Genomic DNA, 121,710 nt, shown 5'->3' with positions numbered 1-121,710 from the left:
ATATGATTCGTAATATGTAATGAATTTTTATTCAAAATAAGATTTGATATCACTTATTGAAAGTCAAAAACTACCACCCATTCCAAAACGAACGCCTCAGACCTGCGAAGAAAGGGCGCAACAAACTCAGCGGGCTTTTTTTATAACTAATACCTATGTGTACAAAGTGTGTGCAACTAAACTTATTATTTAGTAGCCTGAGGGCGGTCGCTCCATACCCAATATGTGGTATCACTTAGAAAGTCATTTATGTTATAGTAACCTTTACCACACAAACGTTTTTTAACAATTCTTTTGAATTTCGTAATACTTTTGTTTTGAACATTTTCTGGGATCTTGTTGTAAAAGCATATACATCGCCTCACAAAAGAAAGAAATCATTGATATTACTAAAACATCAACTCCTGTCACAAATCCGCATCTGCTTATTCAGTATATTTAATAATAATAATATTGACACACTTTTACACAAATTATGTTGCCTCAAATAAGGCATAGCCTGTACTATGGGTACAAGACAACGATATATTGTATTTTTTTTATCTAAATTTTGAATAACGTGTTTTTAATCAATGATGAAAATGGAGGTGGACCGGACATGTGGCGCGTCTACGTGACAAGAGATGGACAAAAACGGTGAACACATGGGCGGGTCCACAGGGAAAAAGAAAGAGAGGTAGACCTGTAGCTAGTTGGGAAGATGACATCAAAAAAACAGCTGGCACCAACTGGATTCAAGTAGCCCAATCTAGAGAGGACTGGCTATCTTTGGAGGAGGCCTTCACCTACAGAGGAGTTCTTACAGAATGAAGAATAATAATATAGGATTAAGGAAAAACTAACACAAGTAAATTTTAGGAACCAAAGTTAATTACTAACAAAACTAATAATCGTATATAGGTAAACTAACATAATCTAATATAACTTCATGTTTTATAAGCTGTAAGAAATAAAAGGCTTTTTTATTTTTATTTTATTTATAATCAATGACGATTAAGGATTGGTCTCCTCTGCGCTCCAACTATATACCGCAGACGTAGTCGCAAAGTGCGGCAACTAATACTATCCAAGCCAGTCTCGAACAATGTGTTCCGAAACGTGCCACATGTTCTGTTAAACTTTGCTAGTAATAGAAATTAATTGCCGGCTTGCTTAGTTAAACTTTGTAAAAATAATACTACAAGAAATAAGAAACACATTGGGATCACATATTATCAGTAAGTATTTTGTATTTTAGTAATTTAAATGTAAAATAACACGAAGCGTATGTTACAAAATTTGAAAGATACCATTGAGTGTCAAGATGCCACGCACACAAGCATCTAATAGTGTCATAATAAAAAAGATATATTTTTATTGTTGGGCCTAACCCGTGTGTTGTAAGCGTATAAACGATAACAGTGCAAAGCATAACTCAAAATATTTAATATGATCCTACCTACTAAGCTAGAGGTCCCGGGTTCGAATCCCGGTAGGTGCAAGCATTTATATGATGAGTATAGATGTTTGTTTCCGAGTCATGGATGTTTAAATGTATTTATGTATGTTTATATGAATATATGTATGGTTTAAGTAAGTATATTGTATTAAATATATCATTGTCTTGTAACCCATAACACAGGCTATATATGCTTAACATGGGGCAAGATAATTTGTGTAAAAAGTGTGTCAATATTATATAAGATGGCAATTCATTAGGCAATCACAAGATTTTACTGCACATAAATTTTTGTCAGGATGGCTCAGGCGTTTCTTGAGTTATAAAAAGAAATAGTACAGACAGACAAAATTTTCAAAAATCGTAGAATAGGTGTCAATGAGTTGTAAAACGATAATCTCCCAATTTGATAACAATGCAGTGCCGCTCAGGATTCTTGAAAAACCCAAATATTCTGAGCGGCACTACAATTGCGCTCGTTACCTTGAGACACTTTACACATTACTGCTTCACGGCAGAAATAGGCGCCGTTGTGGTACCCATAATCTAGCCGGCTTCCTGTGCAAAGGCTCCTTTGGTATGAAGTAGAATGTCAAACTCATGGCCAAAGTCAAAGTTGATAAAATATCGTAATACGTAAATCGAAAAAAGTCAATAATTGCCGTATTAAATGTACACGCTACCATGATTTACTAAAGATTGTCGTTAAGGACTTTTAAAAGGTGAAAAACACAAAAATTGATTAGATCTTAGATAATTTATACGTCTAGATAGAGTCTCTTGTTGTTAGAGAACCGATAATAACAGGCCAGGAATATTAGTTTAGTGTGCGTGACAAGCTACGTCTTACACTCACGATTTTTATGATACTTTGTGTTAGTGAGCGTGCATTGCTCAAAATAGGTGTGACTTCTAAATTCAAGTTTTTTTGACGTTTTCACAGCTGTCACAGTCTATCCAGAATCTAGATGTATGAATGATCGAGAAGTAATCAATGATATTTAAAACTTTACTATATTTATTTAGGCGTTGTCATGGCGACATATTTATTTTGTTAGATAAATAATGAAATCAAATAAAATGTTATAATTCATGATTTCTTAACTGTGGTATGTAATTCTATGATCTCTTTTTACTTTCGTAATTAGTGCTTCTTCCTATGGAAATTCCTTGTGTTACGACACAAGACGGCATTTTAATATTGTACTGTCTGTCAACAACAAACGCGTGCGTACCGTTTTTGTATCGAGAGAGCGACTACGACGAAAGGAACCAATTGACTCCATTTAGGCGATTGGTTTTCGGTGCGCTAATGACATGATAATGATAATGACAATGATAATATCATTGGAAGTAATTAAATGTTTAGCAATTATAAAATTAGGTAAGCCACAAAAAACAGCATTTATATAATTTGGTAAGCATACAAAGATGTTGTTTGCAATAAAAAACATCAGGCAGCAATCCTTGTTCCGCAAATAATTTGATAATGGTCAAAAATTAAATCATAAATAGGCAGTTTACAATAACATGAGTTTTCATTAAAACATTCAGTTTTTAAACATTCAGTCCGCAAAATAACTACTTGGTCAGCAAGATTTCATGATTAATCAGCAGATAAGCAGTGTATTTTAGTGGCTTGCCAATTGAAAGAAATGATGGGATAAAAGGGAGATGTGACTGTCCAGTCCATAATTTATAAAAATTGGTTAGGTTAGGTTATGTTAGAACAGTTAAAACAACGCACGAGCCGAGTGTAGCGGGCCGCGGCAACTGCGAGTGCTAGAAACGAATTCTAATCGTTAAAATGAACTTGTTTGCTTACCCTCTGAGGGATTACCAATTTTTTTTTTATTATTATTGAATAAGAGGCCAACGAGCGTACGGGTCACCTGGTGTTAAGTGATCACCGCCGACCACATTCTCTTGCAACACCAGAGGAATCACAAGAGTGTTGCCGGCCTTTAAGGAAGGTGTACGCGCTTTTTTTGAAGGTACCCATGTCGTATCGTCCGGAAACACCGCACAAGGAAGAACCAAAATTTTATTAAACAGGAGCAGCTCATTGCAACTAATAACAATAATTATTTATTTAAAAGGGCCATTCAATTGAATCCTCGTTCCACCAGATTAGCGAATATACTGGTTTATGGCTACCTCTAGAAATAAGAAACTTACCACAGAAACGATTTACTGGACTCCTGTTTAAATGGTTAATTGACAAAAAAAAAATATAGTGTTAATGATTTTTTAAATTTTAAGTAAACGTTTTGCATGCTTATTTAAATTAGCCGAATAGAAGATACTACAATAAATTTAATATCTATAATGTATACTGTATTCGACGCAATAAATAAATTTCATTTCATTTCATTTCAATATAATTAATATGCTCTAAAAACATAATTACAGCCATCCAGAATGACAAAAATTGCTGATTGATTTTGAAATGTTTGCTGGCTATGAGTTGCTGATCGGTTTGCAATTTCTGCTCACAGATTATATTTTTCTGCTCGCAAAAATACCAATACTATGCTTACCATTTAAATAACACCCTTAATGATCTAAGGATTAGATTTAATCTATACTATAATATTATAAAGCTGCAGTGTTTGTTTGTTTGTTTGTTTGTTTGAACGCGCTAATCTCTAGTACTACTGGTCCGATTTGAATGATTCTTTCAGTGTTGAGTAGTCCATTTATCGAGGAAGGCTATAAGCTATGTTTTTTTTTCAAAATTAGGGATCCGTAATAAAATTGCTATTTTGTAACACAAGGTGTAAAACTATTGACATTAGAACAAAATGATGTACAGGCTATAATATAGGCAATATTTTATTACTTATAAAACTATCGCGTGAATTATACTTTATACGGCAAAACAACGTTTGCCGGGTCAGCTAGTTATATATAATTAAGAAACACTTAATAACGATCTGTGTTGGAACGTGTGGGCACTCATTTGTATTTTGTACCGACGTATATAAATAAATCTAATATATAAAGTTCTCGTGTCGCGGTGTTTGTAGTTAAACTCCTCCGAAACGGCTTGACCGATTCTCATGAAGTTTTTTGTGCATATTGAATATGCCTGAGAATCGAACAACATCAATTTTCATCCCCCTAAATGTTAAGGGTAACATATATTATTTTTTTGTAATATTTTGTTTTTTTTTTTTTATTTTATTATGGTTCAGCGTTAGAAAATACATACAACTTCAAATTTTCATACTTCTACAGTCAACTCCTGTTTTTTAAGCACCATTTTTATATTATTCTGTTCCATCCACAGATCCGCAATAGGGTTGCAAGATGGCAATCGAGTTTGTTAATTATTGTAGTACGATAAATTTTATGTACTTTATTTGGTAGGTCTGAGAATCGTTCGTCATCTATTTTGTATACTTCAAGTATTTTAATAATTGAATTTATTTTATTACTTTATATGGCAATACACCGTTTGCTGGGTCAGCTAGTAAACTTATAAATTACTATTGTGGTTTAATAAGGTCTTTGTGGTTTGGGTGTAAGGTCTAATAGATCTATTGTTGGCTATTACATTAATTATGTTTTATTCTACTTACATGTTTCAGAAGTCAGTAATAATAAGAGTATCTTATATCCTTAAGAAAAAACCTCTCAGAACGTAAAACTGTTTCGTCACACTAAACACGGAAACGCTGTTAACCTCTGGTGTTGCAAAACAGTTGGCTGTCAGGACGTGACGGCTTTGTCTTCGCTCTCCATAAAATGTTAAAAAGTAGATAACATTTTAAAAAGATTTTAATTTAACTTTACACATTGTAATTTCCATAAATAAAAACTAAAGCACGCAATCGTGCGTGTGTTTTTAACTTTTGAGGGCAGTCCGTTAGTTCGATTTCAACACTTATTTTTTTATGGTAAAGGAGGACAAAAGAGCGAACGGGTCACCTGGTGTAAAGTGATCACCGCCGCCCACATGCTCTTGCAACACTTGAGGAATTACAGGAGCGTTGCCTGCCCTTAAGGATATCTTAACTTAACTTATTGATCGTTAATGCCAGGTATGTACATTTTCTTTGTACAATTAGGTCATGCCTATGAACTTTTTCGTACAATTGAAAACTGCCTAGCCCAAACTCCCTAGAAACTAAATTCCTCGATTATCTTATAAAAATAAAGCAATCCCTTATTTCTAGTGTTATAAAATTAAAAACCCTTAAAGAGCATCCTAAGAATTTTAATAAGGGGGTTGGATTTAGACTAGCGCAAACATGGAATCCCGTTGTCTCACTCTGCAGTACAAATGCAAAATATCTAAATAATTTGTTACTTTACAATAAGACCAGAAATTATAGACGTCGTAGTAGTATATCGTGAATTAGGGAATCAAAGACCAAAATGAATTAGGCGCCACGTGGACAGATTGATGTACTATTAGTGTCGAATATCAATGTGTCAAGAGTTCTTCGCCGCCTCCACAGTTCCGCAGCGACCACGATCATGCAATTGGATCGAAATATCGGCATTAAATTAATAAAATATATATCGCCAGCACCCGTAATCCCGATATAATTGCAATATAATATTTCTTGATCTATATTATCCATAGAGCATGACAGGCTGACCGGTGAGCCGTGGTGCTCTATGGTATTATCCGAAAATCAAGAACTATACTATGTTACTCTTTTTGACGCATTATTGCATATTTTTATTCTCTGGCATTGGGGAAAGGGCCAAAGGGTGGGTGGGTTACCACGTGGTAAGGCCACATGTATATTTTGAACGTATGCTCTTATCCTTGATAGGAATGTTCCGGAGTTGGCATTGAGCAGATTTTATTTTATTGTTGAAATTCTAAGTTCCATCTTGGATTCCCCAACAGGAGGATGCGCTGGTAAGACTGTTTTCTGGGGAGGCTTGGAAAATTGTTATTTTAGTAGGGAGGCCAAAGACACAGCAATTTAAAGGAAAATCGATATGGAGGAGAAGGTTTGTGGTTTCAGGCACCCCAGGAAGTAAGATATGTTTCTTCTTAGATGCCTCATTACTAGTTCCAAGGTTGACTTCCAAGTTCCATGTAGTCAATAACGACTGCTCTTTGTGCTCTTCTTTGTATAATTTTCATAATTATAATTGGCAGAAGGTTGTATGATGTATCTCTCGTAACGTAAGACTTGACCCATATATGCTACGGTTCTGCGCATGAACCTTAACATTCGAAGCATTTGGAGTCCAGCTGATGAGTTTCTCTGCTACCAGCATTTCTCGAAAACTACTATGTTTGTTTCGAGTCCAGGCTTCGCTAAAGTACTTATAATTACTAATTAGTAGGTACATACTACAGGCCAGACTAATAATTTCTTCATTCTGCAATTAAAATATAATGAATTCTAGGTATGTATCTTATGTTGCAAACAGAATAGTTAACTCTGTTGGAATTATCTAAAGTATCATTTAGAAAATTTACTATACCAGCCTGTCTTAGTGTGAGTTTTTCGTTCCACAATATGACCTAACCGTTACGGTACCCATATGGTTACTGTTTATCACAAACTTTCAATATAATCCATCTTTATCGCGATTTACAGTGCATGACGCATCAATCAATCTTTTTTGTTTTTTCTTGTAAATGTAGACAAAGACCACAGAGCACAGATTAAATACGCAACATTGCATCCGACGCGTTCACTTGAGGAATTCTTCAACCATCAGTTGCTTTTTAGCGCGCATCCACGCTAGTCGTGTTGAGCGCGTCTCCGCCTCAACAGATAATAAATATTTGAAAACGTTTTTATATTCGCGCGGGCATCTGTGATTGTGGTGTGCTTTGTGGAGGTTTATATTGGCTGCTGAAATAAAGTGAGTTTAATTTTTGGATAGGCTTTCTTTTGATATCTATCTATGTTATAACATGATGAAAGTTGACAGAGATTTAGCGTTTCGTTAGTTTGATTTTCCCTTGTCAGCGTTAAGTAATGAATTTGAAGCATGTAAAAGCTAATATTATTGCATAGAACCCTACTCCTATGGTGTCAGGTTTAGATTATGCTATAATAATTGTTCTATTTAGTTCATTCAGCTGATGTTATTTTTATTGTAGGTAGGTTAATGATAATAATTCCTGTAATTTTTTGGTGCGTACGATTATTTAAAATTTAGGCTTCGTCTATAATTATTATTAACGATCTGTCCTTGAATTATCTAATAATAGAATCCCAAATCAAATTTTAATAATAACTAAATCGGTAGTTACCAATGTTTTGCTAAGTCAAAAATGTTTTTTAAGCAATAAAATGTATATGTACTAAAGTTAACAAGAAGTATTTCAAAAACCTTTTATATAGCCTGTAGGGTGACTGAAAAGTTAGGGAAACAAATTTTAATATGAACGTAAATATACTTAATATAAATAAATAAAATATTATTAAGGATGGGATAAGGATGTTAATTTTAAGTTAGTAACAATTATTGTTTTTTGTTTTATCCAGTATCAATTATATTATTATGTAAATATAATATTATTCTTTAAATAAGGTGCTTGCAGTAAACTTACCACTCCCTGTCGTGTTATGGTAAATCAAGTATTTTTTAATTTCCTAGTTAGCCATCTTCCTACCCAAGTTATGACATATTTGAGAAAACATTCCCCTTTCGTTTCATAGATTTCGTTTTGTGAGTCATTGCGGTGGAGGTTTAGGCTCCTTGAACCTGATTGTCAAGATCAATAAAAAGTTACAACGGTCCTTGATTTTAATAATAATATAATCTTACCACTCAAAATAAGTACATACGAATAACAATGAAAGATCGAACCCACAACCCGTTGTATGAGAGACAGACATGTTTACCATTTGACCTATATTATATCGTCATAACCATTATATCTAAATAATTTGTTACTTTGTTAAGTTTCACTTTAAAAAAGGATACTCCTGTCAGTCATAATTTAAAGAAATTACAGTAACAATAGATTCGCTTGCCTTTTCTATCTTGCTTTAACTCAGCTACAGATGAGCTCTTCTCTTCTACGCGTTGATTATGGGCTAGTATATTTTAAGTGGATTGTTTGAAGTCGTTTCTTCTCTACGAGAGTGAGGCCGGGCATCCATCATAGCGGAGAGGAGATATATTTTGATAACCAATCAGATTTCGTTATTTCCACATCTCTCCGCTTAGCTTCGGTGGAAATGGATCAAGAGGAGAGGAGAGAAGATGTCTCATTTTTCACGTTTGACATCGTCCTTTTGTAGACACTCTCACATCTCTCCGCATTGATGGAAATAAACTTACAGCCTCGCGTGTTCGTATGTATGTTACGGCTTCGAAAATATATCGCATCTGAATAAGGGATTAATGTGAATAATATTTGATTTATTTTAATTTATTTAAATATTTCTAGTTACTCAAAACGCATTGTAAACATGTTTAACTGTGCATCCGTTGTTCTCGATAATGTTCGTCCCATTTTATACATGTATGAATTTTATAACATAAAATTTTATAAGTCTTATCGGTTTGCCAATGTAAATAACATCCTATTTTTTAAATGCCTCGATGTAACTTGTATGTATAACTAACTTATCAAGGTTTTTAGCCGTATGCAAATAACAGCGATAAAAATTGGCAAACATCTTGATATAAAATGTTTGAGTGAGGTTTTAGTTTGAAATAGTTTATATAAAATTTTACGTTACACTAAATTAGGTATTTATTGCGTTATTATTTGCTCATTCTTTCGTAACTGATTCCATATAATGTTTATTATATTTAAAAGTAACCTGCTGTGTTTCTTGTAAGGCAGTGGTGCTCAAACGGTTGTTCGCGAATGGTTTTACGCCCGTTCCCAATATACTAACTGCAGATAGAGATAAATTACTACCTTCTTCTGTCAGCAATTAGATGTCAATAATCTGAAGCTGTCCCAATATACCCATATATATTGGGACGCGTGAATTGCAATTTTTATACAAACTTTTATCGCTGGTAAACTATACGTCCGTAATAGTACATATTTACTACTACATTTTATTAGAAATATTACATTTAATAAAAAAACAAATACTTACAAATTATTATTACAAAAAATTACCCATGAAAGTAGTGAATCATAGACAATTTCTCGACAGGTTCTATTCATAAATTTTCTATTTATTCGTTGGTTCCTCGACCAACTTCTCCCCACCGCGGGATTCCTGTGTATTAAGTTAAGTCTATTAAATAAATAAAATAAAATAAGCCTTTATTGCTGTTCACAAATATTATAAATGATACTTAACTAAATATAAACTTAGATCTAAGTTATATGTTAGGTTAAACAGCTTGTCTTTCGACAAAGGCCTCCTCTAAAGATTTCCAAGCTTCTCTGTCTTTCGCTATTTGGATCCATTTAGGTCCAGCTACTCTTTTTACTTCATCTTCCCAGCGTTTAGTTTGTCGCCATTTTCTTCTACTACCATCTCTTGGATACCAGTCGGTTATTATTTTAGTCAATTCTTCTTGTTTTTCTCTTAACATATTATGTCCTATCCATCGCCACTTTAGTGTTCTGCATATTGATTTTGCGTCTTTGAATTTAGTCCTACTTTTTATGTCTTTCAATTTAACGTTATCTCTTCTTTGAACTCCGATTACGCTTCTTTCTATACTGTTAAGTCTATTAAGTAATATTAAACAGTCTACAATTTTATGCAGGATTCTTCAGTACAAACTAACTGACTGCATTATATTCTTCTCTTCTCTATATATTACAAAATAGTAGTAATATTGTAATAATTATAATATATGTCAAACTCTCGTGTCATTTAATATTGTTCTTATCCGAATATGTGTCTTCAAAACCAGAGTACGTAGACAACAGAGATGAACAAATCAAGGTCATTTTCATTTGAACAATTCAGTTCTTCAACGCACTTTCAATCAGCCATTCTTACTGATCATAATAGTTCAAGGCAAGTTCCTTGTTCAACGAATGAACGAAATAACTCAAATTTAGGCAAAAAAATCTTGAATATTTGTAATATTGTCTTCTTTTGAATACGTAGTAAAGTAGATTAAAAAAATAATAAGGAACTGTAGGTTAATAATGTAGATAGTATGTAACTGTTTTTAAAAATCGGGGAAACTGTAGATCTATAATTTAATAAGTGTTTCTCGGCTAATATAGTTATAAATGACTGTTTGTTTTTGAAGCTCTAATATGTAAGCATTACTGTGTTTTGGTCTGAAGGGCACCGTAGCTATTGAAATAACTGGGCAAATGAGACTTGACAACTTATGTCTAAAGGTGACGAGTGCAGTTGTAGTGCCGCTCAGAATTTTTGGGTTTTTCAATAATCCTAAGCGCCACTGCATTGTAATGGGCAGCGCGTATCAATTACCATCAGCTGAACGTCCTGCTCGTCTCGTCCCTTACTGTCATAAAAAAAAAACAATGTTTTCTGCATACTAATTCTAATTCCTATATTCCAGGCCACATAGCAAAATTTCTGAATAAAAAATTAATACGAAATCTGGACTTTTTAGATCACAATAATTGCTATTGTTTATGTGGCAGGTATATTGTCAAAGCCGTGATATTACAATTTCACTAGTGATATTATAATTAAACGATAGATTGTCAATGGGCTTTTTCTTACAATTTAATGACCAGATGCGATGCGAATCCGATGCAGTTCAGATTAGGTACCTAAACTGAATCACTAAAAATCGTACCATGAAGTGCCTTCAACTGAATGGCGTTTGGATCGCTTATGAAGATTGAACGAAATAAAATTGCGCAATTGCGTCAAATTATAAACCATTAAGGCCTTTTTTATACATATTAAATAATAGTAATGTAAATAAATATAGTTCTTTGAATTACAAATTAAATGTTTGCTTGTGTTTGTTGGGGTACGAAATAGCAAAGCAGTTCATTTTAGGTTGTCAATTGAATCGCAATAAGAGTAATTCATGGTAGGCCCGCTGGTTTTACGGCCGAAATAAATAATATATCTGTAATCCAAGATATAAATTGATCGCAGATATTTGTCTATCGGTGGATCCATCTTTAATCCGCGTCCCAATAACGAAGAGAGTCAAACCATCGTTGGGATATCCGTAGATATACTTTCCCTCTTTAGCCGTTCCGTCATATGCAATATCCATACTTGGGTACATCGTTTATTTGTAACATGTTTTTTCAAAACTTTGTCCTACCCGAGTGTAATTATTTCTTTTACTACTTTATTTCGATGCATTTATTGGGCTCTCGAAATTTTATATAGATTATATTATTACATAGACATTGTATTGTCACGAGTACGGTGTATAAGTGTACGGATACACTTCAATTTCAAGTCACAAGTACCTTTTAATTATAATGTCACTAGTGAAATTGTAATATCACGGATTTGACAATATTTAATGAAATGATTATGTGAGGTTTTTTATTACATTTTTAACCCCAATTCTCATTATAACTCCTAAATTGCAAGAGTTCCTGAGCTACTACCACAAATTAATATCGTAGAAAATTTATTGAAGTAGGCGTTACTTTGCGGAAATCCATAATTAAACAAATGATTTAAGTTTTCTTTAGTGTTAATTCCGCCAATATTTGTTTTTAAACAATTCTAGAAAATGAGGAAAAAAACTAGACTACAGGTCTCGTGTCAGATTTTGGTGAGACAACACGCCCTGAGGATGCCTCGTGTAGAGGCGAAACACGTTTTTTTCCTCATTTTCTGGAATTGTTTTTAAAAACAAATATTGGCGGAATTAACACTAAAGAAAACTTAAATCATTTGTATAATTAATATCGTGTCATGTCCTTTTTCACTCTTATCAACAAATTGTCTTCACATTCGATTAATAAGATCGGCGTTGTCTACTTTAAGTTTAATCGGTTGAATAAAAATAGAATCGCTTATTATCTGGCTTTGATTAATTTGTCGAATTATGTTGTCATCAATCTTTGTTTACAATAAATCAAACATTAATAATATTTTTCTCATTACGTAGAATAAAGTCATATCCAAAATCGTTATCGGTCCGTAAAAAGATATTACCCCAGGAGGGTACCGGCTCCAGAGCCGGAGAATCCCTCCCCGAGCACTCTCCCTCGGGCTGCCCTTCGTATTCTGGGGTGGGCACAGAACCGCGCATGACCTTCCTTAAAGGCCGGTAACGCTCCTGTGATTCCTCTGGTGTTGAAAGAGAATGTGGGCAGCGGTGATCACTTAACACCCGGTGACCCGTACGCTCGTTTGTCTTCCTATTCTATAAAAAAAAAACTTATCGACGGTAACTCATCCGTACACGCTGTCTGTCAATGGGACGACGTATAGCTTACCAGCGATAGAAGCGAAGTTTGTATGGAAATTGCAATTCACGCGTCCCAATATAAGGCGATAAGAATGACTTATCGCGTATATTGGGACAGCTTCAGATTATTGACAGCTAATTACTGACAGTAGAAGGTAGTAATTTATCTTAACTCGAACTTCGCTGTGGCTTATATAGGGCGCGACTGTCTACCGTGATGATGCTACCAAATGTAAGCTGGCACTACTGTAGTGCCAACTAACTTACACGAATCAAGTTAACTAAAGATCTAAATATTATATGCTATTATAGTTATTTCTAATTATAGTCATAATTATAATAAATAGTATTTAAATATTAACAGTAGTTAAATAAATGTAATTATTAATTGGGATATCTTATGGCAGTTCATGACGTTGGTAGCGCTTGTTAACACATGAAGGTGACATTAGTAGTGGTATACTTTTAAATAGTGACTGGCATTTGATAATAAAAATTAAAAACACACACAGCAACTTCCGCGACTGACTAATTATAACTTTTGTGCCAACTGCGGTACCTACTGACCTACTAATTCTTGCTTATCTTATGTTCACTGAGTGTGCGTCACTATTCTTACTGTAAAAATGAATACAGACATAATTCTAAGCGAATCTATTGATAGCTAGGTTCTATGCCTGTGACTTCGTGCGCAATTAATTTCATATCATCTATGTAAATATTGAAATTTTTCTTGATTGGATAAAACGCAGAAAGATGATAGTCTAATTAATTTTATTAATTACCTACCCTTACTTGAGAAATGTTTGAAATGAAGTGGATGGCAGGGTAGACGATTCTTCGGAACACTCCCCATGATATGTTTCTTGCGCCCATTCTTCTCAGGTCTGAGGCAGTCTCTTTTGAATGGGTGGTAGTTTTTGACGTTCAATGAGTGATTTTATGTCATATTTTGAATAAAAATATTTGAATTTAAATTTGATAAATAGAACACGAAACATGAACTGACGTCTTTACCCAGCGCTAGGTCGTGACATCGTTGACAGTTACTACTTATTTATTTTATTTTTTGTCACACTTTTTGACACCACATTAACAAAATATACGGCCGTTCCCAATATTCAGTCTATCTCTTACTTGAGATAAAAATCGTAACTAACGTTGACTTTTCTGTCCCAATAAACTTATCTATCTTCTATCTAAACTTATCGGTAAAATATGAGTAGAAAGTTTGTATGTGCAGAAATTAGTCACAGAGAAGCGTAACTTTGTTTATAAAATCGTTTTAAATACAAGACAAAGAAATCGGAAAACCTATTAAATAAACTAAAGGCAAGTCTACAGATAATAAATTTTTTTCCCACCTCAATGAAAAGCTGTCATTTAATCCCTGGTACCAGGGACAAAAGTGGCCGGTTCTCTTACGGCAAGACGACTTTTGTCCCTCGTACCAGGGACTAAAAGCGAGCTTTTCATCTAGGTGGGGAAAAAATGGTATACGCACCACGTGAGATAAGTAGGACAATACCACCCACGATCCAATGGCTGGCAGCTCAAAATAGGTTTTATTCTGTTATAAATTGTAATTTACTCTGTTATCAAGTCGAGTGAGTCGACCCGTGTCGTGAGTACAGCTAACTGTTCTATTCATACTTTATCTGTCACGCCACGCTTTCGCGGGAAATTTATGTAACATTTTTTTGAACAAGGCCTCTAACAATGTTTCCTTAAAATACTGCGTAAATAACAAAATTTTAACAGATATTCGATTATTAGCTTTTGTGATTTATAAACAGTCATTCTCGTGTGAGTGTGATTCAAAATAATTTATAATTAATAGAATTTGTTATTTTTGAAGTTATACCCCTTTAGGCGCGTTATGAAAAAATAATGAGAGTGAAATTTTTCATCACTGTAACACAAAAGTAACAGGGTGAAGTTGGTTCCTAAAATTTTCTGAAGTTTGCGAGAGTCGGTATTTTTTTTGGTTTCTTCGTCCATTCGACAGGCAAAGGGTTCAAGCCCAAACAGCCGTATTCGTTATTTAATAATTGATTGTCAAAGCCATCTCTTTGCAAGATTTTTACGATATTGTTCTTTCTACAAACGTAGAATAGGAGGAATTAATAATTTTAAGGATTTTTGCTTTGTTACGTTAAAGAAGTATAACTTCATGCGTGCATACTAATAAGTGTGTGTGTACTTAACACACACACTTATTTTTTATGTGATAACCCTCAACGATACGTCACTCGAACGGTTGGCTCCGTGGGTCTTACACGGAATCTTGCTTGCTTGCACGGAATCGCGGGTTCGAGCCCCGTTTATAAATTTGTTTAGGTGTAATTAACAGAACAATAAATTTATAAATAATAATGAAGGCTGTGCTGTGTTTGAAACATCAAATTCGAGAAGCAATTTCGTTAATATACATTCTAGAATTCCTAGAACAGAGAAAATGAGAAATGCTTTGACGTATACATGACGTTTATTTGACGTGTGTCCTTATTTTTCAACGAAGACGTTTAATATTCCGTTTGTTAAAAATGCTATACAAAATTTGTCGCAACTTTTATGGTTATGAATTGTAGATCCTACACTTAATGGTAGGAACCTTGTCAAACTTTCTGCGGTATACCGTGCAAATTAAAGCCATAGCAGACATCACTAAAAAAATAAAAGAAAAAATTCCACTGCGCTGATGAATGTATAAGCCATGAAGGACGCATCTGTGTGTGTTCCCGCGCATTTAGTCAATTGCGCCAAAGAGTATGTAAATACTACGTAATACAGCGGTACTGCTTGAGTAACAATTTAAATATGAAACGTGTAATCATTTGACATAAGTTTGAAATAGTAGTAATTACAATATGGCGATTGGCCACGAAGTATAATCCGGCTAAGTTTGAAAGCGAACGGTTGTTTAAAACGTAGTGGATTTCGGCTATCACCTTTATTTACAAGATTATAGCCGTCATCTGTCAATCTATCAATGTTTCATACAATCGAGTGTATGAACTTTTTTTCTTAGAACATTTCGCTAGATTGAATGACGCTATTGACGTTTTTGCATATCATTTCAATATGGCTTCCAAAATTCAACACTCTTTTCGTGCACGTTTGGGTATCAGTGCTTTCGATATTCCTATTATTAAAAGCGAACAATTTCAAAGTAAAATTTCGCGTTAACGAGCGGTATAGTAGATCGCGATGTCAAAACGTCATGTAAGTAAGTAATGTGAAACTTGCACGTGCTGAGAAAATCAATGTGTACGTTATTTAACGGTTACCAGTTTATCAGACGGTTACTTTGTTTGTACGCCGAACGCGACAACACACGTGCAACATAGTGATGTAACACGAAGTTATACGGGCATTATGACCGGCTAACTGATACGATAAAATTACCTCGATTGGCGGTTGCCGAAATGTTTTTTTTTTGCGCCGATGCGCCGATGATTATGGGTACAACAACGGCGCCTATTTCTGCCGTGAAGCAGTAATGTGTAAACATTACTGTGTTACGGTCTGAAGGGCGCCGTAGCTGAAATTACTGGGCAAATGAGACTTAACATCTTATGTCTCATGGTGACTAGCGCAGTTGTAGTGCCGCTCAGAGTTTTTCAAGAATCCTGATCGGCACTGCATTGTAATGGGTAGGGCGCATCAATTACCATCAGCTGAACGTCCCGCTAGTCTCGTTCCCTTATTTTCATAAAAAAAAAATCTGTTTACTCATTAACTACTGAACGGCTTTATCGACTGCCCCAAATCGCTAAATATATTTAGTCTAAGAGCACCAGTTTAAAATCCACGTAAGCCTATTACTCCACTTTGTCCTCCACTTGGTCGATAATCAAAAAAAATAATTCTTATAGCGTAGTTGATATTGACATATTTGCTGATTCCTTAGCCAAACTCCGCAAGACCATTTGCACCAACATTGGTAATATTTGATAATGTTATAATTGGAAAATTAATGTTAATGTGTATAACTATGTAACCTACTGATTTATTAATAAAATAAAATCATTCTTAACTTATTCTATATAATATCTAAAATAAATTATTTCTGTGCATGCTGTGTTTATTTGTAAGTAATCACTACATTTAGTTCCTAGTTTTTAGTTCTACTTTTTAAATTTGTGTGTATTATCGTAAGTGATTTTATAAACCTAATAAATGAATAATTAAATGGTAGGGTCAGGCTGTAGCGTCGCTAGTAGGTTTATTATTACCAAAATACACAAATAAAATTTGAAAAACAAAATTTTATGAACGATCCAGGATTAGAACCCACGACCTCCGGCGTTCCGTGCCGGTGCTCTAACCAACTGAGCTAACCGTTCGAGTACCGCCTCGTTATAAAATTCTGTTTGCTTTGTTCAACTTTCAGGTTGTGGCTATGTCGTATCGTCCTGGAAACACCGCACAAGGAAGCTCATACAACAGCTTGGTTGTGTAAAAAAGTTACTTGAAAACCGTAGTTAGGAGCATCGCCTCGCTTCCAGATAGTGGGGATGATATAATAATTTGTGGCGTGTCGTGATATGGTGGAATTCGGCGGCAAGTATTCAAACAGCTCTTCGGAACACTCCCCATGATAAATTCGGTAGAAGACACACAATGAACCGACATCTCTACGCAACGCCAAGTTCACAGAGCAGTACTTAGAAGCCTCCCACTATTAAATTCAAGCAAATTTATTGTTGAAGTAACTTATTAATTATTTCGATATTATTGTTCATTCGACACCGGCTGCAAAAACTGACACTCAGAACACAAAGAAATATGCAAAAAAAAAAAATTGTTTATGGTCTGTTGGTTCCGGCAAATCTCTGACCGATCTGGTGAACGACTATGACGACACTAATAATGTACCTAAACAACTTTTTATTTTCGGGCAATATACTGTGCAGAAGGTGACAATTTTAGTCCTTTCTATTAAGATAGAAATCAGATGAACTAACATGTGTAGCTTGCCGCGTAAGTAAACTCTATGCGGGCTCTGTTTCTAAATTAATGCAGCTACTGTACTCAATAACTTTTGTTTTGTATTCATTTACATTTTCTTTTTCGACTTACTCGTGTAAGGCATTGACTATTTGACGATTGAGTATGTATGTTGCATCACATTACATATTATATTGTAATTGAAATGATTTGTAAAACGATGAAAATGTAAATCATGATTTAAAAGAGTGGCAATGAGTTTCTTGCTACTTCTTCGGATTAGCTCAACCGTTTACGAAGTAGCAGTAGATTCAATAAGAAATTTATTTTTTGACTATCATAAGTGTCATTTCCGTGACCTACATGTGACATAAAGTGATTTTGATTTAAAGTGTTGACCGCCAATTTAAGGCGACACTAAATGCCAGCGACCTTGAGCGATATCAGTTCACGGCTTCCGGACCGCCATCTATGTAACAAAGCCAATATTTTCAAAATTCTTGAGTGGAAAACAGTTTATATGCTTACGATCCTCGTTATTCACTATTAATCTGAATTAATGAACCTACACAAAAAAGTACAAGCTATAAGAATAACTTTTCTGAGAGAAGTACCAAAAAAATGCGTCACGCCATGCCAAAAAACTTGTTTAACTTCAAAGAAATGTGGTAGTTCAAAAAGGCTCGGCAGTGTTAACTACAACCAACAGCACGCATTAGCAACCTACAAATTAGACTTAAGGATATGTGTAACATGATAAAGTAGTGTTCATAGCTCGAAATGCTATACTTTCACCACAAAACTTGTCTAAAAACACCATATTTGCGTGTTTTCTGCTTACTCTTCGCCTTAAGGTATCAACATGGTAAGTTTTACTAAATTAGGTGCAAGTTGTTGTGTACTACGCTATATAAGTAAGTAGAGGCTTTTAACTGTCCCACGGGAACTCTTTAATTTTCCGTGACCTACATGAATAAAGTGATTTTGATTTGAATGAATAAGTAACATTATCAAGGTATTATGAATCAAAACAATATGTTATGTTTTTAAAGTGATAACCCTCACTTCTAGGATTAATACACAAATAAAATTTTAAAAACAAAATTTTATGAACGATGCGGGATTCGAACCCACGACCTCCGGCGTTCCGTGCCGGTGCTCTAACTAACTGAGCTAACCGTTCGAGTACCGCCTCGTTATAAAATTCTGTTTGCTTTGTTCAACTCTCAGGTTGTGGCTTCATCTACAGGATCCACTTTACAGTTGATAACACCTGCTCAACCCCAATATTTGCATATTAGGAAATTGACATGAGATGTCGCTCTTGTAAATCTAAACAATATGTTATGTTTTTAAAGTGATAACCCTCACTTCTAGGATTAATACACAAATAAAATCCCGCATCGTTCATAAAATTTTGTTTTTTAAATTTTATTTGTGTATTTTGAATCAATTGGTTTTAGCAGTCACGGACTAAATGCTGTGAACAAAGCGTGTTTATACTGAGTGAGGTGACCGCGGCCAGCTGTGATAAGCGCCTAGGCTCGCCAACTCTTTGTCAGTCAAAAATTTATGGTTTATCTTCAATTTTTGTGTGAAAATCTTAATGCGGTTCACAGAATCAGAAAACAGACACAAGTTAGGATATCATCCCCACCATCTGGATGTGTGGCGGTCCTCCACAGTGCAGTTTTCAAGGAGCTTTCTTCCACGTACTACAAAGCTGTGGAATGAGCTTCCTTGTGAGGTGTTTCCGGGACGATACGACATGGGTACCTTCAAAAAAAGCGCGTACAGCTTCCTTAAAGGCCGGCAACGCTCTTGTGATTCCTCTGGTGTTGCAAGAGAATGTGGGTGGCCGTGATCACTTAACACCAGGTGACTCGTACGCTCGTTTGTCCTCCTATTCCATAAAAAAAAGAATACATCTACTTACCAAATTTCAACAGTATAGTTGTTATGTATATGTATATTATGAAAAAAGTAGCTGTGACATACACGGACAGATAGACAGACATTACGACTCTATAATGGTTCAGTTTTTTGCCGATTTTAAAGATTTTTTTGACTTTGACTTAATACTATGGAAATAACTAAAGTAAACAAAGTGGTCCGCTACCAGACAGTCCGATGGTTCAGCCGTGCCAAATCGTATCATGTGTTTAGACTATTATAATCGAATGATGTTAACAAAGGAGCATCAAGTCTTAACAAACATAACTTAAGATTAATTACAGCATTTTAATTAATTTAATTGAAGATGATTTCCTTTATTACTTGTATTGGGTCACGTGTTACGACGATCTGGTAAGGAATGGCTTTTAATGTCATTGTCTCAGTGTTAATTGTAAAGAAAGATTTTTATTTCTTTGTTGTCTATTATAACAAGCGTATTGATATCTTGTAGTTCATAGTATAAATTAATAAAATGACGGTCTGCGCGTTAAATTAAGTTTAAGTCTTAAAAAAGGTTTGAGTGTATCCCAAACACATTTATATTGTACCCTACTACTAATACGAATAATACTAAATAAAATAAAATTTAACAAAAAGAAACAAGTACCAAAAATGAAACTGAAAAACACTAACGACATAATCTCAATCTCTCCAGGACTAACTACGGAAAAAATAATATTATGTATGAAGGTGTGCAGCTTTACAACAAACTTACCAGTGGGAGGCTCCTTTACACAGGATGCCGGTTAGATTATGTGTAAGCATTACTGTGTTTCGGTCTGAACGGCGCCGTAGCTAGTGAAATTACTGGGCAAACGAGACTTAACGTCTTACGTCTCAAGGTGACGAGCGCAATTGTAGTACCACTCAGAATTTTTGGGTTTTTCAAGAATCCTGAGCGGCAATGCATTGCAATGGGCGAGGCGTATCAATTACCATCAGCGGAACATCCTGCTCGTCTTATTATTTTCATAAAAAAACTTCCTAAAGAAATCAAAGAGTCGAATTCAATAAATTCAAAAAATTATATCCTAAACATACTGGAAATATTAATACTTCTACAAAGTTAACTAATAAAAAACAATCCATTTTTGTTTTTAAATTTACGAGTGTTAAGGAATTACTCTTTAACATTGGCACAAATTATATCTACGCCCAATGCGATTTACCATCCTTTTCAATACGTTTCTCTGCCCATGCGAATATTAAAAATATAACTTAGTTAGATTTAAGTTCTCATATAAGTGAATTGTAAAAATTCTTTATAAGAATAAATATCCTAACTTTAAATTATTTTTTATAGCTTATTGACATTTAGAAGCTAAAAACATCAGCCAAGACCTTAAAATATTATGTGAGTGATGCTTTGTCAATGTTGGAATTAATTTAATTAACATTTTTCAATCGTTGAGAATTCTTAGATAATAATGTATTCGCCTTGATAGGCTATGACAGCTGTGAACATGTCGAAAATAATAGCGGCGAATGTTTACCTCTAGTCTCAGCAACGCACGCACACCAAAACAAAGTGACATACATATTGCGAGAGCAAGACGTAGCTGCCATGTACACTAATGTAATAAACCTGGTTTGTCTGACACTTTGTGTTAGTGTGCGTGCATTGCTCAAAATAGAGGTTCTAAACTCAATTTTTTTCGACGTTGTCACAGCTGTCATAGTCTATCTCGCCGTATCTAAGGCTAAATGCCGCCTGTCTGAGATAAAGTAACTGTAACCCTGCCATGGCCTCTAACGGTCGTTTTCAATAACGTATCTCTAGCTACGGATACATCGCTGTCACCGTTTAATGACAAAATCTTATCTATTCGTAGTTATGTCCAATATAGTTATAGTCCAATGCGTTATGTCAATAGGTTACTGAAATGTAAGTAAGCGTAAAAGGATCGATTTATTTTGTCTACAGAGGTAAGTAACGCATCTCTTGACACCTGATGTTGCGGATGTCATGCCATGCCATGGGCGGTTGCCAAACCTCTCCCCATCCCGTGAGCCTCTTGCCCGTTTGCCCCCGCTTATATAAAAAAAATATTTAAAAACTTGTCTCTAAACTTCTCTATATCTTCGAGTAGCGTAATCAGAATTTAATTCGATTTTCCCTTCATTGTTTTCCTGATAACAACAATGTAAACAAAGGCTAATAGGTGTTTGATAAACATTGATAACGAATTGAAAACAGACATCGCAGAATCTAGTTTACTGAGGGATTAACCGTTTTATTCATTATCAATGAGTAAATGGGCGTAGTTTTGTCGGTGATAAGGCTAGGATGAAGTATATACCTGGATGTGACAATGAAAATAATAGTACTGTGCAAAAATAAAAAGAACTAAAAATTATTTATTTAAAAAACTATTTGTCTCGTTTTCAAAGTTTCTGTTTTGTCAACCTTCACTTTCGACCCACACGGTTATAATTTAAGTGTTGCGTATATGTCATCTTATGAAAAATGATGCTATATTCACGCACTGCAAAAGCCGTTTGAGCCCAAACCAGAAAATATAAACTTAGATAAATAAGTTCAATTGTGAGCATAAATTTTCTTGCTTTTTAAAAAGATAATAAGAGCTGGAGCTTATTAAAACGTGTTCAGCTTATTGTATTGTTTGTCCCTTCCGGGTGTACTCGCATGACATATCCACTTTATACTTCATCCTAGTAGATAAGGACTAAATGCGGAAACCGACTTAGTTAACGCATAATAAACATTTTTTCTTGTATTTCCAGTGTCTTGATACTTGTTTTTACACGTTTTCTATTATCTTTATGGTATCCATCTCTGTAACGGGATCTTTCAACGGCATCTTTCACCACCTGCAAGATGTCGGATTTACTTGCAATTCCCACACGTTACAAGATAAAATATTTTTAAATTTTGCCTTGTATCTTTGGTTCTTTTGGCTGTCTAACTATCAAGCGTGTTACTATTGATGATTCAATAAAAAAAAACAAGGCTTTATCTTATATTGAAATAAATAACCGACGTGAAGTGAAGTCGGGTTGGTACTTGATAAAATATTAAAAAAAAAAATACTGATCGAATTGATAACCTCCTCCTTTATGAAGTCGGTTAAAAAGCGTATTCATTAGATATGCATGGGCGTTTCGTAGCCGGAAGCGTATCAGTAATTACATAATGATCATAAACTTTTTGTTTCAGTACAGTTTTATCAAAACTCCACTGTTGGAATTACTTTATCCGCGTAACTTAGATTATACAGATGTTTTTGCTGTTAAAAAAAAGTCTGTGTAGGTACTTTATGCACGCAAGAAGTTATAGTTCTTTGGCCTAACAAAGCAAAAATCCTTAAAATTATTTATTCCTCGTGCTGTTCTACGTTTGCAGAAATAACAATATTGTAAAAATCTTTATTTATTAAACAATACAATTAATTATTAAGGCGACATTAAATGCCAGCGACCTTGAGCGATATGAGTTCACGGTTGCCGGCCCGCCATCTATGTAACAAAGCCAATATTTTCAAAATTCTTGCATGGAAAACAGTTTATATGCTAACAATCCTCGCTATTCACTATCAATCTGAATAAATGAACCTACACAAACAAGTACAAGCTATAAGAATAACTATTCTGAGAGAAGTACCAAAAAAATGTGTCATGCCATGCCAAAAAACTTTTTTAACTTCAAAGACAAGTGGTAGTTCAAAAAGGCTTGGCAGAGTTAACTATAACCAACAGCAAGCATTATCAACCTACAAATAAGACTTAAGGATATGTGTAACAGGATTAAGTAGTGTTCATAGCTCGAATTGCTATACTTTCACCACAAAACTTGTCTAAAACCACCATGTTTGCGTGGTTTCTGCTTACTCTTCGCTTTAAATAACGAATACGGCTGGACGGGCTTGAACCCTTTGCCTATCCTAATAATAACGAAGATACCAAAAAAATAACGAATGTCGCAAACGTCAGAAAATTTTAGGAACCAACTTCACCCTGTTACTTTTATATTACAGTGATGCGCGCGCATCTTATAATTTCACTCTCATCATTTTTTCATAACGCGCCTAAAGAAGTATAACTTCAAAAATTTTTGTTCTGTACCTCTATTGTTATATGTATTAGTTTTATGTAACATTTACATTTATATTCAAACGTTTTTCGTGTATACCGGCAGAATTGTGTTTCTTTACAACTCTTAGTGCACTTACGACCGTTTTCAATAAGCTATCTATCCTTAGTTTAACTTACTAGAAGTAGACAAATCTATTCTTATACGCTTACTTACATTTCAATAACCTATCGTCTAACATCTTACCTATATTGGACATAACTATGGATAGATATGATTTGTCACTAAACGGTGACAGCAATTTATCCGTAACTAAAGATACGTTATTGAAAACGGCCGTTAGCCAAGTGGTTAGTGACCTTGACATCCTAGCTATGGGTCTTGGCTTTCAAATCCCGGGACATTTTTATAATCAACTAGCTGACCCAGCAAACGTTGTATTGCCATCATAGTTAACAACTGAAGTTAATCTACCAACTATAGGTAGCTAAAATTAAGTTTGTTTTTTACCTTCTGAGAAATTTAGACAAATACAAAGATTCTAATTAGTTATTCATTTTAAACTATTCTTTCAATTTGATTTCTGAATGACGGGGGACACATCAAAGGAAAAACAAAATGTGTGTGTGTTTTTTTTAATTCCGAACATTTTCATATTTATTCACCTTTTAAACCTTCTCTGGACATCCACAAATAATTCAAGACCAAAATTATCGAAATCGGTCCAGCCGTTCTCGAGTTTTAGCGAGACTAACGAACAGCAATTCATTTTTATATATATAGATATAATATTTTATGATTTGCGGTTCAGTGCGTGTATTGTATTATGAAGTAGAAATCTAATTAAGGTTCTTAATATAAATATTGAAATGGGACGACTGTCGCCTATTTACACATAAATTACATTGCAACGCCTCGTATATTGAGAGGCTTGTGCAACAATGTTATACCAAAATGACTGCAATACGAATAAATTAGAAATGATTGCACTATTATATATACGAGGTGTGTTCAAAAAATAACGAGAATTTTTGTTTTATGAAATAAATCTTTATTTATTCATCAATATCTATTTTGTCCCCTTCAAAGTACCCCTCTCGAATATTATACACTTGTGCCAACGCTTTTTCCAATCCTCGAAACACTTTTGAAACTCGATCTTTGTAATAGCTTTTAGCTTTCAGCGATTCGCTTTTAATGTCATCTATGCTTGTAAAACGACGGCCTTTTAATGCAATAATAAATTCATATCCGTAAACCCATGTTTCGTCACCTGTTATAACACGTTTTCGTAGTTCTACATCGTTATTTACTTCATTTAGCGACTCCTGAGCAACTTCCATTCGCCGCTGTTTTTGTTCGAAATTTAACAATTTTGGAACGAATTTTGCTGCCACATGTTTCATACACAAAACATCCGAAAAAATTTCATGGCATGAGCCAACTGATATACCAACATCAACAGCGACTTCTCTGATTGTGATTCAGCGATCGTTCATAACCATTTCTTTCGCTTTTTTCGTTTTCATCAGTTGTTGATGTGCTTGGGCGTCCGGGTCGTTCGTCATCTTCAACGTTTTCGCGGCCATCTTGGAAACGCTTATACCACTTGTAAATCCTTGCTTTACTCATAGCAGACTCACCATATGCCTTTGTTAACATTTTACAAACTTCACTACACTTTATTTCATTTTTTACGCAAAATTGAATACAAATTCTTTGATACATTTTTTTTCACAAACGTATATCGCCGAGCTCGAAAAACACGTCTAACGTTAGCGGCTGCCACTCAAAAAGTAAGCAGTGAATATTGCAGAAATTTTTATCGTACTTCAGGGGCATGTGTACCAACATAATAAAAAAAAATATACAGGCGGACTCTCCAAACCCGCGAAATTTAAAAATTCTCGTTACTTTTTGAACATACCTCGTATTCTTTGGTTACGGTACCTATATGGAATAAGGACATTTGACATTCATAAGTGTAATTTTTCGAACTAAATGAATAGTAAAATGACATTTGATTTGATAAAGCTTAACTTTTCCGAAGTAGCTAAATGTAGAACGTAGTAAATGTGAAATGTAGAACCAGTGGGAGGCTCTTTTACACAGGATGCCGGCTAGATTATGAGTATGACAACGGCGCCTTCTGCCGTGAAGCAGTAATGTGTAAGCATTATTTTCGGACTGAAGAGCGCCGTAGCTAGTGAAATTTCTGGGCAAATGAGACTTAACATCTTATGTCTCAAGGTGACGAGCGCAATTGTAGGTTTGCTCAGAATTTTTGGGTGTTATGAAAATTCTGAGCAGTACAGCATTGTAATGGGCAGGGCGTATCAATTAACATCAGTTGAAAGTCATGCTCTTCTCGTTCCTTATTTGTATAAAAAAGTAGCGGAATGGAATAAGGAAATTTGACATTAATAAGTGTAATTTTTACTGTTATTTCGATTTAAATGAATAGCACAATCAGGACCTAACTAAACTCTCACCAAACTACCTTCGAAGTATATCCTTTCCAATAAAAAAATAATAATCGAAATCGGTTGGCGCGATATTGAGTAATTCGTAAATTTATCATCCACTTTGCTATACGTATGTATAGCAAATTTAAGACGTTTATGGTTTTCTCATGGATGCCATTGTCAGATCTGGACCAAATTACAATGGGACCACACGGTAAGCACCAGCTTTCAAATAAAAAAATAATTATCAAAATCGGTTCACCCAGTCAAAACTTTTGAGGTAACAAACTGGATTGAGAACCTCCTCCTTTTTTGAAGTCGGTTAAAAATGACATTTATTTTGTTTTATGAAACAGAAAATGTACTCATGTTGAGTATCGTGTCCTAACTCTCAAGTGTCAGTTGCGGTGAGTTGTGTGAACAGTTCGCGAGATGTAGAAACTTTCTAAACCATCCATTATTCACATTACGCCTAGCGTACGCCAAGATAACTATATTTTCACTTGTCTCCTTCACTTTCAGCGGTAAATGGGTAGTTTCGTTACGATACCCTCAAATTTTATAGCGTTTGAGCTGACGTATTGTAGAAAATGTATTGAATTAGGCGTAATTTTACGGAAACCCTTAATTATGTAAGTGTTATGAGCTATGCTAAATTTTAATTTTTTTATTTTATTTTATGGAAAAGGAGGACAAACGAGCGTACGGGTCACCTGGAGTTAAGTGATCATCGCCGCCCACATTTTCTCGCAAAACCAGAGAAATCACAGGAGCGTTGCTGTCCTTTTCTTTTCTTGTTCTAAACTCTGGTAAAAGTTTAATAAAACTCTATCTACTTTAAATTTTCAAACGGCCATAACTTTTAAATGAATTCACCGATTTTTCTGGTTTTCTTTCGACAACGATAACTCACGAACGAATCAACCGATTTTGACCGGCTTGGTGGGGATCAACGTGATTTTTTGATGTTAAGGGCTGATTTGTTTTTGGAATCGACCGAAGCAGTAACACATATGATAAAAATATTTCGTATCTAACGGTCCGAATTGTATCTCAAATCTAAGTTTGGTCAATCTCTTTCGAATGGCGCCACGCGCGATGGAATCCTCCGAGCCGTTCAAAAGTTATACACACACACACACACACACACACACACACACACACACACACACACACACACACACACACACACACACACACACACACATACAGACGTACGGACACCATCGCGGGAATAGTCTAAGTATGGGAAGCTTTCTAGGATCTTAAAACGTCGAGATCTGATGAAAACTCGATTTTCTAAAAACGGGGTAAAACCTTAAAACTTATAACCTTAATAAACCCTAAATTGTAAATAATAGTAAACCTTCAATAATAAACTGTAAATATACATACCTCAAAAATGTTGGAAGTTAGCGGCGGTGATCACTTACTGTCACATGAGGCTCTCCTATTTAAATAAATTATTATGTATTTAAAAAACGTTTAATCATTTAAATATAGCCTGTTTCTCCTTTTATGATTAGGTATAATAACTAAGTACGCAGTGGCCTTGTAGTTCTACAAATAATCAACATTCCTGAATATGAACTTAGTTAACCACGTACTAATAACCTACGTATAATGTTGTGTATTGCGTTCAAACGATATCAAATTGACTCAGACAGTACGTTGTCACTCAAACATAACTGGGACTATGTCCGCGAGCCGCTAGGGCTGCCAACTCGCACCCTTTTATGGCCGAATGCAAAAAAGTAAACGGAACACGTGTTGAAAGGTTATTGCTCTCGCCGACAATATAATCGGAACATTGTCGAATGACTTTGTTATCTCTTTTTTACCCGACAAGCGTCCTGATTGGATGTTGCTATTAGGCCGAGTGTGGCTAACACACATTATTTTAGTGTGTGTATTTCATCATATAACATAATTAGGAAATAAGATTAAAAAGGGTTTTTAAGCTTCTAAAAGTAAATTTCAAACGACACAAAGACTAATATTCGAATAGAAATCGGGCAGAATAACGTCCTAACTAGTCGACGGTTGCAGCGAAAATGTGTCGACGCAAAAAAATAAAATCAAATTTCTATATTTGTTAATCAGATATATACAAAATTACTTATAATCTACTTATTAAAGCAATTTACAATTAAGCCTTATATATGTAGGTATCAGAAAACTTATTTCTACAACCCTATCTAAATGTTGAGAGATAAAACTTTATTATGCTTAAAAAACTAATACATAAGGTTTGTGGGGGAACTGTTATGCTACCGCTTATATAGTGCAAGTGGGGAGAGGTGACGTCACGTTTTGAAAATTTTCTTGTGTTTCTAAGAATATATATACTACACAAACAAGTATTTAAATATTGTATTACATATGTTGAAGAAGAGATTGTCCTATGTATTGCGAGTATACCTTTAAATATTCTGACGTCAAGCGCACAACGTAATACTACATAGACACCAGGAGAACATAAATGTGCTAGCGGCGATAGTAATGTCTTTTATAGCGGTTGAAATCATGTGTCATCCTAGCAACATGTACCAGGACTTCATATGCAAACAAGAGGTTGCACAATGCAAGTTTCACTTCCGAAATGTGTACTTTTTACGCACGCATTTTTTTTTGTTTTGTTAGTGCTATTAATGCACGAGTGAGAACCCTAGTTGGATATCTAGCAGGTCAAAGGTCGTACGATATGTCGTGGTATATTAATGTTTCCTCCGCAGACTGAATAATATATTATTCAATATAATGTTGACGAGGTCTTGTTATTTTAGCACGACCGGCGTGGTCATCACTAATAATATTTGTTAAATTATTTATGTCAAATTACCGATATTAGTACGATTTTTGCTGCAACTATTATAACTTAGGTCTCAGAGTAGTATTAAATAAAAAAAATAAGAAAGCATAAAAACAATTTTATTTGTGTATTTAATCCCAGAAGTGAGGGTTATCACTTTAAAAACATAACACATTTGTTAAGATATGCAAGAGCGACATCTCAAGTCAATTACCTAATGTGTAAATATTGGGGTTGAGCAGGTTATCAACTGTAAAGTAGATCCTGTAGATGAAGCCACAACCTAAGAGTTGAACAAAGCATACAAAGTTTTATCAACAATACGTCACTCGAACGGTTGGCTCAGTTGGAAAGAGCTGTTGAGTTGGCTCACAGGGATCGTGAGAGGTCGCGGTTTCAAGTCCCGCATCGTTCGTAAAATATTGTTTTCAAATTTTATTTGTGTAAGAAATCATAAATTTTAATAATATGTTGAATGTATATTATAATAAGTTTGTACCTACCGACACAGGCACAATAATAAATATGCTAGAAATTTCGAAACATTCATATTAACCATTTCGAATAATACTTAAATACTTAGATCATTTATACGTCTAGATAGACTATAACAGCTGTGAAAACGTCGAAAAAAATAGACTTTAGAACTAACTTCTATTTTGAGCAATTTACGCACACTAAACTAATATTCCTGGCCTGTTTTTATAGGTTGTCTAACAGTAAGAGACTCTATCTAGACGTATAAATTATCTAAGGGTAAAATACATATAAATATAAAAATAGTTTAAAAAAACTAAAAAACACGCTTTAGTTGAAAGATAATGGCTGAAATTTAAAATGATCATCAATTCCTGCATTATCGATAAAAGATTAACAAAATCAATCAATTAACAAAAATATTATTTTGCAAATTGAAAAATGGAATAATTTTATCCAATTAATGTATCGTCATCGGTTCTTGATAAATCTACGAAGTTTGAATGAAATCTGGCCGTTTAAAGTGGGTCTAAATCGCGCCCAAATGAGTCTGTTACAAACAAATATACACACAGTTGAAGCTAATAAAAAGCGTGTAAAAATAGAAACTTCTCGCAAAAGACTTGTCGATGGAATAAACCGTTCTAATGCGGCACATTCAACATTACGGTGGTAAAATTTAAAGAAACAGAAGGAAATAAAGGTTTCACTGTATTTAAACATAAATCGGTTCGAATTTTTTTATTGGTTTCCAAGACCGGGAGGATGGTAAAGCTTTTTGATTTACTTTTGGTTTTTCTTACTGTTTACAACTGAGCTACAATTTCTGGTTGCTTTATCCAGCAGGACTTGAATTTCCACACCTACACGCAAAACTAATTCTATCATACTCTAATCAATCTATGATGACCAGAAGTGCAGAAGCCAACCGGTCTATTCGCTTGCCGCTCGGAGTGTAGTGGGATTTTCACTTATGCTGCTCGTGCATTCAGGATCTGAACAGGGAAAGAATCTGTTCTGGGGTTCTTTGAGTGATTGTTCCTTCTAATTACAAACTTTTTTTTATGAAAATAAGGGACGAGGCAGGACGTCCAGCTAATGGTAATTAATACGCCCTGCCCATTACAATGCAGTGCCACTCAGGAGCCTCTTGCTCGTTTGCCCCCTCTTGTATAAAATAAAAAAAAACTCAGGATTCTAATGTCTCGTTTAGCCAGTAATTTAACTAGCTACGGCGCCCTTCAGATCGAAACAAAGGCAGAAATAGGCGCCGCTGTGGTACCCATAATCTAGCCGGCATCCTGTGCAAAGGAGCCTCCCACTGGTAAAAAGATAAGAAGACTACGATAACCCGTCTTGTATCTAAAAACTGATTCTTGAATCTAAGTAAAGTCTTTGTTTTGTACTTGTGTATGTACCATCCCGTTTATAAGTTAGGTTATGCTATTCTAGAATCATACAAGATTTGTAGGAATTCCGATTTAAAATCGGAAGTGTTAGAGATAATTAGTATGCGTTCTACATTTGTCTGTACCACGGAAATGAACTTATTCCGTAGTTAGAAATGAATAATTTTTAACGATACTTTATCTAATATGACTAATAACAGAGAGTAGGGAGTACGGATTGATAATTATTCTACTCGATGATTGAGTGACATTTTGTATTGTTTGCTAACTTTTTACATAACTTTGTCTATATTATAATTTCTTCAGTGTAAATAGTATGTGAAGGTATCAAACAAATTACATATATGTATTTATACTTGATTGTTTTATAATAGATATTCAAAACGTTAACAGCTAAGTGTGAAGCCTGTGTTTTTGAAGTGAAAACTTGCTGGGGCACATTTTTTGAGATGCGAATAAACAATTGAATTCACGACACTGTTACCGTCACCGACACCTCTGTATATACGTATGTACCTACATAAATTGTGTATGTACGTACATAGATACACATGCACGCTGGGATTTTGTGAGATCCGTTTTTTTTATGAAAATAAGGGACGACACGAGCAGGACGTTCTGCCCATTACAATGCAGTGCCGCTCAGGATTCTTGAAAAACCCAAAACTTCTGTGCGGCACTACAATTACGCTCATCACCTTGTGACATAAGATGGGAAGTCTCATTTCACTCACTTCGCTTCATGGGAGAAATAGGCGCCGTTGTTGTACCCATAATCATCGGCTGATTCTGTGCAAAGGAGCCTCCCACTGGTAAAAAACCATTGAACTCGCGACATTAATATATAATTATTAAAATATTCCTAACGATTAAAAACATACACGCGTATTGTTAAAGTTTTCAATTCTATCGGCGCTCCCGGAGTGCTACTGTTTTTTATCACACGAGAGACTTAAGACGCATACATTTTAGTAAGTAATACCCAGCCACACTACAATTACTGCTACTCAGGAGTCATGATAAGACAAAACTCTAGAGACATTAAGATAGCCAAGTAACTTCAATTACTAAAAAAAACCTTCAAACTGAAACACAAATAGTGTTATCAATGACCGGCATAGCAGTGTATTTTAAATCTTCGATAATTTATCCGTCGAAAAAATAATGGTGAACTGCTAGGCTCTATTTTCAGCAAACACACGAACACTACCACAAATCGACAGTGTTACTTAGTAGACTTGTCGGTGACAGACTTGTCGCGAGTGTAAGGCTGAGATATAGAGCTTACATAATTAAATGTAAAGGTAATTCTCAAGTGAATTCACGTCAAAAATAAAATAAATAACTTTTGAATAGACATCGAAAACACCCGTGACCTTATACTACATCTTAAAATTTAATATAAATATTAAAAAAAACTGCCAATCTTCATACAAGCGCGCGAAGAACTGTGTCATTTGGACAGTGTAAATGAAAATAATATTGACACACTCTTACACAGATTATCTTGCCCTAGGCATAGTCTGTTTTATGTGTACAAGACAACGTTATATTTCATACAATATACTTACTTAAACAAACATAAATACATTTAAACATATTTTTTTATGGAATAGGAGGACAAACGAGCGTACGGGTCACCTGGTGTTAAGTGATCACCGCCGCCCACATTCTCTTGCAACATCAGAGGAATCACATGAGCGTTGCCGGCCTTAAAGGAAGGTGTACGCGCTTTTTTTGAAGGTACCCATGTCGTATAGTCCCGGAAACACCGCACAAGGAAGTTCATTCCACAGCGTTGTAGTACGAGGAAGAAAGCTCCTTGAAAATAACACTGTGGAGGACCGCCATACATACAGATGGTAGGGATGATATCCTAACTTGTGGCGTGTCGTGCGAAGGTGGAATTCGGCATGACTCGGAAACAAACATTCATATTCATCATATAAATGGTTGCACCTACCGGGATTCGCACCCGGTCCGTCAGTAGGCAGGGTCAATAATCACTGGGCTATAGGGATCGTGAATGGCGATGGAATATGTTATAAGACCGGCTAAACACTTGCCTGCGAACACATCACTGGTCAGTACTCCAGTTGTATCAATACTTAATCTGTGGTCTAGTGTCTTTTGTCACTGTCTTCGTAACTGTGAGCAAAAGAGACAAAACCTAGAGAGATTCCTAGGATGAAGAATCAACTGGATATGTCATACGCCAACGCTTATATACTGCTGTTACTCTGCCAATATTTTTACAAAGCAAAGATTTTTTACTAAAAATCGTATTTAAATACGTATGAAACATTATTAATGTATTGTTACTGACTTCCATTCACTACTCAGGTTTTGCAGTCTTACATAATAATGATATTACAATGTTTAAGATAAGAAAATTGCAATTTTAATTGCCACTTAACTTCATCACTTCTTCACACACACCACAGCTTCAATAATGCACAATTTACAAATTAACTACCTGATCACAATTGACGTATTGTTCGCCATTGAAGGTTGGGATCAAAAAATAAAAAAAAAACATAAAATTTTTTAACAAAAAAACAACCGACTTCAAAAACACTCCAATATTCCAAAACAATAGATGTAATATGCACTAAAAAGTGTAAAAATAATTGCATATTTTTATACAATCTAATTCTAGTAACGATTATTGTCATTTTTGGAATCGGTGTCCTTCCGCCGCGACCCGCTCTCTCCCGCTCGCCTCTCACCTCCTTACGACTCAAGCACATCTCACCTATAACTATGTATGTAGTTACGAGTACAAGCCTATCTTGGATGACACCGACTCCAAAAATTACAATAATCGTAACTAGAATTAGATTGTATAAAAATACGCAATTATTTTTATACTTTTTAGTGCATATTACATCTATTGTTTTGGAATAGTGTTTTTGAAGTTGGTTAAATATGTGCAGATATACAAAAAATTTCAATGCAGCAATGAATGTAAGCGCTTAATTGAAGAGTTCCGTTACTTTGCCATGGATTCCATAATCAGAACCTAACCAAACTCTCACCAAACTATCTTTGAAGTACCTATATCCTTTGCAATAAAAAAAGAATCATCGAAATCGGTGGCGCGATATTGAGTTATTCGTAAATTTATCATCCAATTTGCTATACGTATGTATGGCAAATTTAAGACTTTTATGATTTTTCTCATGGATGCCATTGTCAGATCTGGACCAAATTACATTGGGACCACACGAGAAGCACCAGCTTTCAAATAAAAAAAGAATTATCAAAGTCGGTTCACCAGGCGAAAGTTTTGGAAAGGTAACAAACATAAAAAAATACCGATGAATTGAGAACCTCCTCCTTTTTTGAAGTCGGTTAAAAATAGTGTTTACCATTTTTTTATATGCCTTTTAACAGTTTTTGTAAGCTGTGATCTCGATCATGCGCGGTTTTATTATTTCCTTGTCACATCCAAATATATACTTCATCCTTGTGGAATACAGTTACCGAAGTTCTTGTATTTAAACTTTTTTGAGTTATCTTGAGTCTAAATTCCGCTAATATTTGTCTATAATCTACAACTCTAGTCTAGTCTCGTGCCAGACTTTGGCGAGTCAACATCTCCTGAGGATTCCTCGCGTAGAGGCGAAACACGTGTCGAATTGATTGAAGACGGAAATATTAACGGAATTTACACTCGAGATAAGTCAAAAAAAAATTAGACGACTATGGATTTCCGCAAAATTACGTCTAATTCAATAAATTTTCTTGTATTCATTTATCCCGCGTAAAGTAAGCCTTTATGAAATGTAAAAGCTACCCGCAGCAATTTTCCATCATAAATAAAGTTGTTATGTGTGCCGCGAACAGTAAATTACTGAACCGTATGTTTAAAAATGATAGTTTATAAAGTGTAATGCGGTTGGATTGCCGGATGTATATCGATCTAGCGCAGTGTAAATGCCGTTTTAAATTGTAATTACAGCGCGGTAAATTGATGTGATCTTTCTGATACGATTTCTATGTAATTGGGATTTTTACCGCGCATGCGCCGCGGGATATATGCGGGATTCACTTATATTCACCTAAAAGTGTTAATAAACAACTGCTATATTCAAATTCAAATATTTTTATTCAAAATAGAATGTGACCTCATTTTTATTGATAGTAAAAAACTACCACCGATTTCAAACTCAGCGGGCTTTTTTTTATAAGAAATACCTATGTTTACGAAGTGATGTCGTACAACTAAACTTATTATTTAATAGCCTGAGGGTGGTCGCTCCATTCCCAATCTGTGGTATCATTTTTTATATATTATTATTATTATATACAGAGACTTTATCACATAATATTACATCAGATCTGGTCCCTACACTCCTGTAGGCAACCAACTTATATTACATGGTTAACAATATGAACCGAAAGGTCCAAAAGTGCACTCTGTATGTGTGTGTGTGTGTGTGTGTGTGTTTGTGATTGAGTGTGAGTATCTGATTAAGAAAGTAATTTATGTTATAGTTACCTTTACCACATAAACGTTTATTAACAATTCCTTTGAATATCGTAATACTTTTGTTGTGAACATTTTCTGGGATCTTGTTGTAAAAGCTTATACATCGCATCATACCCACAAAAGACATACTATCTCGACTTAGCCGAGTAGTAGGCATACTAAGTTTATGTCTGTTCCTGGTATTAACGTTAAGTGCCTATGAACATACACTACATTATCAAGAATAACATTGGCACTCCGAATGAAATAACGATTAAAAAAAACCGTCCAATGGTATCTTTCTCCATGAATATGTTAAATAATTATTACTATAATACATGTATATTTGAGTTTTATTTTAGAAAGAACATAGTATTATTATAGCTGATTATAAAACTATAAAAACTATCACATACCAATTATTTTCACTCAAAATAATCACCTATTATAACATTTTCAACTATTTATTCAAATTCGGTGAAATTATAAAATTATAAATTATATTTTCTACATATGCTTAAATCTTTTATAAAAAAAAATGGCTCTGTCGTAAATCCTACTACTCCACAGCTGAATATTTTAGTGATCCGACAGCCTGGGACTAGATTATGATTTTTGTATAGCAATATCAATGACAGTACAATATTGTATAGGGAGAGCCCTGTCGCCGCTCCTTCTCTCTCACAGCGCCATTTGTTTCCGAATCGGTAGTAGTATCTAGTATATTAGAAATGACATCAAAAATAATTCTAAAGGGATCAATTTTGACAAGTTAATGCCTTTTATGCCTTTTAATTTCGATTAATTATATATATTTCGATTTAATTATATATATTTGTAATTGTTGTTGATTGTAATAAATTAAGTTTTCCGCTGATCAATCAAATTCTAAACTTTCTGCAGTGAGCAATTCATTGTTATTTGGAATTCTTATTATGGAGACCCCTCATAATGATGTGGATTGAAATATCATAAAACGTTGTTATTGAGACGAAAGTGTCTGTTTAAGCTGGCCATTTCATGATCAAGCGATCAATCAATATAAATCTGGTCACGACATCATCAAGGCTTAGTAATCGAAAAAATTCTAACCGGTTAACGTAGCAACTTCAGATAATTTTATTCGCTTGTGTTCTAACTTACACCATTTTTTATGACAATAAGGCGTTCCTTATATGTTATACGTCTCGTTAGACGAGCGGACGTTCAGCTGATGGTAATTGATACGCGCTGCCCATTAAAATATAGTGCCGCTCAGGATTCTTGAAATACTCAAAAATTCTGAGCGGCACTACAATTGCGCTCTTCACCTTGAGACATAAGATAAGTAATTTCACTACTTACGGCGCCCATCAGACCGAAACACAGTAATGCTTACACATTACTGCTTCACGGCAGAAATAGGCGCCGGTGTTGTACCCATAATGTAGCCGGCATCCTGTGCAAAGGAGCCTCCCACTGGTAAGATGTAAGCAGACCGTATTTTCTATTTCATGAAAATGATCGGCAACATTATGAGAGTTGTAAGATCTGGCCACGACATATACGTTAATACGTATATGTATAACTACCCTATACATACGACATAATAATTCGTATGTATGTATAAGGCTCTTTAAATAAAAACATTACGGTGTCGCAAGTCAGTACAGACCACATTCGGGCTATAAAACCTGTGCCGCAGATGTTGGTTAAAATTCAACTCCACATTTTAGATCGCAAAACATAATTCAGTTAGGGTTATCACCTTAAACATTTTTTGGCATGTTTTCAACAAAATCCTCTATTAAATTTTAATACTTAAGTATATTTTTCTACCTACTATATATTCTAGCGAGGATAAGTTCTGTCATGGTCATTAGAGAGACTTATAAACTTGTGCATTGTAGTCAACCGAAACCATTTTGAGCAATTTATAATTAGTTAAAAGTGAGATATGAAAAGCAATTTGTAAAATTTTTCTATTTCCTTTCATTTTTAGTAATACATATCTTTTCAAAGTTTTATCCTTACCAGCAACAGAGTCCATTGGTAAGATACAGTATGTATTTTTTTTGAAAAATCATTCGGGTCGATTTCCGTTAAAAGTTCAAGATGTTTTAAAAAACAAAATATGCAGTTATTGTTTTCTTATAAATCGAGGACATGACTCCTTTCACGACTTTTCTTTAAGTCTCGTAATTCCCGAATTAGCCATCACCGCCCTTCTCAAAAAACCAACCTGTATATAGATATGTATATATTTTCATGGACTGTGTTTGATAAGGTTGCTTAGAATCTAGATTAGTACTATGTCTCTTTATTAGATCGTGATGAGAAAAAATATTAAAAAGGATCAATAATTCAGTTTGAGTTTTAGATACTCTTGCCAGCCCTAAGCAACATACGAAAAGAGTTATGTTGTAACAAGAACGATTTTCTTTATTAATAGTCGAAGCAAAATATAAATACATAAATAACATGTATCTCTGGTACTACTGGTCCGATTTGAATGATTCTTTCAGTGTTGGGTAGTCCATTTATCGAGGAAGGCTATAGGCTATGTTTTTTTTTCAAAATTAGGGATCCGTAGTAAAATTGCTATTTTGTAAAACAAGGTGTAAAATCGAAAACCTATTTTTGCGTGCGCTGCAAAAACTATTGACAATAGAACAAAATGATGTACAGGCTATAATATAGGCAATATTTTATTACTTATAAAACTATCGCGTGAATTATACTTTATATGGCAAAACAACGTTTGCCGGGTCAGCTAGTGATATAATAAAGTGATATATTACATGAGTGTGATATAAATATGTATGTATATTTTATCTCACTGTGACATGTCATATATATATATTTATATATTATTTTCACTATAATCATATAAACGTGTATGACACAGTTTATATGATTTATAGTTACAATAATTATTAATCTGAAGTAAATACTAAATAAGCTATTTTAGGGTGCTTTAATCAAAGGGGATAAACGCAATTGGATTAGTATTTTGTTTGTATAAAATTTATGGACGAGACGAGCAGACGTTCAGTTGATGGTATTTTTACGCCCTGCCCATTACAATGCAATGTCGCTCAGTATTATTGTAAAACAAAAATTCTGAGCGGCAATACAATAGCGCTCGTCACCTCGAGACAAGTCTCATTTGCCCAGTAATTTCACGGCAGAAACAGCGCCAAGGAGCCTCCCACAGGTAAAAGAGTATGTTTTCAATGTCTCTTCTTCTTCTTCTCTTCAATGTCTGTTTTTTATCTGAGCACTTGACATATGTGGATGATATTAATAGGTGAGGTTCACTGGAAGGTGGGTGATCATTCTCGTCCATCACATAATGTTTACTTAATGCTGATCAAGTTTAGCTTACAAGCCAAAAGGCTCGGCTGAAGCATTTTTGGAGCCACCTATTTAAGTTAATGGAATATAGAACCTCTATTTTTATTGATATAGTTTATTTTTTATTACTTTTAATTAAATATTTGATATTTAAAACGTTTTAAAACTTTGAGCATGATTCATATTTTGGATACAGCGCCTTACAATGTACAAACTAACTTGTTATGTAAGTAAATAATACTTTAAAGAGATATTTCTGTGAAAACTGTGAAAACGTCGAAAAAAATATTTAGGTTGACAGTTAACCCTTATTTTAAGTGACATACGAATCGCCAGTGTAAGAAGTAGCTTGTCACGCACATTAAAGTAATAATCCTGGCCTGTTTTCATCGGTTGTGTAGCATCAAGGGATTTTAGATGTATAAGTAAATTATCTAAGCAAGATATGAAGTAACAAACATACTTTATCAAAATAAATACTTTTTCATTACTCATACTCGGAAAGTAATGTTGTTTTGATCTGACTACTAGGTGGATAATGCTGCTTCCCTCCATAGAGAGGGAAAAATTCATACAAACTACTTCCCACCTAAGAGCCGGAATGAACTTTAAAAATAGAACTGCTGTGAAGAGTCTTATGTAAAAAAGAACTAATAAAAAAATCGTGGGCCCATGTGACTTTCTAAACAGCCAGTGTGAACTTAGCGCAAACTTCTTTGAGCGGAATAAACCGCAACAATTACGCGGTAAGTTCCATATTTGAAATTTTAAAAGTTGACATAAATTGGCGGGATACTAATCTGTGCTTAGATAAACAACTAGTTTTATTTTCCTCATATTCGAAATGAAAAGTAGAGTGTTTAACTCGGGTAAAAATATCAATTCCTATTCGGACTATAGCCGACCTCGCTGCGTTCGGGCTTCTAAATACCTCGAAAATTGATTCTTTCGACCCTCTGTTAACAATCTACTATTTCAAGTGTCTGTCCCCTGAAGCCGTGTAGGCCACGAAATGTTGGGTTAAATAAATAATAATAGATATATAATTTGTACACAAGAATACAGCTGTAACTACACGCGTTTTAATCATTAAAAAGGATTATTATATTATACTCTAAAAATGTATATATAGCTTAAAAGTTGAAACGAAATTAGTTTTTGTACATTCAGAGGAACATTGACCTCTGTGCAATCATGATAATTTCTCTTCGTAATAGTGAAACTAAAAGTGATGTTATTTAAATATGACTTACTCACTGTGCTCATTTGAAATTTTAGCAAACTTTGCTCAAACGACATGATATCTCTTGTAACGAAATGTAATAAGTAATGTTAGACTAACTTAAATTATGTATTTATATAACATAGCTACATCCGCGGCTTCGTTCACGTAAAAACAGTTCGGTAATAAACTTTCATACAGTTATTTATCTCCGTGAAACGATTTTGATCAGATACAGCCTCAATGTTGCTCCAGGCTACTCTGAAGGCATTCATGAAAGTTCCGTAAATGTCTGTGCAGTACTTTCAGCGTACAAAAAAACCTAGAAACATATAAAAAAAAAATAGTATAATTCTTTGATAAACGCGAGTGTTACACATTTAAATAAAACACTTATTAAAGGATTAAAACGCGTGTAATTGTAACGGTTTTACATTAGATGTTTGCGTTAAAGTTACATTTTTATTTTAGTTAACCCGACGTTTCAAGACCTTTCCAGATCTCGTTTTTTTGATAAAAAAAATATATTATATGTACAGACTCTACAGTTTTACTATATATATCTTAATATATATATATATATATATATATATATTTATTTATTTTGTGCGTCTGCTGTAATTGAACAGCTGGACCGATTTTAATGAAACTTTCTGTGTGTCTTCAGGTGGATTCGAGAATGGTTTAGATTTACAATTGAACTACCTCCTAAACTTAATTTTGATAATGTTTTGTGTGTTCCAGTGAATGTGAGATTGGTTTAGATTCTAAATTTCGTCCATATAATATAATTCTCCTGCTCATGTGTATGTTAGTGAACTCCTCCTAACGGCTGGACCGTTTTTTCAAATTTAAGACGTGTGTACAGGACAACGTCTGAATATAATATATTGTATATATATTAATGTAGTGTAGATAATCTTAATAAATAAATAATCTCATGTCTACTCACGATACAGGTGGCCAATCATTAAATTCTAGTTTCAATTTGGACAAGCGTGTGCCGTTTAATTAATAAATGTAAACATTAAGTGTTATAAACTTGAAAATTCTTACTATCTAGATGTGTGGTGGTTCTGCCATAGGGCGTTTTTCAAAGATCTCTGCGACGTTATAAACAAAACAGGCATCAATTGACCCCCAATAACCACAGACACCATCATTAATCTTTCGCGTTTGTGTGTGCCCCTTAGCGCAGTGTGAATTTTATGCTTTCCAATATTTCACACATCTGACAGCTGTCACGTTGACGTTCGCGCCTCTTTGTTTGAAATTTCGCGCCAATTTCTCCGTGCCACTTGGGACAAGGATGTTTTTTGTTCGCAAATGTTGGCCAAGAGACAAAGATTTGAGGTCAGTCTCGTCTCACAGCATGCAAAACACGGTGAGTAAATGTGATGTGCATAAATGTAGCGGATTATTTAGATTTTCGCGGATGAAATATGTGCTGCATGTAATGAGGCAGCGCTGTTTTTAATTCAAATACGAATATTTTTATTCAAAATAGGATGTGACATCACTTATTGAAAGTCAAAATCTATACCCATTCCAAAACGAATGCCTCACACCTGAGAATAACGAGCGCAACAAACTCATCGGGCTTTTTTTTCATCAAAAAAAAAATATGTTTACAAAGTAATATTGTACAATCAAACTTATTATTTAATAGCCTGAGGGCGGTCACTCCATTCTCAATCTGTGGTATCATTAAGAAAGTCATTTATGTTATAATGTAACCTTTATCACACAAACGTTTTTGAACAATTCTTTTGAATAACGTAATACTTTTGGTTTGAAACATTTTCTGGGATCTTGTTGTAAAAGCATATACATCGCCCCACAAAAGGCATTATAAGTTTATGTCTGTTACTATTTTATTCTTTGTTGGTTGGAATAAAGAAAAGGTGACATATCTTAACTGGGTCGTAACTTTCTCTAAGATATGTTCCAGGGAAGCGATCGCTGGTTCATGCGTCATGTACATAAACAGGCGCCGATTCTTCATTCTGTAATCGGGGAATATAATCTTTTTTATTTGTTAATATCTAATATATAAAATTCTCGTGTTTACAATCCTGTAAAAGTGTTTTATTTAAATGTGTAATTCTCGCGTTAATCACAGAAAATACTGTGTTAACTTAAATTTGTAGCCGAGTAGTTAATTATAATGTTAATAATGGCACTTGTTTCACAGTCCTTGTCCAACGTAATGAGTCTCATAACTGGAGCATAGAGAGACAAAATAGAATCGTGACAGACGTTAAGACGTCGCGCTCAACAGCTAAATGTATTGAAGGTTGCGTTGCTCAAGTCACGACGCGACGTAGCTTTTCAAATCGATTGAGACTAATAGGACCTTTGTACGGTGCAAGAGTACTTTATCTGTGGTTAATGTTCTGCACATTGTGCGGAACTTACCTCATGTTCAGGTAACTTCGTGATGGTAATTGATACACCCCGCCTATTACAATGCAGTGCCGCTCAGGATTCTTGAAAAAACTCTGAGCGGCACTACAATTGCTCACGTCATCTTGAGACATGATGCTAAGTCTCATTTGCCCAGTAATTTCACTAGCTACTGCGCCCTTTGGACCGAAACACAATAATGCTTACACATTAATGCTTCACGGCAGTAAAAGGCGCCATTGTAGTACTCATAATCTAGCCGGCATCCTGTGCAAAGGAGCCGGTAAAATTATATTATTTCACGAGACTTTTGGTTTGAAGGAATAATTTTCTAACGCTCAACGAGATCTGGGTTCAATTCCGGATACATTGCATATTCTTCCACTTAATTATATTCTGGGTGCAAGGCATGTCACACGAATCACTGTTCTCTGCCAAAACCAATCCATTTATAGGTAAATAAAGTAAATAAAGTTTTTTTTTAATGACAGTAAGGGACGAGACGAGCAGGACGTTCAGCTGATGGTAATTGATACGCTTTCACTTCATTTCACTAGCTACGGCGTCCTTCAGACCGAAACACAATATACAAAACACAAAATAATGCTTACACATTACTGCTTTACGGCAGAAATAGGCGCCGTTGTGTTACCCATAATCTAGCCGGCATTCTGTGCAAATGGCCTCTCTGGTAAAATACTCTTGTTAATAAAACAAACATGGCCCACATTCTACTGCCTTAACAAGCTCAGCTCCGGCCTCATTTCGAGTATATCAACCCCAGTATCAGCTTGAACCAACGAACCAACGAACCAACTTGGAGTCGCTTCATTCACCTTCTCATGAGACGGCACAAACTTGGCTAACACCCTCACCATCTGGATGTGTGGCTTCCAAGGAACTTTCTGCTTCGTACAACCAAACTGTAGATTGAGATTACTTACCCGGTGTTTCCGGGACGATACGACAAGGGTACTGAAAATAAGACCGTTACCCTCCTTAAGGCGAAGAGTAAGCAGAAAACACGCAAACAAGGTGTTTTCAGACAAGTTTTGTGGTGAATATATAGCATTTGGAGCTATGTACACTACTTAATCATGTTACACATACCCTTGAGTCTTATTTGTAGGTTGTTAATGCTTGCTGTTAGTTAAACTTAACACTTCAAAGCTAGTTTTGTTGCAGTTAAACAATTTTTTTTTCTGGCATGATGCATTTGTTTAGTATACTGCTATCATAAAAGTTGTTCTTATAGCTTTTACTTTTTTGTGTTGGTACATTTATTAAGATTAGTAAACAATAATGAGGATTGTAAGCAATTAAACTGTTTGCGCCTGTGAAAATGTTAAATTTTCGACGCAAGAAATTGGCTTTGTTACATAGGAGCCGTGAACTCATATCGCTCAAGGTCGCCGGCATTCGCCTAAAGGCTGGACGCTTCTGTGATACCTCTTTAGAAAGTCAAAGTCAAATAAACTTAACGTCACTATAAATATTTCTCATAAATTACTGAATTTACCATATTATGTTCGTAAAAAGTTGAGCTTGCTAGAAGGACATATAAGAACCTCAACTGCCATTCTTTTCAATCAAATAGAGTATTTTACAATGGCTGTAATATACATAACAAATTAGTTTGTAATCAGCATCCAATATATGAGTCGTGTTTAAATAATATAAATTATTTCATGAAAAGAAATAAAGATTTAAATGCATTAATATAAATTATCGTATATTGGATGCATCAACCTTTAGAGCTCAAAATAAAATACAAAATCTAAATAAGTGTTTAAATATAAATGAGTTCTATATATTTATTAACGTTAAAATTTTAAATAAAACCGTTGTATGTTCTTATTATGATTTATGACTCATATATAAGATACTCACGAAGCCCCTACATGCCGTATAAAAGTGAAGGTTCTGTGTGTGTCTAGAACCGGTTTACCAGTCTTTGTTGTTCGCTATGAACAGTGAAAACTAACAAACCACTTTATCTCTATAAACATCACTTAATACCAACTATGTAACTGCTTTTATATACTATGAAATATATTATGTAATATATGAACCAATATCTTAATCTATACATATAAATAAAATTGGAGTGTCTGTTTGTAATATTGAAATAACCGTTTTTTACTACATGTATATGAATACATATACGGTGCATACACCTAACTACAACATTTTTCACAATTTTTTACAAATAAATAATAGAAATTTAAATAATTTTAAAATATCACATACATGTCATCAGTTATATTGAGCCCAACCACATGCCAATATATTTTTTATTCATATTATCAAAAATAAAGTCTCCTTCCTTATTTAATAGCTATCTCAAAAATTATTTAGTTGATCAATGATCAATTAGAGTCGGTTTAACAACAGTATTTAAAAAAAAATAGTGATAGCATATAATAGGAACAAATTAGCATCATATTGTAAAAATCTATTTCCTAATTTTATTTATATAAATCAATAAAAAATTAATAAATTCTTTATTGCCATACAAAACATTACCGGCCTTACAAATAAAATTGGCATAAAGTTATAACTAAGCATAAACCAAGAATATGTAAAATGTTTACAAATAGACATTTTACTTAAGAATGGTTTGTTCGGACGTATAACGTTTCCCGCGTTTATTTGCAAGGCAGCTTGTCATTCGGGAAACTTCAGAACTATCATTGTATTGACAGTGTTGTCAACGATATTGAAAACATTTTGCATTTTCTTAGTTTGTCATCAGTTATAACTTTAACCAAGTTTATTTGTAAGGCTGTACAAATATAAATATATATTATTATAAATATATATATATTAATATTTTTTTATGAAAATAGGCTACGCGGTGAAACAATAGGCAAAAGGAAAAGGCTCAGTTTCACCTGACATGGAATCATGCATGTATATTTCCATGCAGCGCTGTTTTCTGATGTATTATGGGAGCCTTTTATAAAATGTAATATTAAAAAAAAAATCTTATTACCGTTAAACCCTTACTAAGTTACGTCCCATATTATTATTTACCCTTGTGTTGTACTACCGTTTTGTAATATCTTATGCATCTTATATAAAAAAAAATGAAACTTTAGCCAACAAGCGGTATTGCATGTTGCAACATGTGTACAGGATTCTAAGCCATAAAGTGGGCCCCACCTACGTCGTGCTCGCTCAAGGGCACTCCTTGTGTCTCAATACCTGCTCCCAACAATGTGACTTGCAAATCATATTTGCAATGTGCTGCCAATAACCTCGCAGCCGCACCTATGATTCTGTTATTTAAAAAGTTGTAGAGCATAGATACAACATACAGTAGACTGGACGTTTGAATGCCTTCAGCTTTTTCGTTCAAAACGTAGTACATATTAAAACTATTAAATTGTTTCACCTATAGAAAGGTGAATTTTCAATTGTGTTTTGTTCACCTATAATATATAAAAGATGAAGCAGCAATGTGTAAACATTTTCGTGTTTCGGACTGAAGGGCGCCGTAGCTAGTGAAATTAATGGGCAAATGAGACTTAACATCTTTTCAGAAATCCTATATATAGATATAGGATTTCTGAAAAGATGGATATAGATCCATATAATATATATATATAGATTTGTAAATTACTAAAACAATATGGAATCAAAGGTTTTTTTTGGATAAAAAATGACAAATAATGTTTTGCTGTATTTAATATCATTAATTAAAAAAAAGCATAGTTCAAAAATAAAGTGGAAAGATAACAATTGAATTGATAATTTCATATGAAAATTTCTAATCAATGCATTGACAACTTTCTGCTATTTGACAATTCTATCATTTACCATGACATGAACAAATGACGTCATCATCATGCTAATCGACAGACGAAACGTAAATAGTTTTTTAATTACGAAGCCTATCAGAAGTAACCATTACGTTACTATCTGCTACCGTGTTCGTCTCATGACACAGATGTCAAGTCATATTGACACACAAAGCAAATACCCGAACTTCCGGAGCATAAAAACATATTATAAAACGGTAGTTTACCTATGTCTGTCGATGGACAATATTTATTTAAACCTATTTTTCGATATTTTTTAACTTACTAGATCCTATAATCATCATAATCAGCCGAAAGATGTTCACTGTTGGACAAAGGCCTCCCCCAAATATTTCCACGACGATCGGTCCTGCGCTGCCCTCATCGAACGTATTTCGGTGATCTTGACCAGATCGTCGGTCCATCTTGTGGGGGGCCTACCAACACTGCGTCTTCCGGTAAGTGGTCGCCATTCTGTCCACTGCCACTTCAGTTCCGCAATTATTTGGCCCATGTCGGTAACTTTGGTTCTCCTACGGATCTCCTCATTTCTGATTGGATCAGTCGATCGAGTGACTCATAAGGCCCATAGATAGCGACCACGTCTGCGTACCGTAAGTCTTCACTGGCAACACACGCTGGTTGAAAACCTTCGTCTTCAGACACTGTGGGAGTTCGGACGAGAAGATTTTATGGAGCTTCCCGAACGCTGCCTATCCGAGTTGGATTCGACGAGTGACTTTTTTCGCGAAATTGGACCTGCCTAACTGGATTGTTTGGCCGAGGTAGACGAACTCATCAACAATTTCAAGAGTAAAGTTCCCAATTGTTATGGGAGTACGTGCGACATGGACATTGGACTTCGTCTTGTCCATGTTCATTTTGGGACCATCGAGCATATGGCTTAAGTCTTCCATGGTCTCTGTCATGATAACGATATCGTCTGCCTATAAAACACAAACATTTTACTAATACCAAGCGTATGGAGAGTTTAAAAAATTGCATTTGGCTCCATACCTACTTTGTGTAATGCAATCACAGCGATTCGGTTCTCTTAATCACCCCACTCCATTTTAATATCGCAAAATATTCTACAATGTATTGGCGCCAAAAGAGATAATGAACAATCATATAAAATGACAGATTCCAAATTCAAATGTAATATTTTGTTTATTTTTAATTGTAACAGTATTTATGGCCAGACCAGGTATATTGAAGTCCATGCAGACTAAGTAGTGTGAAAAAGCATGTAACTAATAAAAGCAAAAGTAATGACCGCCGTGTACCGCTACGGTCGCGGTTACTAACCCAGTTTTGGTGGAACTGTTGTTAACTGCCGTCACGAATACGGAAACATCTCGTTAACGTGAATCCGTAGTTGTATACATTGATTTACGTTGAGTATGTATGGTAAGAAGATTCATATACGGCATCGAGTGCAGTTATATGCTGAATTTTTGGTACTGCTTTAGTGGCTACAAAATTAAATTCCCTGTTTTTTTTACGGATAAGGAGGACAAAGGAGCGTACGGGTTTGAAAAAATTTGCACGCTGAGCGCCTCTTAGGCACTGTTACAATGTTCTTGCATAACTACTTTATCATTTAATTAATAATTGCATTTATTAAGAACGACAAATGAATCAGAACACTAATGTTTACGAAACAACATCAAGTTAAGATTTGACAGCTGTCAGTTGTCACAACACTATCACTCTAGCGGGGAATAGCGGAATCACAACTGCACAGACTATAAATACATAAAATAACTAATCTCATATTTCATAATTAAAATTCTCGATAATTATTATTCTCAATACCATACCATACCATACTATACCATAGCTTGAGAATAGAGGTATTGCCATAATAGATAATAATTAAAGTATTGCAATTTTATGAATACAAAAAACTTGCACGCTGAGATCTATAGACTTTACTTACGTAAAACATAGCTTAGTAACTTAGGGAATCAGCCTAGTTAATGCTGCCAGTATTCTTGGTACACTTGGTCCCCCTAATTATAGTTTTAACTTAATGTAAATAGTTAATATTGAAAATATAATTATAAGATTTGTTTGAACATAAAACAAATATCATAATGTTATTATAACTAATGTATGTGTTACCATTGACATTCATATCGCGACATCCTCTGTTTGTCTGTCTGTCCTTTGTTCTTTATTCTGAGAACCCAAGCAATAGTCTTTATCGTTGTGGTTTGTTACTAACAGTAAGTTAATCTGTATTGATTATTTTTAAATGTATATACATATGTAAGTGATTATGACATTAATAACAGTATGCTTAAGTTTTGTATATTACAAGTATCCCAACCAGGTTGTGAACTATGTATTTGTAATAAACAGTCTAATAAAAAAAAATCGAAGACTTTTTTCCAAAGTCATATCATATTTTTTCAAATACCTTTAAATTTTAATTATTTATACGTTATTTTAAGGTACCTAGTGTAACTACAAATTTTAAAAGCAATATTGAAATTATTTTATTAGTAGTTTAGCATAGTTCGATGGACAGATGGTCGTTGGGACAGTAAAGTCCTCGAATGGCGACCACGTACCGGAAGACGTAGTGTTGGTAGGCCCTCCACAAGATACATACATACATACATAAAATCACGCCTCTTTCCCGTAGGGGTAGGCAGAGACCACTTCTTTCCACTTGCTACGATCCTTACATACTTCTTTCGCTTCGTCCACTTTCATTATTCCTTTCATACATGCTCTCCGGTTTAGTGTAAACTTGACCTGGCCTTTTTTCAAGACGTCCCTGATTTGATCTTGAAACGTCCGCCTAGGTCTACCCCTTCCAACACTTTCATTCACACTGGCCTTATATACTTTCTTCGTCAATCGTTCTTCATTCATTCTCTCGACATGTCCAAACCATCTCAGCATACCTTTCTCAATTTTTGTCACAGCATCTTCTTTCAGACCACAACGTTTTCTAATCTCACTATTTCTTATCCTGTCACTCAGTGTAACTCCTATCATACTTCTCAACGCTCTCATCTCAACTGCATTTATTCTGCTTTCATGTTTCTTCTGCCATACCCAACTTTCACTTCCGTACATGAGTGTTGGAACCAGCACCCCCTCATGCACAGCCAAGCGAGCCTTATTAGACACCTTCTGACTGTTCATAAAGGAGTGCAAAGCTCCATTCACCATGTTTCCTGCATTCACTCTTCTTTCAATATCACTCTCATACTTTCCATCTCTCCTCCACAAGATGGACCGACAATATGGTCAAGATCGTTGGAATACGGATGGATGTAGGCTGCGCGTCTTACGGATGATGATGCCAGTATTTTACCGATACTAATAAAATAAAGTTCTGTTTGTAATTTTTGAATATTTTAATAATTAAGACTTAAAAGCAAAAGCAAAGTGCTAGTAATACCCTTGTAATTTGACCCCCTATTAAATAGACCAATAGAACTAAAAAGCTGACCTCAAAAACTCAAAAGTATTAAAAAACTTAATAGAGATTCAATTTAATACATCTCTTATGCACCACCATACCTTTAATATTAATAAAATACTTCTATTTGTATATATGCTATTGATAGGGTTTAGGTGCTTGCCCGCTTGGATAGTTTGGTTCTAGACGACGCTATCCCGCTCAAAGTCACGCGTGGTACTTACCACGCGTTCTTCAAAGTTGAACGAACTTATTAAAATACCTTAAAATTTGCCTCTTTATATCTTATTAACTAGACTATAAAAGTTTAATGGGGCTATTGAGGGTGGGGTCACCCAAGGTACAGTTTTTCGTCCGCTTCTATGACAAAACTCACGGGCTTCTTGGGTCTTCTGGCCACTATTTGGTGTACGAGATGGTAATCACGGCATAACCAGTTCTGTCTTACTCCCCGTGTAGGTATCGAAAAAGTAAGTACGTGCGGCGGCCAGTAGGGACTCAAGAGCGGGCAGTGAGGCACGCGCGAACTTTGTTGTCACCTACTTCGCAGATCCGATCGATATTTTAAAAATGGAGAAACATAAATAAAGCAAAGCATATTAAAGGTCATTGCGATCCAATTTTTTTTTAATCTTCCTAAAGGCGCTGAAACAATCTAATTTAAAGTGATTAAGCTACCTATTTATTTCCTACTAGCTGTCCCAGCAAACTTTGTATTCCCATATAAATGGTAGGTAGCTAAAATTAAGTTTGTTTTTTACCTCCTGAGAAAGTAAAAAAGATATAAAGATTCTAATTAGTTATTTATTTTAAGCTATTCTTTCAATTTGATTTTTTAATGGCGGGGGACACATCAAAGGAAAAACAAAGTTATTGTTTTTATTTCAATCCATTTTCGTATTTATTCACCTTTTAAACCTTCTCTGGACTTCCACAAATAATTCAAGACCAAAATTAGCCAAATTGGTCCAGCCGTTCTCGAGTTTTAGCGAGACTAACGAACAGCAATTCATTTATATATATATATATATATATATATAGATTAAGTATTTACTTCATTCATTCCTTCATTACTACTTACTATCTTTAACTCATGTAGGTTTGACAGCGAAAGAATATTGTATTAAAATTACGATTACTTAGCTATTTGTATTATAGAAAAAACTGAGCTATTTTTATTAGGTGACCTTATACTAGGTAGGGACAGTTTTAGGTAAAGAAGACAACCCTAATGTCGTCAGAAGAGCGATAGTAGCGGAGTCACGCGATAGAAAGAGCGGCAACTTCTAGGTGAATAAAAATGTAGGTTACTAGTGCTGTGTGATCTGACTTACACCTTATTGTATGGCCGCTAGAGTCCCTATTTCTTTCGTTGATTTTGCGGAGTGTAACTTCTGTACTTGCACGATTACATATTCTTTGGCATAATGCGAAATAGCTTGAGTAGAAAAGACACCGCGTGATAACATACGCCTAAAATAATTATATTTACTCTTAGCTTCTTGTAAATTACACTTTATCTGTAAAGTATTGTACGACGACGCAAAAACAAGATTATCTTCTCTCACGACCGTCAAATTTTTATCTGCGACATTGACACCAAATATCGTTCAGTGATAATATTGTGTATCGCTTTCTTTATTTTGTGAGATAAAATTACAGATTGGAATTCTTAAAAGTTTTGTCATACCGTCGCCGTTCGATGATTAAGCTTATTCATAGGATTTATTGCTAGGTTCAGTGCTTCCCCGGGGCATAAAACGAATAGGGAGGTCCCAGAGGCGACATGGGGCATTTACCAGTGGGAGGGAGGCTTCTTTGCACAGGACGCCGGTCAGATTATGGTTACCACAACGGTGCCTTTTTCTGCCTTGAAGCAGAAATGTGTAAACCTTATGGGGTTTCGGTACCTAGTGAAATTACTAGGCAAATGAGACTTAACATTTTATGTCTCAACTGCTCTCAGCGGCACTAGCCATTGCGCTTAGAATTTTTCAAGAATCTTGGGTTAGTAGAATAGTAGCAGGTAGTGAGGAAAATTGGTAGAGCGTATCAGTTACCATCAGCTGAACGTCCTGATCATCTCGTCCCTTCATCATCATCATCAGGCGGAATTCGTCTACTGCTGGACAAAGGCCTCCACCATCGATCGGTCCTGTGCTGCCCTCATCCAATGTATTCCGGCGATATATTATCGTCGATCTATCTTGTGAGGGGCCTGCCAACATTGCGTCTTCCGGTACGTGGTCGCCATTTTACTGCCCCAACGGCCCCATCTGTCGGTCTCTTACCGTCATAAAAAAATCTATCGCGTAAGTGTACTGTTTTAACTACTTACATTTATCTATATTTATGTTTTGTTTCAGAATATCCACAATGCTGCAGCAGATACTGCGAGACATGTGGGTAGATCCGGAGATACTCGCAGAGCTGGATGAAACACAGAAACAAACCCTCTTCTGCAAAATGAGAGAGGAACAGGTGATTGGGTATTAGGAATCATTAGAATAGAAAACACTTTATTAGCGATCAAAAACACACACCTTCAATTTACTGTATTAATTACAATTTTAAAAATACTAAATTAAATGATGTAGGTAACAAAAATTACAAAAAGAAATAAAAATAAAATTGTATAACATAAGAAAAAATTAAGAACTTTGCGGCGCGTGATATCTTGCTAAAAGGAGCTGACACAGTATATTGTTGGTAAGTGCAGAAGACACCAACACAACACCGGTTTTCAGCAGCCCCTCGTGACATTTGAAGTTGACAGTTGCTGTAGTCTTCCCATCGTAAATCAATTTTTTGTTGTCAAAGGGAGTGAATGAATATATTATATTGATTTTGTCTTATGTTGAAAATGCAGAGTTGATATAATGATAAATTAATTTGTATAAAATATCTTTGTATATTGGTGTCTTTGTTTTATAGGTGGCATTTAATCGAAATCTTAAATAACATCGTATCATAAACTCTATCAACGTTGCATAGAGCGATTAAATAGTTTAAGAATTTAAAGTTTTCCAATCGTACCTCAGTCATCGACAACAGATTGTAAAAATTGGCGACTACAAAAGTGAACCCCTTCCAGTTAGTTTTGGTGTACCACAGGGATCAATCCTGGGGCCCCTACTCTTCTCAATTTATATAAATGATATCGTTAATTTAGGTTTACATGGTCATATAACCTTGTATGCAGATGACACCTGTCTTTTCTATTTTGGGGCTTCCATCAATGACATTACCCAACATGCGCAAAAGGATCTTAATGTTCTTTCCAATTGGTTACAATCAAATCTACTTACAATTAATGGTACAAAGACTTCTTATATTATCTTTAGTGCGAAGAACAAACCAATACCTCCCTATAAACCCTTAAAAGTAAATGATGTTCCCTTAACAGAAAAGCTCGTTGAGAAATATTTGGGATTACTATTGGACAGTAAACTGACATGGGGCGCCCATATTGAATATGTTCAAAAGAAACTCTCTTCTCTGCTGGGTTCACTTCGTGGCATAGTTCGTTCGATACCCCGCAAAGTTAGAATACTTATCTATAATTCATTAGTTAAATCACACCTTACATATCTAATTGAAATATGGGGCAGTGCTCAAAAAACCAAGTTAGCTGAATTGCAAACAATACAAAATAGACTCATAAAAATGTTATTCCATTTCGCTTATTTAACACCTACTTCTAAAATATACAAACAAACTAACCTCATGAACATAAAACAACTTTACACATACCATACATGTATACTGATACAAAAAATTCTACATAATTCCATCCATACATCAATCTTACTCACCCAAACTAAACATGCGTCTAAACGCAGCACGAGACGAGCCAGCTACTTGATACTACCTAAGACAAGAACAAATTACGGCAAGCGTATGTTTATTTACGAGGGCGCACAACTTTTTAATAGTCTACCTTCATCTCTCAAAAAGATTAGGTCACTAAAAACATTTAAACGTGAGCTATCAGACTATATTGTTTCAAAGTTTTTATAAAACACATGTCTGAAATTGTTTGTTATGTGACAGTGCCCTGTAAAAGTGTGTAATCTTAAATTTTGTGAAGAAGAATAAGTACTATAATGTGTATATGTATGTACTGAACATCTAAAGAACGGCGGATAAATTATTATATCATATTTTTATGTTCTCATGTAAGTGACATATTTCTTTTCATTGAATAAACCTTACGAATTGTTTCACAAGCGATAAGAATTACTATAAAGAGTAATCTATTGCTAAAATAATTCAATCAATGCGCATTGTCAGGCTGTATCCTTTCCGATTTCATGCGTTTTAGTCACGCCGGTAATATAGGCGAGATATCCGTGTATTATACGCGCTCAAGGCTTTTTAGGTTTGGACTAACGATAATCGCTTTGAAATATTTACCGTTCACTTCGACATAATTGTTCGTATCATAGAATTCGACTCGAGCTAGTTATCTGTTTTGCGATTACACAAGATTCTATTTTTCAAGCTTTTAACTAACTTGTACTTTGTATTTTTTGTTTGGTTGAAATCTTGCTATTGAATTTTAATCTTTTATCCTTATCCAGTAATATGCTAGGTATAGTGTATCTCGCTTGACTGATAATATATAGGTTAACGTTCATAGCAGCAATAAACATGGGACCAGAAGTAAAGGAATATTGCTATGGGGCTATGCTGCCGATATCAATACCATTGTACTGCAAAAGAGGGCTATTCGCGCTATTTATTACCTAGGTCCTAAAAAATCATTGAGAGGAAAATTTTTATTTAAAATAATCTTGACTGTTGCCCCTCAATATATTCTTAATAATGTTATGTATGTACATAGGCACATAAGTGAATTTGTTAGAAACTGTCATAACCTTAATGTTAACACCAGGAACAGACATAAACTTATAATACATACTACTCGGCTAAGTGGAGTTGTAAGTCTTTTGTCGGGTACTTTTTGAAGTCGGTTAAAAAGAGCGACTCTATTGTATTAATTTCTGACTGTGTCCTTTCATCTTCCATTTCTGACAAGAGGGTCTTGTCTGGGGACTTGTCAATAATATTGTACCATATTTAATGAAAAAATATTCGTTTTATTAAATTACTTCCGCTTTTTGCATATCAATCTTACATAAATAAAATAACCTTACCGATGATAAGTCACACCATCTTTTTCTGAGTCGTTAATTAAATTATTTAAGCACTTTTTATAGCACACCTAGGCTTGTTGATTGACACATAGCTGACACACGAGTAAGGAGTGTACTTAAATTGTTTTTAAGCACACTTTTTGAATGATATGTATATATGTAAAGAATGTCATTGTTTGTGGAAGTCTGTTTGATTTATTACCATGACATGGATACTGCACTCAAGATTGGCACTCGTAACGAGGGACCTCCTCCGTGGCTAACAACATAGAAATTTTCAAAGAACCCCTTGATGTGTGGTTTCAAATGAAAAAGCCTTCTGGTGAAAATATTTTAGCCTTAACAATAACTAAGATATTTGTAAAATTATAAATTTAATTGAGAACCCCAATAGTCATATTTTAAAGATTGTCTAACAACTTAAGTTGTCTTATTCTAGTAGCATTACTTATTATATAGCTGTATATTTCATTCTGGTCGATTAAGTTACTTCATAGGAATATTCCAGGCTAAAACAAGTACACGTTTACTTACGCGCACTAAACATTATAAACTTCAAGTTATTTTTCAGAATTAGGCTCAAATATATAAAAAATTACATATGCAAAATGTTACTTCAGCTGCCCAAGAAAGCGGAACAAAACAATAAACAAATTTACTCTCGCATTATAATATTAAGGAGTTACTTGATATGCTTTTGTTTATACTCGTTCGTGCTCTACTGATCATTGTTATGGCCCTGACCGACGGCCGCGCAATGACGCCGCTTTCTTTGCTATAAGAAATGCTTCTTGCACGTGTTCGGTGGCAATATAGTGAAATATCAGCGTTATAAGTACTTACCTTACTTCACAGCACATTTTCGTAATGTTTATTTCCGTCAGATTTGTTTGTCAATTGCTTCGATGCCTTTTATGAAAATAAGGGACGAGACGAGCAGGAAGTTGAGCTGATGGTAATTTATACGCCCTATCCATTACAATGCAGTGCTCAGGATCCTTGAAAAACCCAAAAATTCTGAGCGGCACTACAATAGGACGTTATTCCAGAAAAACGTTCCAAACCACAATCATGTCAAAATTGAGTTAAGAACACAAAACTGGTCATGTGATTCATATTAACGGACTGACAAAAAATGGCAGCCCTACTATCACTCTTGAAATGACACTATGACTTAGTAGCCCAGCGCATATGTATGGAATACACTAATATTTATTGAACTTTAAACACGAATCCCTTAAAATGTGATACTTGTGACTTGGAACGTTTTTCAGGAACTACGTCCAATTGCGCTCGTCAACTTGAGACATAAGGTGTTAAGACTCATTTGCCCATAATTTCACTAGCTACGGCGCCCTTCAGACCGAAACACTGTAATGTTTACACATAACTGCTTCACGGCAGAAATAGGCGCCGTTGTTGTAACTATCTAACCTACCCTGGCCTACCTTGTGCTTACATTAAGTACACAAAAGGTATGAAGTATCACGTTTTCCGAAGCCTACGTCACTATACAGAGAGGGCTACAATTTGGCGATATTTAAATAAACGCAAGGGTAGATAAAAAAAAAACAAATTAAAAAATATGTAATTCGCCTAAATGAAACAGTTTTTTATAATTCCATTTCGAAACAACATGTAAGTTATCTAGTAGCCTTTCGTAGGTGAGTAGAGTAAGAGTAGGTTACCCTCTGAACTGCTACTGTGTCCATTTGTGTGGGGCAAGACAGCTGTCAAACAACCGGCAATTTCAACGTTACCGTAGCAAAAATACCAGAGAGAAGTTTTACCGGGTGTAGTATTATTTGCTCTTGGTTCTTAGAGCCAAAAAGAGACAAAAGATATTAGTATTTATTTGTGAATTTTAGTTGCTTCGGATGGAATTTAACAAAACATCGTTCACGCCAATAATAATAAGAGCGGTAATGCCGCCCGTCTGTAACTGCCTTTATTTTAAATATGATAATATTATTATGTGGTTCGTATAAATTTGGTGGAAACAGGCTCTATAAGGAAGCGAATTGTATTAAACAAATGTTAATAGTCTACAACCTTACGTCTAACAATATATTATAAAACAAATAGACACGTGTGTGCATGCTGCGCTTCGATATTTTTAATGACTTACTGCCTTATTCATAATAAAACGCTTTAAGTTTCAAATTTTAAGCCTATCGAACGTTCGATAAAATTCCTTATATTCATATTCGTTAGATAAATCTTCCATAACTAATACGTCTCTATAGTACGCAATGTTGCCATTTCGTACAGAAAAACATGATTTTAACTTATTTAATGAGGAACTGTCAATGGAAACGGACATCTTTTCAATGTCAATGATTTGTTAGTTGTCCAAAGTCGATGTCAAACTTCAAAAATCATAGCTTTGAAGTCTGTCGGTTGTTAATCTATGACGGATATCCAACAACTTTGAGCGGGAAGCTATTTAACACATTATTTAACGAACAGCTGATCGATGTCGGCCATGTTTTTTTGTGTTCGAGTTCTTAAAATAGGTAATAATGAGCGTTTTAGCTCTAATATGCGATTAGGAATACAATTTTTTAGCAAGTCATTATGAATAAGACAGTTATTATATTTTAACAGATAGGCATATGTGGGAGACAACACGCACTGATTAAGGAGGTGTGAAGCTGAATTGTGCAAGGAAGGGTAACGCGGATATTTCCAAAGCATACCTACGCTATCATGGACTCGGCAATAAAAATTGTACTAATTATAACTCTTATGTGTGTATTTAAGTGTGGTAAATAACCGTCAAAGTTTGAAAACTGTTCTAAAAGATGAGCTATAAGTAAACCTTCCTTCTAACAGTATAATTTATATCACGAATAATATGTCCTAGGTATTATAATACCGTTACCAAATCTGAATAAACCAGGTTGAAGAAAAAGTTTAACTAACAAGATATGCCTAAGAGGTTCTAGGAAAGAAGAATGCTCAAGATCACAAGATCTACACTACGTTGGAACTTTCATCGATCTTTTATTAATAGTGTATTTTTTAAATTAAGTTATTGATAAGTAAACTTTATAATTAGTTAACTACATGATGGGATTTAGATCTAACTATATGCGAGACCATATAGGCTTAGATAGAGCCTCTTGCTGCTAGACAACCGATGAAAACAGGCCAGGTTTAATACTTTAATGTTCGTGACAAGCTACGTCTTATACTCGCGATTTGTTTTGCGATGTCACTTTGTATTAGTGTGCGTGCATTGCTCAAAAGAGAGGTTATCTGTCAACCTCACCTTTTCACTGCTGTCACAGTCTACCTAGACCATAGGTTCTCAACGTGGGCGATAACGCCCCCTTGTGGGCGTTTGAGACTTTCGGGGGGGCAGTAGAAGACCCAGAGAAAATTAGGGGGTATTAAGATGGCGCAGATAAGGCGTGGGTAGATTAAAAAATATAGATCTAGACGTATAAATGATGTAAAGTTTATTTCATAATACAGTTTCTGTTCACAGGTCCGCCGCTGGCACGCTTGGGATGAGAAGGTGAAAGACGAAGACTCTCAGCCCAAGTTCAGTCAGAACAGCAGGAAACATGTTCAGTTCCTGCAAGGAGAAGATGGAGAGCCCTGGGTACTTGCTCATTACTGTATTATTTTATATTAAAGCGAATATCAATCGTATCTACACTAATACTTCCGGCCCGGCTTCAACAGTGGGTAGTATTTGAGGCTGTCAGAGGTTAGCATAAAACAGACTTAACCTCCATTTTTAAAGACTGTCGAATAGACTTCCTATTTAAAATTGATATATAGTCTGCTTAACTTTAGCTTTTTATTTTCGTTATACATGAAGAGAAAATTTTGCGAATTTTGTAACACTGTAAACTTATAAAAGCCCAGGTGGTTGCGAAACTGAAGTAGCAATGGACAGGGCACATAGCTCGACGGAAAGATGGCCATTGGGGCAGCAAAGTGCTCGAATGGCGATCACGTACCGGAAGACGTAGTGTTGGTAGACCCCGACAAGTTGGACCGATGATCTAGTCAAGTTTGCCGCAATAGGTTGAATGAGGGCAGCGCAGGACCGATCGTCATGGCGATCTTTGGGGGAGGCCTTTGTCCAACAGTGGACCGTCTTCCGGCTGAAATGATGATAAATAAAACAATACATTTTCTCGAATTTTCATTATCTAAATACCTTCTTGTATATGTTTCAGGTTTGGGTGATGGGTGAACACCCGGACGATGAATCGGTTGAGAGTATCCTGGCTGAAGAGGCACGGCAGAGAGCTCTGGCGCAGGCAAGGCAGGAGGTGCACCAGCTTAGGAAGTCTGTCGAGAAGGAACTCACGCACCTCATTGATTACAAGCCTTTGGACAGCTTAGAACAGGTAAAATTTGGGTATCACGTTAGATAAAGCTTCAGTGGGGTCCACATATTGCCCAACTAGCAGATAGACTCAGCTCTGCGGCATACGCCGTTAGAAAGATTAGAGAGTACACGAATGTTGCGACCGCTAGATTAGTGTATTTCAGTTATTTTCACAGCATCATGACGTACGGTATTTTACTGCGGGGTCATGCTGCTGACATTGATATAGTGTTTGCTGTGCAAAAGAGAGCTGTTTGTGCTATATATCAGCTTGTTTATAGACAGTCTCTAAAAGAAAATTTTAAAGAAATAAATATTACGACTGTTCATTGTCAGTACATTTATGAAAATTTAATGTACGTTCACAAAAAACGCCACATTTTTGCTCTTAATAGTAATTTTCATTATTATAAGGAGAATACAGTAGACATAAGGGATTGCTTATAACTAATTCCAGTAAGCTCCATAAGATACATATTAGCTTTAAGGGTAAATGTATACTCTTTTATAATAAATGTCCAGCCACTGTTCAGGCATAGGAATCTATAAATAAATTTAAATGTTTTATTAAAAAGGCCTCTATCGTAAATCCTACTACTCCACAGTTGAATATCTAAGTGGTCGGACAGTCTGGAACTAGATTATGATTATTTTAAAGCAATAGCAATGACAGTATAATATTGTATATTTCATTAAAAAGAGCGCACGCTTCTTCTCTCTGAGATCGTCATTTGTTTCCGAAGCGGTAGTAGTATCTAGTATGTTAGAAATTACATCAATAAGAATTCTAAAGGAATTAATTTTGGGAAAATAAATGCTTTTATTTCAACCTGGTTAAGGTTGATTATCTGAGGGAAAATATTGATGCCTCATTCTACGTTTGCACGACACGCTACAAATTAGGATATTATCCCCAACATCTGGATGTGTGGCGTTCCTCTCCAGTACGGTTCTGATGGATCTTTATTCCACGTATAATCAAGCTGTAGTTGAGCTTTCTTGTGCGGTGTTTACAGGACGATTCGACATGGGTACCTTCTACCTTTTGGTTACGATAAAATGGCTGCAGTTCAGAGTGTCTTAAGAAATCTTATATTTTAGGATTGACGGTTAAGGGAGAATCCAGAGAAATATGTCAGGACTTTACCAAGACAAAGCTTCGGTGGCGACTTCTCTTAACTTTTCAGGAGCCACTAAAACATGCTGCAAAACCATAAGAAGTGTACACAAAATTAAATTAATTTCCTGAAGAGAATGTAGCGAATACAAATAATTAATTGGAGAAGTTTAAAATTACCTACAGAAGTAATTGTCGATATTAATTCCGGGGTTTCCCGTAGTCACGTTACTTGTTCAATCAACGACATGTGTGGAGAACATTGATAAAATTAAGATAATTCTGACAAAGATATATAACGTCACATTCACACTTAATAATAACTACAAAAAATATCGAAATTTTTGACAAATCATCTCAATATATATAAATCCAATGTCCCGATGTTTCTTTCCAGTGAACTCCTAAACTGATGAACGAATAATAATGGGGATTACTTAATGGAGTGCAGTTTAGTACAACTTGAGAGACAGGATAGTTTTAATTTCGATTTGGGACCCATAATTATTTTTATTTCCAATATTTTTTTTGTATGGCCATAATATTTTCTACGAGAGAATTTATTGACGCACGGTTTGACAGTTCTGCTGTGAAACAATTTCATTATAACAGGAAGGATATTTTATGAAATAATTCTTGATGTTATGAAATATTAGTGACAAATTCATAAAAAACAGTATTTTAGTTTCGTATTTTATCTTTTATTTATTTTCAGAATAACGTCTGTCGGGTCAGATAGTATTTAATATAATATATTGATATAAGAAATTAAAATTATAAATATTGCAATCCATGCCGTTTTATATAGTTTGAATAATATTAAGGCATTTGTTAAGTTGCTATTCCAAAAACCCTGAAAATAGCTTTGTGTTATGGCAAAGAATATATAATAGTACAACTTGAGGGGCGTGTATTGAGATATTACGAAATGTAGGGTATGTTCCGATATGCACTCAATTTTACTCAGTTCCCGTTTTTTTTTTAAATTAATCTTATTAAAAAAAATACTGCATAAATAAAATATATAAATAATTATAATTGCATAAGTTGATAAAAAATGCTATGCACTAGCTTCACCGCGGCAGTCCCCGAGTGCCATACGTCTTTTTTTAATTTGACAGTACTCAACAGTTTTTTTTTAATGGTCTAGAAAACTTTAATACACTCATTTGAATGCTGCGTAAAAAAATGCGGCTGACAGTATACGGGGTTGCGTTATACATAGTACCCAATATAACTGGCTATAAAGGAACGGCTACACAGTATACTAAATTGACGTCACACTGTACAGTAGTCGCAGTGCATATCGGAACATACCCGTAGTAAGAAATTTCAATTGCAATACAAATTGTATATTTATAAAATTAATACCAACTTATCTGTGAAGTGGCAAAAATAGGAACTACGGTTCGCCATGTTGAAATGTCATTCGACTGTCAGTGTCTACTACTGTCGAGTACTCGAGTGTTCCGTGTGTTTTATTGCGAGACTTCCAGGGGGGTGTAACTTCCTTAAATTCGCACATGACAAAAAATTGCAGTGAAAGTGCTGCTATTCTATTAGGTACGATCATTTAACATACATGATAGATGGATAGATGGAGCTAGTGATAGCAAAAAACTCACTTAACTTACTTATTAAAGACTTGACTATCGTGTTGTAATCATTGAATGGGTCTCCTTATCTAAAGGTGACTGCTGAACATAATAAACGAATAATAATTTCCACCCACACAAAACAAATATCAATATTATATTGTATTAAATACGGTCTACAACAATAGCTTAATGTAAAAACTATAAACATAATAAGCGCCATCTAGCGACGGTACGCTAAGAGCGTAAAAATAACGCAGCGCCATCTCTTGGCCTGGGTACACCGATTTTACAAAATAAAAACTTGAGTTGCACATCTATCTCGTATATAGTGTATTATCTATGGATACTTCTGAATTTTAAGCGTTAAATATGCCCCCACTTTTGTGCACATTAGAATTAATTAGCAACAGTGAAACGACGATGGCGACACTCATCAGTTCACAGATAAGTTGGTGACACTGTAATTGTTTTTTGCATCCATTCGTCTAAGCCTTGAAGTCTTTATTTTAAAACGGGTAGTAGACATAGAGACTTTCATTAAGTAATTAAAAAATCCAATGTTGAATAATAAATTTATATTTGAACGAATTTGAGAAACGCTTCCTTTGATTTTTTTTAAATGACAATAAGGGACGAGACGAGCAGGACGTTTAGCTGATAGTAATTGATACGCCCTGCCCATTACAATGCAGTTCCGCTCAGGATTATTGATAAACCCAAAAATTCTGAGCGGCACTACAATTGCGCTCGTCACCTTGAGACATAAGATGTTAAGTCTATTTTTTATTGATTATTAATTATTTATTTATCTTTAGTTTCAATTAGTATTGCGTAAACACTTTTTCTATGTACCTAGCATTAAATACCTCAAATTTTTACATAGTAAGATGTGGATAGCGTATCTGATCGGATCGCGCTACGGCGCGGCGCCCTCAGACGATATGAAACACAATAATGCTTACACATTATTGCTTCCCAACAAAAAAAAAAATCACAAAATTAACTTGCGTCATTTTCTTACAGCAGTTTGACCTGTCGCCGAAGAACGTGGACAGCTTGGAAGATACCATCGATCTGTACTGCACGGCCGATGAGCTGCGGAAGACCATCGAGGACCTGGAGTCGGGTGGCAACAAGGAAGGCATCGAGAAGGATTACTGCGACGATATAAAGCTGGATCTTAAGAAGAACACGTTGCAGTTTAATTTTATTGAAGGGAAGAAAGATTTGCAGGTGAATATTGTACGACAACAGGGGTATATCTTAAAAAAATATCTTGAAATGTCATAATGTTAATAACAATTAACGTTATAATTAAAAAAAAAATTGTTTCAATAATATATTAATCAAATAAAAATACAATTTCAACAATGCAACAAACCACAGAATATATATACACATTGAACTTTTCTCTAAATACATTAAATTTCACTTATAAGATATACACAGCACTAATGTTGCACAATACGTCAGCTGTATACCTACAGATATACTGCTGTAAGCATTTCGGTGACGCGATCTCTTGAGATTTTACCCATCCAAAATACATAACTTTATATTTTTTTACTATTTATTTATCGCGTACGCCAATCATGGGCATGTCGGTGACACGAACGAATAAGATTTTCCCCTTACGAAAATGCCAACAACTCCCAATATTCAGTCATCTCTTACATGAGATAAAAATCGTAACTATCGTTGACTTTTCTGTCCCAATAAACTTATTGACGGTAACTCACGCTGTCTGTCAATGGGACGACGTATAGCTTACAAGCGATATAAAGTTTGAATGGAAATTGCGATACACTCGTCCCAATATAAAGCGATAAGAATGATTTATCGGGTATATTGGGACAGCTTCAGATTATTGACAGCTATTTACTGTATCTGTAGATACTATCTCTATCTGTAGATATTATATTGGGAACGGCCGTTGATGATGAGAGATATTTGATTGAAAACCAACTAATATAGTTAAACTGGTGAATGCGGAAGAAGTCGCGAGTAACACCTAGTATAACATACTAAGTATGAAAACTAGACTAAGCGACCCAGTTTAAATCAGTCAGTTGTATTGAACTTCACATTATTGAGATATTTTGTCTAATAATTAAGGCGACACTAAATGCCAGCGACCTTGAGCGATATGAATTCACGGCTGCCGGCCCGCCATCTATGTAACAAAGCCAATATTTTCAAAATTCTTGGGTGGAAAACAGTTTATATGCTTACAATCCACGTTATTCACTACTAATCTGAATAAATGAACCTACACAAAAAATTACAAGCTATTAGAATAGCTTTTCTGAGAGAAGTACCAAAAAAATGGGTCCACGCCATGGCAAAAAACTTGTTTAACTTCAAAGAAAAGTGGTAGTTCAAAAAGGCTCGGCAGTGTTAACTATAACCAACAGCGAGCATTAGCAACTTACAAATAAGACTTAAGGATATGTGTAACAGGATTAAGTAGTGTCCATCGTTCGAAATGCTATACTTTCACCACAAAACTTGTCTAAAAACACCATGTTTGCGTGTTTTTTCTGCTTACTCTTCGCCTTAATCCTTCAATGTGAGTAGGTCTTTTCGATGTCTTTTGGCTTCATCAATAACAGTCCGCCGCCAGGTTTGCTTTGGACGGCCGCGTTTGCGTTTTCCTTGAGGGTTCCAGTCTAGGGCTTGCCTTTTTTTTGAAAAGGGGAAGACAAACGAGCGGGTCACCTGGTGTTAAGTGATCACCGCCGCCCACATTCTCTTGCAAGGAATATGTACGTGCTCTTTTGAAGGTACCCATGTCGTAGCGTCCCGGAAAGACCGCACAAGGAAGCTCATTCCACAGCTTTGTTCTACGTGGAAGGAAGTTCCTTGAAAACCGCACTGTGGAGGAACGCCACACATCCAGATGGTGGGGATGATATCCTAATTTGTTGCGTGTCGTGCGAAGGAGTAGATTTAATATACGTTCACAAAAATCGTCATCTATTTGCTCTTAATGGTGATTTTTATTATTATAACTTATATGTCGTAAATCCTACTACTCCACAGCTATCAGAATAATATCGTTATCCTACAGCTCCACAGAATATCTAAATGATCGGGCAGCCTGGGACTAGAATATGATTATTTAATAGCAATATTAATGACAGTACAATATTGTATATTTTATTAAAAAGAGCGTAAAAAAAGAATGCTGTTAGAGTCACTTCTTCTCTCTCAGAGCGCCATTTGTTACCGGTAATTGGTATTAGTATCTAGTATACTAGAAATGGCATTAAAAAGAATTCTAAAGGAATCAATTTTGAAAAAATATGTGCCTTTTATTTTGTATTAAAAGTATTTGAATTTAAAATAACTGCAGGAGTCGAACGTTTGTCGCGGTGATGGAGTGAGTCTCCGCGTGGCAGCCTGGGAGCGACGCGTGGCTGCGGCACGTGCTGGAGACATCCTGCGGGGGCTGCGGGCGAGACGGGCGAGGACCTTGAGGGACGCTCAGCTGCAGGCCAGGGATGAAGATGTCGTGTGGAGGGAGCAAGGTACGGACCTGCGGACGTTGGCGACGGTGTAGCTTTTTTGTGGGCTCCTTTCTTCGCAATTAAACTCCTCAATTCCGTCCAATTTGCGTGCTGGTCACTCTAAATCAAATCAAAATAACTTCTTTCGTTTAGGTCAAGAAAAAGATTTAAAAAAAAAAATTTTTTTCTCTTTTTACCATTTACCACCACTTTGGGTCATCCATCCACTACAACAGCTCGTTTACGAGCATGACGCATGAACCAGCACTCGTCCTGGACAATATTTTAGGGAACGGAACGACCCGCCCCACGTCACAGCCACAAGCACTCTTTGATGACTCAATGAGTGACATTTTTAGATGTTTTAAATTACGTATATAAGTCTAAAATTTAGAATATATTTGTTTCATCATTGCATTGCAGACTCTATAAATATTTTGTAAAATGCTGATTGTTACAATATGTTTATTAATAGAGTAGCAATTCTGGCCACTTCTTCTCATTAAGGCTCGACTATTCCAAAATGTTAATTTTGACATTTAAGTGTGTAAGTTAAGTTACATTACAATAAGTTTACCTTATACTTACTTACATTAGTCGGGTATTATATTATGTTCTATTCTTTTTCTTATTCTATATTAAGTGTACATTTCAGTCAAAACCACAAAGGCGCCTATTTCTGCCGTGAAGCAGTAATGTGTAAACATTACTGTGTTTCGGTCTGAAGGACGCCGTAGCTAGTGAAATGACTGGGCAAATGAGACTTAACATCTTATGTCTCAGGGTGACGAGCGCAATTGTAGTGTCACTCAGAATTTTTGGGTTCTTCAGATATCCTGAGCGGCACTGCATTTTCATTACCATTAGCTGAACGTCCAGCTCGTCCAGCCCTTATTTTCATAAAAAATAACCATGTTTGTTATTGGTGAAGTTACTTTATGTGAGCCAACCTAAGTCTGCTTTTAACAGAAAGGAAAGCAAAAGAAGCAGAGGCAGCGATGAGGGAGATAGCACGGGCTGCCCGCGAGGCTCACCGACGGAGCGTCGACCCGGTACCTTGTCACACTACAGGTATGACCCAGCCTAGCGAAACTCTAATAAGAAAGCGATTCACTCGATTGTATGAAACGTTCAGTCATTGATAGATTGACAGATGACGGCTATCATCTTATCATATATATTAAAATTTTCTTATATTAACAAAAATCCTTAACACTGTATAGTTTTTTCCAAATAACCATTTTGAACAAGACTCTAGGAATTCGTTTCTGTGATAAGTTTTTTGACTCTAGCGGTAGATGATTGTATATGTACACATTACATAGCTACTATTTAAGTATAATGTTGTTCTGGGACACTGGCCATAAACTAGTCTATCCTAAATAGTATCATCATCATCATCAGCCGGAAGACGTCCACTGCTGGAAAAAGGCATCCCCGAAAGATTTCCGCGACGATCAGTTCTGTGCTGCCCTCATCCAACCAGATCGTCGGTCCATATAGTGGCTAGCCTACCAACACTGCGTCTTCCAGTCCGTGGTCGCCATTCGAGGACTTTACTGCCCCAACGGCCATCTGTCCGTCGAACTATGTGCCCCGCTCACTACACTTCAGTTTCGCAATCATGTCTGAAGACGAAGGTTTTCAACCAGCATGTTACCAGTGATGACTTACGGTACGCAGTCGTGGTTGCTCACTAAGGGCCTTTTGAGAAAGCTCATGGTCGCTCAGAGGGCAATGGAGAGGGCTATGCTCAGAGTTTTCCTGCGAGATCGAATCAGAAATGAAGACCAAAGTTACCGAAACTCTTTATTATACTTAAGAGATATGTATTGTACAAGTTATATTAGCATCAAGAAGCAATGTATGTAATTATAATTAATCTATATATATAAAAGAGAATGTATGTATGTATGTTCCCTAATAACTCCTAAACTATTCGACCGATCACAATGAAATCTTTTGTAATAGATTCGTTGAAGCTCATGGAAGGTTTACATATATAGTTTGTCGTGTCACGATCCCACCCACGCACTCACCCATGCATTTACCATATATCTAGAACCGTTTATTGACAGAACAACGTCTCAACGGGTCAGCTAGTAATGAATAAATGAAAAAAAAAATATATTACAGAAGTTACTAACTTTGTGAAATATTTTTTTAAACTATTTGTGTAAAAAAATAAGAATGTTCCTTTGCTATTGCGCTATTTTCGAACGAAGTTGTACAATCCCTACAGTAAGTGCACCTCCGAGTAGAGAAGCAGTGCTGGAGTGGTTCAAGAGTCACGAACAAAAGCGTGGAGTCGGTCTGGATGAGAACAACAAACCTGTGGACTGGTTTCATGGTAATTTTATTACTAACCTACTTATTATATATTATGTATAATTCTAAATTTTTATTTACAATCAATATTGTAAATTGTTGCGATCAACTCTTATATAAAATTCTCGTGTCATGGTGTTAAACTTTGAACTCCTCCGAAACGGCTTGACCGATTCTCATGAAATTTTGAGTGCATATTGGGTAGGTCTGAGAATCGGACAACATCTATTTTTCATCCCCCTAAATGTTAAGGGTGGTCCACATGAAATTTTTTTTTTTTTGACATTTTCTTTAGTTTGATTATGAGTCAGCATTAAAAATACATACAACTCCAAATTTTCACCCATCTTACGATCAACAGTTACTTTTGTATCGCGATTTTAATATAAGGCAATACAACGTTCGCTGGGTCAGCTAGTATTATGTATAATTCTAATTTTTATTTATAATATCGCAACTCATATGAATAAATAATATTTTACAAAACATACTATAATTATCATTACCTGATAGTGTACCAAGAATACTGGCAGATTTTCCGCTTTGCTATAAACTGTTCCAATACCTAGCTTTACAATATAGAAACAGGTAAGATTGTTGAATATTTAAAAAAAAGCTTTATAAAATACACAATAGATTTAAAAGTAAATGTATACACTTTTATTATAAAGTCCCAGCTCCTGTTCAGGCATTATCTATAAATAAATGTTTTATTAAAAAATGGCTCTGTCGCATTCCTACTACTCCACATCTGAATATCTAAGTGATCGGGCAGCCTGGGTCTAGATTATGATGTTGTACATTGTATTAAAAAGAGCGCAAAAAAATTCTGGGAGAACCACTTCTTCTCTCTCAGAGCGCCATTTTTTTCCGAAGCGGTGGTAATATTAGAACTGACATCAAAAAGAATTCTATTCGAATCATTTTTTAGAAAATAAATGCCTTTATGCCTTTTATGATCTGCTGAATTGGTCCTGATAAGACGATATTTGCCGATAGGTTTAATAAGTCGCGTGGAGGCCGAGCGTATGGTCAACGAGAGTGGTGAGGGTAGCTTCGTGGTGCGTTTGTCGGAGCGAGTGTGGGGGTACGCCATCTCGTACCGCGCCGCCGCCCGCTGCAAGCACTACCTGGTTGACACCAGCGACGGATACCGGCTGCTGGGCGCCGGTCAGATCTCGCATCGCACCCTCGGTAAGTACAACTTGCGATCCAAGCTGAATCGCAATCACAAAATTTTAAACACAACATAAAAACGTGGCTTGAGTCTTCATCACACCATCCTTTAACATCCACCGAAAAAAAAAACTTGAATTACACCTAAACGAAATGTGACCATACCACTCCCGATTCGCGGTATAAGTACTGACATAGAGGGGTTAACCACAACGGCGCCTATTTCGACCGTGAAGCAGTAATGTGTAAACATTACTGTGTTTCGGTCTGAATGGCGCTGTAGCCAGTGAAATTACTGGGCAAATGAGACTTGAAATCTTATGTCTCAAGGTGACGAGCGCAATTTTTATTCCGCTCAGAATTTTTGGGGATTTTCAAGAATCCTGAGCGGCACTGCCTTGTAATGGGCTAAGCGTATCAATTACCATCAGCTGAACTTCCTGCTCGTCTCGTCCCTAATTTTTATTAAAAAAAATACCGATAGAATGTCACTACTTCTGGAACCGTACTGCAACTGCTCTTTTTCACTCGCCTTCACTTGTACTTTCAAGAAACAAGATTTTTGAGGACCTGGTCTTACTAAAGTGTTCCTGTAGATACTGATCATATCAAAGAGGAAGTAAATACTACGTAATATGAGGCAGGTTGCCTAAGTAAAAATTAAAATTTTGTTTAGTATGAAACGTGCAGTCATTTGACATAAGTTGGACATAGTAGTAATTACAGTATGGCGATTGGCCAAGAAGTATAATCCGGCTAAGTTTTAAAGCGAACAGTTGCTTAAAACGAAGTAGATTTCGCCTATCTCCGTTTTTAAAAGATTATAGCCGTCATCTGTCAATCTATCAATGACTGCACTTTTCATATAATCGACTGGATCTATTTTCCTTAGAGAATTTCGCTAGGCTGATCAGACTGACTAGATCACATTTGATTGACTGATCTTAATATAATTATACAATATCAATTCGCATCCGCGTTAAATATCTTCCACACATGCCAAGTTTTTGTCAAAACAATAATACTGCTTCCTGAATATGATTTAAATAATTAAGATATTTTTATTATTTTGTTCCAGCGGACCTCATAAACTACCATAAAACAGTCCCAATAACGGAGTCTGGCGGCGAATTGCTCATGACAGCGTGCGTTCCCGCGCAAACTGTTGTCATTTAAAGGACGCCATTTTTATTTCAATACATTGTTAAGCATTATTTTATTAAGGGACCATTTACTCAGTCATTGTATAAAGTAATCTTGTTTATCTTACTTTAGCGTTAATTGAAGCGTATACAAAACGTCATTAAACAAACTATGCTCAATAAACGTTTAAATCTATACAAATAATGTATTGGGGGAAGTCTTCTAAGGGCGGAAACACATAGTTTCTAGGACTATTTTTTATTTAGATGTTTGAAACAGATAGATCCTTACATTAACTAGTAGGTACATACATAGTTAATATATAATATAAAAGGAATATTCTAGTAGCTTTACCCCAAATATTCTCTTCAACGAGTTGAAAACTTTTTCCACAAATTTTAACTTTCGGTTTAATTAATTGCAGTATACTTATACTTTTTTTACGTTTTATCTTCCCAAGGGGTGATCTGTTGTTGGCAGAATTTGACAATGGTAACAAAATAATGTGTCACCATGGTCAACGTGGTGTTGTAAGCGTTGTGATAATATTTTCCATTTTTCAAATCTTTTTCGTGTCGATCATTTTCTTTCTTTTAAAACAACTTGTCAGCTGCTGGACGGCAAAGAAGTTTAAACATTAAAGTTTACTTATCTTACTAAAACGAAGTAGAAAATTAATTGTATAATGTTTAGGTAACTTGGAAAACTATATTGACTGAAAACTAATTTAAATACTAAACACAAACTATATTCACTTATAAAGTCTGCAACAAAGCACTTTCCTATAGAAAAAAATCCAAAATCACCGCTCCTACTATAGTTATTTCCCTCTCTTCGAATACGCTTCCCGTGACCTTCGCTTTTATGTGGTTCTACAATTAAACTTCTTAATTGGGTCAAATTTTTCTGAAGGATCATTCTAACTAGCCTACCTCCTTCCAGACGCTCAGCACCTTCTCCACTCCTGTACATTCTCATACTCATAATGCCGTCTTCCAGACAACCTCTGCAGTAAGAGTTTCGGATGTCGTGTTTGTTTAAACCGACGAACGACGAGATGTTTGAGCCAATGGGTCAGTCTGGGCGATAGTGCAGGTATTGCTTCCGACTGTCTACTACTTGTTAGGTGTCATTTTACCAGTGGGAGGCTCCTTTGCACAGGAACGCGCCTATCTCTGCCGTGAAGCAGTAATGTGTAAGCATTACTGTGTTTCGGTTTGAAGGGCACCGTAGCTAGCGAAATTACTGGGCAAATGAGACATAACAACTTATGTCTCAGAGTTTTTGGGCTTTTTCAATAGTCTACTGCAGTATAATGGGCAGGGCGTATCAATTACCAACAGCTGAACGTTCTGCTCGTCTCGTCCCTTATTTACATTTAAAAAACCCTTGATCACATCGTATTCCGCACCACTTCTACTGATATTCGAATATATTAATTAAGACTCGTGAAAAAATCGTGCGTGTCCGGCTTTACGGGACTTCCCCATAGTGTATGAAGTTTACTACAATTGTATAAGTGTTATAATATTGGTATATTTATAAGAGTCTACGTGTGTAAGTAGTACGGCTTATATTTTTATACAAATAGTACTTAAATTTCTTGAACGAATCTTGGTAATGATTTAAATAGTATATCATCATTTATAATTACCTACTGTCAGGTTGACCCATACAAACTCTAAACCTTAGATTAAGGATTGGTCTCCGCTGCCCTCCAATTAGATACCGCAGGCGTAGTCGGAAATTGCGGCGACTAATACTACGCCCTAATGGGCGTACTCGAGCCAATGTGTGACGGTGACGTGCCACAACAAACAAAATAAACAATAAACTTAAAACTAAAATTTTGCGTGAAGCTTTCTAAAAATAATAAGTACTAAAAGAGATAAGAAAGACACTGGGATCACATATCATCAGTAAGTATTTTGTATTTTATTAATTTCAATGTAAAATAACACGAAGCGTATGTTACAAAAATTTGATAGATGCCACTGAGTGCAAAGATGCTGCGGACACAAGCATCTAATAGTTGCCGTAATAAAAAAGCTATTGTTCTTAGGTAGTGCGGTATCTAGTTGGAACGCAGCGGAGATCAATCCTTAATCTAAGCTCTAAACCTTTTTAAGCCAATATCCAAATATAAAGATATAATTAAAGTAGAAATGTTTGTATTAAAATATTATAAATGAAAATAACACATTACTTGCATTTTGATGACTAACTTAACCATTATATTAATTAAACTTTTTACATTTAACGTAGACAGCGAATCTTTCTACCGCGGAACGTATTTTATGCATTTTTTAGTAATAATCTCAATTTAACCCAATATCTTATTAGTATATTATGCTTGTACGATGTGATAATTCGGAGCGTATTAAAATCATTGGTGACCAGTATTATGCTTGGAGGAAATCTCCCAAAATTCGGGGAAAATTAAGCCAAAGTAAATTTTATTTAGCGTTATTGTGTATGCCATTTAAACATTTCCTTTTTAGTTTGTAAGTGCTGTAAACTGCCAATTTTAATAAATTATGAAAATCTATAGTTTGTTTTATTATAAACACTTTTTAAAACTACTAGGTTGTATGAACAGCTGAAAATATCAAGCACATGAGACTTAAAAACTTATGTCTATAAGGATAATTTTTATCCATGTTGGGGTTTGATTATTAAAGTATTCTGAAAGACAGGAATGTCTTTAAGTGCAGTTCCCGCATTGCGGCATCAATTCTTAATGATGGGGTAAGGTGATCATGTGAACTTTGTGCACGTTCAAAGATGGCCCAAACGGGGAAGGGAGAGACTGCTGAATGCGCCAATGGTTCAGTAGAAAATAATGACAATAGTATTACCCACATTATAAATTTTGATGTTTTTGATTCAGTAGGTTCTTAATCATCAGCTATCTATAAAATATTGGTGTGGTAGTTATATGGAAAATATAGGCTTTTATAGTATAAAATAACAACTTATACTTATTAATGATGTCAATAAAAAAAGCTCTTAAAAGAATTCTAGAAATACCCACAGAACACTATATGATAGGGTGAAGCGGCGCATGGGAACGTAAAAGAAAGATGGCGTCCTAGTATTATTGATTGACGCACTTTCACACATTTATCTAATGCCTATATGCCTAATCTAAATTGCCCAATGGGTACAAGACAATGTACCTATATTTAATACAATATACACGCTTAAACATACATAAAAACATAAATATCAATTACTGAAATAAATAATATTTCGAATTCATTATTCAAATACGGGACCCTAGCTTAGAAGGCACTGGGCTATAATAATACATCGGACTGAACATCATTTTTATGTACCTAATGAAATTAAAAAAAGCAGGCAAGTAAATGTCGGACTCGCCCATGAAGGGTTCCGTAGCAGCAAGAAACATAATATAAAACTTATCTATATTTCGTTTCTATAAACGAAAATTATATTAAATTATTTAAATGAAAAAGGCAAAAAATCTTTGCTCAAAATCATACAGTGCAAATGAGCTTTCATTATTTATGACGTATTTAAAAAAAACTACTTACTAGATCTCGTTCAAACCAATTTTCGGTGGAAGTTTGCATGGTAATATACAATATCATCACATTTTTTTTAGATTTATTATTCTCTTATTTTATGAGTTACGGGGGGGGGACACATTTCCCACTTTGGAAGTGTCTGTCGCGCTTACTATTCAGTTTAAAAAAAATGATATTAGTAACCTCGATATCATTTTTTGAAGACATATCCATATAGGTATGACACGACACGTATGGGTTTGATAAATAAAAAAACTAAGTTGCAGAGTTCTAAGTATTATAACACCCAAAACTTTGTTTTTTCTATTTTTGTGTGAAAATGTTAACGCGGTTCACAGAATACATCTACTTACTAAGTTTCAATAGTATAGTTCTTATGGTTTTTGAAAAAAGTGGCTGTAACTTACACGGACAGACAGACATGACGAATCTATAAGGGTTCCGTTTTTTTCCATTTGGCTACGGTACCCTAAATATAATAATTGTAGGTTTCTTTTCGCGCCATAAACCATCCACGCCGTTACCTCTTGACACTTACAGTCTCTTGAATGGGGATTACACTTTTTTAATGTGTAGTAAATACTTATATAATGTTACTAGATTTTTCAGATACACCTAAATCAAAGTGCCGTACGGCACACTACTCCCTGATCAAGTTCTGTACCCTTATTTGGTTTATAAGATGGTTTATTTTGCATGGTCTTATAGCTTATTTCAATAGCTTTCTAATATATTCATTCAATTCATCCTAATTTTATGCAATCTAATAATACAGGTAAAATTATACGCATTGACAGACTACGCGCGCGCAAAATGACGCCGATCTATGGCATACCGCGGCGCGCGGCCACTTGCCGATTACGGAAGGTTACTCTTGTTTTGCTTCTAATCACTACATATTATTAAAAAAAAAACGCGTCTTTCTGTCTGTCTGTTCGCCATAAACTCAAAAACTACAGCACCGATTTTCATGCTGTGTTCTCTAGAAGCTTTCAGTACATAATTTGTTAAAATTTTGTATATATGAATGGTATTTGTTGGAGGTGTCGGAAAAAGCATGCTGTCTAGAGCTTTCTACAAAAAAGCTGTCTAAGCCCTTTGAGGTATAACAAAATAATTTATGGTGGAATTGTGTACTTATCCTAATTGTGGTCTACAGAAAAGTCTGCGATGGCATATGACTTGTTCCATTTTTTTTTTCTATTGACAGAACAGCGTCTGTGGGGTCAGCTAGTCTAGTCTAATATATAAAAATATTGTGTGCATATCGGGTAGGTCTGAGAATCGGCCATCATCTATTTTTCATACCCTTAAATGATAGATAGGTGACCCACACCAAATTATATTTTTTTATTTTTTTGTCAATTTATTTTTTTATTTTATTATGATTCAGCATTAAATTTATATAAAGCATTATTATCCTTCTGCAACTATTTTTGTATCGCGATTTTTATATTATTCTGTTCCATCCACAAAACCGATATAGGGTTGCATGATTGCAATCGAATTTAATAATTGTAGTATGATATATTTGGTAGGTCTGAGAATCGGTTGCATCTATTTTTAATACCCCAAATATTTTAATCATTTTATTTTTCATTAAGATTTTTTTTTATATACTTCATATGGCAATACAACGTTTACTGGGTCAGCTAGTTATCTATAAAGTTATCTCGACCGCTATTAGTTAGAATACGTTGTTAAATCTACCACAGTCTTAAATAATTTATTTGACAATAAATACAGGCTTCGCTCCAGGAACAGCTTCTTACCCTCAGTGCAGTCTCTCAACCAGTCCGCTGAGACTACACGTCTTGATTTTGGAGGTCACGGATAAGCACCTCAAACCTGAACATCAGCGTGAAGGAGAGACTAGCCAAAGGATACATACCTCAGCTGGCCTATCTGGAAGTCGCTCAACCGCCTTAGAGCAGGAGTGGGGAAATCTAGGGCAAACTTAGCGAGGTGGGGGTTTCATCTCTGGACATGATGATCAACCAGTGGGAGGCTCATTTGCACAGGAAGATTATGGGTACCACAACGGCGCCTATTTCTGCCGTGAAGCAGTAATGTGTAAACACGTGTTTCGGTCTAAAGGGCGCCGTAGCTAGTGCAATACCTGGACAAATGAGACTTAACATCTTATGTCTCAAGGTGACGAGCGCAATTGTAGTGCTGCTCAGAATTTTTGGGTTTTTCAAGCATCCTGAGCGGCACTGCATTTTAATGGGTAGGGCGTATCAATTACCAGCAGCTGAACGTCCTGGTCGTCTCGTCCCTTATTTCCTTAAAAAAAAGGATAATGAGTGCATATGCGGTCATCCGAGACAGACCGGTGCCTTTTTGGGCTAGATAAGAAGAAGAAGAAGACCATAAATAAGTAAAAAATAAGTATATAAATCCTCATCACAACCAGTTTGGATTTCGACCTGGATTGTCTACAGAGAGTGCTATACTGTGTGTTAAGAATGCTGTCACATACTGTACTAAGCGCAAGACTCCAGTTTATGCCTGTTTTCTTGACTTGTCGAAGGCGTTTGATCTGGTTTCATACAATATCTTATGGCGAAAAATGGGAGACGTTGGAATACCTTCAGAGATGATCAATATTTTCAAATTTTGGTATGGAAACCAGGTCAGCCATGTCAGATGGGCGGGAGTCTTGTCACATCCATATGGGTTGGAGTGCGGGGTGAGGCAGGGAGGATTGAGCTCACCAACGCTCTTTAACCTATATGTAAATGATCTGATTGGCGAGCTCAGTGGCACCAGGGTCGGCTGCTTCATAGACGGAACTTGTGTCAACAATATAAGCTACGCAGACGACATGGTGCTGCTGAGTGCGTCTATTTGTGGGCTCAGACAACTGATGGCCATATGTGAGGCTTATGTGGGAGGACATGGTCTTGCCTATAACGCTAGAAAAAGTAAAGTGATGGTCTTTGAGGCCGGGGGTAAAACACCAAATAAAGTACCACCTGTAATGCTCAATGGTACAGCGTCGGAGAGAGTATCTACGTTTAAATATCTTGGTCATATGTTGACTTCCGACCTCAGGGACGACACAGAAATCGAAAGAGAACGGAGAGCGTTGTCGGTGAGAGCGAATATGGTGGCTCGCAGATTCGTGCGTTGCTCAAACAGCGTCAAGATTACGCTGTTCAGAGCCTTTTGTACAACTTTCTACACGTGCAACCTGTGGGCCATGTACACTCAAAAAACTCAGCACGGGTCGACTGTTTTTATGCGACTGTACGCAAAAGATGTGGATCCCTGGTGAGCAGAGTGCGGGGCAGTACCAACAGCATTCTAAAGATGATTGCGAGCAGGTTGGATTGCAGATATTTGGGTCATTGCTGCAGTATTTCTAACGGAATGGTGCAGCGGTGACACACGTCTGTAACTTAATAAGTAATAGGTTTAGGATAAGTACTAACATAGAAATAAGTTTGCTGTTTTACTAACGATAATTAATATGAGTCATGATACTCGAAATAAAGATTTATTATTATTATTATAAATATAAACGCCAGTAATTGTAACATAAGCGTGTATCATAAAATAACACTATACATATTTACAAACCACCACATTCATCATTAAATAAAAACGTAAAATTTTTAAGAACGAATAGTTTTGCTACATTATAAATAGGAAAAAATCACAATCATGAAATTAATTTCATAAATAGCTTTAAATTTTCAAATTTTCGTATTTTTCGTACTTTTAAAATAACCAACCAATACGGCAGTAATTGTTAAAACTACCGTGGATGGGTTTTTGTCTTAAAAAGTACACAGTAGTTTACAATGTTGGTATTATAGTTATTTATGAAACTGTTGTGTATAAGGGTATTAAAACACGAATGTGGGAATGATAATAGTATCACATGAGTGTTTTAATACAAAATTATCACCAGTTGCATACAAGACTTTATCTACACCCATAATATGAATCCTCTATAAAAGATTCTGAAACAGTTAGCTTACTGCTAACATTATAAAAGCCAGTCCTATTAATCCTAATATTATCATGCAAAGGAGTGTTATTATGAAAACGGATGATATAATGTTGTACTGAATTTAATTACAACACTCGTTTGGATTATGTAATGGTTGTTGACATTGGGTGTTTTAATGTTGGCAATAAGGTAACTGTTTTAGAATCTTTAATAGAGGATTTAAAGAATGGGTGTAGATAAAAGTTATTAATAATATCTGGAGTTTCTTCGTAGGGCATTAAGAGGCGCGGGCATCTGGAACACGGCCCTGTGGCCCTGTAGTCACATGTAGGGTAAGTTCATCGGAGTGCGCTGAACGCAAGGTGGCTCCATGCTTGAACGCTGTACAAATAATAAAAGCAATCAATTGTTTAATCCCATAAATATGTGATAGTTCGGAGCGCATTAAAATTATTGTTGACCAGTATTAGGCGGAGGAAATCTCCCAAAATTCGGGAAATATTAAGCCAAAGTAAATTTTATTAAGCGTTGTAAAATGGGTAATACCTTCAAAGAATGCGCGTACACCTTTCTTAAAGGCTGGCAACTCTCCTGTGATTCCTCTGGTGTTGCAAGAGAATGTGGGCGGCTGTGACATTTGCCAGCTTCATAATACACATTTTTGTATTTGTGTCTCTTACCTGTCGTTTTTCCGTTGCATCCGGTTTGAAAACACGATTCTAAAGAAGTTTCACTTCAAAAATAGTAACAATTTTCTTTACTATTTTTTTATGACAATAAGGGACGAGACGAGCAGGACGTTCACCTGCTGGTAATTGATACGCCCTACCCATTACAATGCAGTGCCATGTCATTTGATTAATTTCACTAGCTTCGGCGCTCTTCAGACCGAAACACAGTAATGCTTAAACATTACTGTTCACGGCAGAAACCGTTGTGGTACCCATAATATAGCCGGCATCCTGTGCAAAGGAGCCTCCCACTGGTAAATCTCAATCTTTTTTGAACTAAGATTCTTGAACCTAATATTCTAAGCGGCATTGCACATGTCACTTTTAGACATAAGGCGTTAAGTCTCACTAGCCCAGTAATGTTTAACCGAAACACACAAAGCGGCCAAGTGCGAGTAGGACTCGCCACAAAGGGTTCCGCAGCAGCAAGTAACATAATATAATAGTTCTTGTAGTTCGTTATAACGATTTATGACGTACTAAAAAACGTACTTACTAGATCTCGCTCAAACCAAGTTTCGGAAGTTTGCATGGTAATATATATCATATTTTACCACTTTGGAAGTGTCTCCCGCGCAAACTATTTAGATTAGAAAAAATGATATTAAAAACCTCAATATCATTTTTGAAGAACTATCCATCGATGGGTATGGGTTTGATGATAACAAATTTTGAGTTTCAGTTCTAAGTATGGGGAAGACCCAAATTTTTCTTTCAATTGTGAGATAATCTTAATGCAGTTCACAGAATAAATCTACTTACCAAGTTTCAACGGTATAGTATTAATAGTTTCGGAAAAAAGTGGCTGTGACTAATGGACGGACAGACAGACAGACATGATGAATCTATAAGGGTTCCGTTTTTTTGCGATTTGGCTACGGAACCCTAAAAATGCTTGCAAAGAAGCATCACACTACCCTCTGCTGCAGTTCATAAGAGGCGGAACACCAACTTCTATAACGGTTAATGGATCTCTATCGGCCGTTCCCTATATTCAGACTATCTCTTACTAGAGATAAAACTTGTAACTATCGTTGACTTTCCTGTCCCAATAAACTTATCGAAGGTAACTCACCTTATCCGTACACGCTGTCTGACAATGGGACGGCGACGTATAGCTTACCAGCTATAGTAGTTTGTATGGAAATTACAATACACGCGTCCCAATATTAGGCGATAAGAATGACTTATCGGGTATATTGGGACAGCTGCAGATTATTGACAACTAATTACTAACAGTAGAAGGTAGTAATTTATCTCTATCTGTAGATAGTATATTGGGAACGGCCGTATGACAACTGGAATTCTGGTATACGAGCACATTGAGAATGTATTTGCTGTATTCATAGCTGGCGGGACAACGTCTACCGAGCTCATTTGTATAACCTAAGTTTTTAACTGATCGGAAAGTAACCTCTATTTAAATTAAAAAACATAAAATTGTACAAGAAATCAAGCATGTCCTTACATGGTCATAGATTTCACTGTGTTTGTTGACACTATGCGTGTGAGGCTTTTTGGCTTTCTTCATTGGACTGTTGCTTGCTGAAAATATTTAAAAAATCCTTTAGTTGACTTAAACATGCACAAATTCGTCTACTACTTATTAATGTCCCTCTCTGTTTGTGCTTAAATAAAAGAGCATATATGACGGTGAGATATGGGTATCTAGTTATGTACCAACAAATTTAATATCGAAATATCTAATTCATAAGGCTCATATCCTACAGGGTACAACAAAGATAAAAAAACGCACAACATATTTGACCTGTTTCAACGACACGCCACAGCTTTTGTTATTGTTCAGTGCAAAAGCTAAACTAAACATGCTGGCACTTTCTATCAATTTCAATTCAATTTTATTTTATAAAAAAATGGCTTTGTTGGAAATCCTACTACTCCCCAGCTGAATATCTAAGTGATCCCACAGCCTGGGACTAGATTATGATTATTTTATAGCAATGACAGTACAATATTGTATATTTTATTAAAAAAAGCGCAAAAAAGAATGCTGGGAGAGTTTCTTGCGCCGCTTCTTCTCTCTCAGAGCGACATTTGTTTACGAAGCTGCAGTAGTGTCTAGTATATTAGAAATGACATCAAAAATAATTATAAAGGAATCAATTTGAGGAAATAAACGCCTTTTATTCCTTTATTGAGCCCGACACTTGTCGGTCGATGGCCGACGAAAAATACTTTTTTAACGTCGGCCTAAATATATTAGGCTTTATTTAGATAAACACGGAGACCAGTTAATGATTCTGCACAGGACAATACTGGCTATTCAAATTCAAATTTCAAAATAGACTGCCTCAGACCTGAGAAGAACGGGCGCAAGAAACTCATTGATATCTATATATCTTTAAAATATTGAGTCACTAGACCGTGTAGATTGTATCGCGAAAAGGGTGGAACAATTTGGCCACATCTTTGCATAATTAGGCTTTTTGACGCCAATGAAAAAGGGATTACAGACGCCACGCCCATGAACTTCTGTATTATCAAAATATTCATTGATGCGTTGCTGGGCTTTGATGAAAGACTATGCTGTTTCCGTTCTAGTATGAAACCCTCAACAATCCGTCTCACAATTAATAAACTAACTAACCACCAGGCACGTAGGGCAGGCTGATGTCTGGCGGTGTCTTCTTCGCGTTCTTCTTGGCCAGCGACCGACCCCGGAGTAACTCCTCGTCCATTACCAATTTCTTGTTCACTCTGTACATAATAAAATACATTATCGTGCTTATATTATCTTTTACAATTATAATGATATTGATAACACCTTTAATGATTATTTATTCAAACAAAACAAATCTTATAACTATATTTACAATACTATGACTACATAAAATTAAAACTATCATTACGTGGAAGCGTATCAAGTTCTTGTTTTTAAATGCTCAGGCACAGATAATTCAAAATTCAAATCTCGAGCGATCGCCAATTCCGCGGTCATCTGGAGGGCAAAGCCAAATTGGCTTCGAAGGAGCTGGGTGTCAATAATAGAGTACGGCAATACTTCAAGCCGCTCCACATTCTAGCGCTCTACAAAGCGCAGGTCCGGCCACATATAAAGTATTGCTGCCATCTATGATCTGTTGCACCCCAGTGTCAGCTCGATCCATTTGACCGCGTGCAACGCAGAGCAGCTCGAATTGTCGGGGACCCAGTGCTGTGTGAACGGCTAGATCACTTGGCGTTGCGTAGAGACGTCGCTTCAATCTTCTACCGCATTTATCACGGGGAGTATTTCGAAGAGCTGTTTAACCTGATTCCTGCAGCCGAATTCCACCTTCGCACGACACGCCACAAGTAAGAATATCATCCCCACCATCTGGATGTGTGGCGGTCCTCCACAGTGCGGTTTTCAAGGAGCTTTCTTCCACGTACTACAGAGCTGTGGAATGAGCTTCCTTGTGCGGTATTTCCGTGACGATACTAAATGGGTACCTTCAAATAAAGCGCGTACACCTTCGGTAAAGGCCGGCAAAGCTCCTGTGATTCCTCTGGTGTTGCAAGAGAATGTGGGCGGCGGTGATCACTTAACAACAGGTGACCCGGACGCTCGTGTGTCCTCCTTTTCCATAAAATCTCGCCCTTTTTGTCTGACTGATTCGTCAACGTAGTGCCTAAATAGGTGGAGGCTACAAATGTGAAATTTAGTGAAAAAAAAGGGAAGTTTGGAAGTTCAACAATAGTAATAGAAAGAGCCACAAAGCCTATTATTATATTTTGTCATAATACATAATCGTTTCAATAGAGGCATTTGCTTAATGATATCACGTAGACTTTAACATGACAATGCTCCATCCCCGTTCCAATGCGTGTGTGTTATAGCACAGGTAATTACAATAATATCTTCTATCCCTTATCTTAACCTATACATACGGAATGGAAATAATTCAATCTACCAACTAAGGTGTGCTAACTGCTTATTGGTCAGTTCATAATAATCACAATATATCGCAGATAATCACAATAGTGGCTCCTGTGAATTTATATGTATATAAGATCAATTTTCCTAATGTGCTATCTATAATCGTTCGCCATTTATTAGCAGAAATTCAGATTACTTCTTGATATAGGGTGTCTTTGGGTAGGTGTTGACTGGAACGCTGAACGTGTGGAAGGTCTCGTTGATGGCTCGGGCCAGGCTCCGTGGGGGCGCCACGGTGGATACCATCGGGCCAGGACACCACGAGCTCATCTGCAATAATATGGAGTAACGCTTACACTACCATCAAGATTTGCACCGAAGGAGGCACCAGGCGGGCTCACGTCCAGACCCTTCTGCGCTCTCCGCCTCGGACGTCCTACTCGATACGGCATAATACGCGTGCACTTTGACACGCACGCGCTGTTTGCCGGTAACGGTAGTGTATAGGCAAAACGTTTCAGCGACATCCATTTTCAAGGCTGGTTGCTTCGGCAGGTGAGTTTAGAGGTATTTGTGGGAGGATGCTTCTTTGCACAGGATGCCGGCTAGATTATGGGCACCACAGCGGCAGCCGCCTTATTCTGCCGTGAAGCAGTAATGTGTAAGCATTTTTGTGTTTCGATCTGAAGGGCGCCGTGGCTAGTGTGTCTACATCTTATGTCTCAAGTTGACGAGCGCAACTGTGGTGCGACTCCAGAATTTTAGGATTTTCAATAATTCTGAGCGGCACTGCATTGTACCTAATGGGCAAAGCGTATCAATTACCATCAGCTGAACATCCTACTCGTCTCGTCTTGTCATAAAAAACATCAGTACAACTATTATTCTTATTGCAGTTTGAGTGCATTAGACTAGTAATCCCGTGATCTACAAATTAGTCTCAGAGTGACGGGATTTTCGACAAAAACGCTTTTATAATTTATTGGTAGCGAAATATATCAATGGTTTCTGTGTATTGTATATACATTTTAATTTACAAATGTGTGAGTTTTGGCGATATTAGTTCCCATATTAAGGCGCTATAGTCCTAAAAAGTAACATTTTAAAAAATCTACGTAAAATACTTCTACAAATCCTATGGTTCCAATTTTTTGACATGTTTATCTTCATTTCTTTATCTAAATTATCGCTGTTTCGAAAACACGATTACGAAAAAAAATCTTGATAGATTTATTTTTTGAAAAATAGTCTTTTTTATTTGAATTGTTTATATTATCATAAAACTATGATAGTTATAAACACAAAACTTATTTTATTCGATAGTTTATTAGTATTTATAAGTTTTCACTGTGGGATTTATCAATACGCTTTGTGAATTATTTTATATAAATTTTTTTCGTAATAAACCAAACGCGACGCCTTGGTTGCATGCTCGCTCAAGCCAGCAGTACGCCCGTGACCACTGTCAAGGAAGGTACTGTGTTCGTGTCTCTCGTGCTCACATCACGTAAGATTTTAGCAAACAAGTACAAATCGGGAATCAAAGTAAAAAAATAATGATGATGCGACAGCGTATTTGTTGCAATGTATAGGTAAATGTAAGTCGGAAAGTACTAAAATAAAATTTACGTAATATTATTTTGAATATTATGCCACGCGGGATTTTTGTATATATGTACTTTAGGGAAGAAAGATAAATCCAAGATGGGCGCCGCACAAAAGTATGATTTCAGCAATATGGATATCGTGTCCGAGGTTCTCGAGGGTGCAGATAACGATTTTGTGATCATTTTTGAAATCCAAGATGGCCGCCGCACAAAATTATGATTTCAGCAATATGGATATCGTGTCCGAGGTTCTCGAGGGTGCAGATAACGATTTTGTGATCATTTTTGAAATCCAAGATGGCCGCCGCACAAAATTATGATTTCAGCAATATGGATATCGTGTCCGAGGTTCTCGAGGGTGCATATAACGATTTTGTGATCATTTTTGAAATCCAAGATGGCCGCCGCGCAAAATAATGATTTCAGCAATATGGATATCGTGTCCGAGGTTCTGGAGGGTGCAGAGAACGATTGTGTGATCATATTTGAAATCCAAGATGGCAGCCGCACAAAATAATGATTTCAGCAATATGGATATCGTGTCCGAGGTTCTGGAGGGTGCAGAGAACGATTGTGTGATCATATTTGAAATCCAAGATGGCAGCCGCACAAAATAATGATTTCAGCAATATGGATATCGTGTCCGAGGTTCTCGAGGGTGCATATAACGATTTTGTGATCATTTTTGAAATCCAAGATGGCCGCCGCGCAAAATAATGATTTCAGCAATATGGATATCGTGTCCGAGGTTCTGGAGGGTGCAGAGAACGATTGTGTGATCATATTTGAAATCCAAGATGGCAGCCGCACAAAATAATGATTTCAGCAATATGGATATCGTGTCCGAGGTTCTGGAGGGTGCAGAGAACGATTGTGTGATCATATTTGAAATCCAAGATGGCAGCCGCACAAAATAATGATTTCAGCAATATGGATATCGTGTCCGAGGTTCTCGAGGGTGCATATAACGATTTTGTGATCATTTTTGAAATCCAAGATGGCCGCCGCGCAAAATAATGATTTCAGCAATATGGATATCGTGTCCGAGGTTCTGGAGGGTGCAGAGAACGATTGTGTGATCATATTTGAAATCCAAGATGGCAGCCGCACAAAATAATGATTTCAGCAATATGGATATCGTGTCCGAGGTTCTCGAGGGTGCATATAACGATTTTGTGATCATTTTTGAAATCCAAGATGGCCGCCGCGCAAAATAATGATTTCAGCAATATGGATATCGTGTCCGAGGTTCTGGAGGGTGCAGAGAACGATTGTGTGATCATATTTGAAATCCAAGATGGCAGCCGCACAAAATTATGATTTCTACTTTCTACTAAATTTATGAATACTATCACTTCTACTTTGTGATACAGTACAATATAACTGCGGTATGATTCGCTAATTAGTGCTTTGTGATGCGGTAAGACTCAGTTATGCACGTAAATTTATTCTTGTTAATGTTATATCTGTTCATAAGCACACTTCCGTTGGGCGATATATATGCTTTCAACATGATCCCAGAAAATGTGATAGCAAATTTAAAACAATTGTTAAAAACGTTTGTATGGTAATGGTTACTATAACTGATAACATAAATGTTTTCTTAATAATACCACAGGCTTATACTTGCTATGCCTACTACTCGGTTAAGTTGAGTTAGTAAATCTTTTATTAGGCGATGTATATACTTTTAAAATATGATACCAGATAATATACAAAACAAATGTGTTACGAAATTTAATAGAATTGTTAAAAAACGTTTGTGTGGGAAAGGTTATTATAACTTGAATCATTTTCTTAATGATACCACAGACTGGGAATGAAGCGAACACCTTCAGGCTCACAGATGTTCAGGCTATTTAATTAAAAACTTTTATTGTACGGTAACTTTGTATAATATTGACACACTTCTTACACAAATTATCTTGCCCCAAATTAAGGAAATGAAGCCTGTGTTATGGGTTGCAAGACAACGATATATTTAATACAATATACACACTTAAACATTCATAAATACATTTAAACATCTATGACTCAGAAACAAACATCCATATTCATCATATAAATGCTTGCACCTACCGGGAATCGAACCCGGGACCTCTAGCTTAGAAGGTACGATCGCTAACCACTCGGCTATACAGGTGAATAAATAAAATTTCCATTACTTCGACATGTTCAGGCGACGTTGGTGCATGCTCAACTGGGGTCTGTTGTGGTGTGGTACTGTGCCCCACATTGGTGCTATCCGCTGGCATATCTGTACCTACATAGAAGAAAGCAGGCATAATTATTTAATTATTGTTCTTTGAGATAAAACTACCACCTCAAAAAAAAATACGTTTTGTGACAAAAGTTCAGTCTCACTACCGAGGTTGGTTGATTACTTGAGTTGAGCATTACTGGCAAATGTTTAGGTTAATTATTTGCTTTTTAATGTAAGAAAAAACGATTTTTAGCTTACACTCTGTAGATATAGCATCAGGATGATTAATTATTAGTTAGTTTTATGTTGTGCAAACTAATTGCGTAGGTAATTTCGACTTACTTGGCGTGTACTTGTAGTCAATGAGTGACTCTCCGGCGGTACTGTCTGTTCTAGATCTTCTGTTGTCCTAGATAAATAAAGAGGTGATGTCACTTTATTATGAAGTTGGTAGTTTCGTATGATTAAGTTGGTAGTATTGTGACTGTTAGTAATTGCTCTCAGCCTTAGATAATTTATACATCTAGATCATAGGTTCTCAACGTGGGTGATAACGCCCCCTTGTGGGCGTTTGAGACTTTCGGGGGGGCAGTAGAAGACCCAGAGAAAATTAGGGGGCATTGAGATGGCGCAGATGAGGCGTGGGTAGATTAAAACATATAGTCTAAAAATGCAAAAAAATACACGAAAATAGTCTAGAAAAAAAACATATTCTCAAAGTGGACGGTGAGCAAAATAAGGTTGAGAGACTATGAATTCTAGAATCTAGATAGAGTCTCTTGCAATAGCATGTATGCATTGTATCGGTTATCTAATAAGATAACCGATACAAAAACAGGACAAGAATATTAGTCTAGTGTGCTTGACAAGCTACGTCTTACACTCGCGATGTGAATGACACGGTGTTAGTGTGCGTGCATTGCTCAAAATAGAGGTTAGTTCTAAAGTCTTTTTTTATCGACGATTTCATAGCTGTCATAGTCTATCTAGACGTATTAATAATCTAAGCTCTCAGCTATTAGCCCACTTCGGGGCAGTGCAGAGTAGTGGACGTGCTGGCCGCTGGTCATCCGACTGCCATGTATTATATATCATTTATCATATGTCATATATCATTTAGTTAGTTAGTTACTATCCCCTTTATTCATAATAGTCTGCTAACTTAAAGCATTGCTAATCCTCATTCTGTCTTCTTCTATTGACCTAAGTCAGAATGAGAGAAAACACTCCTTAGCGGCTGTTTAAAGTTAGCGGATCATTATGAATAAGGGGGTTAGTATATAGTTGTGACTATAGAATGAAATTATTGAATATATTCTCTTCAAGTGGGTCGTAGAAGTGTTTTATTAAAGTAAGCAATAATGCAGGGTTGATTTAGTTAAGAAGCATGGTTTTATGTTAGTTTTAAAACGCCACATACATTACATTATAGTACACCGAGGAATATAATACAGTTTGATACCACGTCATTCTTAAGACAAAGGGTTTCGACATACAGCCGGACAAGAATATTTTTTTTCGAGATAAAAGTACCACAAAACAATGATTAAAATGAACATAATTCGAATGTGATTCGTTACCCGTTTTAAATTCAGATTAAATCAAGAAATAGATACTATCCAAAAATATAGATTTATTTTGTCTAACCATATATAGGTGGAATTCAATTTGATATTTAATTGAAAAACTCTCTTGTAACACCACAAGAATCGAGATAGTCAAAGTCAAACAAACTTTATTCAATTAGGTTTAAACTAAGCACTTTTAAATCGTAACTACAAATATTTCTTATAAATTACTGATTTAACCATATGTTGATAAAAAGTAGAGCTCGTGAGAAGAAAATACAAGAAACTCAACGGCCACTCTTTTCGATCAAATAGTGTACTTTACAATGGCTGTAATATACATAACAAATTAGTTTGTAAGGTGTTGCATCAAATATATGAGTCGTGTTTAAATAATATGAATCATTTCATAAAAAGTAATATATAATTAACTGTGTAAATATAAATTATATAGATAATGCGTCAATGTCAGGAGTAACACAGCAAGCTGCTTCGTTTCGCGTAGATAATATTGGATGTCAATGAAGTTAGAGTTCATTTCCCTAATAAGTTACTAAAGTGCATGTAAAGAGTGGAGGAAGGTGCCAAGATTACTCTCTCTGGACTCACTGGAATAATGTTTAAGGTCCACTGCTGCCTTGGCTTTCCACTCACCCTGCCAGGAGTCTGAGGTGGCGGACTCTGTAAGCATAAAATAGTTATTTAAGCAACTGTTACGTAATAAGGGATATTAAAAGATAAATGTGGGTTCGTCTATGATAATAGTATCACATGAGTGTTTTAATACCTAATTATCAACAGTTGTATACAAGACTTTATCTGAACCCATAATATGAATCCTCTATAAATGATTCTGAATTAGTTAGCTTACTGCTTACGTTAAAAAAGCTAGTCCTAGGAACCATAATATCATTCAAAGGAGTGTTATTATGAAAACGGGTGATATAATGTTGTACTGAATTTGATTACAACACTCGTTTGGATGATGATTACATCATAACCATTAGGTTATGAGGTCATTGGGTGTTATAATGTTGGGAATAAGCTGTTTTTGAATCTTTAGTAGAGGATTTAAAGAATGGGTGTAGATAAATACTGTAAAATAACCATAATTCAAACCACAGACCTATAAAAATTTAACATACCCAACGAACTTTTATTGGAACAAAAGATATATTGTCTAAATTTGAACTGTTTTATTACAAGAAACTTAAAGTTAAACATGTGTTGAACACTTGATTTAAAAAAGTTATATTATAAAACTGTGTCTTTCTGTTGTTTAGCGTTCAACAATCTTTAGACATTGCTTATATTTGAACACGAGTCGAAGCTTGTCTAAGGTGTGTCTAACGGATGGATCATATTCATATAGAAGATTTAGATTATAATATATTGTCAGATAGATGACAGATTCCTGCTCCTGTACACTTCAATTTATGTTGTCTTAACGACGTTATAGTTAAACACAAGCTAAACACTGTTTTGTGACAGAAAAAGATAAACTCCATTATATCCATAATTAGACGTCGTTATTGCTATTTCACAGACGTTGTTATAGTTAGTACATTGTCTAACAAAACACGTGTCTAAGCTATGTTTAAATTATTATAACACCTTAAATGTATAAAACTGATGCATTTGCGTATATACACACTTTACACAAATTATCTTGCCCCAAACTAGGCATAGCCTGAATTTTAAGCCAAATTGTTTACGCATACCTCAATTTCCCTTCCAAGTTTCTTTCTAAGTTCAGCATTAAAGCTTTCCGCGAAGCCATCAGCAACGAAATACCTGCAAAAGAAAACAAGATAAGGGTTTAAAGGGAAATAAAATGAATTTTGTATCGGTGACCCATTGTTGATTGCTTGAGTTTCCTTGAGCAGGGCTTCAGGAAGATAAGGCATGGGGTACCCTAAAAAAAGTGATTACCTCTTCCTTAAAAGCCAGCAATACTCCTCTGGAGATTTCTCTGGAGAACACGGGCGGCGGTAATCACTTAACATTTATCCTCCTTCTCTTTCCTTTTCCATAAAATTGTGAGAAGATAAAAAGTAAGAGGATGTCCATAGCTACCTACGACCTAAAGATGGATCATAGCGTACTTCGTCAACATGGTAATTAATGTCTTTAACGCACACATCCAAATTATATCTTGAATTCTGTCCAATAATGTTAGTACCAACTACTGACCATCAACGACTTAAGATATACAATTTTCATTTGGATTACTCTCTTTTGAAGGCTTCATATTTGAAATTCCCGCTTTGGGTATCAAGTAAGTTTTCTAAAAGTAAATGTTGCTCAAATCCGTCATACATTAAAAAATAACAGTGGAGACAATACAATTAGGATGGCTAATAAGCTAATAAGTATGCTGGCCTTAAGACAATAATATAGTTTCTATGACTTCTGCATCTTTTGGTCTTCTTTCAATTGGTATGCAGAAGTGCAACACACTGTGGATCTTGGCGTCGGTTTCTAAATTGCTAGAAACCGAGTCATGAACAGTGGAGAGGAGATAAGCAAAACACGTTTTCTATCCTTTTATTCTTCCTTACAACAGAAATCCCTGCATTTCACCAGGTTATTACATACATACATACACTCACACCTTGTTGGGGACAAGGGGTTGGCAGAGACAATAGAATGCCACTTGCTTCTATCCTTGACAGCTCACGCGCTTCCTCACATTCATTACTCTTTTCATACATGCTTCCCGGTCGCGGGTGCTTCGGACCTTTCCTTTTCTCAAAGCGTCCGCAATTTGGTCGACGAATGTTCTACGAAGTCTCCCTCGGCCAACTTGCGCACACACACTTGCCTTATATATTTGATGCGTCATTCTTTCTTCACTCATTCGCTCCACACGTCCACGTATACTTCATACCAAGATAAGAAAGTACTTATGTCTCAGCAGAGCTGCAGCAGAAGGCCTGGCTCGAGGTTCGGTTCGGAGCGCAGCTGCCAGCAGTTCCTTGGCCAGCCCGGTGCCCGGCAGGTTGTTGCGAGTGCCGACCGGGCCAGCGCTGAGCGCCGCGCCACCAGACAAGCGGGACACCACTTGTTGGTGCCGGGGCGCCAATTTACCTAACGATCAGACAATCTTATCCTAATCCAAAAATCTAGGTCCTAATCGCAGAAGGCGTTTCAATACGTGATCCGTGATCAAGTGTGTTGGTGTGTCTTTTATTCCCAGTTATAAGGACAGCGACAATAATATACTTAAACGTGGATTTCGTATTCAAATACCTCCTGTTATACCAGACTTGCGTGTTACGTCAGCCGGTCACAGCGTTGGTACAGTAAGCTCGATTGATTGCCGAATTGAACAAAGGTACGAAACAATGTTTATATTAACGTAAGCTTCGAAGTTTTATAAGTTCACAAAAAGATCACAAGCTGTAATAGGTTCACTGACCTCTACTATATACCACTGCGCTGGCGGCTGTCAAAGTGCTTTTATGCCAGTTTGATATTCGCCATTTTGGTGCTGTTGGCCACTGTTGGCTAAAACTAGTGATGACAACCTCAGCAAACATCGATAGATGGTGGGAGACTATTTACAAGAAATTGTGTACTTTATTACGATGATTCTTGAAGTATAAATAACACGGAAAACGAACGTAATTGATTAAAAATGCAGAAATACTTCAGAGTATTGTATGTTCCTTCGCAGACGTTTGTATTATACGTCAAAATTAGTTCTCTGGACGCTCGCGAGTTGTGCTTCAAATAGGCATGTTGCTGTTAAACATATGGAACAGCCTGTCTAGGAAATGGCGTGCTTAATACGTTATCTATTATTTCCCGCCTAAATTGAAGTGCTGTTGTCCAAGTCATATCTATACTTTGCTTAGTTCATGATGAAGTTTGCATGCTGGAGTAAGAAAGCTGTCCTGCCTAAACTACATTTTGCTATATTTTATTTGAGAAGGGCCTTTGTAAAGTGATTGCCGCCCGTACACCAACTTGCCCTAATAGGAATTATGGACAACTAAATCAACCTACACTGCTAAGCCATTTTTTTCTTTACTAAGGGCCGTATTGTAATAGTCTTGGATCACAGTGAAATTGAATCGTTCAGCAATCACCTTCAAATTCGTGCACTTAAGATTATTCCAGACTATCTGGTTCAATATAATTTCAACGTAAATACTTCCACTGCTGGACAAAGGGTTCCCACAAAGACCTCCATACGATCGGTTCTGGGCTTCAATGGCTATTGTTGAGCCTGGTGTTTGTGGTGTCAGGGTAATTTATTACTATTACTAAGATTCTCTAAGTCGTCTAGTCCGACAGCTGGCTGTGTCTCTTAAATTTAAATACAGAATTCACTAAATAACAACAAATCAAAATGGCGATTTACAAAATGGCCGCCAGGCATTTAAAAAGAGTTCTTGGTCAAAAGTATTTTAAAAGTACAAAGTGTTATATATCTTCTACGACGGTAGCACCTTCCTGTTTGTTTGTTTTTTGTACTTTTGGAGACCTAGTACGCTATTAGTAGTATTCACTATGACATTTGGAGTAGAAAATGTAATGAAGAAGTTAATATAAGATTATAATCAAAAAACATACCAACAGTCTTAATGATAATAGCAATCTGATCGATGTCGGAATCTCCAGGGAACAGCGGGTCTCCGGACAACATTTCAGCAAACAAACACCCAATCGCCCAGATATCCACTTCTGGTCCGTACCTGGGACACGTATAGTATTAAGACAATGATCATTTAAAACGAGAGATTCAAAATAGCGGCGACTTACGCGACATCTGTTTGTGTAGGCATACAAATTATAAATCTTTAAAAAAAAATATTTAGAATTTCGACTACATGTGGAACAGGTTTATTACACTTTGTGTCTAAAGCTAAAGGATACAAGTAGATTTAAATTATATAGTTTTATTATTGGTAGAATGTAGTAGAGGCATGTACAGTAATATTATTCTTATTAATTATTTGATTTTGCTTTTTTTACTCTAGGTAATCAATAAACAAATATTATTATCAATAATAGTGTGAGCGGGAGAGAAATAAGAGAAGCGCCAATTTGAATCCCTACAAATGACCTCAGTAATAATTTATTATAACAACTTGTTATGACATGCATGAGCCCGTTCTTGATGATTTAGGACCATAATTTTTTTTTATATATAAGATGGGGCAAACGGGCAAGAGGCTCACGGGATAGGGAGAGGTGAGGCAACCGTCCATGGACATCCGCAACAACAGGTGTGTCAAGAAATGTGCTGACGGCCTTTAAGGTGGGAGTATGCTTTATTATTGAAGGTCCCTAAGTCGTATCTGTTCGGGAAAACCGCAGCCGGTAATTAATTCCACAAAGTGCCTGTGCGAGGCAAGAAATTTCTTGCAAAACGCGCGGTTGTGGAATGCCAGACGTCAACGTTGTGCGGGTGGTACTTTGCACGTAATGTCCGGTGGTGGAATTCGGCCACTGGAATCAACCCGAACAGTTCCTCTGAGAACCCACATCTCTCTACGCAATGCCAAAGAATCAAGCGGATCGGAGATGACTTGATCGTCGACGATTCGAGCCGCTCTTCGTTGTATGCGGTCAAATGGAAGAGGTGGGAACAGTACTGGAGGCCAGTTTCAGGCCTTCTCTTCCAAGTGACCACGGAACTGAACGTCGCTCGATATATCAACGCCAAGTATGCCAATACAGGCTGTGGCAGTTAGAGGAGTGATATCTAATCGAGGGGATACGACAAAGGGAGACTTTAGTGGTGAACACTTAAACTTGTGTCTTCTTGGGGTTGAATTGGACTAAATTTTTTCAGCCCCATTCCGAGACTTTGCAAAGCATAATCTCGATTTCAGACACAAGTTTGTTCCGGTTGTCGTGAACGATATCCCGGGACATTTTGGCACGGCCGGTGTAGGAAGCAAACCCTGTGCTGTCGTCTGCATAGCAATGAATACTGCTGATTTGCAGCATATCATTGATATGCAAATGTATTTGTATGCTGATAAATAATCCATTCTTACTTTATTAAGAAAATTATTTCCTTTTGCTTAATGCGTTTTGTTTTCTTAATAGCTAATAGGTAACTAACAATAACACTAGAGAGAGTTTGAGGTAAGCACTCAAAAAAAACTTGTATTTTATTTGTTTTCTCTCTCCGAGCATACGTAACCAGTAGTTCAGTTACAGATTGAGCCAGGTGACTCACCTATGCTCAGCTACAAGTAGTTCTGGTGCCCTGTACCAGCGAGTGGCCACATACTCCGTGTAGGGTTCCCCAGGAGCGGCCAGGGCGCGCGCGAAGCCCAGGTCACACAGCTTCACGATGCCATTGTTGGACACCAGGACGTTCTCTGGTTTCACATCACGGTGAATTATCTGCATACAAACATGACTCTTACATGGACAAGTAACTCTTCCTCTAACTCTTCCACAAAATCAAATCAAATCGAAAATTATTTCAACATTTTTGACAAAAAAATACACATACACAGCAAAATGTATAACTTCAAAGTAAAAACTGTCATACGTAGTAATTGATAAAATTGAAAAAAGAAAACAAGAAACTGATAGTCTTTTAAATAAACTAATATATGCAAATAGGGGCAAGAAAAATAGGTACTGAAATGTTTCGACTTACGGAAGTAAGATAAAAAAACATAAAAAATGAATACAAATATAAAGAATTATAAGTGCAGTAAAGGATCAATCTATATTTTATGTTAGTATTTAGAGTGGGAACATAACCTGAAACTATAACAATAAAAAACGGCCTCCAAGGCCCCAGCCGTTCGCTGTGAAAGCCTTTAGGGCACAGAGGAGGTTTTTAGTCGGCAGGGGGTGTTTACAACCGAGCCCGACATTCTTCAATACGTAAATATATTTTCCTCCTATCGAAGAAAAAAAAAAACAATAAAAATATGACATTCCATTGAAACTCTATTTTCGTTAACTAAACTTATTACTGAAATGTTCAGTTTTCACTATCTGATGCTTAATTTAACGGTATTGTCGTCAATAAGCACATCAATGCATCGCGTTCGAAAGAAACGTAGCAATGTAATGTGTACTTAGTCTGGCTATAAATTCTGTTTCAATTAAAAATAAACACAATATTACATTTGAATTTAGAACCTGTCATTTTTATATGATTTTCATTGGGTTTTCTCATTTTGGCGCCAATACATTGTACAATATTTTGCGATATTAAAATGGAGTGGTGTGATAAAGAGATTCGAATCGCGCGTGATTGCATTACACAAAGTAGTTATGGAGTCAAACGCAATTTTTAAAACTCTCCATACGCATGGTATTAGTAAAATGTGTGTGTTTATATTTGCGGGCTATTAATAGGTACAATGAGACCTCCTCTGTTTGTGACACAAAAAGACCTGGCCATCCACGTTGTGTTCGTACGATAAAGGTGGTCAAAGCAGTAAGGGAAAGAATTTGAAGAAATCCTGTCCGAAAGCAAAATATATTATCTTGGGAGATGAAGATAGAACCTAGAATGTCGCACCATGTCGCGTATTTTTGGACTTGCAGCCTTTTTTTATTTCTTAACTGATAATTTAAAAAAGAATAGGATGGTAAAATCGAAACAACTACTGAAGCGGTACTCAAAAGGGGGTCACAGAAAAATGTTGTCTACGGATGAGAATTTTTTTACAATTGAGCAACATTTTAACAAACAAAATGGCTGAATCAATGCTCTAAGGAAGCTTACCAATTAGTCGACAGAGTGCAACGTGGGCACTATCAGTAATTTCGTGAAAAAGGTATCAAAACTTCGACACAAGTGTATCAAGATATCATTATTGAGAAGGTAGTGAAGCTCCTAGTAAACACTATGTTCAATAACCAAGAATGGTCCTTCCAGCAAGACTCTCGAAGAAGCTCGGTCTACGCAGTCTTGGTTGAAAACGAACGTTTCGGACTTTATCAGAGCTGAAGACTGGCCGTCGTCTGTCCCGACCTTAATCCGGTGGATTATGATTTATGGTCAGTTTTAGAGAGTACGGCTTGCTTTAGAGCACGCCATGATAATTTGGAATCCCTAAAACAATCTGTACGATTGACAGTGAAGAATTTTCCCATGGAAAGAATGCATGCTTCTATTGATAACTGGCCTAAAAGTTTAAAGTACTGTATTGAAGCCAATGTTGAACACTTCGAAGAAGCTTTTTATATTTTAATTTTTGTATTAAACTAACACACTAAAAAAGCAATAAATGTTATTTGCAATTGAAAATTGGTGTTTATAATTTATTGAGTTAATACTAACAGAGTTTTGGTGACAATAATCCACGCCCTTCAATAACTGGAAGAGGTGTTTCTTGGCGGTGTCTTCACCGAGGCCGCCCGGAGACGCCTCCAGCTCGTCCAACAAGGTGTGGTCGAGGTACTCGAACACCAGGTAGAACCTGCGCTTGCGTCGGAACACCTCGATCATGTTCACCAGGTGGTCGTGACGGAGCTTCTGGAGAACAACAACGTTGTCACAACAAGCTCGTATAAAATAAATTTTACATGAAATATTCTTTCCAAAAGTATGGATTTTTAATCCATAGTTGACCTATTTTCAGTAAATTTGTCGCAATCAAAATAAACATAACATAAAACAGTGACAACCAAAATGTTTCCATAACATAGAATAACCATAATGTTAACACCAGAACAGACATAAACTTATAATGCCTACTACTCGGCTAAGTCGAGTTAGTAAGTCTTTTGTGGGGCGATGTATATGCTTTTACAACGAGATCATTAGAAGACGTTAAAAGGCATAAAGGGAATGGTGCGACCGCCCTCAGGCTATTAAATAATGTTTTATTGTAAAAAATTTACATTGTTACCAGTGGGAGCCTATTTCTGCCGTGAAGCAGTAATGTGTAATTATTGTGTTTCGGTCTGAAGGGCGCCATAGCTACTGAAATTACTGCGTAAATCAGACTTAACATCTTATGTCTCAAGATGACGAGTGCAATTGTATCGCCACTCAGAATTTTTGTGTTTTTCATGAATCTTGAGCGGCACTGCACTGTAATGGACAGGGCGTATCAATGACCAACTGAACTTCCCTTATTTTCATAAGACATATTGTAACCATATTTTTTTATGAAGAAAAAGAAGGTCGCCGAGTTTCTTCCGCCTGTTCTTCTCAGTTTGAGGCATACCTTTTCGAATGGGTGGTAGTTGTTGACTCTCAATAAGTGATATCATATCCTAGTTTGAATTCCCTTTTCTCACCTTTAACATCCGTATCTCCCTGAGCGCCATTTTTTTGACGGCAGCGTCGTCTTCCGTCTCCAAGAACTTCTTGATGGCGACGAGCTGTCCATTGTCCCGACGGCGGCACTTCAACACCACGCCGTATGATCCTTCACCCACCTGACCACGCACTCAAATTGTATACATCTTGCTAAATTTTTCTTATATTTACAAAAACCCGCTACACTGTAAAGTTGTTGTCATTTAATAATTTTTAATAAGAGTCTAGGAATTTGTTTCTGTGATAAGTTTTTTGACTCTAGCGGTAAATGATAGTGTGTACACATTACATAGCTACTATTTAAGTGTAATGCTGTTCTGGGACACTTGCCCTAAATTAGTCTATCCTAAATAGTATCATCATTATCAGCCAGAAGACGTCCACTGGTGGACAAAGGCCTCCCCCAAAGATCTCCACGACGACCGGTCCTGCGATGCCCCCGTCCAACATATTCCGGCGATCTTTCCACCTTCCACCTTCGCACGACACGCCACAAGTTAGGATATCATCCCCACCATCTGGATGTGTGGCGGTCCTCCACAGTGCGGTGTTTCCGGGACGATACGATATGGGGTTACCTTCAAAAAAAGCGCGTACACCTTCCTTAAAGGCCGGCAACGCTCTTGTGATTCCTCTGGTGTTGCAAGATAATGTGGGCGGCGGTGATCACTTAACACCAGGTAACCCGTACGCTCGTTTGTCCTGCTATTTTATAAAAAAAAAGATCTTGACCAGATCGTTGGTCTATCTTATGGGGGGCCTACCAACACTGCGTCTTCCGGTACGTGGTCGCCATTCGAGGACTTTACTGCCCCACCGGCCTTCTGTCCGTCGAACTATGTGCCACTGCCCTGCCCACTGCCACTTCAGTTTCGCAATCATTTGGGCTATATCGTATAAATAGTATATCGGATACAAAGTTTTAAGTGAATTGTTTTCGAGTGATAAATGTCAACTTACCACAGCTAACTGTTCGTACTTATCCATAGCGGCGGATCTAGGAGTGATGGGAGACGTGATGGCGAGCCGACCCATGCTGACACTGCAGCGACATTTCACACAACTTTAAATACACCTGGAAGCATAAGGAACATTATATTAGAAAATTTATTGATGTAGGCGTTACTTTGCGGAAATCCATTATTATACAAATGATTTAAGTTTTCTTTAGTGTTAATTCCGCAAATATTTGTTTTTAAACAATTCGACACGTGTTTCGCCTCTACACGAGGCATCTTCAGGACGTGTTGTCTCGCCAAAAACAAATATTGGCGGAATTAACACTAAAGAAAACTTAAATCATTTATATAACATTATATCAGGCAATTACCAGTCTTCTTTGCACAGGATGCCGGCTAGATTATGGTTACCACAACGGCGCCTATTTCTGCCGTGAAGCAGTTAAAAGTGCATTATTGTGTTTTGAAGTCTGAAGGGCGCCGTAGCTAGTGAAATTACTGGGCAAATGAGACTTGACAACTTATGTCTCAAGTTCACGAGCGCAGTTGTAGTGCCGCTCAGAACTATTGGGTTTTTCAATAATCCTGAGCGGCACTGCATTGTAATGGGCGTATCAATTACCAGCAGCTGAACGTCCTGCTTGACTCGTCCCGTACTGTCATAAAAAATAACATATATTACACATTTATATAAACTTATGCTAGGTACAATTCTGATATATTATATAACAATTAAAGATGAACACATCATTCAATGGTGTGGTTTATACAGTCAAAAATGTCTAAGTACTAAATTAATATAAAATAGGCATATTATTTATATGGTTTTGACATGACATGTTTTGATGGATATGACGACCTGTATAGCCGACTGGTTAGCGATTCTACCTACTAAGCTAGAGGTCCCGGGTTCGAATCCCGGTAGGTGCAAGCATTTGATGAATACGGATGTTTGTTTCTGAGTCATGGATGTTTAAATGTATTTATGTATGTATATATGTATTTAAGTATGTTTAAGTAAGTATATTGTATTAAATATATCGTTGTCTTGCAACCCGTAACACAGGCTATATTTGCTTAATTTGGGGCAAGATAATTTGTGTAAAAGTGTGTCAATATATCGGAACGTATTTTAATGGGGATTACTTCATGGAGTGTAGTTTAGTCCAACTTGAGAGATAGGATAGTTTTTATTTCGATTTGGGACCCATACTTATTTTTATTTCCATATATTTGGACATATTTTCTATGACAGAATTTAGTGACGCACGGTTTGACAGTTCCGCTGTGAAACAATTTCATTATAACAACAGGGAGCATTTTTACGATTTATTTGATTCTTTATCTTTTGAAATATTATTGGAAAATTACTATAAAACAGTTTTTTTTTATTATCTACAGAACAACGTCTGTCGGGTCAGCTAGTATTATATATTATTATTATAATAATGAAGACGTTATAGATACATACTACTTGGAGATAGTACGTCAGAGTTTAAGCTTGATGTGCAAGATTTTTTTTTAATTTCTTAACTAAAATTTTGAATAAACGTTGTTATATAGTCTACAAAGCCTGACGATGGCGGCGTTAAGCCTACTTCTTTAAATATATAATATGATAGTTATTAGATCAATTCATTTGATTGTCCATACAGTAAAAATATGATATTCTGAAAATTTCTCTGAGTAGGTACCTACTGGAAATCCTGATTGGAATTGAAGGGTGATCCTTATTTCAATTTCATAAATGCTAAGTGGGTGTCCATTTCATGACATCCTATTTTTTATTTCTTAATTTTACTATGTATATAAAATGTTTTGTGTGTCATGAATAATTACTAACGAAATCTGTTTAAAGAAATAAATATACTTACAGTGCCATCAGAATATATCTATCAAAATATTATGTACACTAGGAAAAATATGCATAAATATATTAAAAAGTGTGAACAGCCATAAATTTGATACCAAACATAAACATAAAATTGCTATATATGCCCAGTTTTAGAACCACTAAGGCAAATAAGTCATTTTTGGGAAATTCTGTTAGATTCTATAATAAGCTCCCCACGACCATAACAGAATTGCCTCACAAAACATTCAAGACATATGTAAAAACTGTTGTAATGGGAAAAGGTTACTATAATATTAAGGAATATATTGGGGATAAAGAAGTTTGGAGTACGAAGTAGACTCGCAAGTACGAAGAGTACGAAGAAGACTCGCGATATGCATGGTACCCATGCATATCGCGAGTCTCTGCGACCCTGTAGCATCCACTGACGTATTAATTAAAATTACTTACGTAATTTACTTTTTGACGCTCTTGTGCACTTGTGAACAGTTTATGACTATTTACAGATGCTTTTAGTAAGAAAACGTAAAAAAAAAAGAAATCCATTTTCATTTTCAATTGCATCCTTTACTTTACTAGTTAAATAGTAGCTTACGAAAGGAAAATACACTAAACATCCCAGAAAGGCACATATCGCACGTCACTACATGAAAGCTGTTAATAAATACAATAGTTTCAAGTACTGTATCAATTACACAAATTAAATTTGAAGTCTAAATTTATGAACGATACAGGACTCGAACTCGCGACCTCTCGCGTTCCGTGCGAGCACTCATAATTAGTTAATCCCAGAAGTGAGGGTTATCACTTTAAAAAATAACAAATTGTTTACTTTATCAATATTGAACAGAGAGTAATTATAAAGAAATATAAAGTAATAATATAAAAAGTGAATAAACATTATTATTTCATAGCCTAACATCCATTAAATGTTCAATTTAAAAATTAAATAGCTCCTTTACGAAGGACGGTTGGGTCACGGTCGCCGCGACATGTCAACCAAGTTGATGATAGTTGGTCGGTGGTTATTCGTGTCCTAATATTTTATTCAGTATTAGCAAACTCGGCACGCTTTACAAATTACGACGAGGGTTTTTTTAAATGAAAATAAGAGACGAGACGAGCAGGGCGTTCAGCTGATGGCAATTGATACGACCTGCCCATAACAATGCAGTGCCGCTCAGGATTCTTGAAATACCCAAAAATTCTGAGCGGCCCTACAATTGCGCTCGTCACCTTGAGACATGAGATGTTAAATCTCATTTCCACAGTTCAGACCGAAACACAGTGATGCTTACACATTTGGATAACCGATGTGCAATAGTTATAAGCTGCAGACAATCGAAAGAAGCAAGATCTTGGCTTAAAGAAACATGATCTCCGAATTATAGTGGGCACCATAACGGGCCAAGTAGGTACTACTAAAAAATCAATAAGTACCCATTCACATTCGGCGAAATGGACAATGGCCTTAAGTGCAGAGGCTGTCTGGTGAAAGACGGAACGGACATTCATGTATACCAGCAATGTACAGGAGAAGCCTCTCCTGTACATTGCTGGTATTATGGTATTATGGTATGCATTGCTCTGTCCCTGCCGGGACACGGGCAAAAATCCTCGAATATATGAGGTCGATCGTAGAAATGTCTGAGTATAACAGGAAAGTTTAGAACGTCTGGATGGAGCAAACCTGCACGCAGCATGGCTCCGGAAATTAAGGATTTTTTTTGTGGTGTACCTCCCACACCATACCAGGAGCTGCTAGGTAGAATTTTTAACCACAAATACTGAAAATTCCAATCTAATATAGTTACAGAGTTTTATTAAAAAGTTCCAGCACCCTAAACATACAAGCATAGGGGATGAAAATAGCAGATTCTTAGTTGTGTTTTTATAGACGTATGTAAATCTTTCTTTCCTTCTACTGCTTTTAACAATAGCTATTCAAGAAAATTTGCTACAAAATGCTGTAAGCTGTCAAGAACCGGCGCAAGAAAGTAAGCGATTTTTTTTCATAAAAATAGCCTTACATGTAATATTGTAAAATAAAATCTATTATTTAATAGCCTGTCTGAGGGCTGTGGCTCCATTTCCTTTGAAGAACCCCTCTTTAATTTTATAGAAGTTATGAAGACCTGAAAGATTTCGAGAAAGATGATAAAAAGTCAGCGTCTATTTTTCTTAGGGCTCTGGTTGGCCTTGAAAAGGTTGGTATATGTAGGTTTAGATTAAATAATAATAAGAAATGTATTTACGACGAAAAATTCACGAAGCAAGCTTTCCTTACAAACCATATCCAAATGAAAAGTAAATTTTCACTGACCCATTTAATATTACAACAGCCTTAAATCTATTACAAGGTGAATAATAAATATTGAAACTAGTCGACAAGGCTTCAATGGAAACATTACAAAAAATGTAATGTGTTGCGTGTGTGGTGGCCTTAAGTGATGGGTAGGCACCGTGTCAATGTCAGCGAGGGCTGCAAATAGACAAACTGGCCTGATAATGAGTTTGTGTTTTACAATGACAAATGGAACTGAAAAGGGCACACACTATGGGTACCACAACGGCGCCTATTTCTGCCGTGAAACAGTAATGTCTAAGCATTATTGTGTTTCGGTCTGAAGTGCGCCGTAGCTAGTGGAATTACTGGGCAAATGAGACTTAACATTTTATGTCTCAAAGTGACGGTCGCAATTGTAGTGCCGCTCAGAATTTTGGGTTTTTCAAGAATTCTGAGCGGCACTGCATTGTAATGAGCAGGGCGTATCAATATCAAGCGTATCAAACCATCAGCTGAACGTCCTGCTCGTCTCGTTCCTTAATTTCATTAAAAAACACACACACTTCAAATTGTAATGCGGTAATTTAATTAAATATATATATGATAATTGTGATTTATTAAAAAAAATTACCCTGTGACTTCTTGCGCAATAAAAAGTGTATGCCTGAGATCGTAGAAGATCGTTTATCCAAATGGAAACCCGAAATACAGAATTGGAAATCTAAATCGTAGGTTAATCCCACGTTGAATAAAAAATATTTGAATTTGGAAAAGGGATTGCAATATGCCGATGCAAGATTGAAACCAACAAGAAATAAACGTACAAACGTCTTCCTTCAAACGACCTTCTTCAAAAACTTAATAGCGGACGCTCGCTGACGTAGAAAGAAGTTAGAGAGACTGGATTGAAATGAAGAGATAAGAGATGAGACCCTGAGTAATTTAAAAGTATAATTAGCTCCATATGTTGGTACACCTATTGGTCACAGCTTGATAAACGATCAATTGTATGGCTTTCGCTGTGGTCGGTTATCTGGCTTTGCTTGGTGGGAAATAGACATTTATTTTACGAGTGCTGCAGATATAAGTTAATATAATATAATTAGAAGACCCTAGTGGCTTGGGCACGGGGAAGGGCGCTGGTGTGGGACGCTACTTGCGTCGACACTCTGGCTCCTTCTCATGTCCAAGTTACGTCAGTTGGTGCTGGGGCTGCTGCTTCGACTGCCTAAGATAGCAAGCGTCGCAAATATGTTGATCTCAGTGAACCTTCGCTCTCGAAACAAGCATTCATTACAAACCATATCCAAATGACAAGTAAATTTTTCACTGACCCATTTAATATTACAACAGCCTTAAATCTATTACGGTAAGATAAGAATCTTTGTGCCGTTTGGTGTCGACATTTGACTGTCGAGGGAGATCAGCCTAGCTATCCAACGTAGAAACGCTGCCAGTATTCTTGGTACGCTCCCCCGCAATGATAGTTGTAAATATAGTTATAAGATTTGTTTTATAAATGAATTATGTACTTTATTTTATTATTTATCATCATTATGAAGGAAAGACGAGTTACTGATAATCCTAATATAGTAATCCTATTGAATTTATTATCCAAATAAATAAATACATAATTATTGGATAGTTTAGAAATACTAGTTTGGTTCTTAATTTTTTTATTGGTTTGCTTTCCAAATCAAATGAAAGGCAAGTTTGTTACAAAATGAAAAAAATTGATAAATCGATAGTTGTATCGTTCTAATAAAATCACAACAAATTTCAGCATTTTCTGTTAAATTCAAATAACAAGTTCATGCGGGGGTAAATAAGTTTGTAAATAACTGTTAAGTACATACCTTTGCAGTATGTTTATTGATGACCTCAATGCCGAGTTACAAAAATACATTGTCATCATCAAGCAATAACCATCGGTAAACAGATCGACAATAAAAATGTCGCGTGCCTGCAACTATTCATGCGACATCACAATCACTAATCAATAAAAGCCTCCTTGCCGTATTCAGACTTGTTCTCTGTCGTTTCTTTGTTTGTTTTGTCAATTTTTTGTAAAATATCGTTTAAAATGCAATGTTCAAAATTAAAATTCAAATATTTTTATTCAAAACTAGCTGACCCAGCAAACGTTGTATTGCCATCATAGTATCATCATCAACTGTAGTTAATCTATCAACTATAGGTAGCTAAAATTAAGTTTGTTTTTTTAACTCCTGAGAATGTTAGACAGATACAAAAATTCTAATTAGTTATTCATTTTAAACTATTCTTTCAATTTGATTTCTGAACGACATCAAAGGAAAAACAAAATTGTTGATTTTTTTTTAATTCCGAACATTTTCATATTTATTCACCTTTTAAACCTTCTCTGGACTTCCACAAATAATTCAAGACCAAAATTAGCCAAATTCGGTCTAGCCGTTCTCGAGTTTTAGCGAGACTAACGAACACATTCCAGCTCAGCCTCAGATCTGAGAGGAAAGGGCGCAGCAAACTCAGCGGGCTTTTTTTTTTCATCAAAAAAATATGTTTACAAAGTAATATTGTACAATTAAACTTATTATTTAACAGCCTGAGGGCGGTCACTCCATTCCCAATCTATGATATCATTAAGAAAGTCATTGATATTATAAGTAACCTTTACCACACAAATGTTTTTAACAATTCTTTTGAATAACGTACTTAATACTTTTGTTTTGAACAGTTTCTGGGATCTTGTTGTAAAAGCATAAACATCGCCCCACGAGTAGTAGGCAATATAATTTTACGTCTGTTCCTGGTATTAGCATTATGCTTATGACAGTTTCTAGCAAATTCACATACGTGCTTATGAACATAAGTGACCGAAACGGTCAACGACATCAAGTACAGGGCCCTCCGCTATACTTGATGCTTCTGTTCCATCCAGTAGTTGACTTCCTGACTACCCGGTGGGATGTTCGAAAACTCCTCGGAACTACTTCGTATTTTCTATTTCTGTGAATTACTCGTAGTTCGCCCGAACCTAATTCGGCCTAAAAATAGTATGTATTAAAAGTAGAATATGTAACGCCTTGCTTTTCTTACCAGCAAACTTTTTCAAACCGACATTAGCTACGATATTTACCTATTTTTAAATACGAGGGCTGCACTAAAAGTATCGGGAATGGAATATTTCCACTGTTCCTGTCATATTACAATCTTTTTAATTGAAATCTCATTGGTTATAAAATTCGAATACCATTTGTTTATTTAAAAACAGATTCTCGGTCTTGTCACAAGGTCTTTTCAAACTTGTTTAGTCGTTGAGAAAATGGAATTGAATCGAGAAATTTCTAGAGCGATGATTTATTATGACTTTCGAATTGGTTTAACACAAAAACAGTGAGTTGACCGGATGATTTCAGCATTTGGTGATGAAGCTCCATCCAAAACTACAATTTATCGCTGGTTTGCTGAATTTCAACGTGGACGTGTCAAGGTCAGTGATGATCCCCGTCAAGGTCGTCCACAAATTGCAGTCACCAAAGAAAACGTTGATGCTATGCGTAAGCTGATTGAGGAAGATCGACATGTGACATACCGCGAAATTCAGGCAACTTCAGATATTGGCATGAGTCAAATACAAATAATCTTGCATGAACAATTAGGTGTAAAAAAGTTGTTTTCCCGATGCGGAAAGCGGCTCGCGTTACTTGGTGCGTTAGAACTCTTGAAAGATTCCACGCAGGATCCTCAAATGCTGGATACAACATCGTATCAGATGACGAATTCTGGATATACGCGTACGAACCCGAAACGGAGTGTTGCAAAAAAAATGGTGGCTAGGTTTGTCTCCAAAACCGGCCATGTTGCGACTATTCCTCTTGAGGGACAAAGAACGGTTAAAGCAGAATGGTATGCTAGGATTTGTTTGCCACAGAATACAGTTCAGATAGTTTCTGAACTCCGTAAAGAGAACTGCAACCGCCGCTGGCCGCATCATCCTCTATCACGACAATGCGAGTTCTCACACCGCGCACAGAACAAAAGAGTTTTTAGAGCAAGAAAACATAGAATTATTAGACCATCCGCCGTACAGCTTCGACCTAAGCTCTAATGATTTCTATACTTTCCCTAAAATAAAGAATAAATTGCATGCGTAGAGATTTTCAACACCTGAAAAAGCTGTGGACGCCTACAAAACGGCCATTTTGAAGAACCCAACTTCCAAATGGAATGGTTGCTTCAATGATTGGTTCCATCGTATGGAAAAATGTGTCAAATTTCGCGGAGAATACTTCGAAAAGCAATGAATACATTTTTAAATAGTAATGTTATGTCACTTCCTTGATTCCCGATACTTTTAGTGCAGCCCTCGTATCTGTCATTTACCTATTGATCTTTTATGTTTTTTTAAGGTAATTGCAGTACCCAAAGGATAAACGTTATTATTTGAGTACGGCACGGAACCCTGTGACTTCTTATCCGCTGCCCGTTCGTCCGTATGTCTGTCTGTCTGTTCGTCCTTCAGCAGGATGTTTCACTTTCACAGATGATGTATTTCTAAAAACTATAATAAAATAAATATTTACGAGGACTCCCATACAACAAACCTGATTTTTTCACGCTTTTTATTAGCTTCACCTGTATGTTTGTTTGTAACCGACCCGTTTGGGCGCGACTTTGAACCACTTTAAACGGCCAGATTTCGTTCAAACTTCATTGATTTATCGAGGACCGATGACAATACATTAATTTGATAAAATTATTCCATTTTTCAAGTTGCAAAATAAGATTTTTGTTAATTTACATAATTTTTGCAACTATCGTCGATAAAGCAATTAATTCATTTTAAATTTCAACCATTATCTTGTCAATCAAAGCGTGTTTTTTAGTTTTTTTAAACTATTTTTCTATAATATTTGTCCAATGAAAGTGAAATATAGCATATTATATTGGAATCTGATGTCCAAAGAGTGGGCAATGAATTGAAATGGCGTTTCGACATATTATTTGTTCGATATTCATAATGGCAATAGGTTGAAACATTCACAGAATATTTAGTTGTATATTCAGTATATAGATAAATTGTTAAATTAAATAAAACATACAACAACCTTCTTTTTTGCTCGATTTTGCTCGATAATGTCTCGACTTGCACTTGGCTGGCCTGTTTAGAAAATATTACAAAGCTAAAGATTATCTTTAGCAAACTATGTACTGTATTAAATTTCTTAATTTACGGCCGTTCCCAATATTCAGTCTATCTCCTACTTGAGATCAAAATCGTCAAAACTGTCGTTGACTTTTCTGTCCCAATAAACTTATTGACGGTAACTAGCCTTATCCGTACACGCTGTCTGTCAATGGGATTATTAGCTTACCAGCGATAGAAGTTTGTATGGAAATTGCAATTCACGCGTATATATATATAGGGCGATAAGAATGACTTATCGGGTGTATTGGTACAGCTTCAGATTATTGACAGCTAATTACTGACAGTAGAAGGTATTTATTTATCTCTATCTGTAGATAGTATATTGGGAACCGCCGTTAAAGACGAAACGTTTAATCCCTACTTCACAGCTCTTATTTCTGGACGGTGCTTTATTGTTGCTTTGGAATATTTTTTTTTTTTATGAGAATAAGGGACTAGACGAGCAGGACGTTCTGCTGATGGTAATTGATACCCTTTACAATGCAGTGCCGCTCAGGATTCTTAAAAAACCCAAATATTCTGAGTGGCACTACAATTGCGCTCTTCACATTGAAGACTTAAGATGTTAAGTCTTATTTGCCCAGTAATTTAGCTACATCGCCCTTCTGACCGAAACACAGTTATATTTACACATTACTGCTTCATGGCAGAAATAGGCGCCGTTGTGGTACCCATAATTTAGCCGGTTCCCTGTGCAAAGGTTCTACTGGTTTTTATTAATTAAGTCCTACATTTAAACTCTTAGAAAACATAAAACGTTCATTCTATTTTACACTCAATATAAAAAACGCAAGGTACTAAGCCATAGCCTAGTGCATTAATATATTTAAAAAAAAACTAGAAATATTTTGTAATGTAATAAACTTACCTAAAGCTAGCAATCCTCCGGAACATCATTAAAATTCACCGTTTCCCGAAATTAATATTGGGATTCAATTACGTATAACCAATATATTACAAGAAATAGAATTCTAATCTTAAAATTTTAACGTTACATGTATATTTTCTTTAGAACTGTGCAGTTCCATTCAAAGGAAATAAATAATAATTGCTTGCAGTAACCGTGCAATTAAAGTTACGGAAGGGTTACGAGTACACGACTCGCGCTACGCCGTAGACAACCGCAACAGCCTTAAGCCCTGCGTAGACTGCCGCTACGAAACTTTACGAGTCTGTCTCTAACTTGACTGACACGGGTCAAACCCTATTAACATGCAAATGTGATTTCTCTTTTGCTGATATTTCGAAAATCAAGTTATTATGCCACGACAATATTATGTTTAATTATGTATACACCAGTTAATCTACCAGTGGGAGGCTCCTTGCACAGTAAGCCGACTAGATTATGGGGACGCGTGAAGCAGTAATGTGTAAAAATTATTGTGTTTCGGTCAGAATGGTGCCTGCCGTGGCTAGTGAAATTTTGGCAAACGAGACTTAACATCTTATGTCTCAAGGAGACAAGCGCAAGTAGTGCCACTCAAAATTTTTGGATTTTTCAAGAATCCTGAGCGGCACTGCATTGTAATGGGCAGGGCGTATCAATTACCATCAGCTGAACGACTTGTCCCTTATTTTCATAAAAATAACTTGTCTCATTCAGACTGATTTATTAACGCAGAGCTTAACCATTAGGTTGGGTTGAAATTTTGCTTAAAACTTCTACAAATAATATTAATAATAATAAGTTATTCAACTTATAATATGTGGTACAAAATGTTTTGTGCCCTACCCTCTGCGATAGGATACCTTGAGTAGCAGAGGCTAGGTCCTTCCGAAAGGCTATACATTATTAAACATTATCAGCAAACTCTCTAAAAAGAGATATGTGTGTGTGTGCATGTGTGTGTATGTGTGCGTCTGTGTGTGTTTGTTTTTATTTTTTTAATTAAGTCTTTCTTAGATGTTACTTAAATGACGTAACGGTTTGTAAAGAGCGGCAAATTCTCTTAATTTTCATACAAATTCAGTCATAACTACAAGAGTTTAAAGCAGTTTAGTTAGTTGACGTAAATATAAGTATTAATCTGTGTAATTCAAACTAACAAAGTAAAATCAATAATTGGTCGACGGTACACCAGAAACCCTGGTGTAGGTAAAAAGTGGAGCGCCATCAATATTGCAAAAAGCCCGCGTGTACCAACAGCTGTTCATAATAACACGTGCTACACCCACAGTACAATTCATGTGAAATTGGTGGAACTGACCGCATGTTTAAGAATTTGTAAGATATAGGGTTAAAGAGTTTATTTCTCAAAAAGAACAAAAGTTCACTTACATGAGAACAATGATTCTATATAAATATAAAAGAAAACTTAAATTTTATAGTTTATAGTTACGGTGACTTTAAAGTTAAACAATAATAAATTAAAAACACGCTACGTTCTAAGGTAACAATCTATCTATTGTGATTGACAGTGCTTTTTTAATTTAGCTTTAAATGTAGGAAAAGATTTTTCCTCAAATATATCTTTCGGCAAGTCATTATATAGTAGGGCTCCCTCAAACTGTATAGTTTTCGTACCATAATTTGTCCTAGCTTTAGTTCTAGTTTATGTTTGTTTCGGGTACCATGTTTATGTGATTTTGTCCTAAAAGTGATTTGGGTATGTACGGAATTTAAGAGTATTTTCCTAACTGGTATGCATACTTTGTATTTGTATAACTGACTTATTGATAGTTCATCAGTTTTCTTATATAGTTCTCTTGTCGGGAAGTGATAATTGAGTTGGAACAAAACTTTTAACAGTTTGTTTTGAGATATTTGAAGTTCTTTTAAATTAGTTTTATATGCACATCCCCAAATCTCTATTAAGTATTCCAGCAAAGGTTTGGCTAATGAGTTATAAATTATATTACGGACTTTATGTAGTATATACATCGTGCAGATTTACGCAAAGCTCCAGTCAATGACGTAATTTTTGACTGTAGATAATCTAAATGAGCTCGCCATGTTAATTTAGAATCCAGTACAAGACCAAGATATTTTTCTGCTTCTGACTGTTTTGAATTCTTGGTTATTTGTAATTAAGGGAACAAATTTTGGAACTTTTTTGTTTTTTGCAGTAAAAAGCATATAAGAGGTTTTAGCAACATTTATAGTCAGTAAATTGTACTGTAGCCATTCATTTAGTGTATCTAAATCCGCTTGTGCGTTAGACATGATTTCATGGAATGAATCCCCAAATAGGCAAGATATTACGATATTCCAAAGAATTGTTAAAAAAATCGTTTGTGTGTTAAAGGTTACTATAACATAAATGACTTTCTTAATGATTCCACAGATTGAGAATGGAGCGACCACCCAGAGGCTATTAAGTAATAAGTTTAATATTTGTACAATATTACTTCCTAAACATATTTTTTGATGTAAAAATAGCACGCTGAGTTTGCTGCGCCCTTTCTTCTCATGTCTGAGGCATTATTTGTTGATTTTCAATAAGTTATGTCCCATCTTATTTTGAATAAAAATATTTGAATTTGAATATGGAGACCAATTTGTCAAACTTGCCTTTTTTTATCTAAACTAATAATAAAAAGAGGAAGCATTTATGTTTTTGTATGTATGCTTGTAATGTTTTCACACAAAAAACCAACTGGACACATTTCGAAAATTATTTCACCATTAGAAAGAAAATAATGCAATAATAATATAATAACTAAGCGAAAGAAAACTGAAACCGCGGGTCATTGCTAGTGAAAGATAAGGGCAAACGAGCATACGGTGACCCGTAAGGTGAAAGGTGACCCTGATGGTAGGTGATCACCGCAGCCCTACTCTTTTTTTTTATTTAGTGAAAATAAGGGACAAGACGAGCAGGACGTTCAGCTGATGCTAATTGATACGCTCTGCCCCTTACCATTGTAATGTAGTGCCGCAATTTTTGAAAAACCCAAAAATTCTGAGCGGCACTACAATTGCGCTCGTCACCTTGAGACATAAGATGTTAATTCTCATTTGCCCAGTACTTTCATTAGCTACGGCGCCCTTCAGACCGAAACACAGTAATACCTACACATTACTGCTTCACGGCAGAAATAGGCGCCGTTGTGGTAACCATAATCTAGCCGGCTTCCCTGTGCAAAGGAGCCTGGTACTGGCACTCTCTTTTTGCACCAGAGGAATCACAAGACCGTAGGGTCTAATAGACGTAACCAAATGAATTCGTAGACCGAATAATAAAAGCTTTAAATAAAAATTTGATAAACAACGCATTATTAATGATGTATTAATGGAAATTCATCACAGAATGAAGGGTCTCGATGGTTTGTTTTGTCTTTTTTTATGGAAAAGGAGGACAAACGAGCCTACGGGTCACCTGGTGTTAAGTGATCACCGCCGCCCACATTCTCTTGCAATACCAGCGGAATCACAGGAGCGCTGCCGGCCTTTAATCATTGATATACAGAAGAAACAGCGTGGGAGATAGCACACAGCCTTGGGGCACTCCAGCGTTCACGGGCGTCTGGTGCGAGCAATAACCGTCGACAAAGACCTGTATGCTGCGCCCAGTGAGGAGGAGGTCCTATTGCATAAGCCCTCGGGAAGCCCAAATGATGGAAGTTTTGAGAGGAGCGCCTTGTGCCATACACGATCAAAGGCCTTTGCTAAATCCAGGCTAATTTTGCCAGGCTTCCCCCGTGCTTAAAACTCACACTCGAAGTCGACTTTCAAATCACAACGATACTTGAGAAGGTTTCACTTCAAAAAGAGTTTGCGATAACAGGGACTATGGTCAACCTTACCCACTACGCAGCCAAAATAACAATATAACCTTACGTGATTGTTGCCACGAGAACACAGTGAACCGAAAGACGAATTACAATAAACGTGAATTAAAAGTACTTTGAATCTGAGGTTACGTGCAGTCAGCAGTGACCACGTGACAGTCGTGAGGTCAATAACCCTTCGCGTGCCTCCACCTAACCCGCGGTCAAGGGGGCAAACTGAAAATCGTGAAACTGCAAAATATGAACGACAACGTAGAGCCGAGTTCAGAAAATCGGGACTTCAACAATGAAAATAAGGGACAAGACGAGCAGGACGTTCAGTTGATGTTAATTGATACGCCCTGTCCATTAGAATGCAGTGCCACTCAGGATTCTTGAAAAAACATAAAAATTCTGAGTGGCAATACAATTATGCTCGTTACTTTGAGACATAAGATGTTAAGTGTCATTTGCCCAGTAAATTCACTAGCTACGGCGCCCTTCAGACCAAAACACAGTAATGCTTACACATTACTGCTTTACGGCAGGAATAGGCGCTGTTGTGGTACCCATAATCTAGCCGGCATCCTGTGCAAAGGAGCCTCCCACTGGTAAACACCTATACGTACCTATACCTACACGGGGAGTGAGACAGGCCTGCTTTGGCTTCCGAATATTAAGCAAAACGATAATCGATTTAATAACTGTACAAACATACAAACTAATATATGTAGACAGAGCGTGGTATATTGAGGATTCTGTACCTGAAGTGCAACCAATGTGAACCCTGTTTTTAAGGCTCTGCTGGCTGTCCGTCAGTCAGTCAGCAGGCTGTATCTTTTAAATAGCAACAGTTGACAGTTTAGTGATAGACCGACAATCGTTTTACATTTAACTTAACATCGTTTAAATACAGAACATTTGGTACATGAAAAAAAGTATGTGTGTACTTATGTATGCGCACAAGAAGTTATACTTCTTTGACCTAACAAATCAAAAATCCTTAAAATGATTTATTCCTCGTGCTATTCTACGTTTGTAGAAAGAACAATATTGTAAAATTCTTGCAAAGATGGTTTTGACAACTAATTATTAAATAACGAAAACGGCCGTATGGGCTTGAACCCTTTGCCTGTCCTAATAATGGACGAATAAACCGAAAAAAATGACAAATGTCGCAAACGTCAGAAAATTTTAGTAACCAACTTCACTCTGTTACTTTTGTGTTACAATGATGCGCGCGCATTTTAAAATTTCACTCTCATAATTTTTTCATATCGTACCTAAGGAAATATATATATAATAGTGGAAGGCTCCTTTGCACAGGATGATGGTTAGATTATGGGTACCGCAACGGCGCCTATATCTGCCGTGAATCAGTAATGTATAAGCATTATTGTGTTTCGGTCTGAATGGTGCCGTAGCTAATGAAATTACTTAAGACTTAACAACTTATGTGTCAAGGTGATGAGCGCAATTGTAGTGCCGCTCAGAATTTTTGGGTTTTTCAAGAATCCTCAGCGGTACTGCATTGTATTGGACAGGGCGTATCAATTACCATCAACTGAAGGTCCTGCTCGTCTTTCATAAAAAAAAACTTATTTGTCATTTTAATACTCAGAATTAAGTTAAGAAAAATGTATAGTTTTCCTATCCTTTTTAACCGACACAAAATTATCGAACCAAGTAGATAATTTAATATCGTTAATCTGTACAGAGCTACGCCATAGATAAATGATCTATAAATTATAATGAATAAGACATTGTTTTAAATAATGAGGATCTGCGTTAGTAAATTGCTCGCGGCGACAGTATTTTAGGTAATTATAAAAACCGATATATACCGGTACGCACCAGTTATTCTAAACATTGTCTAGTCATACATGAATCATAGAGATACACCCGTAATTTATTGATTGGTTTTTTAACACCTTAATGAAAATACTGGATCTCTTTTAATTATTTCACAGAAAGACAGACTCACACAAATGAAACCAAATGTATATAAATTGAAAATATATTCTAGGAAATTTTGCAATAACCTTTTCTAACCTTTGTTACATTCGGTTATTTTTCAAAATCAAAGTCAAATAAACATTATTTCAGTTAGGCTAAACTTAAGCGATTTTAAATCATCATTATAAATCTTTATTTTAAATTGTATGTATATGTTCGGAAAAAGTAGAGCTCGTGAGAAGAACATACAAGAAACTCAACAGCCACTCGTTTCAATCAATAGAGTATTTTACAATGGCTGTAATATACAAAACAAATTAGTATTTTGTATTACAAAAGTGCGTTCTCATGAAGATCAGTCATAGAATATAAAACTCCTGGATGGAACATACAATATAAATATAAAATCTGTTCGAGCAGGCTCTATACTTATGTAAGCCACCGCAACGATTATCCTTTGCGGCCGCGAAGGAAAATTTCACGAGTTATTACGGAACGATAAGGATCGCCAATAAATTGTGGGGTGAACGACCTCTGTTGTGCAATAACTAATGACCATTTGCCACATGATGTAAACGAGTTCTGGCGAAAGTAATGAATTGTGTGGTTGGCAACACTGTACATTATTGGTATTTGTAGTTATTTAAATACTATAGGAAAAATTTAACTTTGTTATCTTAGTAATAAGTTTGGCCTATGGACTTGCATCCCGTGCCACTAAATAAATTAAAAAAAAAAAAAAATTGGTATTTGTAGAAGATTTTAATTTCAATTTTCAACCTTTTCCTTCTTCTTGGTATTTGTAATATGTTTTGAGCTAGTTAGGTATAACCTAAATCCTAAGAATCATTTAGAGAAAAATTACAAAAATAAACATTTTGACTGTTGCATCTCAATATATTCTTGTTAATGTTCTATATGTCCGTAAGCACATTGAGGAATTTGCTAGAAACTGACAATCATAATGTTAACACGAGGAACAAACATAAACTTGTTATGCCTACTAGTTGAGTTAGTAAGTCTTATATTTGGCGATGTATATGCTTTTAAAATATGATACCAGAAAATGTACACAACAAATGTGTTACGAAATTTAAAAAAACATAAATGATTTTCTTAATGATACCACCGCAGACTGGGAATGAAGCGGACACCCTCAGACTCTTTAATTATGCATGATTATTGTAAACTGTCTCTCCATTTCCGAGTATAGATTTACGTAAAGCATAACATTTGATATTTTATACGCATTATAACCTCAAACTCCTTGTTATAAGCGCCATTCCACTACACGGGTCTATTCCAGTTATAATAGTGATCGTTAAATCACAGCAATGACTTATTGGCGGCAGAATTAAGCCTAAAATTATCGCGAACTTGTTTAGTCTACGACAAAGTTGCAATGCTAAACGTTTCTTGGTATTCAATTCGATATTTCTTATCAACTGCTGAGCTACCTAATGCATAATGGACTGAGGTGTGTGGATGAAACTCACATGTTCAAGGATACGAAATTTAATTCATCTGATAACGAGTCGGCTCTTTTAAAGATCCTCTGATCAATTTAGGTGTTACCGCCAGTCCCAGTGCAAGCCTTGGAGGGAGGAAGGAGAGATGCCCCGCACATCGTCCTGGAGTTTTTTTTTTTTGGAAATGGAGGAGGAGCGTACGGGTCACCTGGTGTTAGGTGATCACCGCCGCCCACATTCTCTTGCCACACCAGAGGAATCACAGGAGCGATTCTGGCCTCAAAGGAAGGAGTACGCGCTTTTTTTGAAGGTATCCATGTCGTATCGTCCCGGAAACACCGTACAAGGAAGCTCATTCACAGCTTTGTTCCTTGAAAACCGCATAGTGGAAGGCCGCCACTTATCCAAATGATTTTGAAGTGAAAACTTTATTTGGCGCACCACACCCACATTTTTTCGTAGGTAGTCGGCTAGGCTTATCAGTCACGCTCTGAATTAGTGAAATACTCGATTGGTGAACTCGGGACCGCCGAGAAAGGGAGAAAGGTCATGGTCGCTCAGAGGGCAATGGAGTGGACTATGCTCGGAGTTTGCCTGCGAGATCGAATCAGAAATGAGGAGATCCGTAGGAGAACCAAAGTCACCGACATAGCTCAAATCATTGCGAAACTGAAGTGGAAGTGGGCAGGGCACATAGTACGACGAACAGATGGCCATTGGGGAGTAAAGTCCTCGAATGGCGACCACGAACCGGAAGACGCAGTGTTGGTAGCCCCCCACAAGATGGACCGACGATCTGGTCAAGATCGCCGGAATACGTTGGATGAAGGCAGCGCAGGACCGATCGTCAACGAAATTTTCCCTGTGCTACCCCGGAGCGTAATAAGAATAGGGACCAAGGGTGTCGTAAGAGGCGACTAAGGGCTTTTTAGAAATGGGAGAGTCACGCTGCCGTCTTATGACGTCAGCACAATCGGGCCAGACTCGTCCGGGTTAATTACCACACTCGCACAGAATACCGGCGTGAAGTAACGGCCTAGTGCCGCTAGTTTTCGCCTAGGTTAGTCTCGAGGACCGAGGTGAAACTTTGTATTTAGGCACTTCATAAGAAATAATTTATAAACATTTGTTCGAGCGGTTTTGAAACTTTGACCTACATGGGGATGAAATGGCACATTAAAGTTCACAGGGAAATACTATTTAAGATACTGTCCACAATGACAAGAGATAGCTGTATGATCGAAGAGAGCTGCCACCAGCGAAAAGAGCAATTTGTATGTGTTTTATTTGAAAATTATCCTAAAAGATATAAAAAATACCCTTAGTAACTATTCAACGCAGACAAAGTCGCGAGTAAAAGCTTATGCGCAATAATTGTCATTATTATTTATATCAGAGGGGTCAAACCGGCGAGAGACCCACGTGGTGGGAAGACAACCGCCGTGGACATCCGAAACACCAGGGGACAAGCAGGGGCGTGAATACCATTTACAGCCGTTCCCAATATACTATCTACAGATAGAGATAAATTACTTACTACCTTCTACTGTGAGTAATTAGCTGCTAATAATCTGAAGCTGTCCCAATATACACGATAAGTCATTCTTATCGCCTTATATTGGGACGCGTGAAATTCAGTGTCCATACAAACTTCTATCGCTGCAAAGCTATACGTCGTCCCATAGACAGACAGCGTGTACGGATAAGGTGAGTTACCGTCGATAAGTTTATTGGGACAGAAAAGTCAACGATGGTTACGATTTTTATCTCAAGAGATAGAATGAATATTGGGAACGGCCGTTAGGCAATTAGGCAGTGCCTTCCTTGTTATATACCTAAATAAATATAGAACTATAAGTTGATATAGTTAAATTTGATTCCATTATTCTGAAACCAAATCCACTAGGTAATTAAATTTTTTCTTACGCTAGATACTAAATACCTACGGTAGGCAGTCTCCAGATTGCATTTTCGGTATGCAACTTCAATAATTAGACCTCAAGGCCTAATACTGTCGGACTAAGCGCATCTATGACTAGTTACCAGTGGGAGGCTCCTTTGCACAGGGTGTCGGCTAGATTATGGGTACCACAACGGCGCCTATTTCTGCCGTGAAACAGTAATGTGTAAACATTACTGTGTTTCGGTCTCAAGGGCGCCGTGACTGTTGAACAGTTAAAACAATGCAGAGCCGGACGTAGCGTGCCGCGGCAGCAGTCGGCGAGTGCTAGAAACGAATTGTTGGCAAGTATTTTTCTTTCTTTTCTCCCCATAAAAATGTCCCAGCCTTTAAAAATTTCATTATTTGAAGTTAGGTTATTATGCATTTTTCTCTAGAACGGTGCATTACCTTGTAATAAGAGTGGTATCATTATAATTGTGGGCTAAAGCTCTATCAATTACAATATTTTTATCACATAATAATTCGTGCTACGGGATACTAAGTTTTAACCTAACCTAACCTATAATATTAAAAGTGTAATAAGTTAGGGAAATAGTAATTTCGTAAAGTACGATTTCATTATAGATATACTTAAATAATAAAACTTAATTGAAGATACCTAGGTTATTACTACTTTCATCTTAAGTAATATAGTTTCAATATCAGCTGTTTCGCAAGACAGCACAATGTCATTAACATCATCATCTATGAGATATCAGCTCAAGTCTCAAGCAAACTCAAAAATGTATAAGACTCACCAAAAATTCTCAAAAATTACAGCTTTCTCCTAATTAAACACGATATTTCACTTTGTATTGTATCCTTTTTATAAACAAAATTAAAATAGAAAAACCGTAAACACGACTTGACAAAACATAACTGACGATTTTGGAACACAATCCTCAAATGTCAGAATTTTTTTAGTTAGGATCCAAAAAGGTTTTATTATAATTTAATATTTGAAATAAGTGCACTAACCAATGATGTTCTATACATATTTCATCTATATATATAAAAATGAATTGCTGTTCGTTAGTCTCGCTAAAACTCGAGAACGGCTGGACCGATTTGGCTAATTTTGGTCTGGAATTATTTGTGAAAATCCAGGGAAGTATATGAAAGTGTTCGGAATTAAATAAAAACACCAATTTTATTTTTCCTTTGATGTGTCCTCCGTCGTCCGATATTTGTTTTGTATGGACATATTTGTATATACATTTTCTATAAGAGAATTTATTGACGCACGGTTTGACAGTTCTGCTGTGAAACAATTTCATTACAACAACAGGGAGAATTTTTTACTAAATAATTATTGATGTTTTGAAATATTATTGGCAAATTTCTATTAAACAGTATTTTTTTTATCATCTACAGAACAACGTCTGTCGGGTCAGCTAGTACTATATATATATATATATATATCAATGACATACAACTAAGGAGAAAAGTTCGCTTACACTGTCTTTTAAAGACTATTAAAACACTACGTTCATAATTGTCTTTAAGCACACTTTTGTCGTTCCGCTACCAGAAGGCGAATGATATGTTCATATGTATATAGAACCTCATTGGTACTAACCAATAACTCTAGATTTACAAGGTAAGTGAATCTATTGTTACAACTGACCTGTATAAATACCACTGGACAGGCTGTTCCATATGTTTGACAGCAAACTTTTTGTGCCCATTTGAAGCGCCACTCGCGAGCGTCCAGAGAACTAATTTTAACATATAATAAAATAGGCTGCGAAAGAACGTACAATACCCTGAAGTATTTTTATATTTTGAATTAATTACGTTCGTTTTCCGTGTTATTTATACTTCAAGAATCAACGTAATAAAGTACACAATTTATTTTTGTAAATAGTTTCCCACCATCTATCGATGTTTGCTGAGGTTGTCATCACTAGTTTTAGTACCGCAGACTCTCGCTACATGGCCAACAGCGTCAAAATGGCGAATATCAATCAGGCACAAAAGCACTTTGACAGCCGCCAGTCCAGTGGTATATAGTAGAGGTGAGTCATTGTTACTGCAACCGATTTAAAAGTTGTAAACAGTCAACCACACTTGACATTACTTCCTTTCAATATTAAAGTATTGTAGCTAAACACAAGGTAACGTGTTAATTGACAGATCAAAATTGGTCACGCATTACTCTCTCTCTATCTCGTGCTCTCGGTCGTTTATACGCTAGTATATTCTAAGTCTCTACTATATTCTAAGTATCTAGATATTCCCAGTTTCATACAATTAGTATTACATCTAGGTATTACCAAGTTTCATACAATTAGTATTATAGCTAGGTATTACCAATATCATAAAATTTGTATTACATCTAGGTATTACCAAGTTTCGTACAATTTGTATTACATCTAGGTATTACCAAGTTACATAAAATTTGTATTACATCTAGGTATTACCACTTTCATACAATTAGTATTACATCTAGGTATTACCAGTTTAATTACGTGCTTATTATAAGTTTGTAGAGATTTTTCATCATTTTATAACTACTAAAATTCTTCATAATTTTTGAAGGTTTCACTTCTACCACGTGTTAATTGCACAAAAAGCTAGTTAACAATACTAAAAAATACAAGTAATAGAGAAGCCCTTTTTTATTGTCAAGTAAAACAAAACATGACAGATGTTTTATGACAAAAAGTTGAAAACGGATACTTCTTAGATCATTTGGTACAAAGTATTGTAATTGTTACAACAATGATTTATGTCTGTTGTTTATTGCGACGAACAGACAAGTCCTTCGCTCATAATATTATTATCTGTAAGTGGTCACACTAAATTATTTCTGTTTATCGATCTACATGAATAAAATTTAATAGGCAAGTCAACAATTTAAAAATATTGTTTAATTCTTGAAAAGTCTCCTAAAATCCTATCGTCTTTCCGTTCGGGATTTTGGCGCTCGCGCAGCGTTCTGTCAATGTGTATTATTTTAAGTGTAGCAATAGATTGCTTATAATTAATAACGGTGATGCTTACACATTACTGTTTCACGGCAGAAATAGGCGCCGTTGCCTCCCACTGGTGAAGCTACGTTCCTGGTGATCAGAGTATTTTGTTTGTTGCACAGTTATTAAGATAGTTTAGTCGTAGAAGAGAGGTACCTTGGCACTTTACAGGAAGCGCACATATGATGAGGAAATAAAAGTTTTGTGTGGCAGGGATCAGGTCATACAGCTTTTTTTTTAATGTCAATAAGGGACGAGACGATCAGGACGTTCAGCTTATGGTAATTGATACGCCCTTCCCATTACAGTGCAGTGTCGCTCAGGATTCTTTCTTCTTCTTAACGTGCCGTCTCCTTGCGAAGGTTGGCAATCATTAGGGCAATTTCAACTTTCGACACAGCTGCTCTAAATAAAGATCTTGTGCTCTTCCCAAACCATTGGCGCAAGTTTTTAAGCCACGATATCCTTATGCGTCCAGGCCTCCTCCTGCCTGCCACTTTCCCTTGCATGATTAGTTGAAGGAGTTCATATTTCTTGGCATTACGCATCACATGTCCAAAATATTCTAACTTTCGTTCCTTAATAGACGTAAGTATCTCTGTAGCCTTTCCCATTCTCTCTAACACGATGCTATTCCGTACGCGCTCTGTCCAAGAAATTCACAGCATACGCCTGTACACCCACATCTCGAACGCTTCCAGTTTTTTTGTCATAGCTTCTGTCAGCGTCCAAGCTTCTACGCCTTATAGGAGTACAGAAAAGACATAGCACCGCGCTATGCGTATACGAAGAGAGATGTTTAGGTTCCGGTCACAAAGTACTTTTTTCATTTTTGAAAAGGCGTTGCGTGCTTGCTCTATTCTGCATCGTATTTCGAGGCTGTGATCTCCTGAGTCGTCAACCATTGTGCCTAGATATCTGAACTTGGCAACCCTTTCAAGACTTTGACCATTGAGGGATAAAGATGTGGTAAGCTCAGGTGTACGGCTTATTACCATGTACTTCGTCTTTTTGATGTTGATGTTAATACCATACTCAGCACTGACAGAAGCTACGGAGTTGACTAGTCTTTGAAGGCCCTCAAGACTGTCCGCGATTAATATCGTGTCGTCTGCGTACCTAATATTGTTCAACATTTTGCCATTGATTGTTATTCCGTCTGTGCTGTTATCAAGCGCTTCCGAAAATATGGCTTCAGCATACAAATTAAAAAGTAAGGGTGACAAAATACAGCCTTGTCGTACGCCCCTTTCTATCTCGATGTATGATGAAAGTTTCCCGTTGACCCTAATGTTTGCACGCTGTTTCCAATATAAGTTTCTTATGAATCGACAGTCTTTAAAGTCCAAGCCAATTTTCTGGAGCACTTCCATCAATTGGACATGTTGAACTCGGTCAAAGGCCTTTTCATAGTCAATGAAGCAGACAAATAGATCTCTATTCATATCCCAGCATCTTTGTACCAGCACCTGATAGCCGAAAAGTGCATCTCTTGTACCCAAACCGCTTCTAAAACCAAACTGGGTATATGATAGTAAGGACTCACATTTCGAGTAAATTCTGCTATGAAGTACTTTTAAAAAGAGCTTCAAAACGTGACTCATGAGTGAAATTGTGCTGTAATCACTGCATTTTTTGGGATTATTGATTTTTGGTAGGGTGATAAATGTCGATTTGAGCCAGTCA

At 36.1% G+C, this 121,710-nt stretch overlaps 2 protein-coding genes across 4 annotated transcripts; one reads left to right on the top strand and one right to left on the bottom strand.

Moving 5' to 3' along the window:
* Positions 1–7,127: 7,127 nt before the first annotated feature.
* On the top strand, positions 7,128–72,462 carry LOC126973885 (SH2 domain-containing protein 4B-like). The gene is made up of 10 exons (XM_050821245.1): positions 7,128–7,282; positions 51,900–52,014; positions 58,186–58,302; positions 58,889–59,062; positions 62,782–62,991; positions 65,114–65,288; positions 66,237–66,338; positions 67,510–67,617; positions 68,595–68,789; positions 69,850–72,462. Exons 2-10 carry the CDS (start codon positions 51,910–51,912, stop codon positions 69,945–69,947), a joined length of 1,284 nt encoding a protein of 427 aa, XP_050677202.1. The 5' UTR covers positions 7,128–7,282; positions 51,900–51,909; the 3' UTR covers positions 69,948–72,462.
* A 5,069-nt stretch (positions 72,463–77,531) lies between these two features.
* Positions 77,532–117,943, bottom strand: LOC126973877 (cyclin-dependent kinase-like 4). 3 transcript variants are annotated; one of them, XM_050821233.1, is made up of 15 exons: positions 117,808–117,943; positions 97,638–97,752; positions 96,656–96,796; positions 95,691–95,885; positions 93,615–93,784; positions 91,997–92,118; positions 90,322–90,505; positions 89,137–89,209; positions 88,025–88,096; positions 86,190–86,256; positions 85,810–85,907; positions 82,234–82,367; positions 80,766–80,875; positions 79,626–79,702; positions 77,532–77,807 (listed from the first exon to the last, which is right to left on the bottom strand). In XM_050821233.1, the coding sequence occupies exons 2-15, from the start codon at positions 97,710–97,712 to the stop codon at positions 77,748–77,750; spliced, it is 1,578 nt and encodes a 525-aa protein (XP_050677190.1). In that variant the 5' UTR covers positions 97,713–97,752; positions 117,808–117,943; the 3' UTR covers positions 77,532–77,747. The 3 variants fall into 3 exon arrangements, with proteins under 3 accessions (XP_050677190.1, XP_050677191.1, XP_050677192.1); XM_050821234.1 differs by lacking the exon at positions 117,808–117,943 and adding an exon at positions 107,841–108,085; XM_050821235.1 differs by lacking the exon at positions 117,808–117,943 and having other exon boundaries at positions 96,656–96,862; positions 97,638–97,736.
* Between the last annotated feature and the right edge of the window lie 3,767 nt (positions 117,944–121,710).

This window comes from Leptidea sinapis, chromosome 30, assembly GCF_905404315.1.
Source record: "Leptidea sinapis chromosome 30, ilLepSina1.1, whole genome shotgun sequence".
Classification (NCBI taxonomy): Eukaryota; Metazoa; Arthropoda; class Insecta; order Lepidoptera; family Pieridae; genus Leptidea; species Leptidea sinapis.
The sequence above is the reverse complement of the archived record's forward strand: the minus strand, read 5'-3'. Positions and strand labels throughout refer to the sequence as shown.

What these genes read in the sequence shown, in the direction of transcription:
- LOC126973877 (XM_050821233.1), bottom strand. Translation starts at nt 97,712, where the DNA reads ATGGGTCGGCTCGCCATCACGTCTCCCATCACTCCTAGATCCGCCGCT. An exon ending in GGGAGATACGGATGTTAAAG is followed by an intron (nt 95,886 to 96,655) that starts GTGAGAAAAGGG and finishes GTTGTTCTCCAG; the next exon opens with AAGCTCCGTCACGACCACCT. An exon ending in TATTATCATTAAGACTGTTG is followed by an intron (nt 90,506 to 91,996) that starts GTATGTTTTTTG and finishes TCTGATCGTTAG; the next exon opens with GTAAATTGGCGCCCCGGCAC.
- LOC126973885 (XM_050821245.1), top strand. Translation starts at nt 51,910, where the DNA reads ATGCTGCAGCAGATACTGCGAGACATGTGGGTAGATCCGGAGATACTC. An exon ending in GCAAAATGAGAGAGGAACAG is followed by an intron (nt 52,015 to 58,185) that starts GTGATTGGGTAT and finishes TTCTGTTCACAG; the next exon opens with GTCCGCCGCTGGCACGCTTG. An exon ending in TGTCGTGTGGAGGGAGCAAG is followed by an intron (nt 65,289 to 66,236) that starts GTACGGACCTGC and finishes TGCTTTTAACAG; the next exon opens with AAAGGAAAGCAAAAGAAGCA.